Here is a 144,179-nt window from a genome sequence, read left to right as displayed (position 1 = left end):
ATGGCCACGTAGTCTGCAAGACATACGGAGGGCTACATCTGCGTCTACGGAACTGCTCTACAGTTCAGAAAGCCTCTTCCAGACTATTTCTCGACCGTTCCTCTCTCGAATACAACGTGGGAAAAATGAAGAACTAAATCTTTCTGAGCGATCTCATTTTTCTCTCATTTTTCTCGTATTTTATTACGCCCCCTGCCAGGCACTTCAATGTGAAGTAGAGAGTAGTCACGTGGATGTAGATAGTCATTTTTCCCTACGCAATCAACAAAATATTTCCGCTTTCGGAGGAAAAAGTTGATGAGGATTGAAACACGTATGTTATGTAGCTGCTATGGCGAGGCATGACAGAATCTCTGACCAGAGAGTTATTTATCGTTGCTAGTCTGCGTTTGACCGCGCGAGAGTTCTGTTGCATGTAGGGAGTCAGTAGTAGTAGTAGTTGCTAGTTGCACTCAGTCAGTGCTAGTAGCGCTCAAGAGACAGTTGGAGTTGTGTGTGAGGAGTCGGCGGGCGTCGACATGGCCCTCAAGATTCAGGAAGAGGTATATTTTTTAAATGAGGTAATGAAGCAGCATTGCGCTCATCTGATAATGTAATGCATCTTAACTGTAATTAATTTGTTCAAGAATCGCCCCAATAATAATTTTGTTTTCAAACCAAGCATTTTTAAGAAAACCATCATTTGAATTGAAAGAAAGTCTCCCATGCATTTCCTTAAAGAAAAGTTTCACTTAAATTCAAAGTTGCACAGGGCCTAAGATCGACATTTCGGTCTATTTGCGTTTTCATTGTCACTGAGATTTCATTATCATTGAATTGTCTTACATTTTTGTGGGCAGCTTACACTTGGTTCAGATTGCTAGTTCTCATTTAATTGTCATTGTCAATAAATTATTTTATTTGCTGGGAGGTTACACTAGGTTCTATTCTCGTTAACATTTAAATATTGTCTTTCAAATTTCTCTGGGGAGGTTACAGGATAGAAACAGGGATAGCGTTCATGATGCCATTTTAGCAGCTATGGCTACAAAAGTTAATAAAACAGTCAAGACGGCTAGGAGAGCGTTGCTGCTATATAGAGCAGATAAGATGTTCTTAGCATCTCACTTAGAGGCTGAACTGATGTCACTTAGTTCCAGCAAGAGCGACGTAGAGGAATTTTGAGGAAAGTTCAAGCAGATTGTAAATCCTGGTCTCGGGAGTTACGTGCCTAGTAAGTGGATAAAGGATGGGAAACTTCCACCATGGTTTAATAACGAAATTCAAAAGTTGCTGATGATGGACTACGAAGACAGATACGAGAAATTAGGGCTCGTATGAAGGCATACAGACAGTCGTTTTCCCCTCGCTCTATTTACGAGTGGAACAGGAAAGGAAATGATTAGTAGCGGCACAGGGTGCCCTCCCCCTAGCACCGTACGGTGGCTTTCTGAGTATTTGCGTAGAAGAGGACGTAGATATAGTTTCTGTAAAAAGCTTGTGTTTTAATGACTGCCGGCCTAGCTCATCATATCCAGGACGCTCTTCCCGCTATTTCTGGATATTACAAAACAAGCTGCCTGTTTTTGAACCAATCAGTCGTCATTTATAATGTCCACTGGTTTTGTTCGTTTCTTGATACTGATTTTGTGTAGGACTTATCGATTGTTTTCGCAATTATTATTCATAGTTTGTTCCTGTCTCCTGTTCTTACATTCCCTCGCCCCTTACAGGCAAGAGTGAGTTCTCACAATTATAATAAGCCACTCTTCATCCATCAAATTTATCAAGCGCAGCGTCAAATGTGGTCACTTGTCTTGATATACCACTTCAAGTTATCTGTTTTTGTGTTTTCAACGTAAATTTCTATACGAGGTGCATTCAAGTTCTAAGGCCTCCGATTTTTTTTCTAATTAACTACTCACCCGAAATCGATGAAACTGGCGTTACTTCTCGACGTAATCGCCCTGCAGACGTACACATTTTTCACAACGCTGACGCCATGATTCCATGGCAGCGGCGAAGGCTTCTTTAGGAGTCTGTTTTGACCACTGGAAAATCGCTGAGGCAATACCAGCACGGCTGGCGAATGTGCGGCCACGGAGAGTGTCTTTCATTGTTGGAAAAAGCCAAAAGTCACTAGGAGCCAGGTCAAGTGAGTAGGGAGCATGAGGAATCACTTCAAAGTTGTTATCACGAAGAAACTGTTGCGTAACGTTAGCTCGATGTGTGGGTGCTTTGTCTCGGTGAAACAGCACACGCGCAGCCCTTCCCGGACGTTTTTGTTGCAGTGCAGGAAGGAATTTGTTCTTCAAAACAATTTCGTAGGATGCACCTGTTACCGTAGTGCCGTTTGGAACGCAATGGGTAACGATTACGCCCTCGCTGTCCCAGAACATGGACACCATCATTTTTTCAGCACTGGCGGTTACCCGAAATTTTTTTGGTGGCGGTGAATCTGTGTGCTTCCATTGAGCTGTCTGGCGCTTTATTTCTGGATTGAAAAATGGCATCCACGTCTCATCCATTGTCACAACCGACGAAAAGAAAGTCCCATTCGTGCTGTCGTTGTGCGTCAACATTGCTCAGCAACATGCCACACGGGCAGCCGTGTGGTCGTCTGTCAGCATTCGTGGCACCCACCTGGATGACACTTTTCGCATTTTCAGGTCGTCATGCAGGATTGTGTGCACAGAACCCACAGAAATGCCAACTCTGGAGGCGATCTGTTCAACAGTCATTCGGCGATCCCCCAAAACAATTCTCTCCACTTTCTCGATCATGTCGTCAGACCGGCTTGTGCGAGCCCGAGGTTGTTTCGGTTTGTTGTCACACAATGTTCTGCCTACATTAAACTGTCGCACCCACGAACGCACTTTCGACACATCCATAACTCCATCACCACATGTCTCCTTCAACTGTCGATGAATTTCAATTGGTTTCACACCACGCAAATTCAGAAAACGAATGATTGCACGCTGTTCAAGTAAGGAAAACGTCGCCATTTTAAGTATTTAAAACAGTTCTCATTCTCGCCGCTGGCGGTAAAATTCCATCTGCCATATCGTGCTGCCATCTCTGGGACGTATTGACAACGAACGCGGCCACATTTTAAAACAATGCGCATGTTTCTATCTCTTTCCAGTCCGGAGAAAAAAAATCAGAGGCCTTAGAACTTGAATTCACCTCGTATTGTTGTATTCACCAACATACAAGTTGGCAGGAAGCGACCACCGTGGGGTGGTCACAGGGTGTTTATACCGAGGTGAAAAAGGTCGTGAGATACCTCCTAACATGGTGTCGGACTTCTTTCTGCCCAGCATGTTGCAAGAACTAGATGTGGCATGGACTCAAAAAGTCCAGCTGAGCCATGCTACCTCCGTAGCCGTCCATAATTGCAAAAATGTTGACTTCACAGGGTTTTGTGCACGAACTGAGCTCTCGATTGTGTCCTATAAATGTTCGATGGAATTCATGTCGGGCTATCTGGGTGGGCCGCGCGGGATTAGCCGAGCGGTCTCAGGCGCTGTGCCCGCCGGGTGGCCGAGCGGTTCTATGTGCTATAGGCTGGAACCGCGCGACCGCTGCGGTTGCAGGTTCGAATCCTGCCTCGGGCATGGATGTGTGTGATGTCCTTAGGCATTTTGAATCAGGCGCTGTAGTCATGGACTGTGCGGCTGGTTCCGGCGGAGGTTCGAGTCCTCCCTCGGGCAAGGGTGTGTGTGTTTGTCCGTAGGATAATTTAGGTTAAGTAGTGTGTAAGCTCAGGGACTGATGACCTTAGCAGTTTAGTCCCATAAGATTTCACACACATTTGAAATTTTTTGATCTGGGTGGCTGAATCATTTGCTCGAGTTGTCCAGAATGTTCTTCAAGCAAATGGCGAACAGTTGTGGCCCAGCGAGAAGGAACCTGTGATCCATAAATATTCCATCATCGTTTGGAAACAAAGTCCATAAATGGCTGCAACTGATTTCCACGTAGCCGAACATAATCATTTCCTGAATGAGATTTTCACTCTGCAGCGGAGTGTGCGCTGATATGAAACTTCCTGGCAGATTAAAACTGTGTGCCCGACCGAGACTCGAACTCGGGACCTTTGCCTTTCGCGGGCAAGTGCTCTACCAACTGAGCTACCGAAGCACGACTCACGCCCGGTACTCACAGCTTTACTTCTGCCAGTATCTCGTCTCCTACCTTCCAAACTTTACAGAAGCTCTCCTGCGACCTTGCAGAACTAGCACTCCTGAAAGAAAGGATATTGCGGAGACATTGCTTAGCCACAGCCTGGGGGATGTTTCCAGAATGAGATTTTCACTCTGCAGCGGAGTGTGCGCTGATATGAAACTTCCTGGCAGATTAAAACTGTGTGCCCGACCGAGACTCGAACTCGGGACCTTTGCCTTTCGCGGGCAAGTGCTCTACCAACTGAGCTACCGAAGCACGACTCACGCCCGGTACTCACAGCTTTACTTCTGCCAGTACCTCGTCTCCTACCTTCCAAACTTTACAGAAGCTCTCCTGCGAACCTTGCAGAACTAGCACTCCTGAAAGAAAGGATATTGCGGAGACATGGCTTAGCCACAGCCTGGGGGATGTTTCCAGAATGAGATTTTCACTCTGCAGCGGAGTGTGCGCTGATATGAAACTTCCTGGCAGATTAAAACTGTGTGCCCGACCGAGACTCGAACTCGGGACCTTTGCCTTTCGTGGGCAAGTGCTCTACCAACTGAGCTACTGAAGCACGACTCACGCCCGGTACTCACAGCTTTACTTCTGCCAGTACCTCGTCTCCTACCTTCCAAACTTTACAGAAGCTCTCCTGCGAACCTTGCAGAACTAGCACTCCTGAAAGAAAGGATATTGCGGAGACATGGCTTAGCCACAGCCTGGGGGATGTTTCCAGAATGAGATTTTCACTCTGCAGCGGAGTGTGCGCTGATATGAAACTTCCTGGCAGATTAAAACTGTGTGCCCGACCGAGACTCGAACTCGGGACCTTTGCCTTTCGCGGGCAAGTGCTCTACCAACTGAGATACCGAAGCACGACTCACGCCCGGTACTCACAGCTTTACTTCTGCCAGTACCTCGTCTCCTACCTTCCAAACTTTACAGAAGCTCTCCTGCGAACCTTGCAGAACTAGCACTCCTGAAAGAAAGGATATTGCGGAGACATGGCTTAGCCACAGCCTGGGGGATGTTTCCAGAATGAGATTTTCACTCTGCAGCGGAGTGTGCGCTGATATGAAACTTCCTGGCAGATTAAAACTGTGTGCCCGACCGAGACTCGAACTCGGGACCTTTGCCTTTCGCAGGCAAGTGCTCTACCAACTGAGCTACCGAAGCACGACTCACGCCCGGTACTCACAGCTTTACTTCTGCCAGTACCTCGTCTCCTACCTTCCAAACTTTACAGAAGCTCTCCTGACCAGGCCACGGTTTTCCAATCGCCTGGTGTCCAACTCATATGGTCATGAACCCAGCAGAGGCGCAGCGGGAGACGTCAGTAGTGGGGCAAGGCGGTTTCTACCCCAAAGTACTGTTATCCAGTATGGCGGCCGTGACGCAAGTACGTGGCGCCACGTGCCGTCAGCTGATGATGCAAGTGCCATTATCCAAAATGGCAGCTTTTGGCGGGAAGATGGGTCAGTTGGGCTACCTCTACTAACCTAAGAAAATGGTGGGAAAGTAAGGGCACCTCCACTAACCTAAGTAATTCTTCCTAGGAACCGGACATAAGTCTTTACTTAAACAATTAGAACCAGTACCACCATCAAGTGTGTTCACCATCCTCCTGGAAAATGTGTGTGAATTTTGCTCTAAGAGCTTACTCCTGTAGCTGAGGTGAGTTAGTATCGTGTCACCCCCACTGGAGACTGCTCATTTAATTCAATTATAATTTTTATAAATTTGGCCAGCCGGAGTGGCCGAGCGGTTCTAGGCGCTACAGTTTGGAACCGCGCGACCGCTATGGTCGCAGGTTCGAATCCTGCCTCGGGCATAGATGTGTGTGATGTCCTTAGGTTAGTTAGGTTTAAGCAGTTCTAAGTTCTCTGATGACCAAAGAAGTTAAGTCCCCTAGTGCTCAGAGCCATTTGAACCATTTTTTATAAATTTGTTTAAATTTGCTCAAATTTCTTTAAATTTGTATAAATTTGTTTAACTTTGATCAAATTTGCTTAAATTTATTATCTACCCACAGCTTTAGTGTCGTGATACTGCCACAAGAGGCTGAGATATAGGTGGTCCATGTTTTAGTAGCTGTATTACATGCACTCATTCAGCTCTGGACATATGTCTTTATTTAAGCAATTAGAGGCAGTACCACTATCATATAGGTAAGAAAAGGGGTTCACTACACTTTCAGACACCTAGTTTCAACTACTTTTCAAGGTCACCCAACCATATTTCCTACACACATTCAGGGACGGATGTCACCCAGTTTATTTATTTACGCTGGTACAAAAACTCACCTTGCCAGTGGTCTAGAGGGGGGGGGCGGGAATTGATGTGAAAAAGGGATCAGCCTGTTCTGGCCAGTTGGAGAGAGGAAGGAGCGTACTTTATTTATTTTTTGAACAATTTATTTAGCCACAGATTTCACCTAATTTATTTATTTATTATGCTGATGCAGAACACTCACTCTGACGTGCTTGGGGTGACAATATACAGTTTACAGACCTGGAAACTAATTTTAAATAATGCATTATGCTGATATGCAGAGACGCAAACAACTCGTAAGTTACTCAAATAATCCAGTACACACCATGCAGACATGCAAACTACTCGTAGATCACTGAAATAATGCATTCAAACACCTGAAAATAATTCAATGCACAAACACACAGTGCAAGTAAAAAAATTCAACTTGCCAGCCACTTGAACCCTGATTCTACTGGATGGAAATCCCAAGTCCACCTCCTAACACATAGAAACTGCCTACATGCGGTAGAGGAAGGTTAAGTTAGTGTAATTCATTTATTTTGCTTGGCAAGCTCACTCAATTATCCATCCTAATTACTTAATTAATCATAAAGATCGGTCCTAATTTGACAACTATATGCATAGCGCATGGTCGAAGTAGAGAGGATATAAAATGTAGACTGGCAATGACAAGGAAAGCGTTTCTGAAGAAGAGAAATTTGTTAACATCGAGTATAGATTTAAGTGTCATGAAGCCGTTTCTGAAAGTATTTGTATGGAGGGTAGCCATGTATGGAAGTGAAACATGGACGATAACTAGTTTGGACAAGAAGAGAATAGAAGCTTTCGAAATGTGGTGCTACAGAAGAATGTTGAAGATTAGATCATATAACTAATGAGGAGGTATTGAATGGGATTGGGGAGAAGAGAAGTTTGTGGCACAACTTGACTAGAAGAAGGGATCGGTTGGTAGGACATGTTCTGAGGCATCAAGGGATCACCAATTTAGTATTGGAGGGCAGTGTGGAGGGTAAAAATCGTAGAGGGAGACCAAGAGATGAATACACTAAACAGATTCAGAAGGATGTAGGTTGCAGTAAGTACTGGGAGATGAAGCTTGCACAGGATAGAGTAGCATGGAGAGCTGCATCAAACCAGTCTCAGGACTGAAGACCACAACAACAACAACATGCATAGCGCTGCACAAGGAGGGCTTAAAATCGCAAAAAGTAACTATACCATAAAGCTTGCGTTATCCAGCTGGAAAAAAATTCGTGATACCACACAACCACACCAAACTTACTCAAATATCTATCCTAATTACGTAATTAATCACAAAGATCCGCCATAATTACACAAATGTATGCACAGTATAATAAAGATTTATACCACCCGAAACCAGCAACAGAAACACTCAAACTCTACCCAACACCTACAAGCTAGGGGTAAAAACGTCCAACTGACTAGATCCTGGTGTTGGACAGAGATGAATTTAAAAAAAGTGTGTTACCTGCAAGAGTATAGCATATCCATTTTTGACGTCAGACACCACTACACACACGTAATAAAAAAAAAATTGCCCTAACCAAAGCCAAAACAAGCTATAACAGCTGATGGAAAGAAAAGCATCACAGTACTGGGGGAAATCGTCATCCTAAAAGACTGCATTCTCATCCACATACAATCACAAACTATGAGATAGAGCTACTACACTGACAGTCTCGCGGCCCGTGTAGCCCCAGCCGCAAGTCTCGCTGAAATGCCTCGCGGCGCCAAGGCGAAAGTCCTGCTTTTCCCCCAAATGCATCCTGTTCGTCTAAAAGTATACTGATGACCGATAGGTTTACCGTTAACAGTCGCAAGTAGACAGTGCTTTAAATCATATACAGAACACGTGGCTGTATATGAGTCGAACGAAGACTATGTCATGCAACTGATGCATCCTGACAGTGGAAAAATTGACCAGCAGCAACTTCTCCCCCTCTAGAATCCATCATAAGTCTACCATTAAATCGTACCTCGTTACAGCTCCACCTCCATCGATCATAAGCTACTGGACATGCTAATAATACCTCAAACACCAAATATTGACATGAGTGAGTCACAGGCATATAAGAATTGAATCCAACAAAGAAAAAAAAACAGTAATTGTAAAAGAAGACAGCAAACAGGATGGACTGAGTGATTATACATAGACATAAATAAATAAAACTCATTAACATTTTGTCATAAGAAATTAGCTACTTTTGCCACAGCAAACAATGTACAATTATAAATTAGGCTCATTACCGACAATGAAACTTGTAACTTTGCTGCTGTTGGTCACTGGAAACAGAACTAGATAATTCTATAGAGACATAAAATTGTTGCCCACATTCTATACCGGCTAGCCGGTACAAACAAAAAACAAATGTCTTCTGCTTTCCTGGGGACTCACTACCTTTCCGTGTCACCGCTGCTTGGTTATTCATTTTCAGGAGAGGACTGGAATCCATGAATGCAGTACAAAAACAAAGGCTTCTCCAGCATTCGAAGAGGTCCTGGACGCCATTGGGTCCAGGGGGAAGTTCCAGACGAGGCTGAACATCGTCTTCGTTTGCTTTGCCTCATGCTTCGACCTGATGAGCGTCAACATGTTCTACCTGGCTATGCAGACTCCTGATCACTGGTGCTACGTCCCTGGCAGGGAACTTTCCAACCTTTCAGTTGAGGAGTGGAAGAACCTCACCATACCGAGGTTTGTAGCAGTAAATGTTTTAGCTTTCATCGATCGATTCTTGGTAGCATGTTTTATACAGTATGAATGGGAACACACACAACTTTGATGTAAAATTCTACAGTATTTATTATTTTTGCACAAACGGCTCTTATGCAACCGTCAGGTACAAAGATAAGTATGTGCTGCAGTGAAATTTTGTTGCCTCATGTATTTTAAACTAGTGCATCTAGAGAGTATCTCTATTTCCAGACATGTAAAATGTAAACGTTAGGTTTAAGAATAAAACAAGAGGGATTGTTTCAGTGTAAATGCTATGTAAGATAATTTAACTAAGATAAAATAAAGGAAGGAAGACGAACTATCTCGAAATAATTTGGAATGAATAAACATGTATCCATCAGCCTAAGCTTAGTACTGAATGACCAGATTCATAATCCCAGCCAGGCCCTGTTGTAAATTACACCTCTTTCGAATATGTATTGTTCAGTTTATTTTCTTCTGTGAACAACTATTGTAATTTGTATACGGTCCATTAATTAATGTGTCACATATTTTATCTTAGTTAAATGGTCTGTCATCGCATTTACACTGGAATAAAACCTGTTGTTTTAATCCTAAAATCTAACGTTAATATTTCTAATATAGTCTTTGGAAAAGTTATTGATTGGTTTTCTGCGAATGGGCTTGCTCTGAGCTTTGAAGAAACACAGTACACCCGCTTTTCTACTGCAAGGAATGCAGTTCCTTCAATAAATATAACACATCAGCAGAAGTCAGTAGCCAGGGTAGAGCATACTAAGTTTTTGGGTGTACATCTAGACAAGGATCTTAATTAGAAAATTCATATTTTGTATCTCCTAAAGCGACTAGGTTCATCAACTTGTGCTATCAGAATAATTGCTAAGTTAGAGGATATAAAAATTAGCTAGCTAATATTCTTTGCATACCTTCACTCTATGATGTCATACGGAATACTACACTCCTGGAAATTGAAATAAGAACACCGTGAATTCATTGTCCCAGGAAGGGGAAACTTTATTGACACATTCCTGGGGTCAGATACATCACATGATCACACTGACAGAACCACAGGCACATAGACACAGGCAACAGAGCATGCACAATGTCGGCACTAGTACAGTGTATATCCACCTTTCGCAGCAATGCAGGCTGCTATTCTCCCATGGGGACGATCGTAGAGATGCTGGATGTAGTCCTGTGGAACGGCTTGCCATGCCATTTCCACCTGGCGCCTCAGTTGGACCAGCGTTCGTGCTGGACGTGCAGACCGCGTGAGACGACGCTTCATCCAGTCCCAAACATGCTCAATAGGGGACAGATCCGGAGATCTTGCTGGCCAGGGTAGTTGACTTACACCTTCTAGAGCACGTTGGGTGGCACGGGATACATGCGGACGTGCATTGTCCTGTTGGAACAGCAAGTTCCCTTGCCGGTCTAGGAAAGGTAGAACGATGGGTTCGATGACGGTTTGGATGTACCGTGCACTATTCAGTGTCCCCTCGACGATCACCAGTGGTGTACGGCCAGTGTAGGAGATCGCTCCCCACACCATGATGCCGGGTGTTGGCCCTGTGTGCCTCGGTCGTATGCAGTCCTGATTGTGGCGCTCACCTGCACGGCGCCAAACACGCATACGACCATCATTGGCACCAAGGCAGAAGCGACTCTCATCGCTGAAGACGACACGTCTCCATTCGTCCCTCCATTCACGCCTGTCGCGACACCACTGGAGGCGGGCTGCACGATGTTGGGGCGTGAGCGGAAGACGGCCTAACGGTGTGCGGGACCGTAGCCCAGCTTCATGGAGACGGTTGCGAATGGTCCTCGCCGATACCCCAGGAGCAACAGTGTCCCTAATTTGCTGGGAAGTGGCGGTGCGGTCCCCTACGGCACTGCGTAGGATCCTACGGTCTTGGCGTGCATCCGTGCGTCGCTGCGGTCCGGTCCCAGGTCGACGGGCACGTGCACCTTCCGCCGACCACTGGCGACAACATCGATGTACTGTGGAGACCTCACGCCCCACGTGTTGAGCAATTCGGCGGTACGTCCACCCGGCCTCCCGCATGCCCACTATACGCCCTCGCTCAAAGTCCGTCAACTGCACATACGGTTCACGTCCACGCTGTCGCGGCATGCTACCAGTGTTAAAGACTGCGATGGAGCTCCGTATGCCACGGCAAACTGGCTGACACTGACGGCGGCGGTGCACAAATGCTGCGCAGCTAGCGCCATTCGACGGCCAAAACCGCGGTTCCTGGTGTGTCCGCTGTGCCGTGCGTGCGATCATTGCTTGTACAGCCCTCTCGCAGTGTCCGGAGCAAGTATGGTGGGTCTGACACACCGGTGTCAATGCGTTCTTTTTTCCATTTCCAGGAGTGTATTTTGGGGTAACTCAACACTCAGGCAAAAAGTATTCACTGCTCAAGAAGAAGTGGTTGCAATAACGTGTGGGGTTTGTAGTCAGTACTGCTAGGGAACGATATACACCACAATTCATGAAATAATTGAGAAACAGATAGCGAATATTGCAATCCGATACATCCAGTAATTACCGTAAGAACGACGGAAGACTTATCCTGTATGCTCGAGCTGTTAATCATTTTATTGTATCCCAGTGGGATCAAATGGCTCTGAGCACTAAGGGACTTAACATCTGAGGTCATCAGTCCCGTAGACATAGAACCACTTAAACCTAACCAACCTAAGGATATCACACACATCCATGCCCGCAGCAGGATTCGAACCTGCGACCGTAGCTGCAGCGCGGTTCCGAACTGAAGCGCCTAGAACCGCTCGGCCACAGCGGCCGGCTTGCCGCCTACAGATCACGTCTCGAGCGTGATAGGAAGACGTACACTTCACGACAGTCTCTAGCCGGCAACTTTTATGAATGACCCACCTTGAATTTCAGGCATGACAAGACGTTCCCCAATGTACCTTTAGGAGGCAGTTTGCTTCCACTACACAATGAATACAAGTGTGTCTTCGGGTCCATGGGTGTCGAACCCCATACTGATGTTGATCATTTACACCATTTTCGAACGGAATAAACGTTTGATCATTTAACACTTGTTGCCTGATGAGCACCTCCACCGTCTCCAGAATGAGGTTTAGCTTCTGTAACGTTTGGAAGGTAGGAGACGATATACTGGCAGAAGTACAGCTGTGAGTCGTGCTTCCGTAGCTCAGATGGTAGAGCACTTGCCCGTGAAAGGCAAAGGTTCCGAATTCGAGTCTCGGTCGGGCACACAGTTTTAATCTGCCAGGAAGTTTCACCTCCACCGTCTGATATAGAGGGTGGTCCACTGATCGTGACCGGGCCAAATATCTCACGAAATAAGCGTCAAACGAAAAAACTACAAAGAATGAAACTTGTCTATCTTGAAGGGGGAAACCAGATGGCGCTATGGTTGGCCCGCTAGATGGCGCTGCCATAGGTCAAACGGATGTCAACTGCGTATTTTTAAATAGGAACCCTCATTTTTATTACATATTCCTGTGGTACATAAAGAAATATGAATGTTTTACTTGGACCACTTTTTTCGATTTGTGATAGATGGCGCTGTAAGAGTCACAAACGTATCGCTCACAATTTTAGACGAACAGTTGATAACAGGTAGGTTTTTTAGATTAAAATACAGAACGCAAGTACGTTTGAACATTTTATTTCGGTTGTTCCAATGTGATACATGTACCTTTGTGAACTTGTCATTTCTGAGAACACATGCTGTTACAGCGCGATTACCTGTAAATACCACATTAATGCAATAAATGCTCAAAATTATGTCCGTCAACCTCAATGCTTTTGGCAATACATGTAACGACATTCCTCTCAACAGCGAGTAGTTCACCATCCGTAATGTTGACACATGCATTGACAATGCGCTGACGCATGTTGCCAGGCGTTATCGGTGGATCACGATGGCAAATATCCTTCAACTTTCCCCATAGAAAGAAATCCGGCAACGTCATATCCTGTCAACGTGCGGGCCACGGTATGGTGCTTCGACGACCAGTCCACCTGTCATGAAGTATACTATTCAATTCCGCTTCACCGCACGCGAGCTATGTGCCGGACATTCATCATGTTGGAAGAACATCGCCATTCTGTCATGCAGTGCAACCTCTTGTAGCAACATCGGTAGAACATTACGTAGGAAATCAGCATACATTGCACCATTTAGATTGTCATCCATAAAATGGGGACCAATTATCCTCCCATAATGCCGCACCATACATTAACCCGCCAAGGTCGCTGATGTTCCACTTGTCGCAGCCATCGTGGATTTTCCGTTGCCCAATAGTGCATATTATGCCGGTTTACGTTATCGCTGTTGATGAGTGACGCTTCGTCGCTAAATAGAACGCGTGCAAAGAATCTGTCAGCGTCCCGTAATTTCTCTTGTGCCCAGTGGCAGAACTCTACACGACGGTCCAAGTTATCGCCATGCAATTCCCGGTGCATAGAAACATGGTACGGGTGCAGTCGATGTTGATGTAGCATTCTCAACACCGACGTTTTTGAGATTCCCGATTCTCGCGCAATTTGTCTGTTGCTGACGTGCGGATTATCCGCGACAGCAGCTAAAACACTTACTTGGGCATCATCATTTGTTGCAGGTCGTGGTTGACGTTTCACATGTGGCTGAACACTTCCTGTTTCCTTAAATAACGTAACTATCCGCCGAACGGTGCGGACACTTGGATGATGTAGTCTAGGATACCGAGCAGCATACATAGCACATGCCCGTTGGGCATTTTGATCACAATAGCCATACATCAACACCATATCGACCATTTCCGCAATTGGTAAATGGTCCATTTTAACACGGATAATGTATCACGAAGCAAATACCGTCTGCACTGGTGGAATGTTACGTGATACCACGTACTTGTACGTTTGTGACTATTACAAAGGGAAAAAAGTGGAGTGTTTACTCATATTTCTTTACGTACTGCACGAATATGTAATAAAAAATGGGGGTTCCTATTTTAAAAAACGCAGTTGATATCCGTTTGATCTATTGCAGCGCCGTCTAGCGGGCCAACCATAGCGCCATCTGGTTTCCCCCTTAAAGCTAGACGAGTTTCGTTCTTTGTAGTTTTTTCTTTTGGTGCTTAGTTCGTGAGATATTTGGCCCGGTCACTATCAATGGACCATCTTGTATATTGGAACGATGCTTCGTGACGTAACATCTCCCTTCTAGGTCCGTACATAAAATACATTTGTTGCTCCAGTAATTCCTGTTATAACTTTTCTCAGACATCTGTCCGCATACCGAGTCAGAAATTTCATGTCGTCCGCCAGATACCTACATTCGTGCAGAAGAAATGATGCTGCACCCACTGCAAAGGCACTATTTCTCGTGGCGCGTTAGTCCGCGATTAAGATTCGAATTCCGATTGCTTGCGCTGCGAAGAATTTGAACCTGCTCCATCAACTCAACCACAGGGGAATGACCATTTACTACAAGCGTGTTCTTAAGCTCCCTTAGAAACGTCGTGTACGAGGACTGAAAAAAAAATCACTATTAATATTGAGACTTTGTGTACTTAGGAAATATGTTCAGTTGCTAGTGGCTGGACCCAAGCTAGAGCCTATCTCTGTCCAAATTTACATTTTTGCATGTACTGGTGTTCCAAACATTTTGTGCATTTCACAGCGTAAACAGACAACTGTAGGTCGCAAAACAATAGCGTGTTAATATGACACGACGAAAAGTTCTTCAGTAGTATCAAGAATCTCTCTTCTTGTCTGGATGTAATTATTTCGTATATTTATTTTTCCACTCTTTTCGGTCCGCAGCTCGTGGTCTTGCGGTAGCGTTCTCGCTTCTCGCGCACGGGCTCCCGGGTTCGATGCCCGGCGGGGTCAGGGATTTTCCCTGCCTCGAGATGACTGGGTGTTGCTGTGTCGTCTTCATCATTATCATTCATCCACATTACTGTTGGAGGAAGGCAATGGCAAACCACCTCCTTTAGCGCCTTACCTAGTCATCAGCGCCGGTCTCCTGCATCTTTCCCTACTTTCCTCGGAGTATGGCGCCTCATCATCACTGTTTTCGCGTCACATGAGTAAGCTGTGGGCTCCTCTTTTACGCCCTAAGTTATGTCCTGCTTGTTACAGGGAAGGAGCCTCGTTCAGCAAGTGCCTGATGTACAACCGGAGTGATGTGACTGACTTCAGCGGCAGCAGGGAACCTGTGAAGTGCCAGCACGGTTGGGAGTATGACGACACGTGGTTCTCCCTGACGGTGACGTCACAGATGAACTGGGTCTGCGACAACCGGCAGGCCGTCAATGACGTCTTCTTCTACTCACAGATTATTGGAGTGGCCCTGGGGTTACTGTTTGGCTACATTGGCGACATGTGCGTAGCTATTTTTTTTATTACCGGTTTCATCCACCATGAAAAGACACACTTATTATTTTCAGTACACAGAGTGTTACAAAAAGGTACGGCCAAACTTTCAGGAAACATTCCTCACACACAAACTAAAGAAAAGATGTTTATGTTGACATGTGTCCGGAAACGCTCAATTTCCATGTTAGAGCTCATTTTAGTTTCGTCAGTACGTACTGTACTTCCTCGATTCACCGCCAGTTGGCCCAATTGAAGGAAGGTAATGACTTCGGTGCTGGTGTTGACATGCGACTCATTGCTCTACAGTACTAGCATCAAGCACATCAGTACATAGCATCAACAGGTTAGTGTTCATCACGAGCGTGGTTCTGCAGTCAGTGCAATGTTTACAAATGAGGAGTTGGCAGATGCTCATTTGATGTATGGATTAGCACGGGGCAATAGCCGTGGCGCGGTACGTTTGTATCTAGACAGATTTCCAGAACGAAGGTATCCCGACAGGAAGACGTTCGAAGCAATTAATCGGCGTCTTAGGGAGCACGGAACATTCCAGCCTATGACTCGCGGCTGGGGAAGACCTACAACAACGAGGACACCTGCAATGGACGAGGCAATTCTTCATGCAGTTGACGATAACCATAATGTCAGCGTCAGAGAAGTTGCTGCTGTACAAGGTAACGTTGACCACGTCACTGTATGGAGAGTGCTACGGGAGAACCAGTTGTTTCCGTACCACGCATAGCGTGTGCAGGCACTATCAGCTGCTGATTGGCCTCCACGGGTACACTTCTGCGAATGGTTCATCCAACAATGTGTCAATCCTCATTTCAGTGCAAATGTTCTCTTTACGGATGAGGCTTCATTCCAACGTGATCAAATTGTAAATTTTCACAATCATCGTGTGTGGGCTGACGAGAATCCGCACGCAATTGTGCAATCGCGTCATCAACACAGATTTTCTGTGAACGTTTGGGCAGGCATTGTTGGTGATGTCTCGATAGGGCCCCATGTTCTTCCACCTACGCAGAATGGAGCACGTTATCATGATTTCATACGGGATACTCTACCTGTGCTGCTACAACATGTGCCTTTTCAAGTACGACACAACATGTGGTTCATGTACGATGGAGCTCCTGCACATTTCAGTCGAAGTGTTCGTACGCTTCTCAACAACAGATTCGGTGACCGATGGATTGGTAGAGACGGACCAATTTCATGGGCTCCACGCTCTGACCTCAACCCTCTTGACTTTCATTTATGGGGGCATTTGAAAGCTCTTGTCTGCGCAACCCCGGTACCAAATGTAGAGACTCCTCGTGCTCATGTTGTGGACGGCTGTGATACAATACGCCATCCTCCAGGGCTGCATCAGCGCATCAGGGATTCCATGCGACGGAGGGTGGATGCATGTATCCTCGCTAACGGAGGACATTTTGAACATTTCCTGTAACAAAGTGTTTGAAGTCACCCTGGTACGTTCTGTTGCTGTGTGCTTCCATTCCATGATTAATGTGATTTGAAGAGAAGTAATAAAATGAGCTCTAACATGGAAAGTAAGCGTTTTTGGACACATGTCCACATAACATTTTTCATTTCTTTGCGTGTGAGGAACGTTTCCTGAAAATTTGGCCGTACCTTTTTGTAACACCCTGTATAAGAATTTAAATTATTTTTGGAATTTATGATAGGTTTTTCCATAGCGACAGATATGTAGTACATTTCACATATCACTACCGTTTCAGTCACTATAATAAGAGTGCATTATTATTATTATCGATGTATTCCTATATGTCACGTGCATTACACTGTACTTTCGCATTGTATCTTTTTCTTTAGGCTCTGTGGTGAAGTTAGTTACTTGCTTATGCTCCATGGATTCTTTTTAAAGTGGTACTAGATATTTATCTTAGCAAAAAGAGGAAACCGAAAGCTAATCTTATTCGTACATAGAAGCCAAAGGTACTTAAGGGTTTAGTTGGTTAAGAATTTTACGACTTTTGTACACACAGACATACACGCGCACCTATCCTTCATACTTTTCTATAGTAAATATTGAGTTCAAGGAGCTGAAAGTAGATTAATGTTACACGTAATTGACCTAAGATTAAGATACTGCAGTACGATGTATTACATTGTGAAAGTGTGTTCTCGAATCATTTTTTACTATTAATTTATGACACATTTCTGCCAATTAGTATTCAGTTGTATAGGAAAATATAATATATATCGTAACGATGTAAGATGTATTTCACAAATTTATTGGTCTTATTTGTCCTCTTATTTTCCTTGAGCAGTTTACAGCACATTTTTATTCCCAGGAAGAAAATGATATTCTGAGTTTTCCATTTGTTTTTTCCTCCTATATTTAACGTCAAGTTTGATCATGCTCTATAATCATAACCAGAACTTTAGGGGACTACCAACTGATGTTTTCTTAATGTGGATAAAAGGTTATTAAATGTGCTCCATGATATTAGTATAAACTTTAATTCCTGAAAGAGATTTTTATAGTAAACCGAGTTACTATTTTTACTTATTACTCTGATGCCCGTTGTCTGTAGGATTGGTGGGGTTTAAGAGACCAAACTACATGGTTATCAGTCGGTCCATCCTATACGTGCCAAGTGGGGAAGTGTCCTCAGAGTGGAAGGACGCAGAAGGCAAACCCTGATGAACGTGTTGTAACTGAGGATCAATAAAACCAAAAGATACTAGTAGAAGCAAGCAGAAGTGAGTGACGGGTAAGTGGGGGAATGGGGGTGTGTTTCTCCACTCAGAAAATAGCTGGAGGCATCCAAAACATGTCATGTCTGAGGTGCACCCTCTGCATGCGACTGGCGTTTCCTCTCCCTCCATTATCACAATAAAAACTAGCAAAACAGGCAAGTTTATTAAACGTCATGGAAGACAATAGCACCGATGAGACAGTAAACCAACGATATATGAGTAAAAGAATAAGGACTTGAGAGGTGGGAAGGGCAAAAGCCAGGCTGGATCACCGACCATCCCCTGGGTTGGAGCAGGAGAGGGGGTACCCCTCCAACCCTCAAATGACTGACGATGCCATTGTGCCCTCCCTCACAGAGAGGAGTAGAAACCAACTTTATGGGTAAAATGTGAAACCAGATCAGCCACTCTGACGTCATCCACTAGCACCAGAGGCAGCGTATCTGCAGGTTTAGGGTTTTACTGTACAGTGGCCAGTTTAGAGCGTTCCAGAAGGATGTGGACACCCATCAGATTGGCACCACACCGACAGTGGGGTGAATCCTCATGTTGTAGGCTGTGGCTGTGGGTCAGCCAAGTGGGGCCAGATTAGATTAGATTAGATTAATACTAGTTCCATGGATCATGAATACGATATTTCGTAATGATGTGGAACGAGTCAAATTTTCCAATACATGACATAATTAGGTAAATTTAACAACATACTTAAGTTAATATAACAAGCTTTTTTTTATTTTTTTAGTATTTTTTTTCTTAATTTATATCTAAAAATTCCTCTATGGAGTAGAAGGAGTTGTCATTCAGAAATTCTTTTAATTTCTTCTTAAATACTTGTTGGTTATCTGCCAGACTTTTGATACTATTTGGTAAGTGACCAAAGACTTTAGTGCCAGTATAGTTCACCCCTTTCTGTGCCTAAGTTAGATTTAATCTTGAATAGTGAAGATCATCCTTTCTCCTAGTATTGTAGTTATGCACACTGCTATTACTTTTGAATTGGGTTTGGTTGTTAATAACAAATTTCATAAGAGAGTATATATACTGAGAAGCTACTGTGAATATCCCTAGGTCCTTAAATAAATGTCTGCAGGATGATCTTGGGTGGACTCCAGCTATTATTCTGATTACACGCTTTTGTGCAATAAATACTTTATTCCTCAGTGATGAATCACCCCAAAATATGATGCCATATGAAAGCAATGAGTGAAAATAGGCGTAGTAAGCTAATTTACTAAGATGTTTATCACCAAAATTTGCAATGACCCTTATTGCATAAGTAGCTGAACTCAAACGTTTCAGCAGATCATCAATGTGTTTTTTCCAATTTAATCTCTCATCAATGGACACACCTAAAAATTTGGAATATTCTACCTTAGCTATATGCTTCTGATTAAGGTCTATATTTATTAATGGCATCATACCATTCACTGTACGGAACTATATGTACTGTGTCTTATCAAAATTCAGTGAGAGTCCGTTTACAAGGAACCACTTCGTAATTTTCTGAAAGACAGTACTGACAATTTCATCAGTTAATTCTTGTTTGTCAGGCGTGATTACTATACTTGTATCATCAGCAAAGAGAACTAACTTTGCCTCTTCATGAATATAGAATGGCAAGTCATTAATATATAATAAGAACAACAAAGGACCCAAGACTGACCCTTGTGGAACCCCATTCTTGATAGTTCCTCAGTTTGAGGAATGTGCTGATCTTTGCATGTTACGAGAACTACTTATTTCAACTTTCTGCACTCTTCCAGTTAGGTACGAATTAAACCATTTGTGCACTGTCCCACTCATGCCACAATACTTGAGCTTGTCTAGCAGAATTTCATGATTTACACAATCAAAAGCCTTTGAGATATCACAAAAAATCCCAGTGGGTGGTGTTCGGTTATTCAGATCATTCAAAATTTGACTGGTGAAAGCATATATGGCATTTTCTGTTGAAAAACCTTTCTGGAAACCAAACTGACATTTTGTTAGTACTTCATTTTTACAGATATGTGAAGCTACTCTTGAATACATTACTTTCTCAAAAATTTTGGATAAAGCTGTTAGAAGGGAGATTGGACGGTAATTGTTGACATCAGATCTATCCCCGTTTTTATGCAAAGGTATAACAATAGCATATTTCAGTCTATCAGGGAAAATGCCCTGTTCCAGAGAGCTATTACACAGGTGGCTGAGAATCTTACTTATCTGTTGAGAACAAGCTTTTAGTATTTTGCTGGAAATGCCATCAATTCCATGTGAGTTTTTGCTTTTAAGCAAGTTTATTATTTTCCTAATTTCAGAGGGAGAAGTGGGTGAGATTTCAATTGTATCAAATTGCATAGGTATGGCCTCTTCCATTAACAGCCTAGCATCTTCTAAGGAACACCTGGATCCTACTATACCCACAACATTTAGAAAATGATTATTAAAAATATTTTCAACTTCTGACTTTTTGTTCGTAAAGTTTTCATTCAATTTGATGGTAATACTGTCTTCCTCTGCTCTTGGTTGACCTGTTTCTCTTTTAATAATATTCCAAATTGTTTTAATTTTATTATCAGAGTTGCTGATTTCAGACATGATACACATACTCCTGGATTTTTTAATAACTTTTCTTAATATAACACAGTAGTTTTTATAATTTTTGATAGTTTCTGGGTCACTACTCTTTCTTGCTGTCAGATACATTTCCCTTTTCCGGTTACAAGATATTTTTATACCCTTAGTAAGCCATGGTTTGTTACAAGGTTTCTTACGAGTATATTTAACTATTTTCTTGGGGAAGCAGTTTTCAAATGCATTTACAAAAATGTCATGAAATAAATTATATTTTAAATTGGCATCAGGTTCACGGTACACCTCATCCCAGTCTATCTGCTGTAGGCTTTCCTGAAATTTGCAATTGTTAAATCGTTGACAGAATGTACTACTTTGGAGGACTGTTTAGTATTGCTGAATGGAGCTATGTCATATATTGTAACTAGCTGTGCACCATGATCAGAAAGACCACTCTCAACAGGCTGAGCATTTATCTGGTTAAACTTATCTTGGTCTATAAAGAAGTAATCTATCAGTGAGCTGCTATCCTTTACCACCCGAGTAGGAAAATCAATAACGGGTGTCAAATTGAAAGAACCGAGTAATACTTCAAGGTCATTTTTCCTATTACCCTCTTTCAGAGAATCTACATTGAAGTCTCCACAAATAATAATTTGCTTCCCCCTGTCTGACAGATAGCACAACAAGGAGTCCAAATTTTTCAGAAGTAGATGAAAATTTCCTGATGGGGACCTATATACAGTTACAATTATAAATGTGCCTTTATTTAATTTAAGCTCACAGGCACATGCTTCTATATGTTTCTCTACACAAAACTTTTTTGTTTCTATACTTTTTGCACAATGATAACTTTTGACATATATGGCAACTCCTCCTTTCTCCATATTTTCTCTCATTACATGTGCAGAGAGCTTATATCCACTTACATTTACCTTATCCATATCAGTAACAATGTGATGCTCAGACAGGCATAGTATATCTATTTCATTCTCAGCTTCTAAATCTTCTAAACAAACCAGAAGCTCATCTACTTTATTCTTTAAACTCCCAATATTTTGATGAAATATACTTACATTATTTTTAATTATACTTTTCTGAGAACCTTGCCTTATTCTAACATTTGCAGTACTCTCCTGTCTGAGTTTCTCATTGTGCTTAGGCCTAGTTCCTATACCAGTGGTCACACGGTGTTCAGAGAGGCAGATTATGTCAACTGGGTTGGGTGACTTTAATTCATCAATGCAATTACCTAGGACTGAGATACAACTTGGTGGAGATACAATTTCTGGTGATTGGTGAAAATTTATAATTGATAGCTGTGATTGGTGATCCAATGTGCTAGAATTGTGCTGTTTAATTTCTTTCCTAAACTGAAGATTTGTTTCAATCCTGACCTCTCGTAGAACTTGACATCTTTCTGTCTTACCTATCCTAAAAAAGGTGCTGCTCCAACACCTGTAACCACTGGTATTTTACCATTCATGGCAGTGCCTCCCCCCCTTAAATTTCCTGCTATTACCCCAGCCAGTTTCCCCTTCCCTTTCCTGTTGAGATGTAGGCCGTGCCTGGTATAGTCCCACCTACTGAGATAATCAACAGGAACCACACCAATATGAACCCCCACACCCGACCCAAGCAGCCGTTCCAACTCCAAATTAACTCTCCCAACAGAAGAGTTCAAATGAAGCCGGTCATGGCGTCTCAGGACAGATACAAATTCAACATTGGTGTGTCTCGATGCCGACGCAATCTTTACCAGGTCACACTCTATACTGTACCCAGGATCTCTGTCGATGCTGTTCCCTGGCCCTCCCACAATAACCACGGTGTCTTCCCTGGTAAATCCTTTACAGAGTGAACCTAAATCCTCTGTCACCTGATCCAGACTAGCACTTGGTTTGAAAAAATTTGTGACCTGGTATTCTGGTCCTAATTCCTCCTGCAGAAGTTGGCCTACACCTCTGGCATGAGAACTGCCTAACAACAAAACTTTCTTCCTTTTCAATGACTTTCCTACATTCTTTTTCAATATCCTATTGAAAGTTTGTTGTGTCCTGTCTACACCTACCTCTGCTTGAGGCTCATCAGTTTCTAACTGAAGCAACAGGTCAAACTTATTTTTGACATTCACCACAAAACTGCCAGACTTAGTTCTAGGCCTGTTCCTTCTGCTACCTGTTGCCACTTCCCACCTCTCTTTGCCCTTTCCCTCCTTAACCTGTCCAGATCTTCCCTAGCCTGATCTATCTCAGCCTGAAGGGCAGCAATTTTCCCCTCCTGTTCCACTATCTTCCTATCTCTAAATGTGAAGCTGGCAGAGAATGGCATATTCTCTGTGAGAAGCACGAAGGGAAGAGTGCCACATGGAACGGTGGCTTATTTCTTGCAGTTTGTTCGGAGAAAGCAGGGCACACCAAGCGGTGCTCAGCTGATGGTGGAGAGTCGACTGTAGGCCAAGTTCTGAACCTTTAAACTCCAAAGTCGCCGATCTGGTAGCTAACGTGGCCAACAGGTCAGCATATTCGTTCACTGGGGTCCCAACGTGACCTGGGGTCCAGACAAAGACGACCGACCATCCATCTTGATGGAGGTCGGAATGGAGATCTGGATAGTCACGACCAGTGGGTGTCGGGGGCAGCGCTGGTCGATAGCCAGGTGACAATTTTTAACCTTGAAATTTATACTGTTATTACACAATCCATGATATTATCACCTAATGTTTATTTAATGGTTCATGGTGTGGGTTCCTGGCATCATGTCCTAGTTCATGAACCACGGGCAACGTATGAGTGGCCAAGTAAGTGGTCCTGACAGTCGGGATACCAGTTACTTTGGAATAAGGCTGGGCATCTCGGACATATTCCGAGTCGTCGCCACCTTTGTGCTCATACGGCAAAGACTACCAAATCCACCGGTTAGTCCCTCAGCGGTTAGGGGTAAAACTCAATGGGACCCGGGGCCAGTAAGGCTAGCAACCTGCTTCCCTGGTACTATAAATATGATGCTGGCAACAATCAGAGCAAAATGCTTCGGACCTTTGGAGGTGACGGAGTCCCACCTCTAATTGACAAACCAGGGACTCATAAGATACGACTCGGCAAACGAATGGTAACGAGATGGGGAGCTATTAATATCAATGGGGGCTACTCTGGGAACAAGGTAGAGCTGGCAGACGCTGCAAGTAAGATGGGGCTGGACGTTTTAGCTGTTAGTGACATTCGGGTAAGGGGTGAGAAAGAAGAGGAAGTGGGAGAATACAAGGTCTGCCTGTCAGGAGTCAAAGCAGGAGTAGCACAATGGGGTGTAGGGCTTTCCATCAGGAAAGAAATGGAACCCAGCGTAGTTGCAATAAGGTATGTAAACGAACGACTGATGTGGATAGATTTGACAGTGTCTAGCAAGAAAATTAGGATTGTGTCAGTATATTCGCATTGTGAAGGGACAGATCAAGATAAGATGGATAGTTTTTATGACGCACTCAGTGATATAGTTGTTAGAGTAAAGGACAAGGACAGTGTTCTGCTCATGGGTGATTTTAATGCCAGGATTGGAAATCGAACAGAAGGGTATGAAAAGGTTGTAGGTAAATTTGGAGAGGATATGGAGGCCAACAGGAACTGGAAACAGCTCTTGGATTTCTGTGCCAGTATGGGCTTAGTAATCACAAACTCCTTTTTTAAACATAAGAACATTCATTCACCGGTATACTTGGGAAGGCAGGGGAACCAGATCTGTCATTGACTATATAATAACAGATCAGGAATTCAGGAAGGCTGTGAGGGACACACGTGTATTCAGGGGATTCTTTGATGACACTGATCATTATTTAATCTGCAGTGAAATTGGGATTGTGAGGCCGAAAGTGCAGGAGGTCAGGTCCATATGTAGGAGGATAAGAGTGGAGAAACTTCAGGATAAGGAAATCAGGCACAAGTACATAACAGCGATCTCAGAAAGGTACCATATAGTTGAATGTAGTCAATTACAGTCATTGGAAAAGGAATGGACAAGGTACAGGGACACAGTACTAGAAGTGGCTAAAGAATGTCTTGGAACAGTAGTGTGTAAAAGTAGGATGAAGCAAACAGCTTGGTGGAATGATACAGTCAAGGCAGCCTGTAAAAGGAAAAAGAAGGCGTATCAAAAATGGCTACATACCAGAACCCAGGTAGACAGAGAAAGTTATGTTGAAGAAAGAAACAAAGCCAAACAGATAATTGCAGCATCCAAGAAGAAATCGTGGGAAGACTTTGGAAACAGGTTGGAGACTATGGGTCAAGCTGCTGGAAAACCATTCTGGAGTGTAATTAGCAGTCTTCGAAAGGGAGGTAAGAAGGAAATGACAAGTATTTTGGACAGGTCAGGAAAACTGCTGGTGAATCCTGTGGATGCCTTGGGCAGACGGAGGGAATATTTTGAAGAGTTGCTCAATGTAGGTGAAAATGCGATCAGTAATGTTTCAGATTTCGAGGTAGAGTGGGATAGGAATGATGATGGAAATAGGATCACATTTGAGGAAGTGGAAAAAATGGTCAATAGATTGCAGTGCAATAAAGCGGCTGGGGTGGATGAAATTAAGTCGGAACTCATCAAATACAGTGGAATGTCAGGTCTTAAATGGCTACACAGGACAATTGAAATGGCTTGGGATTCGGGACAGGTTCCATCAGACTGGACAAAAGCAGTAATCACACCAATCTTTAAACATGGAAACAGAAAAGATTGTAACAACTACAGAGGTATCTCTTTAATCAGCGTTGTGGGTAAAATCTTCTCAGGTATTGTTGAAAGGAAAGTGCGAGTATTAGTTGAGGACCAACTGGATGAAAATCAGTGTCGGTTTAGGCCTCTTAGAGGTTGTCAGGACTAGATCTTTAGCTTACGGCAAATAATGGAGAAGTGTTATGAGTGGAACTGGGAATTGTATCTATGCTTTATAGATGTAGGAAAGGCATATGACCGGGTTCCTAGGAGGAAGTTATTGCCTGTTCTACGTGATTATGGAATAGGAGGCAAACTTTTGCAAGCAATTAAAGGTCTTTACATGGATAGTCAGGCAGCAGTTAGAGTTGACGGTAAATTGAGTTCATGGTTCAGAGTAGTTTCAGGGGTAAGACAAGGTTGCAACCTGTCTCTACTGTTGTTCATATTATTTATGGATCATATGTTGAAAACAATAGACTGGCTGGATGAGATTAAGATATGTGAACACAAAATAAGCAGTCTTGCATATGCGGATGACTTAGTTGTGATGGCAGATTCGATTGAAAGTTTGCAGAGTAATATTTCAGAGCTAGATCAGAAATGTAAGGACTATGGTATGAAGATTAGCATCTCCAAAACGAAAGTAATATCAGTGGGAAAGAAATATAAACGGATTGAGTGCCAAACAGGAGGAACAAAGTTAGAACAGGTGGACGGTTTCAAGTACTTAGGATGCATATTCTCACAGGATGGCAACATAGTGAAAGAACTGGAAGCGAGGTGTAGCAAGGCTAATGCAGTGAGCGCTCAGCTACGATCTACTCTCTTCTGCAAGAAGGAAGTCAGTACCAAGACTAAGTTATCTGTGCACCGTTCAATCTTTCGACCAACTTTGTTGTATGGGAGCGAAAGCTGGGTGGATTCAGGTTACCTTATCAACAAGGTTGACGTTACGGATATGAAAGTAGCTAGGACGATTGCAGGTACTAGTAGATGGGAACAATGGCAGGAGGGTGTCCACAATGAGGAATTCAAAGAAAAACTGGGAATGAACTCTATAGATGTAGCAGTCAGGGCGAACAGGCTTAGATGGTGGGGTCATGTTACACGCATGGGAGAAGCAAGGTTACCCAAGAGACTCATGGATTCAGCAGTAGAGGGTAGGAGGAGTCGGGGCAGACCGAGGAGAAGGTACCTGGATTCGGTTAAGAATGATTTTGAAGTAATAGGTTTAACATCAGAAGAGGCACCAATGTTAGCACTGAATAGGGGATCATGGAGGAACTGTATAAGGGGGGCTATGCTCCAGACGGAACGCTGAAAGGCATAATCAGTCTTAAATGATGATGATGATGATGTTAATTTAACAGTATTAATACGGTATTAATATCCACTTATGTGGTTTGGTGGCTCAGTGGTTAAGAGCTATACTACTGATCCAAAGGTCATGGGTTTGGCACCTAGTCAATCCCACAATATTTATCTGATACTTTTCACACTTGGAAGTGATTTGCATATACGAAATATGCGTAGTTGCACTGTGGTTCGAGGGTTCACGTTGAACTGTATATCACTCTATAGCTCAGTTCTATGGCCAAAGGATGTTATCAGCATGTGCGCAAGTGGGTGTGACGCATATGTCCGTCCATGGTATGCTCGCTCTCACTGGGTTCTACAGATATATCTGTCCACACCACAGCAAACTGTGGCTTGTAGCTAATGCGAGTGACGAGTTTAATGCCAATAGATATTGCACACTTAGGTGATAAAAGTTATGGGATCCCCCCTAAGATAGATCGACTTAGACCTTCTTTTGACAGACGTAGTGGGGCATCTCGACATGGCAAGGACTCAACAAGTCGCTAAATGTCCCCTACAAAAATTCTCAGCTGTGCTGCCTCCACAGCCCGCCCAAAATTGTCAAAGCGTTGCTGGTGCAAGGATTTTCTGCACGCAGTGACCTCTCGATTAAACCCCTTAAATGTTCAATGGGATTCGTGTCGGGCGACCTGGCTGGCCATATCATTCGCTCGAATTGTCCAGAATGTTCTGAAAAGCAATCTCGAACAATTGTGGTCCACTGACATGGCTCATTGTCGTCCATAAAAATTCCATCTTTGTTTGGGAACATGAAGTCCATGAATGGTTGCAGGTGGTGTCCAAGTAGCCGTACATAAAAATTTCCAGTCAAAGTTTAATTGGACCAGAGGATACACTTCATTCCAGCCCGCACCGTTATGGAGGCACCAGTAGCTTGTTGAAACTTGCGTCCATGGCTTCATGGGGTCTGCGCCCCACTCAAACCCTGGCGTCAGCTCTTACCGTCTGAAATCGGGACTCATGTGACCAGGCCACTGTTTTCTGCAGTCGTCTAGGTTCTAACTGATATTGTCACCAGAGGCTGTTAGCAAAGACTCACCTCGGTCGTCTGCTGCCAAAGCCCATTAACATCAAATTTCGCCGGCCTGTCCTTAGGGATACGTTCGTCGTACATCCGACATTGATTTCTGTGGTTATCTGACGCAGTGTTGCTCTCCTTTTAGCACTGACAACTCTACGCAAACACCGCTCGGTCGTTAGGTGAAAGCCGTCGGCCACTGCATTCTCCTCGGTGAGAGGTAGTGCCTGAAATTTGGTGCCCTCGGTACACTTTTGGCACTGCGGATCTCGTGATATTGAATGCTCTAGCGATATCCGAAGTGCAATGTCTCACACATCTCGGCAGCACCACCATTCCGCGTTCAAAGTCTGTTAATTCCCGCTGTACGGCCATAATCCGTTCGGAAACCTTTTCACACGGATCACCCGAGTACAAATCACAGCTCCGGCGATGCACTGACCTTTCATACGTTGTGTACGCCATTCTACTGCCATCTGTACATGTGCATACCGCTATTCCAATACTTTTGTCACCTCAGTGTAACGCTATTGGTTAATGACAAAAGATAAAGAAGAACGAGAAGTAGAGAGAGAACCCATCACGGGTTGAACCTACAGTGATGAGCCAACAGTTACGACCACCACCCACCACGACACTGAATGCCGCCCTGTGGCGACACTTGAAGCTGTAAGGAGAGCACATGGGGACTTCAGAAGAAGAGATACACATGTCGCCTCACGCTAAGACTAATGCGCAACAAGAGTGGCACACAGTCAGAAGAGAGGTTTTTTTTTTGGTCATCAGTCTACTGACTGGTTTGATGCGGCCCGCCACGAATTCCTTTCCTGTGCTAACCTCTTCATCTCAGAGTAGCACTAGCAACCTACGTCCTCAATTATTTGCTTGACGTATTCCAATCTCTGTCTTCCTCTACAGTTTTTGCCATCTACAGCTCCCTCTAGTACCATGGAAGTCATTCCCTCATGTCTTAGCAGATGTCCTATCATCCTGTCCCTTCTCCTTATCAGTGTTTTCCACATATTCCTTTCCTCTCCGATTCTGCATACAACCTCCTCATTCCTTACCTTATTAGTCCACCTAATTTTCAACATTCGTCTATAGCACCACATCTCAAATGCTTCGATTCCCTTCTGTTCCGGTTTTCCCACAGTCCATGTTTCACTACCATACAATGCTGTACTCCAGACGTACATCCTCAGAAATTTCTTCCTCAAATTAAGGCCGGTATTTGATATTAGTAGACTTCTCTTGGCCAGAAATGCCTTTTTTGCCATAGCGAGCCTGCTTTTGATGTCATCCTTGCTCCATCCGTCATTGGTTATTTTACTGTCTAGGTAGCAGAATTCCTTAACTTCATTGACTTCGCGACCATCAATCCTGATGTTAAGTTTCTCGCTGTTCTCATTTCTACTACTTCTCATTACCTTCGTCTTTCTCCGATTTACTCTCAAACCATACTGTGTACTGATTAGACTGTTCATTCCGTTCAGCAGATCATTTAATTCTTCTTCACCTTCACTCAGGATAGCAATATCATCAGCGAATCGTATCATTGATATCCTTTCACCTTGTATTTTAATTCCACTCCTGAACCTTTCTTTTATTTCCATCATTGCTTCCTCGATTTACAGATTGAAGAGTAAGGGCGAAAGGCTACAGCCTTGTCTTACACCCTTCTTAATACGAGCACTTCGTTCTTGATCGTCCACTCTTATTATTCCCTCTTGGTTGTTGTACATATTGTATATGACCCGTCTCTCTCTATAGCTTACCCCTACTTTTTTCAGAATCTCGAACAGCTTGCACCATTTTATATTGTCGAACGCTTTTTCCAGGTCGACAAATCCTATGAAAGTGTCTTGATTTTTCTTTAGCCTTGCTTCCATTATTATCTGTAACGTCAGAATTGCCTCTCTCGTCCCTTTACTTTTCCTAAAGCCAAACTGATCGTCACCCAGCGCATTCTCAATTTTCTTTTCCATTCTTCTGTATATTGTTCTTGTAAGCAGCTTCGATGCATGAACTGTTAAGCTGTTTGTGCGATAATTCTCGCACTTGACAGCTCTTGCCGTCTTCGGAATTGTGTGGATGATGCTTTTCCGAAAGTCAGATGGTATATCGCCAGACTCATATATTCTACACACCAACGTGAACAGTCGTTTTGTTGCCACTTCCCCCAATGATTTTAGAAATTCTGATGGAATGTTATCTATCCCTTCTACCTTATTTGACCGTAAGTCCTCCAAAGCTCTTTTAAATTTCGATTCTAATACTGGATCCCCTACCTCTTCTAAATCGACGCCTGTTTCTTCTTCTATCACATCAGACAAATCTTCACCCTCATAGAGGCTTTCAATGTATTCTTTCCACCTATCTGCTCTCTCCTCTGCATTTAACAGTGGAATTCCCGTTGCACTCTTAATGTTACCACTGTTGCTTTTAATGTCACCAAAGGTTGTTTTGACTTTCCTGTATTCTGAATCTGTCCTTCCGACAATCATATCTTTTTCGCTGTCTTCACATTTTTCCTGCAGCCATTTAGTCTTAGCTTCCCTGCACTTCCTATTTATTTCATTCCTCAGCGACTTGTATTTCTGTATTCCCGATTTTCCGGGAACATGTTTGTACTTGCTCCTTTCATCAATCAACTGAAGTATTTCTTCTGTTACCCATGGTTTCTTCGCAGCTACCTTCTTTGTACCTATGTTTTCCTTCCCAACTTCTGTGATGGCCCCTTTTAGATATGTCCATTCCTCTTAAACTGTACTGCCTACTGCGCTATTCCTTATTGCTGTACCTATAGCGTTAGAGAACTTCAAACGTATCTCGTCATTCCTTAGTATTTCCGTATCCCACTTCATTGCGTATTGATTCTTCCTGACTAATGTCTTGAACTTCAGCCTACTCTTCATCACTACTGTATTGTGATCTGAGTCTATATCTGCTCCTGGGTACGCCTTACAATCCAGTATCTGATTTCGGAATCTCTGTCTGACCATGACGTAATCTAATTGAAATCTTCCCGTATCTCCCGGCCTTTTCCAAGTATACCTCCTCCTCTTGTGATTCTTGAACAGGGTATTCGCTATTACTAGCTGAATCTTGTAACACAACTCAATTAACCTTTCTCCTCTTTCATTCCTTGTCCCAAGCCCATATTCTCCTGTAACCTTTTCTTCTACTCCCTCCCCTACAACTGCATTCCAGTCGCCCATGACTATTAGATTTTCGTCCCCCTTAACATACTGCATTACCCTTTCAATATCCTCATACAATTTCTCTATCTGTTCATCTTCAGCTTGCGACGTCGGCATGTATACCTGAACTATCGTTGTTGGTGTTGGTCTGCTGTCGATTCTGATTAGAACAACCCGGTCACTGAACTGTTCACAGTAACACACCCTCTGCCCTACCTTCCTATTCATAACGAATCCTACACCTGTTATACCATTTCCTGCTGCTGTTGATATTACCCGATACTCATCTGACCAGAAATCCTTGTCTTCCTTCCACTTCACTTCACTGACCCCTACTATATCTAGATTGAGCCTTTGCATTTCCCTTTTCAGATTTTCTAGTTTCCCTACCACATTCAAGCTTCTGACATTCCACGCCTCGACTCGTAGAACGTTACCCTTTCGTTGATTATTCAATCTTTTTCTCATGGTAACCACCCCCTTGGCAGTCCCCTCCCAGAGATCCGAATGGGGGACTATTCCGGAATCTTTTGCCAATGGAGAGATCATCATGACACTTCTTCAATTACAGACCACATGTCCTGTGGATACACGTTACGTCTCTTTAATGCAGTGGTTTCCATTGCCTTCTGCATCCTCATGTCGTTGATCATTGCTGATTCTTCCACCTTTAGGGGCAATTTCCCACCCCTAGGACAAGAGAGTGCCCTTAACCTCTATCCGCTCCTCCGCCCTCTTTGACAAGGCCGTTGGCAGAATGAGGCTGACTTCTTATGCCGGAAGTCTTTGGCTGCCAATGCTGATTATTCATCAAAATTTAAGCTGTGGTGGGGATCGAACCCAGGACCAAAGATGTTTTGGTTATGAATCAAAGACGCTACCCCTAGACCACAGGTCCCTTCCCTTTTTGTGTTATGTTCCGGGTTTCCTGTAGTGACCATTGTGCTCCGGTACAGATAACAGGTGCATCACAGCGTGCAAATTACGATGGCGACTCAAATGAAAACCTTAATATTTTTTTAAATATTATTTATTGTGCAGAATTGGTACAAAGTTGTATCACTTTTCAACATAATCTCCCCCACGCTCAATGCAAGTCCTCCAGCGCTTACAAAGTGCATAAATTCCTTTAGAAAAAAATTCTTTTGGTAGTCTGCACAACCACTCATGCACCACGTGGCGTACCTCTTCATCAGAACGGAACTTCTTTCCCCCCATTGCGTCAATCAGTGTCACTCGGCGGTTTTCCTTCACTATGGCTTCAACTGCTGCAATGTCCTGTGGAGTTACAACTCGTTGTGCCTGACCTGGACGAGGAGCATCTTCCACTGAAGTCACACCATTTGCGAACTTCCTACTCCATTTGTAGAATTGCTGCTGTGAGAAACATGCATTACTGTACCGAACCTTCATTCGTCGATGAATTTCAATAGGTTTCACATCTTCACTACGCAGAAACCGAATAACAGAACGCTGTTCTTCCCTGGTGCAAGTCGCAAGGGGGGCGGCCATCTTTATCGTTATACTGTGACGGTATGTGTGCATCTGCACTATGCTGCCACCTCCAGGCCAATCTGCACGCTGTTTGTAGCACGCTTACCAACTTGCAGGATAACGGCGTGAAATTTTCGATTTGTTATTACAAATTTAAGGTTGTCATTTCACTCACCCTCGTATATGAAGCGACATCTAGAAATGTAACTTCCTGGCAGATTAAAATTATGTGCCCGACCGAGACTCCAACTCGGGACCTTTGCCTTTCGCGGACAAGTGCTCTATCATCTGAGCTACCGAAGCATGACTGACGCCCGGTACTCACAGCTTTACTTCTGCCAGTACCTCGCCAAGTTTGGAAGGTAGGAGACGAGGTACTTGCAGAAGTAAAGGTGTGAGTACCGGGTGTGAGTCGTGCTTCGGTAGCTTAATTGGTAGAGCACTTGCCCACGAAAGGCAAAGGTCCCGAGTTCGAGTCTCGGTCGGGCACACAGTTTTAATCTGCCAGGAAGTTTCATATCAGCGCACACTCCACTGCAGAGTGAAAATCTCATTCTGTTCCGCTTGTTGTTTGCAGAGATTTAGTGACAATGTTGAAGAATACTGTCATTTATCTGACTCGCTTCGGAGTGTAGTGTAGCATTCAATGAAAGCTACTTGATCTGCGATAATAATGTGTAACCTACGTTTTGGAGCCCCTTGTATATACACTGACTTGACACGCACAGATGACAGTAGCATCGCGTATGCAAGGTTTAAAAGGGCAGTACTTTGGTGGAGCTGTCATTTGTTCTCAAGTGATTGTGTGAAAAGTTGTCCGACGTGATTATGGCCTCACGGCGGGAATTAATAGACTTTAAAACAGGAATGGAAGTTGGAGACAGACGCTTGGGTCACTCCATTACGGAAATCGTTAGGGAATACAATATTCCAAGATGCACAGTGCCATGAGTGCGCCGAGAATACCTAATTTCTGACATTATCTCTCAACAAGAACAACGCAGTGGCCAAACGTCCTTCACTTAATGACCGAGAGAAGCGGTGTTTGTGTAGAGTTGCCAGTGCTAAAAGACAAGCAACACTGCGTGAAATAACCACAGAAATCAATGTGGGGCGCACGACGAAAGTATCCGTTGAGACAGTGCGGTGAAATCAGGCAATAATCGGCTAAGGCTGTGTCCTACATGAGGGACAGAAGCGAGCGACTTCTGGATACGCGACACTCCAGCGACAAGCAGTAACATCGGGCGACAACCTTGGGTGTCCTGCGTGCGAGCGACCATGTCGCGCTACAAGATGGCTGCTTAGAGCCAACCAGCTGTTTCTGTAAAACGGCGTCCTTAACCTGTAGAATGCTGTAGCTGGAGAGTAAGGCTACGGAATTAGGTCTACTCAAGAAAATAAAGCGGAAAGGAATGCTGTGCATGAAATACACAAAGGGAGGAATCTCCATGGAGAATTTCGTAAGTATCGTCAACTACGAAGATCACCAGACAAATTGTTCCAATACACGTGAATGAACAGAGCAGCATTCGACTATCTCATCAATAAATTAAATACGAATGTTTTTTTTACATGATCAAGACCTTTTAACAGCCAATAAATGCGGACGAATGGCTATTACATGATTAACTACACTAAATTCCAACATAAGTACACAGATTGACACCAGTTAACAACAGCTAGCTGTAGGGGTAGCGTAGACAGTTCATAATCACATGTGAAGAAAAGGTTCTGGGTTCGATACCTGGACGTTTTTATATTTTTACTGATTCAGTTACGATTTTGTATACTATGCTTTATGTATACTGTTTACACTGCATTGCTAAGAATATTTTTAAGGTCTTGCCAAAGAACTTATCTTCACACCTACACCAGTTTATCACACACTTTTAATTCCTAATAAATTGCAATGAACCATGAAATTTTAAAGATATTTGATGTTGCGAACGTAATTCATCAGCAGTCAGTGTTAAGGCCAAGCGTTTCAATTACACTAAATAGTTTGTAAAAGTAAAGCTTACAAAGTTTTTGAAAAGAAAGTCAAACGTTTTGTGTAATGATTTGTCTAAAAGTATGAAATAAAAAATATTAGAGAAACGTTTGAAGCACCTCGTCTTCTGTTCATGATTTCGAGCATCATTCAAAGGCACGTAGAACGTTTCTCTGACCTAGGCCTACTTATTTCTTTTACATAAATCATTTCATAAAATATTTGACTGATTACTTCCACTTTTGAATTTCAAGTTTTATTCAGAAAGCATGATCTTACTGACTCCTCGTTTGCCTTCCTAACGTACTTGATTCGAAGGAAGTCTTTTTGACATTTTAATACCGCCCCAATGTGTCTTTTTATGTGCAAAATAGCTAGGTCTTGAACAGATGTCATTTTTGACACTTCATTTATAGCAGCTTTTCGTGAAAGATTTCAATTTTTCCTCAGCTTATTAATTCAGTCTTCGTTCATTACCCTGATTATATTCAAGCAGTTAAATATTTTCATGCCGAACTAGACCTCATGCTGGTCACTTTGATACCCCGTTTACCTGCTTCACTCCCTTTGTTTGACTATGAAAATTTGGACAAAACCTCATGGTGTAAGTTATAGGGAGTCTTGTTTTAGCTCTGCTCACGCGTTTACAAAAACGTATTGAGTGTTAATCATATGATAAAATAGTCCTTTCTGCGTCCTGCCATTTCCAGAATTTGTCGTTTCGATATCTTGGACCTTTTATGAGATACGACGATTTTTACAACCATTAGATTCCCAAAGCGTAGGAAACCAGGGATATAACAACCAATATCTCAAGAATGAAAAGAGGTATCATTGCGGTCTCAACTTTAAACACAATTGAGATTTATTGGTTACATTTCATATGTGATAATGTATGGCCTTAAATGAACTATACGGAAAGTCTACACAATGTGATTCTTACCTCTGCAAATTCTTAAAAATTACGTGCAGAACAGTGACTATGACGAATAACGAAAATAGATTCTGACCTTTATCATTTAAGGATATCAAGCTATAGGTTGCGGAAGAATCAGATTTTTTCGCCGAATAGTTTTCTTAAAATCGGATGATAAGTAATCCATAGCTGCCGTCGCGTCCGCTCGACTACTTTGCCAAGAAGACACGTGCCTATCGCTCTGTGTTGCGCATGCTGCAGTGACAAGATTCAAACACGTTTGAATTCAAACGTCGCCAGTTGCAGCGGGAGACAGGCAGCGACACAGATGTTGCTCACGTAGGCACTTCCGTAACTGTACCTGCTGTTGTGTTTTGTCGCCTTAAGCTGTCGCTCGCTGTCGCGTGCTTCTGTCGCTCACGTAGGACGGCCTAAGGCAGCAGACTAGCAATGTGAGAGCCCTTGCTAGCATCACAACATCGCCGCCAGCGCCTCTCCTGGGCAGGTGACCATATTGGTTGAACCCTAGACGACTGGAAACCCCTGGCTCGGTCAGATGAGTCCTGATTTGGGGTAGTAAGGGCTGATCGTAGTGGTCGAGTGTGCCCGGACCCTACGACCCATAGACCCAATTTGTCAACAATGCACTGTGCAAATGGTAGTGGCTCCATAACGTTATAGGCTGTGTTTATATAGAATGGGCTTGGGACCTCTGGTCCAACTGAACCGATCACTGACTGGATACGATTATGTTCGTCTACTTGGAGACTATTTGTAGCCATTCGTGTACTTCATGTTCGGAAACAACGATAGAGTTTTTATGGATGACAATACGTCAGTCGCTGGGAAACAGTTGCCTGCGATTGGCTTGAAGAGCATTCCACACAATTCGAGTGAGTGATTTGTCCACCAAGATCTTACGACATGAATCCCTTCGAACATTTATGGAACATAATAGAGAGGTCAGTGTGCGTACAAGATCCTGCACCAGCAACACAATTCCGTAATTATGGACAGCTATAGAGGCAGCATAGCTCAGTATCTCTGAAGGGGACTTCGAACGACTTGTTGAGTCCATACTGTGTCGAGTTGCACTACTACGCCGGGCTAAAGGAGGTCGGCCACGATATTAGGACGCAAATTGGAGGATACACTGAGATACGTCGCTCACAAAGTACAGACCGTTATGACGCTGCGCCTGGGAACGAACATCTCGGTGAAGCTGGTCTGCTGTTCGCTTGCTACTGTCGTATCTACGGAAAATGGATGAACGACTGCGAAACCACGAGCAGGCGAGAAGGGATTGAACGTCCATACCTCATTGCGGAACACGAAGGTCGGAAGTTTGCCCATTACGCAGAATGGGCAGCGATCTGTCACAGATCTGAAGACAGATCATAATGGTGGTGCAGGCACACTTGTTTCTGAGCACACCGTTTACCGCAAGTTGTTGAACCTCCAGCAGACGACCTTGTTGGGTTCCCAAGTTACTCCAAAAATATCCCCAACTTACTGTCCGATGGACGCAGGTCGGTGGAGGCAGTATTATGTTACAGCGGACATTGAACTGGGTTTTCGTCCGTCCTATGGCTCTGTTGAAGGTACCACTGCAGATGTGGATTGTGTGTTTATTGCTGTGGAAGACCTGTATTCCTTCATCTTTAATGTCTTCCCTGACGGCGGCGACATCTTCCACCACGCTAACTGTCCCGTGTTACAAGGCCAGAATCAAGCTACAGTGGTTTGAGGAGCACGATTGTGAACTCATTTTGATACCTTGGCCACAAAATTAGCACGAGCTCGGTGGAGAATATTTGGTATACTATCGGACAAATTCAAGCCATGCAGAATTGCTGATGTATGCGTTCCAAAGAGTGATAATCATACTATTAAACAGGTGGTCATAGTGCTTTGGGCCATCCCATCAGCGCAACTGCAGATGTTGACTCCATTGTGTGTTCCGTGTGTTTCTTTGAAATGAAATGAAATGTGCGTGTAGCACTGTTGGACGGAGGTCTCATCCCGGGAAGTTGGCCCGCCAGAGTTCATGTACTTTTTTTTTTTTTCACTCAACTTCCGCGACTCGCACATCACTGATGATGAAATAATTATGAGGGCAACTCACGCGCACCCAGTCCCCAGTGGAGGAAATCCCCGACCTGGCCAGGAATCGACACAGGGCCCGTGATCGAGAGACAGCATCGCGAAGCGCAAGCCCGTGAGCTGCTGACCGTATTGTCGAGGACGGGTAGTGAGTAAATCGAATAGACTGACAAAGAAGAGATATTCGCGTTATTTTATCATCAACAGTATCTTGTTTATGAAAAGGGTCACATGCCTCATCCCCTGAACCATTTCAGCTCTTCTTCGTTCTTCACAAACATGTTTTGCCTCATGGATGGCATTTCGTAACTAGGTTTAACACATTCAACTCTGATACCTATCCTCTTCGACAGCGTAGGTGACCTGATGTTTTGGTTGTAAACGTAAAGAGACTCACATACATATGTCATTTTGTACCCCACCCATTAGAGATCGCCGGCCGCGGTGGTCTCGCGGTTCTAGGCACTCAGTCCGGATCCGCGCGACTGCTACGGTCGCAGGTTCGAATCCTGCCTCGGGCATGGATGTGTGTGATGTCCTTAGGTCAGTTAGGTTTAAGTAGTTCTAAGTGTAGGGGACGGATGATCTCAGATGTTAAGCCCCATAGTGCTCAGAGCCATTTGAACCATTTGAAAAGCTGCGCCCTTACGGGATACGGGCGCCGTCCACACGGACGACACACACGCGCCCCTTTGGCATATGGGATTAGAGCCGAAAGTGTTGACAGTCACTCATAAATAGTTTAAGGTCTCGGCTACTCCATTTTCTGCTATTTTCTGTCCCAACTACAAAGCCCATCAACAAATAAATGGAGTATTTCGTTTAATAAGTGGCAGCGCATAATCGTGGGAGTGTATCTGCTAGCTGGACTGCCCAGGACCTCGACACACGGGTTGAGCTGACTCTTGCTGCCGACAGGTACGGCCGACGCCCCCAGCAGCTGCTGTGCCTGTCAGCCCACGTGGTCAGCAGAGTGCTAGTCGTCCTCGCTCCACACGTGCTGCCACTCTTCATCCTGGCAACATCCCTCGTGTCAGCCGCAACTGGGCCCATGGTGGAATCGGTCTTGTCTGTTGGTGAGTGTTAGAAAAAGCTGAGTAACTTTCGCAGCAATCTGAGCAGTACCGGGAAACCTTTATAAAAACTGGGGCATTGTACTCACTCCAGAAACTGGGAGAAGCTCTGTATGAACTTCAAATGCCTGAGCAAAAAAATGCAACACACTCAAGGTCTACGTTCAGCGCAACTATGGTATAATTTGTGCGTACTAATGGGGTGTAGTATTAGTGAGTCATCTGTCACGGTATTCGACAATCAGATAGTGCTGGGTTTTGGCTCTGCAGGCAGTAACTGTGCTCAGTTTAGAGCTGAGTAGTGTTCGCAACCATCTTCATACGGCATAACCACACTCCACCAACGAGTACGTACTCCTTTTGAACGGCTTCAGCCAATTGAACACTGTCTCATTTTGAGGATGTGGGAAGCTGGATGGACGTATACATGTACTGTTGGACACTATGGGTACAATGTGCCGATGGTGTGCCGATGATTTCAACAGTGGGCTGGGCAACATTCCAACGCCTGTAGACCGGGCTTTGTACCCCTGCACAGGACAGACACAAGACAAAGTCGGCGCATTACGCGAGCTGCGGTTCAAAACTGTTCAAATGTGTGTGAATTCCTAAACCTGTCGGCACACGGACCGTGCCGTCGAACGTTAACGTCGAGCGAGCGAAGTTCAACGTGCTGCTGAACGCACAGGAACGATGCGACTTGTGCATACGGTTCGTAGGTCCCAACCTGGCATACGTGATCGCAACGCACTCCAACGGCAGTTGGGGGATGTTTCTAGTTCGTAAATCACACTGTTTACTCAACGGGCACGCGTAAAATTCTCACGTTAGCTCTATTAAAACGCACATTTCCTCCATCGTCCACGAAAAGGAAAATACCGTGTCCAATCAATAAAGACACAGGCTTATATAAGTTCCATTACAAACAGTGCGGTACAAATTTGGAATACTTCTCCGCATAAGATAAACATTATTTCATCATTCCCACATTTTAGTAAAATCCCAAGGTCAGTCTTAGTTGATCACTGTTCCTACCCAGTAGCAAAATCCTTCCAACATGTGAATTACAAAGAGTAAAAGAAAAGGGTGAACTTGTATTTACATAACATCAAATATTATAGCATATACTTATATTAAACTAATAATAAAGTATCAGAACCTAATAAAAATGCTAATGTTAGGGAAAAAAACAAACTAGGTAAGGTTTGGACGCGAACCACAGCCCGAATTACGAACTTATTACTGGAGAGTGACGCTATTCACTACGCTAAACCAACAAGACACAGTTACTATCTAATCTTATTATGTTAAGCGTTAATCGTTGATAATTATGTTGTTAATTGAAATTTAATTATAACAAATTGTACCAAGAACAATGCGGTTTGGGTGGATCTTCAGTGTGCCGCTCCCTTCAAATAGCCTACTCTCATAATACGCAAGTTATAATAATTCTGAAACTTCCTGGCAGATCAAAACTGTGAGCCGGACCGAGACTCGAACTACGAGGTACTGTCAGAAGTAAAGCTGTGAGGACGGGCCGTGAGTCGTGCTTGGGTAGCTCAGTTGATAGAGCACTTGACCGTGAAAGGCAAAGGTCCCAAGTTCGAGTCTCGGTCTGGCATGTTCTCATTATTTTATTGCAACGAATCACACAGTTAACAATGGGTTTTCCAGCGATTTTGAATTTATCGGTGCACAGAAACGGCATATATACATACAGGCTTGAAATGAATGCCAATATGGCGGCCACAACTCTGTACTGAATGGAGACGGCGTGCATGTGATGTAGGTGGCGTTGCGCCATCTCATTGGTCAACGCTCAGATGCACGCTCAGAACATCTGACATGCCAGATATTTCTCTGCACATTCGCAAAGACTGCCGAACGTGCTATTATACGCTATGACGTCAGAAAGTCGGCACACTCAACGCTCAACGTTCGGATGCACGGTCCGTGTGCCGACAGCTTAAGGGACGAGACTGCTGAGGTCATCGGTCCCTAGACTTACACACTACTTGAAACTAACTTACGGTAGGGGCAAAATCGAGGCACATGTAGTGCTGGTGTGTCCTGAGGGCTTAGTGGCAACCGTCTACTTGCAGCAGGATTAAGGTCACAGTTGCCTGTAGCCATGCTACCACTGACACCATGACGCTCCAAGCACGGCTACTCTTGTGTCCTGGAAGAGTTAACTGGAGAGATGACTGGCACTCTGTCCGCCCCCAGTAGCTGAATGGTCAGCGTGACGGGTTGTCAGTCCTCTGGGCCCGGGTTCGATTCCCAGCTGGGCCAGGAATTTTCTCCAACCAGGGGCTGGGTGTTGTGCTGTCCTCACCATCATCCTCATCGACTGCAGGTCGCCGAAGTGGCGTCAGATTGAAAGACCGGCACCTGGGGGACGGTCTGCCTGACGGGGGGCCCTAGCCATACCATTAAATGTATTAAATAAAATAAATTGGCACTCTGTTGTCTTTAACGATGAGAATAGGTACTGACTGCATGTGGGTGATGGAGTATGGCATAGACCTGGTTAGCTGCCTATTTCTGAGTGCATTCGACCACGACACACAGGTCCTATTCCAGACTTCGTGGTGTGGTGGACACTAGTAAAGCTCGCGGTCACACTTGTTGTTTCTGCAGGGTAAAGTAACCATTGTCCGCTACACTAGACAGGCTACCATTCATGTGCTACTGCCATTTCCTCGACAGAATGGTGGTGTGGTTTTCCAGCAGGACAATGCACGGCCACATACGGCTGCTGTGGCGCAACGTGCTTCTAGTGGTGTAAAACAACTTCTCTGGCCAGCAAGGTTACCAAATCTGTCGCCAGCTGAGCATGTAAGGACCGTACTGGAACTTATTCGTTCTCCAGGGACAGCAAGAACTATTGCCAAACTGCAACAAAAGCCGCAAAATGCTAGAAGCAGTCTGTCGCTGGACGCTATTCAACACCTTAATGATCGTTTGCATGCGAGAATACACGGTTGCATTGCCACCAGAGGGTGTAAACTGTGTACTGACGCAACTGTATGTACACCCTTTATTGTGTTATGTGTGTTTCATTTGGTCTGAATTTGTTACCATATTGGCACACAGTCTAACAATGGTGAACTACCTGTCACCTCACTTGTGAATAAAATGACCTTGTCCTTGACAGTGCTGCATTATTTCCGCAAGGGGATATTCGAAAATACTTTATGAAAGAACCTTTTATATAGCTCTCCAGTCAGAATCCCAAAATATTTTTTGAAAATATACTTCATCTTCTTCTACACACGTACATACTCATCAGATAATGTTCTGTCAGATCTACTCAAACAGCAACAAATGGCGTTGAATTGTTTCAACGGTTTCCGTAATGCGTTTGAGAAGCATCTCTATATTAGGTACGTCTGGTGCAAAAACCGGATGTACCGGGGCCCCACAGCAAATAAAACACCTAAAAATAGTTTTGCATCACCTAAACCTGTGTTAACGTCTATGGATTTACTTTCTACGAGATCAGTGAATAAAAGAATGAACCTTATGAACCAAAAATTCTAACTTTACAGTGCACTGCAAACGTAACAGCAGTGAAAATAAAGGCAATCTGTATGACAGTAACACATTTGCACATCAGTGAAGTCAAAGTCTATTACTGAGTAACAGTCAATGTTTTGATGTTCGAACACATGCATTGTAACACGCTTGGTATGCTATCTACATCTACATGTCACATCTACATCTACATTTATACTCCGCAAGCCACCCAACGGTGTGTGGCGGAGGGCACTTTACGTGCCACTGTCATTACCTCCCTTTCCTGTTCCAGTCGCGTATGGTTCGCGGGAAGAACGACTGCCGGAAAGCCTCCGTGCGCGCTCTAATCTCCTCGGGAGGTATAAGTAGGGGAAAGCAATATATTCGATACCTCATCCAGAAGCGCACCCTCTCGAAACCTGGACAGCAAGCTACACCGCGATGCAGAGCGCCTCTCTTGCAGAGTCTGCCACTTGAGTTTGCTAAACATCTCCGTAACCCTATCACGCTTACCAAATAACCCTGTGACGAAACACGCCGCCCTTCTTTGGATCTTCTCTATCTCCTCTGTCAACCCGACCTGGTACGGATCCCACATCGATGAGCATTACTCAAGTATAGATCGAACGACTGTTTTGTAAGCCACCTGCTTTGTTGATGGACTATATTTTCTAAGGACTCTCCGAATGAATCTCAACCTGGCACCTGCCTTACCAACAATTAATTTTATATGATCATTCCACTTCAAATCGTTCCGCACGCATACTCCCAGATATTTTACAGAAGTAACTGCTACCAGTGTTTGTTCCACTATCATATAATCATTCAGTAAAGGATCCTTCTTTATATGTATTCGCAATACATTACATTTGTCTATGTTAAGGGTCAGTTGTCACTCCTTCCACCAAATGCCTATCCGCTGCAGATCTTCATGCATTTCGCTGCAATTTTCTAATGCTGCAACTTCTCTGTATACTACAGCATCATCCGCGAAAAGCCGCATGGGACTTCCGACACTATCTACTAGGTCATTTATATATATACCATCGAAGTGTCGGACTCTTCGACTGAGGTTGTCCGATGTGCGAGGCGCGTTACATTCCTCGATCGCTCTGCCACCTCGGGTATGCGTTTCTCTTTGCATCAAGCCAACACAAAAACTAGTGTTCTTCCGTTCACCTAAATTTGCGGCGTAAAATATTTACAGAGTAAGGTTACCTGTCACACGATGGGGAAGTGGTCGCACAGCTTCATACTCACATTTAACCCCTTCATTTGCCTACTCCGCGACGGAGGTCAGAACCCCGACGCTTTGAAATTTAGCTGTTTTCTTGTTGGTGTCTGAGGAAAACATTGCAGACACATCGCTGTTCAGAATCGACACGGGTAGACAGTTCGTAGTGCGATGAACAAATAGGACGACGGTCTTGACGATTCTGACACTGCTGAAGTTCCCCCAGATGACTCAACCCTTCGCTAAGGACACCACGGCCAGCAAGCTTACGGGACGTCATCGCACAAGCGCGACTGCAGCTTTCGCCCTGACTTCGCACTGCATCCAGGATGTCGACCAAATCATTCGTGACGACAGCGAGGTAGTAACAAATGAACTGTGTCGCCAATTGTCTATCGCTAAATCTGCGTGATAGGCATTACTGAAAGACTGGGCTTCTCCATGAGTTTTGTGCGTTGGGCAGGAAAATATTGTCCGACCAGAATAAAGAAACGAGGAAACCAATTTCATCCAGTCTGTTGCAGCATCAGGCTTACGTCTGTTCAGGCCATTCATCGTGTCTGTCACTTTGAAAATGAGTAGGCTGAACTGCCTGGGCTAGTAGCGCAGAGAGGATTAGGTTGTGGAAAGCGGCCATAATGAGTTCTTGTCAGTTGCACTCAACACACAAACTTTATTTATCAACACACAATATTACAACAAGGATGCAAAACACTCAAAACTTTAATCGACCTCCTTTGATTAACTTTAGATCGGCTGGAGGCCGCATTCAAAATCCAAGACTCAAGGCTTAAGCAAAATTGAAATACAAGGTTCTTCTGGAGGTTTCACCCAAGAACATTTTCTAAATCTTCAGTCTAATCGGCTCAAGTCCTTAGCAATTTAATTGTAATGGAACTTGGCTGAAGACTAGCTATTAATCAATAATTTAACGGGTTAGGACTAGAAAGAAGAATTTCAATTTAAAAGGCAGAAGGCCTTATCTTAAAACATTAGATGCAAAATTCGGCTGAAGGCCCCACATAAACGAATAACAATCTTAGGAACATCAATTTAAGAGATATTAAACTCGGCTGAAGGCCACGCATCAACAAAATAATTTAACGGCTTAAGGCCTTGAAACATTTCATTCAAAATTCGGCTGAAGGCCGCATGTGAAGGAATAACAATTTTATGCCAAAAGGGCAAGACAGGAACAGTGATTCAGGATATATTAAAACTGGGCTGAAGGCCACAAATCAACCAAATAACTAAAACTCAAACAGGGAAGTTACTATGTAACAGACACGTAACAACACTCAGAAGTTTCCACGGGTCGGCCTGGAATTGTAACACTAACACCCGCTTAGGAGAGACAGGCAGCCTGGCCAACAATCTCTTAATCGGAAGGCAACCCAACCGGCGAACCAACCAGCTATCTGATTTCGGTCACCAGACCAGCGGAACTACAAAGAAAATGCCAGCGAGGCGAAGAGACTAGTAACACTCGTCTTCAAATATTGGTGTGTTAATAAGCCAAGGTACAATAACTACTGACATACATGAACATCGCAACGGCTGTGGAAGTACACCCCGTGGCGAAGAGCATCAACACGGTAAGAAAACACTCGCAGCGCTGCCGCAGCCGACCAACTGGCTACTGCAGTACGCAGACAGCATTACAGCATTTAAAGCATCGCTCAGTCCAACTGACACAGGGTACACAGTGTCCCACGAAACAATGCCAGTAGAAACTCGAACACTGGTAAGACGAATCACTGATGAACAACTAGAACAAATCACAGGCGGACAAAAACACACAAACCGAAAGACGCGAAAGACGGTCGGTGACGAAACACACGTCGTCTGACCTGACGACCGAGGAACAACCAACAGCCACGTGTGTCAGCAACCATGGAGGTAAGAATAAGGGGAGATGGCGCTACGTATCCCAGCTGTACTACGTTTCGAAGCCATGGGGGCGTGGCTCGCTGCCATGACACTCTGACCAAAACATTGCCAGTGTGCTGTAGCGCTGCGTGTATTACAGTCGCTAATTGCACCATATACGCATGTAACGTCATCAGATTGGTTGTTTCAAAGTTTTTGTTTAAAATAAAATCTCGTAAAGACGAAATTCCGCGTTTCTTCTGATTAAAAATAGTTTTTAATGTAATATTACGAATAGCTAGTCTTCAATGTAAACGATACAATTTTGTTAATTCAGTAATAGACGTGTATCACAAACTAAATAATAGAAACTGAAAACTAAGTTAGCTATACCCTCCCTCCAAAGCTCCATAAATACATCTTGTTTGTAATACGTACTGGGACATTTCAGTTACGTTACACTACTGGGAAACACTTCATTACCACCAATATTTACTGAAATACGGTACATAGAATGGCAAATCTAGACAGTGTCCTGTTTAGGCCTATACTTTACGCCAGTTAATGTAGTGTTAGCTTTTAATTTGGTACATGATGAAGACAAAGTGAGTTACTCAACACTTCGATTATCGACGATACGTACGTATTATACTGAAACGTGAACTTGAAAACAAAGAATTTAATTCTTTGAATTAGCATACCTTTTGCAAATGTTTTGGGTGTGTAGGGAAAACTGATGGTACAGCTTTTCTCCGAGCCTTACTGTTGAAAGGGAAGTTCGGTCTATGTCCTCTTCTCGGAAATGCTGAGAACATATAGAGCTCCATTTAGACGCACGCCAATTCTTCCTCCTCACGGCATTCTCCCACAGAGCTTTCCGACTTTCATTTTTAGGAAATCTAAAATCATACAGGAGAAAAACAGGCTATACTACAAGTACCGATGTAGCACACGTTCATTCACAATGAAGTTGTAAAATCACACTTAACGAGACAACTTACACATGAAATGTTATTCCCTTCGATTTCGCATCACAATCAGAACGATTCGTACATCCGAACACCACACAAGTCACCGTAATAGCGCAAAATCCTTCCAAAAGCGAGCGACAAGCCTATGCACACAAGCTTACAGCAGCAATGTTTTGGTCGGATTGAGATGGCAACCCTCGGCTTCACATAGCTTCACAGCTGTGACGTCACGGCGTCTCCCTCTATTCTTACCTCCATGTCAGCAACGGTCGGACGAGTCTTGACTATCCGGAGCTCACTGCAGCTCCAACCCGACTCAACCCGATGTCCAGACGGAACTGGGAGATACGGCAATCCGGGCACGCTGGCTCGGACCCAATCACGCAGAGGTAACTCTTGTCCGTTGGCCACGACGTCTCCGCACAAGAAGGAGCCGAGCCACGTCCTGCAAGATGATCCACTGACGAGGTCCAGAAACGGTCAAAAGACTAAACACGCGCCGCCCAAAGACGCGACCAACTGAACGACCGATCGACGGTAGCTCCCGCTGCCATCTCTGTCCGTCAGACCGACACCCCCGGGATAACAAGGCCGCCCAGCAGTGTTAGTGACGTCACACTAAGCGGCCCATAGCCGACGCAGCAGTCCACGGACACCTCCGTACAGACGCGACTGGTGCTAACGATCTGCTGTCCGTCATACAGAAAGGAGCGAACTATAATTCGAACCAAAGACCACATTATATACATGCTTGTAAACAGCATAAAGGTTCATAACGAAATACCGATTACATATACGGGCAGGAATAGGTTTATTCGATTGAGGAACTTTGCCACTATTTTATAACTGTCAGAACACTATTTACCTTTAAAACTCGCATACAGGTGGTGACAAACGCCAACTGACAGCAGGACTTAACATTTTCAAGCTATTAAACTGGAAGTAAATTATCTTAAACACTGTCATACATAGCAAAACCCTCACAACTTTCGTTTACAATAAGGTAACAAGAGTTCGCTTAGCTCATAAAACATATGACTATTGTGAATTTACTCATGTGTTCATGGTGACAGCTCTTTTCAAGAATTTTTACAAGTGTATCCCCAGTAATAAAGAATGTAAACAAAAGATAGATATCAAATATTCTCCTTTTAACATAGACATCACTGAACACAAGATTCTGTCTTGCACTGTGATACTAAGGGACTGCTCTTTCCTTTAAGAAAAGCCTGACACTTTGAAGTTCACTCTGCTATTGGAGATACACTTCTTGAAACAATATTAAAAATGTTATGAAAGGTAAGGAAATGAAAAACAACCAAGTGCATTACATGTAAGAATGTGAGCAAAAGGCTGAGGCTCTCTTTACTTACCATTTTCAATCTCTCTACAACTTATTTCCTTTTCCACGTAGAAATCACCAACTGCAAGTCTCATTATTGCTGTCTGTTACTAACAAAGTGCTTTTCTATTTAGAAAACCTGACAATTTGATGTTCATTCTGGTGCTAAAGATAAACACTTTTCAAAGGAGTTCTAGAACCTATTCCTGCCCGTATATGTAATCGGTATTTCGTTATGAACCTTTATGCTGTTTACAAGAATATATATAATTTGGTCTTTGGTTCGAATCATAGTTCACTCCTTTCTGTATGACGGACAGCAGATCGTTAGCATCAGGGGCGTCTGTACGGAGGTGTCCGTGGACTGCTGCGTCGGCTATGGGCCGCTTAGTGTGACGTCACTAACACTGCTGGGCGGCCTTGTTATCCCGGGGTTGCCGGTCAGACAGTTCATCCTGTGTCGGCGAGTATTGGCTGTCCGTGCCTCCCTAGCGCTCCGTCCCCGACTGCTGCTACGTCCCGACTGCACTTCTGCCGCGTTCCAACTACAACCGCTCCAGGTCCGATCTCACCTCACGACACACGACGACCGGTAAGTAATAGCCGTCCAGCAAAGATAATACGGCAGGGCTAATATCGATACGGGCAGGCAAGACAGCTATTCAGTGACACCAGCAATTGAAATTTAAAATGACGAGGCGGCCGTACGGTAAAACAACATGTTACATAACAGATGGCACGAACACGAGCCACGCACGGCTCATAGACCTTGAGAAATTCTGTACACCAGTGGCGGAGGAAAGATGTGTACGATGCTTACCGTCCAGGTACTCATGGTCTTGTTTAAGGTGGAGAAAAACTGTGTAGAAAGATAGTGATTAAAATTAATAGCAAATGTCTTAGCAGTTGTTGTTGTTGTTGTGGTCTTCAGTCCTGAGACTGGTTTGATGCAGCCCTCCATGCTACTCTATCCTGTGCAAGCTTCTTCATCTCACAGTACCTACTGCAACCTACATCCTTCTGAATCTGCTTAGTGTATTCATCTCTTCGTCTCCCTCTACGATTTTTACCCTCCACGCTGCCCTCCAATGCTAAATTTGTGATCCCTTGATGCCTCAGAACATGTCCTACCAACCGGTCCCTTCTTCTTGTCAATTTGTGCCACAAACTCCTCTTCTCCCCTATTCTATTCAATACCTTCTCATTAGTTACGTGATCTACCCATCTAATCTTCAGCATTCTTCTGTAGTACCACATTTCGAAAGCTGCTATTCTCTTCTTGTCCAAACTATTTATCGTCCATGTTTCACTTCCATACATGACTACACTCCATACAAATACTTCCAGAAACGACTTCCTGACACTTGAATCTATACGCGAAGTTAACAAATTCCTCTTCTTCAGAAACGCTTTCCTTGCCATTCAGCCTACATTTGATATCCTCTCTACTTCGACCATCATCAGTTATTTTGCTCCCCAAATAGCAAAACTCCTTTACTACTTTGTCTCATTTCCTAACCTAATTCCGTCAGCATCACCCGACTTAATTCGACTACATTCCATGATCCTCGTTTTGCTTTTGTTGATGTTCATCTTATATCCTCCTTTCAAGACACTGTCCATTCCGTTCAACTGCTATTCCAAGTCCTTTGCTGTCTCTGACAGAATTACAATGTCATCGGCAAACCTCAAAGTTTTTATTTTTTCTCCATGGATTTTAATACCTACTCCAAATATTTCTTTTGTTTCCTTTACTGCTTGCTCAATATACAGATTGAATAACATCGGGGAGAGGCTACAACCCTGTCTCACTCCCTTCCCCACCACTGCTGCCCTATCATGCCCCTCGACCCTTATAATTGCCATCTGGTTTCTGTACAAATTGTAAATAGCCTTTCGCTCCCTGTATATCATCCGTGTCACCTTTAGAATTTGAAAGGGAGTATTCCAGTCAACATTGTCAGTCTTAGCAGTTACCTTACCCTTTGTATATGACATTTGTATTTCTTGCAAAATAAAAAAAGTAGAAGGTATTAAGGTAAGCTGATATTTGAATCACTTCATTGTTTGTGTTGACATGCAGCTAACTTCATTGCTTGTGTTGGCATGCGACCAACTTCGTTGCTTGTCTTAACATGCGACTAACTGCATTGCTCCACTACAATCAGGCACGTTGCATCAACTGTTTATTGGTCATCACAGACTGTGTAAGCACACAGCATTAACTCCTTACAGTGTACATCACGGACTTGGTTCCCAGTACAGTACAGTGGAAGTGCTCTCAGATGCGGAGCTGGCAGATGTCCATTTTCTGTACTGATCAGCAGATGGTAATGGCCGTGGCGATCAACGTTTGTATCGGGAAAAATTCCCAGAACGACGGTGCCTCGCCAGAAGGACGTCTGAATCAATTGGTCTTCGTCTTACATCGCGTCCTACGTAAGCGACAGAGGCAACGACAGTTCGCTACAGCTTCAGACGACAAAACACAGCTGCAGATATATAGTTATGGAAGTGTCCTAGGTGATTGACGTCCGTGGCGCTGCCTATCCTCTGCTACAACGGGCGACCTTTGAATTCGAGCGTGTTTGAGTCTTGTCACTGCAGCTCACTCAACAGTGAAAGCGACAGCTACGAGCTTTGCTTTTTCCGCAACTTACAGTTTTAAATCTTCGCTCGGTGGAGGACTGAAATTGTTATCATTATTCGTCATAGACACTGTGCTGAACGAAACTAAATAAATCACTGCACGAAACTTTTAAGAGTTTGCAAAGGTAAAATTGCATTGCGTAGATTTTTCGTGTAGTTCATTTTAGGCCATACGTTACTGTGTATGGAATGAAATGATCGGATGGCATTGTTGGACGGGAGGCCCCATTCGGGGGAGTTCGGCCGCCGTATTGCAAGTCCTTTTTTGGTGACGCCACAACGGCGACTTCCGAGACAATGATTATGAAAATGATGATGAAAGAATGAAAGACACACAACACCTAGTCCCCTGCCGGAAATCGAACCCGGGCCCCTAGCGTAGTAGGCGGTAACGTTACCGCTACGTTACGGAGGCGGACTGTGTATGAAATGTAGCCAACATATGAAAATTGTATGTAAAGTTGAGAGCGGAATGATATGTTTTCATTCTTGTGATAATGGTTGTTATATCCCCGGACAGGTCGATCGCATGGGACCCGAATTGCCTCGTGCGTATTGAGAATCAAGTGGTTGTAGAAATTTTCGCATTTTAGAAACGGTTTAAGATATCGAAACGAGATTGTTTGGAAATGAGGAGCACGCAGAAAAGGATATATTTTGTCGTATGTTTACCACCCGAAACGTTTTGGCCAAATGTTTGACCGGAACTAAAACAAGACTCCCTATATATTACAACAATGAGTTTTTGTTCGAATTTTCACAGCCAAACAAACAGTGAGAAATGGGCGTGGTATCAAAATGACCAGAGTGCTCTATGGCTCTGAGCACTATGGGACTCAACTTCTGAGGTCTTCAGTCCCCTAGAGCTTAGAACTAGTTAAACCTAACTAACCTAAGGACATCACACACACCCATGCCCGAGGCAGGATTCGAACCTGCGACCGTAGCGGTCTCGCGGATCCAGACTGCAGCGCCTAGAACCGCGCGGCTACTACGGCCGGCACCAGAGTGCTGTTTAATATTGTAAGTACCGGATGATCAAAAAGTCAGTATAAATTTGAAAACTGAATAAATCACGGAATAATGTAGATAGAGAGATACAAATTGTCACGCATGCTTAGAATGACATGGGGTTTTATTAGAACCAAAAAAATACAAACGTTCAAAATATGTCCGACAGATGGCGCTTCATCTGATCACAATAGCAATAATTAGCATAACAAAGTAAGACAAAGCAAAGATGAAGTTCTTTACAGTAAATGCTCAATATGTCCACCATCATTCCTCTACAATAGCTGTAGTCAAGAAACAGTGTTGTGAACAGCACTGTAAAGCATGTCCGGAGTTATGGTGAGGCATTGGCGTCGGATGTTGTCTTTCAGCATCCCTAGGGATGTCGGTCGATCACGATACACTTGCGACTTCAGGTAACCCCAAAGCCAATAATCGCACGGACTGAGGTCTGGGGACATGGGAGGCCACGCATGATGAAAGTGGCGGCTGAGCACACGATCATCACCAAACGACGCGGCGCGCAAGAGATCTTTGACGCGTCTAGCAATATGAGGTGGCTTTTTTTTTTTTTTTTTTTTGTTCTAATAAAACCCCATGTCATTCCAAGCAATTTTTACCTCTCTGTCTACATTATTCCGTGGTTTATTAAGTTTTTAAATTTATACTGACTTTTTGATCACCCGGTAAATACTTAATTGCTTAAAAGTTATCAGGGTAATTAAGGAAAACTTAATTACATTAAGGAAAACTTGAAATATTTCACGAACAGCTGCTGCATCTAGTTATGTAAATGAAATGTCAAAAAGTTCATCTCTTCAAGGCCTAGCTGTCCTGCGCATAAAAAGATACATTGGTGTAATATGTAACTGTCAAAAAGGCTTCCAAGTACTAATTTTGGGAATTTAGAGAACAGAAGACGTTAGGAATGTAAATAACGTATCAACAAGATCATGCTTTCTGAACAAAACTTTAAAATAAAAAAGTGAAAGAGATTGGTCAACGATTTTGTGGAAGGATTTGTCTAAAAGAAATAAAATAGAGCAGACAAAATATTTGACATGCCTTTGAATGATACTCGATATCATGTACAGAATGGGGTGCATCAAATATTTCTCAAGTATGTCTTACTAATTACTTTTAAACAAATAATTTCACAAAACTTTTGACTCTTTTCAAAAATTTTGTGTGCTTTACTTATGCAGACTATTTAGGTTCATTGAAACGCTATGCTTTGACACTGACTTGGCAAAATGCAGTGTTGACAGTATAGATGAAACTGAGTACACAGAATTGATGACAGGACTGCAACCAAGTCGGTTAAAATGTAGTAAGCAACCAGGTCGAACCCAGGACGGTAAGTATCGCTGATCCACGACGCTACTGTTGCACCACATACGCCTCCTGCATTTAGGGTTGCTCTTCCTGTATTAACTATTTAATCGTTCTTCCGCACTTATCGGCTGTTGAAGGATTAGGTTATGTAAGAAATGTTCGTTTTTAAGTCATTCATGAGATAGTTGAATGCCCCCCCGCTCGTCCACGTATTTTCGTAGAATTTGTCTTACGATCTTCGTAGTTGATGATATAAATTACGCATCTCTCCATGAAGATTTCTCCCTTCTTAAATTTGATGCACAGCGCTCCTTTAATCGCCTTATCTTCCTAAGTAAAACTAGTTTTGTTGCCTTACCCTCGAGCTACAGTATTGTACGGTTTAGAGGCGCCGTTTTATAGAAACAGTTGGTCGACTGTGGTAGCCATCTTGTAGCAGGAATTCGTCGCTCGCACGCAGGACGGCCAATGCTGCAGCTTGTTCCTGGAGTGTCGCTTAACCGGAGGTCACTCGCTGTCGGTCGCTTCCGACGCTTATGTAGGATGCGGCATTAGGGAGCATGGCACGTTTACGCCCACTCCTCGCGACGGGGGTGGACCTAGAAGGACGAGGGCACCTCAACTGGAGGAAGAACTTCTTGATGACAGAAGTGTCCGCGTAAGACAGTAGTTGCAACAAGGAATGCTGACGACGTGATGGAGTGGCGAGTGCTACATGAGAATCTACTGTGTCTGTACAAAGTACAGCGTGCGCAGGCAGCATCAGCAGCTGATTTTCCTCCGCAGTACACTTTTGCAAGTTGTTCGTTCAACAGTGTGTCAACGCTCGCCTTAGTGCTAATGTGTTGTTCACGGATGAGGCTTCGTTTCAATGAGATCGGATTGTAAATTCCCGCAATCAGCACGTATTGGCTGTCGAGAATTCTTCCCCAACTGTGCAGTTACGATATCGGGTACGATTTAAGGTAAACAGCTGGGCCGATACTGTTGGTGATTGTTGTGTAGCGCCTCATGTACAGGGTTATTACAAATGATTGAAGCGATTTCACAGCTCCACAATAACTTTATTATTTGAGATATTTTCACAATGCTTTGCACACACATACAAAAACTCAAAAAGTTTTTTTAGGCATTCACAAATGTTCGATATGTGCCCCTTTAGTGATTCGGCAGACATCAAGCCGATAATCAAGTTCCTCCCACACTCGGCGCAGCATGTCCCCATCAATGAGTTCGAAAGCATCGTTGATGCGAGCTCGCAGTTCTGGCACGTTTCTTGGTAGACGAGGTTTAAACACTGAATCTTTCACATAACCCCACAGAAAGAAATCGCATGGGGTTAAGTCGGGAGAGCGTGGAGGCCATGACATGGATTGCTGATCACGATCTCCACCACGACCGATCCATCGGTTTCCAATCTCCTGTTTAAGAAATGCCGAACATCATGACGGAAGTGCGGTGGAGCACCATCCTGTTGAAAGATGAAGTCGGCGCTGTCGGTCTCCAATTGTGGCATGAGCCAATTTTCCGGCATGTCCAGATACACGTGTCCTGTAACGTTTTTTTCGCAGAAGAAAAAGGGGCCGTAAACTTTAAACCGTGAGAGTGCACAGAACACGTTAACTTTTGGTGAATTGCGAATTTGCTGCACGAGTGCGTGAGGATTCTCTGCCGCCCAGATTCGCACATTGTGTCTGTTCACTTCACCATTAAGAAAAAAATGTTGCTTCATCACTGAAAACAAGTTTCGCACTGAACACATCCTCTTCCATGAGCTGTTGCAACCGCGCCGAAAATTCAAAGCGTTTGACTTTGTCATCGGGTGTCAGGGCTTGCAGCAATTGTAAACGGTAAGGCTTCTGCTTTAGCCTTTTCCGTAAGATTTTCCAAACCGTCGGCTGTGGTACGTTTAGCTCCCCGCTTGCTTTATTCGTCGACTTCCGCGGGCTACGCGTGAAACTTGCCCGCACGCGTTCAACCGTTTCTTCGCTCACTGCAGGCCGACCCGTTGATTTCCCCTTACAGAGGCATGCAGAAGCTTTAAACTGCGCATACCATCGCCGAATGGAGTTAGCAGTTGGTGGATCTTTGTTGAACTTCGTCCTGAAGTGTCGTTGCACTGTTATGACTGACTGATGTGAGTGCATTTCAAGCACGACATACGCTTTCTCGGCTCCTGTCGCCATTTTGTCTCACTGCGCTCTCGAGCGCTCTGGCGGCAGAAACCTGGAGTGCGGCTTCAGCCGAACAAAACTTTATGAGTTTTTCTACATATCTGTAGAGTGTCGTGACCATATGTCAATGAATGGAGCTACAGTGAATTTATGAAATCGCTTCAATCATTTGTAATAGCCCTGTACTTCCACCCAGACTCGACGGAGCAACTTCCCGTGCTTTCTTAGAGAACACACTATCTGCTCTGCTAGAACATGTGTCTCTTCGAGTGCGACAAACCATGTGCTTCACGCGCGATTGAGTTCCTTCTCATTTCACTGTTAATGTTCTAAATAACAGATTACGTGACATATGGATAGGGGAGCAGGACTAGTTCCTTGTCTTCCACGCTCTCCGTGCCCAAACCCTCTAGACTTTTATTTGTGGAAACATGTGAAACCTCTTGTGTACGGAGTCCTGGTACAAGATGTACACAGTTTCCATGCACGTAATGTGAGAGGGTGTGAAACAGTACACAGTCCTTGAGGAACACATCAACAGGTCAGCAGTTCACTGCGACGCAGGTTGGTAAATGTATACTTGCTAATGTAGAGCTTTTTGAAAATTTCAATTAGAAAAGTATTTCATGCTGCGCTAATATATTTTTTCCTGAGCTTTCCCCGTGGTTAATGCGTTGAAGAGTCGTAGGAACTCAATTGTAAGGCCAAATACACACAGAAATGCGTGGCAGGGATGTGGCACTGTTTCGCACCACCTCCGTGTTAACAACTCAGCCAATTCGCGCAGAGGCTTCGCTTTGTGGTTCGTGCCGCGTCCGTTTGTAACCAGAAATGGCGCACCGAAGAGACGTGTGGCGGAGACGACGGGTGGAGTGCTGTTGTTTTCATCATTTTGAAGTCATTCCCTGTCCTTCAAAAAATTGTTTTATCCAGATGAAGCAAAGCTAGATCCGTCTCTGTAGATAGCTGCTAAGCAAAACCTTTACTTATCGCTTAAAAAGTTAAAAACAGTTGTTTGGGATATGCTCGTGTTTTCCTCCATACAGTATTTCTCCTTCGATTTTGGGGAAGCCATTCAGTAAAAAAAAAAGAAGTGAGTTTTCTGCATCTTATAGTGTGACATCAGAGCTTGATAGCGAACTGGTTTTATTTTCGTTATTGGTTGTTGTTATTGTGATAATTCCCAAGTACCACCGCGCGTATATTGAAACGTTTGCATTGAAGAAAGTAGTCGCCTGGCCATTTTGCTTTTGGTGGGTTCTAGGACACGGTTTGTTTCTCACGAAATGTAGCTGACAATCGAAATTGCTTTTAACGATGGAAGAAGGGCGACACCTCATTCCAGTCGTGAGCAAATGAGTGATATATTTTGACGTTGGGCCGGAGCGAGCTACAACGCGCAACATTCACATTATGATCGCGCTCTATGCGACTTTGTGGCTCATGTTTCTCTTTCGTATGTGGCTTATGAAGTTAGATACAATTACATTTTAAGTTAATATTGTCTTAAAGGTTATTTTCATTATAAAACTACAGGCAGATAATATCAGATCCTGCGGCAGATTTAGCGATGTACTGTATGCATAGATTTTTCTTGTCTTCACCAACAGTTTCGTTCACGAAACGTTCAATAACTGTATTCGTTCACACACCGTCGAGCAAATGAGACTGTGTTCCACTGCACAATGAATGAGATATGGGTTCTGCTGTTTATATAACTGATGTATTCTGTGTTCTGGATGTTTCTTGCTTACTATTTCATGCTTACATATATGGGTTTGCTTGCTTCAAGCAGTGTACGTGACATAAAACACCATGTTGCATACTTTTGTAACAGCTATTATACAATTACTCACGCTATCTTTGAAATAAATAGCAGTATCTTTTTTATTTTCCTTGACGAACAACGTTGAATTTGTGCAGTTACAACGTTTTGATAATGAAACACTCTGGTTTTTCTGTGTTACTGCAAACATGGAAATTTTACTTCGAGAAAACACAGTAACACCTCAAAACATGTAATGTTTACTGCAGTACAAATCTGCAGAATCAGCAGCAGAAGATATGGAAAAATTTGACATTATTTCTTGCACTTACACTAACCATGCATCACCATTGTATTTTCTTTTCGTAGTCAATCTCTCTTGCTAGGCAGACATGCAGATCCACTATTCGCTTGGCACTTGCTCACAGAAATTCCGTTTTCTCAGCTGGGATATACTGTCTGTCGTAACGGGCTGATATTTTGAAGTTGCAGGACCCATCCCTCGACACCTGTCTGCTGATAATTCGTGCGTATGGACAGTCTCATCGGCTACATCCACCGCGTTTTGATCTGGCTGTTTCCGCAGCTCGCCAGTCGCTTAAGGGCTGAGCGGGAGTCCCGTCGGTCCGTTGGTACACTCCGTGACAGAAAGTCTTTCGCCCGTTTCCCATCATGTCCGGACTGTTTCCGGCCTCACCAATGGTCGCAGTGCCACCACCAGAGAGGAAGGTGCACGGCTTGCAGCCAAACAGGCTATCCTGCCGTTGTGGGTGAGGCTTTGCGGAAACAGCGCGTAGTACGTGCCACGCTTCCCTCGAACGTACAGGCTCGTCACGAATCGTCACCACAGGACCTGCCTCGCATTCCATTGACGGACAGGTATTCACCGTCATTCCCCAGTCGGGAGCACGTTTCCTCCTTACCTTGGAGGTTGCGCATATTTCTGTGGTCTTCCGAATTGACACGGTATGTCAGTCCCTCGGTGCTAACCTTCTGGGTTTGGACATTTTTGGTCACCTGGGAGAGGTACAGGTCGCCTCTATCCCCTCCTCGGATACCCTCCTTGCCCCGTTGCTCAGCAAATACGAAACGTTGTTCTCATCCTCCACACCAGGGGTGAAGGGTTTCACTGCATCTACATCTACATCTACATGACTACTCTGCAAATCACATTTAAGTGCTTGGTAGAGGGTTCGTCGAACCACAATCATACTATCTCTCTACCATTCCATTCCCGAACAGCGCGCGGGAAAAACGAACACCTAAACCTTTCTGTTCGAGCTCTGATTTGTCTTATTTTATTTTGATGATCATTCCTACCTATGTAGGTTGGGCTCAACAAAATATTTTCGCATTCGGAAGAGAAAGTTGGTGACTGAAATTTCGTAAATAGATCTCACCGTGACGAAAAACGTCTTTGCTTTAATGACTTCCATCCCAACTCGCGTATCATATCTGCCACACTCTCTCCCCTATTACGTGATAATACAAAACGAGCTGCCCTTTTTTGCACCCTTTCGATGTCCTCCGTCAATCCCACCTGGTGAGGATCCCACACCGCGCAGCAATATTCTAACAGAGGAGGAACGAGTGTAGTGTAAGCTGTCTCTTTAGTGGACTTGTTGCATCTTCTAAGTGTCCTGCCAATGAAACGCAACCTTTGGCTCGCCTTCCCCACAATATTATCTAAGTGGTCTTTCCAACTGAAGTTGTTCGTAATTTTTAACACCCAGGTACTTAGTTGAATTGACAGCCTTGACAATTGTGCCATTTATCGAGTAATCGAATTCCAACGGATTTCTTTTGGAACTCGTGTGGATCACCTCACACTTTTCGTTATTTAGCGTCAACTGCCACCTGCCACACCATACAGCAATCTTTTCTAAATCGCTTTGCAACTGATACTGGTCTTCGGATGACCTTACTAGACGGTAAATTACAGCACCATCTGCGAACAACCATAGGCCCGCAGCTTGATTAGAAGTCGCTTGTGAGCAATGGTGTCAAAACCTTTCCGGAAATCTAGAAATACGGAATCAACTTGAGATCCCCTGTCGATAGCGGCCATTACTTCGTGCGAATAAAGAGCTTGCTGCGTTGCACAAGAACGATGTTTTCGGAAACCATGCTGTAACCTCCCCGCAAAAATAAAAAAATGAAAAGAATGGAATTAAATTGCAAATAGTGTCAAATGTTAGCTTCCCACAGTAATAAAAATCAATGATAATAAAATGCGCAAAAATATTATGTTCCCACAAAAATAACGCTAAAATGAACCTGATAAATTTTATAAGGGCAGCTGCGCTAACTCTCGGCCTTGTGCAATTATTAAACCTGAACAAAAAAAAAAAAAAAAAAAAAAAAAAATTCTTACCTCAGTAAACTCCATCAATATCTGCTCTTGTTTTTCAGCACAGCTCCGTGCAATGCTGGCCCATATTTAATTTTGATTCTTGGAGGAAATGCATAGGAAATATTCTTTGAATTAAAAATGAATGCTTTTTCTTCAAAAGAGTGGAAAAATTCTTTAAATTGAAATGACTACTTTTCTTTAAAAGATTTGTTTTATAAAACAAAATTATTATTGGGGGATTTCTTGAACAAATTAATTACAATTAACATATGTTATTAGCTGAGCGCAATGCTGCTTCATTACCTTCTATAACAAAATACCTCGTCCTGAATCGTGACCAGAGATGGATGCAGAGCAAGCCGCCGATCCATGTCGACGCCCGCTCAGCACAACCGTCCACTCGCTACAACTACTGCTCCTCTCCCCACGCTTTACTACTCTCCAACTGTACCCGGCTGAGTGCAACTAGCAACTGCACTCGACTACTACTGTCGTCTCGCGCGGTCAACCGCAGACTAGCAACGATAAATAACTCTCTGGTCAGAGATTCTCTCATGGCTCGCCATCGCTGGTGCTGAATACATATGAAACGTACGCGTTTCATAACCCTCCACTGGGGGGGGGGGGGCAAAAATTTGGCAGCGATGGTGAGTCATTTGGACTTGCCATGAGCAACAAATTTTTTCATAATTAATTAACTTTACAATTAGAGAATATACAGATGTAGAACATGAAGTAAATATGGTGCACATGCACCGAGTACATAACATATCATACAATGACAAAAAATATATACAGTGAGTAACAAATGACATAAGTGCATACGCACTGAAGTATTGAACATATCAGGAAATCACAAAATGTATACAGAATGAGTACAAATAATGTTAACAAATGACGAAAGTGCACATGCACTGTAATACAGAACACATCAGCAAATCAAAAAATGTATAGACAATGGACACAAGTGCACATGCACTGTAGTTTAGAACATATCAGCAAATCAAAAAAAATGTACATACAATAAGTAGAAATCATGTTAGAAAAATGACAAAGGTGCACACGCACTGAAGTAGTGAACATATCAGGAAATCACAAAATGTAAAGGCAATGAATATAAATCATGTTAGCAAATAAATGATTTTCACTATGTTACAAGAATTAGGATAGGAAAGGGAAGGATTGCATCATGGTTGTAGCACTTTAGGTTGCACGCAGCTGCACTGAAAGTCCATATCTTTCTACTGTAGCACAACACCAAGTGAAACAATCTGCAGTTCTTTTCCCAGAAGTATTTATCAGCGTAGCCAAGACACTGAAATGTCGTAGTAATATTCCATGTTATCATTTTAGCAGTACATTAGGGTCACCAAACAGTGGGACCATAATAACATCTCCATTGCTTACGGTGGTGGACAGCATGTCGTGTCAACACCACGTTCTTGTAAGGTACACCAACGTAGAATTAGTGCAAGAACCAAATATAGCGCTCCATGATCAAGAGGATATACAGGATAAACGGATATTGCAGTAATTCAGGGCAGTTAGGCCAGAAGGTGAAGGACATTAAGTTACATACTAGTCTTCACTGAGAATTACATTAGTAGTTTGCGGCATTCATAGCCCAGTTATTGAACATTTCTGTACCATGTATGTAGTATTACAAAAAATGTTCATTAATTGATTTACAGACAACATTGTCATTGGTCATATCAATGCCGTAATCAGTAGCGTTCATTTCCCAGTTACAAAGCATAATCAGTAGCATTCATTTCCTTGTTACAAAGCATTATTAATAATTGGTCATTTAAATACAGTAATCATCTCAATACAGTAATCAGTTGCATTCTTTTCCCAGTTGCAAAGCATAATCAGTAGCATTCATTTCCTTGTTACAAAGCATAATCAATAGCATTCATTTCCTAGTTACAAAGCATTATTAATCATTGGTCATTTAAATACAGTAATCATCTCAATACAGTAATCAGTAGCATTCTTTTCCCAGTTGCAAAGAATAATCAGTAGCATTCATTTCCTTGTTACAAAGCATTATTAATCATTGGTCATTTAAATACAGTAATCACCTCAATACAGTAATCAGTAGCATTCTTTTCCCAGTTACAAAGCATAATTAGTAGCATTCATTTCCTTGTTACAAAGTATAATTAGTAGCATTCATTTCCTAGTCACAAAGCATAATTAGTAGCATTCATTTCCTTGTTACAAAGCATAATTAGTAGCATTCATTTCCTAGTTACAAAGCATTATTAATCATTGGTCATTTAAATACAGTAATCATCTCAATACAGTAATCAGTAGCATTCTTTTCCCAGTTACAAAGCATAATCAGTAGCATTCATTTCCTAGTTAGAAAGCATTATTAATCATTGGTCATTTAAATACCGTAATCAGTAGCTTTCATTATTCAAGTGACATATTATTCATAGCTGATCAGCATTACTCAGAACGCTCTTAAACTGGTATCATTATTTGGGACTGGTAATACATTTTTTTTGTTAGCAATGCATTGCTTTGGATAATTATAGGGGAAAGCAAGAAAAAAAATTGCTTCTGGGTTGTTGCTGTAAATGAAAATGTGTAACGTCATTCGTCATGAGTCTGCTGTTGCAAGATTATGAAACAAGTAGAGTATATGTGATCACATTCATAAATGATATAGATTTAATGAACAACTGCTTATAGCATATTCATCTCCTGCGAAAATATATAAAAAAAATGGATTATTAAGCTGAAAGAAGAAACGCATATTATGCTGAAAAGTAGTGAACTTCGAATTAACAGCTAGTGAAATGTGTATAAAAGATGTTCCATAGCTGTCCCTTCCAAAACCTTCATTCATTCTACTAAGCAATAAAATACCTACTGTCAAAACGAACTGCAACAAATACTTAAATAACTACAAAGCATAAATACATAACTTCAACATTATCTTCATCTGTAAAGAAAAAAGCTTCATTATCCATCACTTCATTATCATAACTCCATTATTATCATTACCTGTAAAGAAAAACTTCATTATCCATATCGTCATCTGCAAAGAAAAACTTCATTACCCATATTATCATATTCTTCATCATTATTCATCAGCATTCATTATCATCTGCAAAAAAATCTCTTCAATACGCATTGTACAACTATTCCTTATCTCTAGCATATTTCATCACTAACACTAAGATGTGTAGTTCTGTCTGACAGCTTGCATCAATCGCTTCGTATTATGAAAGAAAAAATTAGTTAAGACTACTATTCTACGATGTATATAGTATATTCTTGTTAATGCTTGTTAATCCTGATCCATTTACTCTTCCACATAAGGTTTTTGCATCTTCTTTCGTCTATCCCGTAGGTGAAATTCCCATTTCTGTTTAATTTATTTCCTTTACACGTTATTTCTTTCTGAAAATGATGAACAAAGATTAATGTCTTGCATTTAATTCATATACTCATTAGATAAAAACTGGTTTATAGTAACATAATTGAGCATACAGCATAGCATGACAGAAAACGTAATATGAAAAAAGAGAGAAAAAAATAGACAGTGTTCAAATGCAAAAATGTACACAGAATATCACAATGCAGCAGCAAAAAATGTAAAACAGTCATGATCTTGAGATATCATAGGGCAAAAAATGTCAAAGTCAACTGGTGTGTGTTATATCTTAATTATTTCACAGTGAATATGAAAACAATCGTACATACATAAAAAAAATGATGACAGGAATTGTAACCTTCTTTAAGTTCACCTTGTATGTTGTGTAGTTAGTAGAGGCGAGAATTAAAGACTTTAATGGAGAGAGAATTTAATAAAATTAATATGTCACTAGATAAAATAGCATAATTATTCATAAGATACGTAAGTTTCTCTGAAAAAAAAATATGCACAGTCTGATATGTAACGACAAGAAGAGCGACCTGCTAACCTTACCTTGCCGGGCACTTGCCAAGAAAAATACGACAGTCATCAGTAAGTGTTCATGTGAGTATAATTGCATAAGCGTTCATAAAATAAAAAAAAAATTAGGAAATGGCATTCCACTGTGATAAATCATAAAGTATCTTCGCTCAATAAAGGGTTTGATGTTGGAGACGTGGTGGTTTCCTTTGGATTTTCTGGTTCTCAAAGTTTCGACATGTACAACATTGGGGTGAGGAATGCTGCGAATCCGATATGGACCTGCGTATAGAAGTTCAAATTTACTGCACCTACCTTTAATTTTGTTGGATAAATAGTGTGTACGTACTAATATCTTTTGTCCAATGTGAAAGTCACGCTGTATACAAACCTGTTTTTGTTGTCTTCTCCGGCGCTCCGCGGCACGTTTGATGTTCTTCAGCGCAATGTCAATTATTTCACGGTGTCGTAGTCGACGAGACGTAGGAAAGTTTACTAATTCTTTAATTTTGTTAGGTGTTTCGATGTTTTTCAGTATTACAGACGGAGATAGCATAGTGGATTCATTTGGTTTGGAGTTAATTACATCCTGGAATGAGTGTATGTGTGTGTCCCAATCAATATGTTTTTTTTATGGCAGTATATTCTACACAGTTTACCAATTTCTTTCATCAATCGTTCACAAGGGTTCGAAGAAGCATGGTACTTGGATATATAGATCGGAGAAATGTTTCTAGCTCGTAACAAACGTGTCCATATAGTAGAACGAAATTGTGATCCATTGTCAGAAATTACTTTCAACACATGCCCTACATGACATAAGAAATGCTTTACAAATGCTTTCGAAACGGTATTAGCAGTAGCTTTGCGTAACGGAGTCAAGGTAACAAATTTTGAAGTGAGTCAACAGCGACAAAGATGTAGCAAAAACCTCTATTAGTTCTGGGAATCGGACCAAAAATGTCTACAGCGGCCATGTGTCTCAATTTAACAGGTACAATGGGATATAATGGAGGAATATGTGAAGTGGTGTCTGACTTAGCTTTCTGGCAAATTTTACATGACGCTAAAACTCGTCGAATACGTTTCTCCATGTTGGGAAAATAACAGTTCTGTCTCAGTATAAGAAAACATTTTCTAGCTCCGTAATGTGCGTAACTTAAATGAGTATACCAGATTAATTTGTTAACCAGTTCGTCAGGAATGCATAATAACCAATTGTTGCTGTCTGGATGAGAGGGCGAAACAGAATGTCATTGCGTACAGTGTAGTGGTTTCTAATCGTAACATTATTCTTATCTTGCCAAAGGTGTTTAATTTCTTTCCACACGTTGTCTTTACTTTGCTCTTGTGCTATGTCCTGTAATGACGATGAAATACAATTTTCAAATGCGACTTGTTGAATGTACATGACGCTGAAATTTGCTTTGCAGAAGTTTGTTGTGACGTCTTGCTGATTGTTATTGAGAGAACGAGATAGTGCGTCTGCTATAACATTTTGTGTTCCGGGAATGTGAGCAATTGTAAAATTAAATTCCTGTAAATATAGCTTCCATCTGCTTAATCTGTCGTGAGTGAATTTAGCTGAGAGTAAAAATTGTATCGCTCTGTGGTCTGTGTAGACGGTGGTATGTCTTCCATAAAGAAAATGCCGAAATCTCGTAAAAGCCCATACAACACATAACGTTTCCAGTTCTGTAACAGAATAGTTTCGTTCAGCAGGTGACAGAATGCGACTTGCAACTGCGATGTTTTTAATTGTTGTAGAGCCATCTTCTTCAATTTCCTGAAAAATGTGTACGCCTAAAGCTGTGTTAGAACTGTCGGTGGCAATGGAAAAATTTCTGGTAAGATCTGGGTGCGATAAAAGTGGTACATTCAACAAAGCGTGTTTCAAATAACATTTTCGTGAACAAGATTCTGCGTGTCAAAATTATTGCTTGCGTTACTGGAATATGCAACCTGTATTGTATTTAATCAAATTCTATCTGACGTGCTATTATTTTCAGGAGGATGCTGTGGAATTTCGACTATTTGAACTGTTCTGTTATTTCTTCCTGACGTATTACGCTATGGATGATACCAACTGTCTGGTTCATTCACGAGAATATGTTGTTGCTGATGTTCTTGCTGCTGATAAGACCGACTGTTATTATACGTACGCTGAAAATTGTGCTCATTAATCTTACGTCTGTCATGATAGTCATTTCTATAAGGTGCATTGCTATAGGAATTGAAATACTGTGTTTTCTGTACGTACTGATTTCCTTACTGCCGTGCGTTACTATTTGTTGGAGCTGAGACTATACGTGCACGCGGCGAAACATTAAAGTTTGGTTGACCTTGTAGACTGCATTGCTGGTTAGGTATACTAACCGGCTAGTTTTGTTGCTATTGCGCTGAAAAACCTCTATTGTTACCAAAATGCATTCGCTGTTGTTGATAATTTTACACGTACTGATGATTACAATTTTATCTGTTATTGAAATTACGTTAGTAGTTCTGGAGAGCCTAATGAAAATTGTCACTTTCGGTAAAAATTTGTCATATCCAGTTTTCTTTAGTCATTCTGAATTATAGATAGAGCAATAGTTAAAGAGCTGTTTTGATAGAGATAAAGGATAGTATAAGAGAAGGCAGCAGTGCAGAAAACTAAAGATGAAACAGCACTACTACAGCTCGGATCCGTGCTAATTCAAGTTTTTGCATTATACGAAATGTTGGTGAAAGTACAAAAATAAATTGTCGTATCCAGTTCAAAGCGTGTACCTGTGCTCTGTCATTATTAAGTTCCTTAGATTTTCTTACGGATAAAAATTGCTGATAATCAACGTTCTCGTCACTGAATGTGAGAACAAGTTCACGATTACATAAGAATCTGTTTGTCTGTGTCTTTTCGGATTTTATGTCGCGTAGCTTTTCGGATTTTAACTCGCGTAGTCTCTGTAAATTGCTTAAGTTACACTGGCTGTACGAGTGTGAGAAATATTCTGAATGGCGCGTATACTGTGACGCGTTAGTAACTGAAACATTTTTCATTTCTGTTACTTTAATACGTTCGTCATTCTGCTTGGTCTGTTGTTCACATTTCTTATCGACTTCTGTATTCAGAGCGCGTGAAAGTTCCGCTGACTTTAAATTAAACTCGTCGTGTAACTGTGTCGCATTTTCAGAACATTGTTCAGTGATTGCATTAATTTCATCTCTGACTGATTCTGTTGTGCCTACACGTGTACTACTTAATTCTTGTGCAACAAATGTAATTTCTTCATTAATGTTCCTAGCATGAGCCTTACTTTCTTCACATAATTGTTCTTTCGTCTCGTGACGTTGGACGGTAACAGCTGTAATCTGTTCACTAACTTGTTTGTTCTGTTCATTATGGTTGTCGTGTTTTTCGTTTGACTGTTTAAGACTTTCAAAAAATTGTTTGTTCTCTTCAACAAAGTTGTCTTGTTTTTCCATAATTTGTCTGTTTGATTCAAGAACTTGTAGCAATAATGCCGTCATTTGACCCGAGCCAAAATTAGCGTTTCTATTCTGTGTGCTGTTTTGTGTGACCATTTGGTCATTCTGTAATCTACAAAAAGGTTTGCCAGTCGGATGTACACTGTCAGTCACTATTTCGGAATTAAATAAATCCGTCCTATTTTGAGTATCCTGTCCATTTTCATTAGAAAAATTTGCCTGCTCGTCACGTGAATCTAGCGAACCGGTTGTATTAAGCTGGGCACCGTTCATTGCAACAGAACGCCCCGCGTCATCAATTGTCGTCAAATTAACAGAGGAGACAATTGAGTTCATTTGTTCATCATTAAGATAAAAATCATCATTAGTGGTTGGAACGCACTGATTGTCAGTGAACGCAGGATTGTCATCATTACACTGCGTGTCACAAGTACTATCGGTGAAGTTATTTAAATCGGTTATTTCACTCATTATACCTCGCGATGTACTATTAATAGTTTTTCGCGGCATTTTTCTACCCAAATCACAATTATTCAATAATGAAACAAAGACAATACAAAATGCATCAAACACAAATACAACAAAGAGTAACAAATTGCCGATGATCTGTGGCTGAAAATGACAAAATTAGTAAATGCTTTGCGCCAAATCCTAATTATATTTCAGTAAATGAGAGCAGATATCTGACTACTTCTCAGAAGATTCTCAAAGAAATACGATCCTGGTCCGGATGTCGCCATGTGTAACCTCCCCACAAAAATAAAAAAAATGAAAAGAATGGAATTAAATTGCAAATAGTGCCAAATGTTAGCTTCCCACAGTAATAAAAGTCAATGATAATAAAATGCGCAAAAATATTATGTTCCCACAAAAATAACGCTAAAATGAACCTGATAAATTTTATAAGGGCAGCTGCGCTAACCCTCGGCCCTGTGCAATTATTAAACCTGAACAAAAAAAAAAAAAAATTCTTACATCAGTAAACTCCATCAATATCTGCTCTTGTTTTTCGGCACAACTCCGTGCAATGCTGGCCCATATTTAATTTTGATTCTTGGAGGAAATGCATAGGAAATATTCTTTGAATTAAAAATGAATGCTTTTTCTTCAAAAGAGTGGAAAAATTCTTTAAATTGAAATGACTACTTTTCTTTAAAAGATTTGTTTTATAAAACAAAATTATTATTGGGGGATTTCTTGAACAAATTAATTACAATTAACATATGTTATTAGCTGAGCGCAATGCTGCTTCATTACCTTCTATAACAAAATACCTCGTCCTGAATCGCGACCAGAGATGGATGCAGAGCACGCCGCCGATCCATGTGGACGCCCGCTCAGTACAACCGTCCACTCGCTACAACTACTGCTCCTCTCCCCGCGCTTTACTACTCTCCAACTGTACCCGGCTGAGTGCAACTAGCAACTGCACTCGACTACTACTGTCGTCTCGCGCGGTCAAGCGCAGACTAGCAACGACAAATAACTCTTTGGTCAGAGATTCTCTCATGGCTCGCCATCGCTGGTGCTGAATACATATGAAACGTACGCGTTTCAAAGCTGATTACGTATCAATAGATCGTTCCCTTCGAGGTGATTCATAATGTTTGAATACAGTATATGCTCCAAAACCCTACTGTAAACCGACGTCAATGATATAGGTCTGTAGTTAGATGGATTACTCTTACTACCCTTCTTAAACACTGGTGCGACCCGCGCAATTTTCCAATCTGTAGCTACAGATCCATCGGTGAGCGAGCGGTTGTATATGAGTGCTAAGTAGGGAGCTACTGTATCAGCGTAATCTGAAAGGAACCTAATAGGTATACAATCTGGACCTGAAGACTTGCCCGCATCAAGCGATTTGAGTTGCTTCGCAACCCCTAAGGTATCTACTTCTAAGAAACGCATGCTAGCAGCTGTTCGTGTTTCAAATTCTGGAATATTCCATTCATCCTCCCTCTGCTATCCCTCGTTTTTTAAGGCCTGCCCGGTCCCCTCTGCTCTCCGAGACAGGCTCCAGGTGGAACTTTTCCGCTTACAAGGCGAAGGCATCCTTTCTCCCATCGCTCACAGTTGCTGGGCGACGTCTATCGTGTTGGTCGAGAAGCCAAAACGTTATAACCACCCACTGCAAAGCGTAATGGCACACCTTTGGAACGCTATACAACAGCGATTTTGCGTGTCATTGGTTCGATAAGCACTTGATGCCCATTCAGAAGGATGTGGCACCAAATTCCTACGCACATCACGCAATTACCGTGAATTTCGGATCGGTGTGTCGTGGGCGCTGAACTGGCGTCCGATAGCGTCACAGATGTGTTCCATCTGATTCATAATATATGGCAGATTTGATACGTGGGATCGCTGTCATGCTTGTCAAACCACTGCAGCACGATTCCGGCCTTATCACATAGACAGTAGTTAAGTTGTCATATACCATCGCCATTGGGGAAGAGGTCAAGCATGAAGGGATGCGGGTGGTCCGCAGTAATCTTCAAGTAGTGCACGTCTATCATGATTACTGCCACAGGTCCCATGGAAATCCAGCTAAGTGTCCCACACAGCATAATACGGCGGTCACCGGATACATCAGTAGCGTGGTGCATCTACCGAGAAGCCGTTCTGTTCGCTGCGACCAATTACATGGTGTGGCAAGGAAGGTCATTCATCCCACGAGGCGACGCGTTTCGACTGATTCACGGTCCAGTACCCACGTTCAGTGATGTGCACTGGATAGCGTGCTCTCTAACGCTTGTGCCTGGATTAGAGCTGTACCTTGTCGTCAGGTTTACCACTGATAGCCGTCTGTGCTGATTTAGAGAGCTGGCAAGCCTCCAATCTGCACGTTATCTGGTGAGGTGTAGAAGCCAACACCGGATTGCCTGCTCTTGGATTCACAGTCCTTGAACCTTTTCCCATGGATGCTTACGGCAGCAGCACGTAAACAGCCGACCAGCGTCTCGATATCCGGGAGTGTCGTTCCCACAACGATCTGCCCTCAGTCGAATTCACTTCCATTAGAGATTTTCCTCCTTTGTGGCGACTATCATCGCTAGAACGATTCCTATTTCGTCTCTGCTCTGCTGGTATTCTTTCCTGAGCACGTCACGCACCCGAAGCGACTCCAGGCGACAAATGGTTCAAATGGCTCTGAGCACTATGGGACTTAACTTCTGAGGTCATCAGTCCCCTAGAACTTACAACTGCTTAAACCCAACTAACCTAAGGACATCGTACACATACATTCCCGAGGCAGGATTCGAGCCTGCGACCGTAGCGGCCGCTCGGCTCCAGACTGTAGGGCCTAGAACCGCTCGGCCTCTCCAACCTGCTCCAGGCGACATTCAGCCTCGCGGTGGGCACTAGCCGTAACGTTTTGGCTCCTCTGTATATATTCGACTCCTACCTTGTTTACCAGCTGGACGTGGAAATAGTGGAAACAAATGGCATTTCGACTTACACTACTCGCCATTAAAATTGCTACACCACGAAGAAATGCAGATGATAAACGGGTATTTATTGGATAAATATATTATACCAGAGCTGACATTTGACTACATTTTCACGCAATTTGGACATCAGTACCCAGAACAACCACCTCTGGCCGTAATAACGGCCTTGATACGCCTGGGCATTGAGTCAAATAGAGCTTGGATGGCGTGTACAGGTACAGCTGCCCATGCAGATTCAACACGATACCACAGTTCATCAAGAGTAGTGACTGGCGTATTGTGACGAGCCAGCTGGTCGGCCACCATTGACCAGACGTTTTCAATTGGTGAGAGATCTGGAGAATGTGCTGGCCAGGGCAGCAGTCGAACATTTTCTGTATCCAAAAAGGCCTGTACAAGACCTGCAACATGCGGTCGTGCATTATCCTGCTGAAATGTAGGGTTTCGCAAGGATCGAATGAAGGGTAGAACCACGGGTCGTAACACATCTGAAATGTAACGTCCACTGTTCAAAATGCCGTCAATGCGAACAAGAGGTGACCGAGACGAGTAACCAATGGCACCCCATACCATCACGCCGGGTGATATGCCAGTATGGCGATGACGAATACACGCTTCCAATGTGCGTTCACCGCGATGTCGCCAAACACGTCTGCGACCTTCATGATGCTGTAAACAGAACCTGGATTCATCCGAAAAAATGACGTTTCACCATTCGTGCACCCAGGTTCGTCGTCGAGTACACCATCACAGGCGCTCCTGTCTGTGATGCAGCGTCAAGAGTAACCGCAGCCATGGTCTGCGAGCAGATAGTCCATGCTGCTGCAAACGTCGTCGAACTGTTCGTGCAGACGGTTGTTGTCTTGCAAACGTCCCCATCTGTTGACTCAGGGATCGAGACGTGGCTACACGATCCGTTACAGCCATGCGGATAAGATGACTGTCATGTCGACTGCTAGTGATACGAGGCCGTTGGGATCCAGCACGGCGTTCCGTATTACCCTCCTGAACCCACCGATTCCATATTGTGCTAACAGTCGTTGGATCTCGACCAACGCGAGCAGCAATGTCGCGATGCGATAAACCGCAATCGCGATATGCTACAAGCCGACATTTATCAAAGTCGGAAACGTGATGGTACGCATTTCTACCTCCTCCTTAGACGAGGCATCATAACAACGTTTCACCAGGCAACGCAGTTCCGCTGCTGTTTGTGTATAAGAAATCGGTTGGAAACTTTCCTCATGTCAGCACGTTGTAGGTGTCGCCACCGGCGCCAACCTTGTGTGAATGCTGTGAAAAGCTAATCATTTACATATCACAAGTTCTTCTTCCTGTCGGTTAAATTTCGCGTCTGTAGCACGTCACCTTGGTGGTGTGGCAGTTTTAATGGCCAGTAGTGTAGTAACTGCTTCTGTCACACCGATTAATTTCAGAACAGGTAACACATCTACACGAGAGGATTTCAGTTACCGAGAAGTGAAGCCCACGACTATCGGGTCATTTTTAAAAGTCCATCAGGACAACATAGCGTGCATGTACTATGGTGTACTGACAAGGCAATTTGGAGAAAATCGCAAGAGAAGTTTCACCCTTCATTAACGTACCCGTCCTGAACATTAGATGACGGTGGCCGTCTGGTTAGCGTTCAGACTCCGTAATCGGTGGATCGTTGGATAGAGCCCCGCCCATCTTTTTCTTTAAGTTAGCGGTATATTTTTTTCAACACTAGTCATATTATTTCGTACATAGTACATTTGAAAGGTAATATGATGAAAAGACACGTGCATTTTCATGAACTTTTCTTGAATTTCCACTGCTATTTCGCTGTTTACTAATTTTTATTATTACAACAAATATTCTGGGATTTTTATTTCTACAGGAAAATCAAAAACTTTATCGAGGCTTTTCAGACCTGGTCACTTCTGATTAACAACGAACGACAAATTGATTGTCGTGAATATACTATTAAAATACATTCATTCATGCATCGACAGTTTTCGGCACCGTGTAAGTAGGCTGTTTAGGTTTTTATATTGGTAACGCCACGTAGCGCACTGTATGAAAATCACTGGCTGTGCGTGGCTGGGTGGCATTGTTGTAATATTCTCTATTGTAGTGTTGGGCTGTAGGCTGTTACCAGCGGGTAGCGTTGCGCAGTTGGAGGTGAGCCGCCAGCAGTGGTAGATGTGGGGAGCGAGATGGCGGATTTTTGAGAGCGGATGATCTGGACGTGTGTCCACCAGAAACAGTACATTTGTAAGAATGGATGTCATGAACTGCTATATATATTATGACTTTTGAACACTATTAAGGTAAATACGTTGTGTGTTCTCTATCAAAATCTTTCATTTCCTAAGTATGCCTATCAGTAATTAGTGCCTTCAGTAGTTTGAATCTTTTATTTAGCTGGCAGTAGTGGCGCCCGCTGTATTGCAGTAGTTCGAGTAACGAAGATTTTGTGAGGTAAGTGATTTGTGAAAGGTATAGGTTAATGTTAGCCAGGGCCATTCTTTTGTAGGGATTTTTGAAAGTCAGATTGAGTTACGCTAAAAATATTGTGTGTCAGTTTAGTGTTGATCAGAATAGGTAAAGAGCGAAATGTCTGAGTACGTTCAGTTCTGCTCAGCTATTTGAAAATCAAATAACGTAAGGGATTTACCAGGACAGTAATTCACTAATCTTTCTAAGGGGACGTTTCAACCGATAATTACGGAAATAATTTTTTCGTAATGTGGGGCCACAGTCATAATATATTTCTTTAATGTCAGTACCGCCATTGGATTGCTTTTTATTTGCAGTGTTACATTTACACGATCACGGTTTCGGCTTTACAGTGCTATTATTAAGTGTTTTAATGTTGTATAGTGCCTAAGATGACATAATGTCGTATTTAAAATACACTATTAGACACATTGTCTAAGGGTCAATATTTCTGAGTATACCATCTTGACTGAATCACAGTTGGCTCAGTGATAAAACAAAGCAGTAGGCTTTTACCGGAAATATTGACCCTTAGACAATGTGTCTAATAGTGTATTTTAAATACGACAGTATGCCGTCTTAGGCACTGTATAACATTAAAATACTTGATGATGGCACTGTGATCGTGTAAAGGTAACACTGCAAATAAAATACGGTCCAATGGCGATACTGACTTTAAATATTTACGAAAATATTGCGTTACGCATGGTTTTCATCCACATTGTCGGAAGAAAGAGAGACTTTTTAAAATATCGGCGGCAGAAGATTCCTTGTGCATGCGTGAAAGTTGCATTATTTCGATGTGCTAGATACCGATTTAATTCATGTTTTCCGTGTCTATGTGAAAAATATATTCCGCAAATTCTGTATAAAGCACGTCGGACAATTAATCGCACATTACCCTCATATTCTGGCATATTGTAACTCATTGTATTACTGGATAAAGTTCTGTATTTGTCGACATCTGACTCGGGCTTTCCAAGCCTGTCCCTCGTCCTTGAAAAACCTGTGCCTGCAGATCGAAGCGTCCAGCGTGCGAAGCAGTTTCGGTACCTTACCCGACTGCAGGTACATGGGATTTCGGAAATCACGACAGGCATACGTTTTCAGGAAAGCATTATGCGTTTGGTCGTTTAATTCTAGATAATTATAATATTTGTTGTGCCAATATAAATTAGAAAATACCCAAATAACATTAGAAATTCAGTAAACGTTCAGGCAAATATACTTGTCTTTTCATCACATTTCCTTGCAATATCCTCCTCCCCCCCCCCCTAGAACCATGGACCTTGCCGATGGTGGGGAGGTTTGCGTGCCTCAGCGATACAGATAGCCGTACCGCAACCACAACAGACGGGTATCTGTTGAGAGGCCAGACAAACGTGTGGTTCCTGAAGAGGGGCAGCAGCCTTTTCAGTAGTTGCAGGGGCAACGGTCTGGATGATTGACTGATCAGGCCTTGTAACACTAAACAAAACGGCCTTGCTGTGCTGGTACTGCGAACGGCTGGAAGCAAGGGGAAACTACAGCTGTAATTTTTCCTGAGGGCATGCAGCTTTACTGTATGGTTAAATGATGATGGTGTCCTCTTGGGTAAAATATTCCGGAGGTAAAGTAGTCCCCCATTCGGATCTCCGGGCGGGGACTACTCAGGAGGACGTCGTCATCAGGAGAAAGAAAACTGGCTTTCTACGGATCAGAGCGTGGATTGTAAGATCCCTTAATCGGGCAGGTAGGTTAGAAAATTTAAAAAGGGAAATGGATAGGTTAAAGTTAGATATAGTGGGAATTAGTGAAGTTCGTTGGTAGCAGGAACAAGACTTCTGGTCAGGTGAACACAGGGTTATAAATACAAAAGCAAATAGGGATAATGCAGGAGTCGGTTTAATAATGAATAAAAAAAATAGGAGTGCGGATACAAACAGCATAGTGAACGCATTATTTTGGCCAAGATAGACACGAAGCCCACGCCTACTACAGTAGTACAGGTTTATATGACAACTAGCTGTGCAGATGAAGAAATTGAAGAAATGTATGATGAAATAAAAGAAATTATTCAGATTGTGAAGTGAGACGAAAATTTAATAGCCATGGGTGACTGGAATTCGGTAGTAGGAAAAGGGAGAGAAAGAAACATAGTAGGTGAATATGGATTGGGGCTAAGAAATGAAAGAGAAAGCCGCCTGATAGAATTTTGCACAGAGCACAACTTAATCATAGCTAACACTTGGTTCAAGAATCATGAAAGAAGGTTGTATACATGGAAGAAGCCTGGAGATTCTGACAGGTTTCAGGTAGATTACATAATGGTAAGACAGAGATTTAGGAACCAGGTTTTAAATTGTAAGACATTTCCAGGGGCAGATGTGGACTCTGATCACAATCTATTAGTTATGAACTGTAGACTAAAGCTGAAGAAACTGCAAAAAGGTGGGAATTTAAGGAGATGGGACCTGGATAAACTGAAAGAACCAGAGGTTGTACAGAGTTTCAGGGAGAGCATAAGGGAACAATTGACAGGAATGGGGGAAAGAAATACAGTACAAGAAGAATGGGTAGCTTTGAGGGATGAAGTAGTGAAGGCAGCAGAGGATTAAGTAGGTAAAAGACGAGGGCTAGTAGAAATCCTTGGGTAGCAGAAGAAATATTGAATTTAATTGATGAAAGGAGAAAATATAAAAATGCAGTAAATGAAGCAGACAAAAAGGAATACAAACGTCTCAAAAACGACATCGACAGGAAGTGCAAAATGGCTAAGCAGGGATGGCTAGAGGACAAATGTAAGGATGTAGAGGGTAAGATAGATACTGCCTACAGGAAAGTTAAAGAGACCTTTGAAGAAAAGAGAACCACTTGTATGAATATCAAGAGCTCAGATGGAAACCCACTTCTAAGCAAAGAAGGGAAAGCAGAAAGGTGGAGGTAGTATATAGAGGCCTATACAAGGGCAATGTACTTGAGGAAAATATTATGGAAGTGGAAGAGGATGTAGATGAAGATGAAATGGGACATACGATACTGCGTGAAGAGATTGACAGAGGACTGAAAGACCTGAGTCGAAACAAGGCCCCGGGAGCAGACAACATTCCATTGGAACTACTGACGGCCTTGGGAGAGCCAGTCCAGACAAAACTCTACCATCTGGTGAGCAAGATGTATGAGACAGACGAAATACCCTCAGACTTTAAGAAGAATATAATAATTCCGATCCCAAAAAAAGCAGGTGCTGACAGATGTGAAAATTACCGAACTATCAGTTTAATAAGTCACGGATGCAAAATACTAACGCGTATTCTCTACAGACCTCGGGGAAGATCAGTTTGGATTCCGTAGAAATATTGGAACACGTGGGGCAATACTGACCCTACGACTTATCTTAGAAGCTAGATTAAGGAAAGGCAAACCTACGTTTCCAGCATTTGTAGACTTAGAGAAAGCTTCTGTCAATGTTGCCAGGAATACTGTCTTTCAAATTCTGAAGGTGGCGGGGGTAAAATACAAGGAGGGAAAGGCTATTTACAGTTTGCACAGAAACCAGATGGCAGTTATAAGAGTGGAGGGACATGAAAGGGAAGCAGTGGTTGGGAAGGGAGTGAGGCAAGGTTGTAGCCTATCCCTGATGTTGTCCAATCTGTATATTGAGCAAGCAGTGAAGGAAACAAAAGAAAAATTCGGAGTAGGTATTGAAATCCATGGAGAAGAAATAAAAGCTTTGAGCTTCGCCGATGATATTGTAATTCTGTCGGAGACAGCAAAGGACTTGGAAGAGCAGTTGAACGGAATGGACAGTGTCATGAAAGGAGGGTATAAGATGAACATCAACAAAAGCAAAACGAGGATAATGGTATGTAGTCGAATTAAGTCGGTTGATGCTGAGGGAATTAGATTAGGAAATGAGACACTTAAAGTAGTAAAGGAATTTTGCTGTTTTGGGAGCAAAATAACTGACGATGGTCGAAGTAGAGAATATATCAAATGTAGATTGGCAATGGCAAGGAAAGCGTTTCTGAGGAAGAGAAATTTGTTAACATCGAGTATTGATTTAAGTGTCAGGATGACGTTTCTGAAAGTATTTGTATCGAGTGTAGCCATGTATGGACGTGAAACAAGGACGATAACTAGTTTGGACAAGAAGAGAATAGAAGCTTTCGAAATGTGGTGCTACAGAAGAATGCTGAAGATTAGATGGGTAGATCATATAACTAATGAGGAGGTATTGAAAAGGATTGGGGAGAAGAAAACTTTGTGGGACAACTTAACTAGAAGAAGGGATCGGTTGGTAGGACATGTTCTGAGGCATCAAGGGATCACCAATTTAGCACTGGAGGGCAGCGTGGAGGGTAAAAATCGTAGAGGGAGACCAAGAGATGAATACACTAAGCAGAGTCAGAAGGATGTAGGTTGCAGTAGGTACTGGGAGATGAAGAAGCTTGCACAGGATAGAGTAGCAAGGAGAGCTGCATCAAACCAGTCTCAGGACTGAAGACCACAACAACAACATGTATGAAATAATATGACTACTGTTTAAAAAAATACAAATTAAGAAAAACATGCGGGGTTCGGTCCACTGATTAACCGATGACGGAGCTTGAACGCAAACCACATGACCACCGTCATATCATGTTCAGGGTGTGCACGGGGACATCACTGACGCGTAAGGCGTCTCTTGCAGTTTTCTCGGAATTGTCTAAGTAGTACGCCTTACTATTTACACATTACGTTGTCCTAATGAACTACTAAAAGTATACAAACTTTGAAATACACCACGTTACGAATGACGTGGCTGCGGCGGGTCGCGGTTTAATTTCTCGTGTCTATTCGTTGTTGTCACTGTGCAGGCTGCAAATTAAAATTCACCTACCTCAGAACGGCGTCTGCCCAATGTCCAGTCACTCAGCAACTTAGGTACTTACAAGATGATGTAAAATCAGTGTCGATAAAAAGCACCACCTAATATTTACAATTACTGAGGCCGCGGAACTCTAGTTATGAAAGAAAGATGCGTAGAAATACTGTCGTGCAACTTTATCAGGCAGTAAGAAAATCGATTGGCTTCTGGAAAATAATGTCCGGAATTTCCTCACAATAATGCTTATTTTGCCCTTGATAACCAAAGAAAAGGTACTGTTCAGTCCATATTTAAACTATTGGCTATTGCTATTTCCTTCCAGTTCACGATTCATACACAAATTTCACACGCACAGCAGCCAGAAATCTGTCCAAACCCGACCCATATTAAACAACTTTTTCACAGTCAATAATTTCACCACTAATAAGAGTTATTACATTCGATCCTTCTTGTGGATTTCTAAGAAAAAAACTGCTCGACAAAAATGCTCAGTAGTTGGATACTGAAACACGCCACGCAGATTCTATGAAGGCCAATATTTCACACGCGAATATCTGTCCAACAGATTTATTCAAAACCTCTGAAATTTCGCCAAGCAGTCCTCAACAACAACTGCTGTCGACTTAGCTCACCAATAACTCAAACACTAAGTAATTCTTCATCTTATACATTAATTTTACTGGCACTAGTAACATGACCGTCCACGTTCAAAGCTAGCTAGCGACTTCCTTCTTCCACCCTCCCTCCCAGTATAACTATCAGGTAACCAGCGGTAACCGTCTCAACTCTGATTGGCTCACCATATTGACTGCCAATCAGAATACTCGCTGGTGATCATACTTGGGCCATAACTGGTCTGCACCAATCGTTATACACAGACGCATTTGCGTCAATCTGACATACAAATATTATAGTAATGTTTAATAAACGAAAACGAAAAGACAGTAATTCCGGAAATATTCTTTAGATACAGATTTTACTCCAGCTGACTTTCTGTCTGCTCTGTTACAATAGCAATCACATCTAGACATACGTCATTAGCAAAGGGGATAAATCCCCAGGGTCATCTTCTCACAACAGGCATGTGTAACTCTTCCACGTTACTTAAGACGGTATACACTTCAATATTGAAATCTGACGAATGTCGCACATACACACTCTCATTTACTCACAGGCTCACGTAACACATAATAAAATAAATATTGATTTTTAATAGTTCTTTCTGAAGTTATTCTAGATTTCATACTACAAGAATTGTAAGGTATTCGAAATTTTTAAATTAAATTTCAATTAAACTCTTCCACGTTACTTAAGACGGTATACAATGCAATATTGAAATCTGACGAATGTCGCACGTACACACTCTCATTTACTCACAGGCTCACGTAACACATAATAAAATAAATATTGATTTTTAATAGTTCTTTCTGAAGTTATTCTAGATTTCATACTACAAGAATTGTAGGGTATTTGAAATTTTTAAATTAAATTTCAATTAAACGATTCTATAGCCAGATACTTCAGGTGAGTATTTCAATTGACAACCAAAAACAAGTCATAATTGTTCCCAGGTGAATTTCCTTTCTTAAACTTTAAATATAACACTTATTAGAATATACACAAACATAACCTTGGGGTGTCATGGACCCCAATGTATTTCTTCTTATATTTATCACATTTTTGAAATTTTTGAAAATATTTTGTTTACATATTTCTCATGAACATTTAATCGTGCTGAAACAATTTTTGGTTGGAAAACTTATCTTATCGAATTTTAGTAGCAATTTTCAAAAGATGTTACATTCTTATTTACTAAAACATATTGATTTCCAAAAAAATAAATGAAATTTGAAATTTTAAAAACTGGATTGAATCTACTTATATTTTCAGAAAGTACACAAAAAGTAGAATAACTTAGTGTTTTTGAAAAAGTGAAAGCATTTAAAGATTTTCTTATGATATCACACAAAAAAGATACTTTTTACTATGAAAATTACCCAATTCCTCTTACATCACAGCCATAGGCTCTTATAAAATAGGTATAAATTGAAAAGTAATTAAATCTGTTACCAGGACTTTTATTTACACACTATAAACTACATATATTTCACATAATATTAAATAAATTTCTAGATTATTAAATTCTAACAAAATTAATTAACCATTAAGTGAAAAATGTAAGAAAAATTGATTATTTGCCTTGAAGTGGTTTGTGTCCTTTTTCTACTCCGTACAATCTCTGCAAACCATTGCACGATGTTCCTCATACACATCAGATCGGTGTGTGAACAGAGGAGTCTCGTTTCCCGATCTCTTGCTCGAGGGCAGAAGGAGCAGCTTTGTTTTCTGGGTGGCTCGCCGTCTTTTGCAACTTGACGTTCTGCTGGAATCTGCACTATTCCCCGAATAGCAAGTTTGATTCCTCTCTGAATCGTAGAATTTCCAGTTGTTGAGCGAGCCATGGTTTTATCAAGTTCTTTGCCAATATCTGCAAATACTTCCTTTGGCTGAGTTTAGGATTTTTTGCATTCAAAAGGTACAAAACCATAGAGTTGACGACACATTCATCCATCATCCCGAAAAAAGTCTTAACGGCCAACGTTTCGTTCTCTGGCTGACACTGTAACCATGGCACAATTTGTCAAAAGTATCAGTCCCTCCTTTAGTTGAGTTATAGACAAGAACTATTTCGGGTTTCTTGGTCTCCGCATCTACATTTGCATTGTGATGCATTGTCGAGAGCAAAATAACATTTTTATTCTCTTTTGGGCTATGGGAAACTAAGGTCTTGTTATGGTCGAAAGCGAATAACGATTCAACCTTTAGGTTTAGATTGCAAAAATTTTGCAGGTATCTCAGTTATGTTAGCCCTCATTGTTCCAACCATTGTTAGTTTGTGGTCGACAAGCATTTTGTTGAACAACGGGACGGACGTGAACCAGTTGTCTGTCGTAATATTACGATTTGTCCCTTATATTGGCTCAGATAGCTTTCTCACGTAATACATGGGTACTGGTTCACTGTTCAGTGTTTCTGCTTTTCCAATGTAAGGAATTGCGTTTAACATGTAACTGGTCTTACAATCATTCAGCATAACTACTTTCAAACCATACCTGCCTTGTTTTGATTTCATGTATACCCTGAATCCACATCGACCACGAAAGCCTAGAAGTTGTTCATCAATGATGCAGTGCTGAAATGGTGTGCAATAAGCACGACAGTGTTCCACAAAAGTGTCCCACAAATATCGTATCGCAGCCAAACCATCATCTCTTATTCTCTCTTGCCCAGTGACTTTGTCATCAAAGCGGAAGCAAGTACTTATAAAGCGAAATCGAGGTAAGGACATAATAGCTCTGTAAATAGAAAACCCCAACTCAGTTGACCAAGTTCTTCTAAATTCCTTTTTGAATCTTTGTGCACACCAGCCAAGTACAAAAGCCCTATGTACGCTATCATTTCGTTTTCACATGTATTCCGCTTATATGACTGCCTTACAATGTTACATACTTGCCTATTTCTTGATTAGTTCGCATGGTTATCTCTTCTAGCATCGCATCCTCAATTAGAAGCTCCCAAGCATTTTCAGGTGTTCCTACATCTTTAGCAGCTCCCTTAGGACCAGGTAAATGCGTTACCAGGTTTCTTTTTGCAACTCTTCCACGGCGTACTGGATCTTTGGTGGACTAAATATATGGCGTCTTTTTGTTCTTCCCCTCAATCAGATGTCTATTTCGTTGGTGTTCCTCATTTTCGCTGCTTTCATCTTCTCCACCATCTTCTTGACTATCTTCATTTTCTATTTCACGAGGCTCACCACTATTCAGCGCATCATTAGGTTCACTAGCAATTAGCAACTAAATCCTCATCTTCAAGAACGACATCTGGATCGGAATCAGTATCATCACGAAATAGGCTTTCTCAATCTTCTTGCTCACTTGCTTCTAACAAAGCTAGAATTAAGTCTGGCCTATCACGGAAATTTTCTGCCATTTTGTTAGTACAAACTGATGAAAGTCAAACGTAAACAGAATCTACATAGGAGTGAAATATCCCTACCTTCTGTTTTCAAAGAGAAATAACTTAAAAAGGATAGGGTGGGGTCCGCTGGACCCCAGCGTTATATTTAAAGGTTAAGTGTAGTTTTTCTAACTTCAAAGTAAATTTTTCTGTCTCCGAAAATATGCCCGCTAGAAAGCTGAGATTTACACACCACCTTTCTATTAATAACAAAGTGCAGTATACAAATTTTGAAAGCGATTACACAAAAACTACTATCCATTATCTAGATTCTTATAGGTGGTGAATGTACGCGTTCAGTAAGAGACATTGAATAGCTTTCCCACGGCAGGCACTGTTACATGCACGTGTCTCTCTTGGGTAGGCCGCTAGATGTCAGCCCCCGAAGTTATGTACAGCAAGCTATCCTTAAACACCGGTTCGCTCGGAACAACTTGCCACGCTAGTGGCCTGCCCTTGTATCTTTAAATGCAGATGAAGTGCAATGTAAAAGCCAGTCTTGTAAATGGTCAGTCTATTAGCCATAATTTCCTTGATATATGTGATATTTATAAGCCAGCTGACTTAGAAATATATCGCAGATGTGACTGATGCTACATGCCAAGAAATAAACCAAAACTCCTGAAAACTGACGGCAACAGGCTGCAAACGAAATAACAATTTCAATGTGAATAACATTCTTAGTACAATCGGCGAAGAACAGGTGCCCTTGCCTAAGTAAATTCTTCTCGTTTGCAGTTTTAGGCTTTCATTAAAAGTTAGTAAGTGTGGAACCATACATACTGCTATGGTGTCTGCCCCGCAAGTAAATTATCGAAACGTCACAGGAACATCTTTGAAGTGAAGTCTGTGTTATTTGATACCGAAGACTGAAAACACATGATGACGTTTTCTCGTGTTTCAGGCTTGGAGCTAACTGACATCAAGCACCGCACTGCCATCAACTGCTACGCATCCTGCAGCATGGCCGCTGGAGTGATGCTTGCTGGTCTGGTGTCTTGGGCGCTGCCCAATTGGAACTACTCCATCTCGTTTGCCGCCCTCAGTTGTTTTGCGCTGTTCTTCTTCTTCAGGTAATGCACGCAAAATAAACGATACATGAGGATGCGTAAAGTTACAATGAATATTAAAATTTTATGTTTTTGACCTAAATGAACAACGGACGACGAATATATACAGGTTGTGTTTAGTCAGCGTGTCTTGTCAACGAGCCGAGCCGAAGTTCGCCAGGAGATGAGTTTTACGAGCGAAGTGTGTAGAAAGCGTGGAGCGTTCGAGCGTCTCGTATCACTGTACAATCGAGTGGTCCATTGTTGCGGTTGTGACGTGGGATATTGTTCACAATTAATAATGTGCAGGGTTCGAGGATCTGTTGGTGTTGGGTATTCCCAGGCTGCTGTTGCGTACGTCATCAGCCATGTAATGAGAGTTATATAGAAGTACTAGCCACACCCCTATTCAATATACTTTGGCTGTTGAGCATTCTGTAGAATTAGAAAAGTCTGACTTAAGCTCTGGTTTCAGCCCCCTCCCCCCCCCCCCCTCGCAGTGCAACTAAACGCCGAGGCAGCTAATTCTTACAGAGAAATACAGGGTGTTTAGAAAAGGACTCCCTGATTTCAAAATTAAATATCTCGAAAACAAAGATCAAATAGAGGAATGCAGTAAACGGTATGTTTATTGTGAAAGCTGTAAGAAGTTTATACAGCAATTTGAAATAATAGTTACAAAACCTGCTAACAGATGGCGCTGTAATCGCCATACGTAATGCCTAGTATAAATAGTGATCCGAAGCCCAGAGCGATCAGCTCAACTATTGAAACGTGAAAGGAGATTAGCGTACCGAAGGAAGAGATTAAAACCATGTACTCCACTGAACAACGCGTTTTTCTGGTGCTAGAGTACCACAGGTTAGAAGAGAGTCCCACGGCAACAAGGCGAAGTTTTCAAGCACGATTTAATGTGCTTTAATGCACCCGATGCGAAAATCATTCGTACGCTCTTCGCAAAATTTCAACGAACATGAGGCGTAGCTGATGATCTAGTGCGGCATGTTGGCCGCAAGGAAACCGCAGTTACGCCTGAAAATATCGCCACAGTTTCTGGAATTATTCAGCGAAATCCAATGTTATCCGTCCGTAGAATTGTATCTGAGACTGGTTTGAAGCGTTCCAGCACGCAGAAAATACTGAAGAAAGAGCCTACACATCTTTCCACTCAAAATTCAAACGCACCAGGCCATACCCGTACGAGCTGTGCAACAAAGGGTTGCCTTTGCTAATCAGATGCTCACAATGATTGATAGTGAAGGATTTGATGTTGTCTGCATCTGGTTTACAGATGAAGCACATTTCCACCTGAATGGATACGTGAATAAGCAGAACTGGCGATTTTGGGGTTCCGAAAAGCCATATTGGTGTGAAGCGAAACCCCCGTATTCTCCTAAAGTTACTGTGTGGGCTGCAGTATGCAGCAGATGCATTATTGGCCCTTTTTTTCATTCGAGAAACGGTCACTGGTGCACGTTACGTTGCAATTTTGGAACAATTTGTCGCCACACAACAAGCGTTAGAGGCTCGACCAGGTACTGAATGGTTTATGCAAGATGGAGCCCGACCACATCGGACCGAACAAGTGTTTCGTTTTCTTGAGGAATACTTCGGGAATCGAGTCATTGCTTTGGAATATCTCAAATTTACTGGTGCAGGCATGGATTGGCCTCCATATTCGCCGGATTTGACTCCCTGTGACTTTTTTTTGTGGGGCACAGTGAAAGACATGGTCTACCCGAAGCATCCCGCCACGCTGGACGAGCTTGAATCGGCGATCTCTGTGGCATGTGAATCCATTTCGGTTGAGACACTACGAAATGTGATGGCGAATTTCATTCTTCGTTTCCGCCACCTCTGTAGTGCCAATGGTGAACATTTTGAAAACATTGTGATGTGATTGTTTGCAAAGATTGTTTTCGTACGATTATTTCATTTACGTATGCTGATATGAGCTGTACAGCGTACAGCGCCATCTGTAAGCAGCTTTTGTAACTATTATTTCAAACTGCTCTATAAACTTCTTACAGATTTCACAATAAACGTACCGTTTATTGCATTCCTCTATCGATCCTTGTTTTCGAGATATTTAATTTTGAAATCAGGGAGCCCTTTTCTGGACACCCTGTATGTGTCTAACGTAATTTATCTACACTGTCTGTGCTTGTGCAGAGGGGAGGATTGGAGGGGGGGGGAAGGGGGAAGGATCTGCTTATGAATATAATTAACTTGCACTTACTAAACTCATCATTTCTCCAGCCAAATCCTGAGAGTTTTCAATGCTGTCTGTAGGCTGAGATGATGTTTGATAATGTCTAGTACTGTGCCAGGATAGTTACGTCATCGGTGTGTATGGCTACCATCACGTGGTCGTGGAGGCTTAACACGTGGGATTCCACTATATTTCGTCGAGGTGTTCCCCCCTGTTTACCATGCAGTATTGACTGTTTACCTCGAATCTCTGGAAACTTCTGTCAGCGAGGCATGAGTGCATGACACCTATGAAACCGAGCGGAATTCTAGCGCCGTTCAATTTGCATTTGAAGCTGTTTGCCAAATACATTCGGCGGTCTAGGAAAACAATGCTTCTAGTCCTTCTTTTGTCGTTGTCGTGTGTTATGCGTACTACTACACGTAGAAATTGTGTTGTGGCGTGGTGATTCTGGAATTGGAATTCCGCTGGGCTCAGCACTTCATTGTTGATGCAGTGCCATGTGAGGCGCTCCTGAATTATTTACTCAACAACACTGCTGGAAGGGCTCAGCTGGATGATGAGTGAGTAATTTTGTGGGAGAGAGTTGTATTTTCCTGCTTTCCTGAACATCAGGACCTTGGCCACATTCCAGTGCGCAAGGAAACTGTAATGTTTGAGGACAGCTTTCTTGATGTTTGTAAAATATTCTAATCATACATGAATGAGCTGGGTTATGAATGCCATCTGGACCAATTTCTTTCCTGGGATAGGTTACTTGATTATTAACAGGATACGCTTCGTTTTACGTGACTGTATGCTGGTTAGTTGTAAACATCATGTCTCTTGCAGATACATTTGGTTACATAGCCGTATATAGTGTGTGTATAATATCTCTTTGTTAGCGGTTGCTTGCCGAAAATATTTGTTATTCGAATTCAAACAGTTTCGCAATATGTACGGCGATGTATCATAAGTCACAGCTGCAAAATACTAACGCAAATTCTTTACAGACGAATGGAAAAACTGATAGAAGCCGACCTCGGGGAAGATCAGTTTGGATTCCGTAGAAATGTTGGAACACGTGGGGCAATACTGACCCTACGACTTATCTTAGAAAATAGATTAAGGAAAGGCACACCTACGTTTCTAGCATTTGTAGACTTAGAGAAAGCTTTTGACAATGTTGATTGGAATACTCTCTTTCAAATTCTGAACGTGGAAGGGATAAATACAGGGAGCGAAAGGCTATTTACAATTTGTACAGAAAGCAGATGGCTGACTCGAGGGGTATGAAAGGGAAGCAGTGGTTGGGAAGGGAGACAGGGTTGTAGGCTATCCCCGATGTTATTCAATCTGTATATTGAGCAAGCACTAAAGGAAACAAAAGAAAAGTTCGGAGTAGGTATTAAAATCCATAGAAAATAAATAAAAACTTTGAGGTTCGCCGATTATATTGTAATTCTGTCAGAGACAGCAAAGGACTTGGAAGAGCAGTTGAACGGAATGACAGTGTCTTGAAAGGAGGGTACAAGATGAACATCAACTAAAGCAAAACGAGGATAATGGAATTTAGTCGAATTAAGTCGGGTGATGCTGAGGGAATTAGATTAGGAAATGAGGTACTTAAAGTAGTAAACGAGTTTTGCTATTCGGGGAGCAAAATAACTGATGATTGTCGAAGTAGAGAGGATATAAAATGTAGACTGACAATGGCAAGGAAAACGTTTCTGAAGAAGAAAAATTTGTTAACATCGAGTATAGATGTAAGTGTGAGGAAGTCGTTTCTGAAAGTATTTGTATGGAGTGTAGCCATCTATGGAAGTGAAACGTGGACGATAAGTAGTTTAGACAAGAAGACAAGAAGAATGATGAAGATTAGATGGGTGGATCACATAACTAATGAGGAGGTATTGAATAGAATTGGGGAGAAGAGGAGCTTGTGGCAAAACTTGACTAGAAGAAGGGATCGGTTGGTAGGACATGTTCTGAGACATCGAGGGATCACCAATTTAGTATTGGAGGGCATCGTGGAGGGTAAAAATCGTAGAGGGAGACCAAGAGATGAATACACTAAGCAGATTCAGAAGGATGTAGGCTGCAGTAGGTACTGGGAGATGAAGAATCTTGCACAGCATAGGGTAGCATGGAGAGTTGTATCAAACCAGTCTCAGGACTGAAGACCACAACAACAACGGCGATGTAAGAAAAAGCCTCAGAATAATGGTTTCTTTTCGGTACTACAGCGTCGACCAGTGATGTGTTTTATAATCAATCCCAGAGACGTTGTTCAATTTAAATTGATAATTTGTAATCTCTGATTCTGTCAGCACAGATACACGACCTTTCATTTCTTTAAACAAAATTTATAATATTTTAATCTTTGTCAAGCATTTTATGTTTCAGATATTTCCTTAATAAGTAGACGACAAGCCCTACCTTATGGTCTTTGGTTTTATGTATCATACTTTATGTATCTCACTAAGTAACTTAAAACACCGTTATTTCACTTTTTGCGTTTTACTTTTGTACAAGACAAAAACTGGAAATTTGGAAAAATAAGTTTTTCACACCATTTCACTTCTTCACATTTCGAAGACAAAATATTTGTTTTCATATTTTGCAGTATTATAAACTCAGTCACACACAACGTATTGCTGTCGTGATCCATGTTGGGTCATACGACAAATAAGATTTTAGGACGAAATAAAAATGTCAACCCAACGTTGTAGTAGTTTAATTATACATCTTTTTCATATTTTCATTTTTACAATTACGTTAATAATGGTGGAAAATGGAATCTTCCAGCAGTCGCCGATCTTCGTTGAAGGTGTCACTCCGGTCCCTGTTCTTTCAATATGAAACACAAAATATTAACATTTTGTAAATATTTCACAGTTTGTAATGAGTAAAAACCATTTAATTATATTTTAAAAGAAATATTTACATTATAGATAGCAGTGTGACCGAAAACACGTCACACTACATAGTCTATATGATTTCAAATACCGTATGTCTGATGTAGACGTGAGGTGCCTAGGAAACAAGTGCGAAGTTTTGTTTGATGGGCCAAAACTGCCCTGAAAGAGTATTCTACACCTACATCTACATCTACATACATACTCCGCAATCCTCCATACGATGCGTGGCGGAGGGTACCTCGCACCACAACTAGCATCTTCTCTCCCTGTTTCACCCCCAAACAGAACGAGGGAAAAATGACTGCCTATATGCCTCTGTACGAGCCCTTATCTTATCTTTGTGGTCTTTCCGCGAAATGTAACTTGGCGGCAGTAAAATTGTACTGCTGTCAGCCTCAAATGCTGGTTCTCTAAATTTCCTCAGCAGCGTTTCACGAACAGAACGCCTCCTTTCCTCTAGAGACTCCCACCCGAGTTCCTGAAGCATTCTCGTAACACTCGCGTGATGATCAAACCTACCAGTAACAAATCTAGCAGCCCGCCTCTGAATTGCTTCTATGTCCTCCCTCAATCCGACCTGATAGGGATCCCAAACGCTCGAGCAGTACTCAAGAATAGGTCGTATTAGTGTTTTATAAGCGGTCTCCTTTACAGATGAACCACATCTTCCCACAATTCTACCAATGAACCGAAGACGACTATTCGCCTTCCCCACAACTACCATTACGTGCTTGTCCCACTTCATGTCGCTCTGCAATGTTACGCCCAAATATTTAATCGACGTGACTGTGTCAAGCGCTACACTACTAATGGAGTATTCAAAAATCACGGGATTCTTTTTCCTATTCATCTGCATTAATTTACGTTTATCTATATTTAGAGTTACCTGCCATTCTTTACACCAATCACAAATCCTGTCCAAGTCATCTTGTATCCTCCTACAGTCACTCATCTACATCTACATCGACATCTACATCTACATCCATACTAAGCAAGCCACCTGACGGTGTGTGGCGGTGAGTACTTTGAGTACCTCTATCGGCTCTCCCTTCTATTCCAGTCTCGTATTGTTCGTGGAAAGAAAAATTGCCGGGAAGCCTCTGTGTGGGCTCTGATCTCTTTGTTTTTATCCTCATGGTCTTTTCTCGAGATACACTTAGGAGGGAGCAATATACTACTTGACTCCTCGGAGAAGGTATGTTCTCGAAAATTCAACAAAAGCCCGTACCGAGCTACTTAGCGTCTCTCCTACAGAGTCTTCCACTGGAGTTTATCTATCATCTCCGTAACGCTTTCGCGATTACTAAATGATCCTGTAACGAAGCGCGCTGCTCTCCGTTGGATCTTCTCTACGTCTTCTATCAACCCTATCTAGTATGGATCCCACACTGCTGAGCAGTATTCAAGCAGTGGGCGAACAAGCGTACTGTAACCTACTTCCTTTGTTTTCGGATTGCATTTCCTTAGGATTCTTCCAATGAATCTCAGTCTGGCATCTGCTTTACCGACGATCAACTTCATATGAACTTTCCATTTTAAATCACTCCTAATGCGTACTCCCAGATAATTTATGGAATTAACTGCCTCCAGTTGCTGACCTGCTATTTTGTAGCTAAATGATAAGGGATCTTTCTTTCTATGTACTCGCATCACATTACACTTGTCTACATTGAGATTCAATTACCATTCTCTGCACCACGCGTCAATACGCTGCAGACCCTCCTGCATTTCAGTACAATTTTCCATTGTGACAACCTCTCGATATACCACAGCATCATCCGCAAAAAGCCTCAGTGGACTTCCGATGTCATCCACATGGTCATTGATGTATATTGTGAATAGCAACGGTCCTACGACACTCCCCTGCGGCACACCTGAAATCACTCTTACTTCGGAAGACTTCTCTCCATTGAGAATGACATGCTGCGTTCTGTTATCTAGGAACTCTTTAATCCAATCACACAATTGGTCTGATAGTCCATATGCTCTTACTTTGTTCATTAAACGACTTTGGGGAACTGTATCGAACGCCTTGCGGAAGTCAAGAAACATGGCATCTACCCGGGAACCCGTGTCTATGGCCGTCTGAGTCTCGTGGACGAATAGCGCGAGGTGGGTTTCACTCAACGACGACTCCTTCCCTTACACCACAGCATCATCAGCAAACAGCCGCACATTGCTATCCACCCTATCCAAAAGATCATTTGTGTAGATAGAAAACAACAGCGGACCTACCACACTTCCCTGGGGCACTCCAGATGATAGCCTCACCTCCGATGAATACTCACCGTCGAGGACAACGTACTCCGTCCTGGCGGATTGCGGATGTGGCGTTGCTTACTGGTTCAGCGATCCATCAGATTCCAGCCACCTCGGTAGGCTGTGTCCAAAGGAGCGGGTGTCTGACGCCAGTGTGTGGACCTACGAATAAGTGTTTGTTCCACAGGCCAGTTCCAAACGGGACGTTTACCGATAAGGTTTCCAGCAGTAATGGCACGCGGCGCTATATTAAGTGCTGTTGTTTATATTGGCCCTGACAGGTGTAGATTCTGATTTCTCAAGTTTAGTCAGCTCTCTTCTGCTGTCTTTGATGGCCTTTTCTCCATCGGCTCTGTCACTCTTCTGTCCGTATGACAGACGAAGTATCTATCTTAAACTATCTGTGAGGTTCAGGTAGCGTATCGATGACTAGCGCGATGCGCTTCTGAAATATCCCATTGGCATCCTAAAACAGGTTGAGTATCTACGATTTGTTGCTAGAATGTTATCCATTGACCCATGTGAAGACCGCGTTGAGGAGTGTCTTTGTTAATATCCTACCCTTGATTAGACTCAGTCACAAGCAGCTGTACGATGAGGGAAGCCACCCTTTGGAGGATCTTCTTCATTGTGACGTAGGTAAAAGTTTTGCAACAGGGGTTCCATATAAATGCTGAAGAACCAGGCAAGGACATCATCTGATTTGCTGAAGCTGCTGTAAAATTCACTTTTTCTGAATGAACTTGTTTGGTAACTTCTTTAGGTCTCTTACTGCTTTGAACATAATCATTCAGCTCATCCTTATAGACATGAGACTGATACATATGTGTCAGCAATGATGTTGACGTAACTTCCACCCATTCCAGCATACTACTTCCCAAAGGATGTGATTTGGTATGTCTCAGAGAGACAGGCATCTGCTACAGTTTATGAAGTCCTTAAAGCGGTGCACGATGGATATACGTTAACACAATGATCACAGAACACGTCACCAAAGCATCTTCCCACAGTTACCTCTAATTTATTTTCAATTCCTACTTTAACGCTTCCACCGACGACCTATAACGGCAATCGCTGCTAACGTTATACCTCTGCGAGGAATTTTTGATAAGTTGACCCTGAGATAAAATAATAGAAACAGAACAATCAAACTGGGATTCGTTTCCGAAACACTGCAGCAGAGTATAACCAATAGCAAACGGTGGATCAGGAACAGACGTTCTCCCAGCACAAAAGTTGTAACACTACATATTAAGAGCGGTCGCTAGCCTAATTAGGGTTTCTTGTGTCAAGCAAAATGATAAAGCACAAGGCTAACCTAACCTTCGTTGACACACACACGAAAGTCTTTCGTTACATCTGTTCCTACTACAACACAGTAACCCAACCTTGCAGATAAATGTGCTACTAACAAGAAAATGGCCAATGAGATAATAGTAGCATATGCCTCTCAATAACATCTACCTTAAATGAACCAGCTGTAACAGTTCATAAAACCAGTTAAATGAAACTAGTACCAATACCGAACAGGGAAAAGCTTGAAATGATTCTGACTTTAAATCAGGGGGTCTGCTAATGATCGTAATCAATAACTTCATAGCTTAGTACGGGGTCTCTATGCCTGTGCTATAACCAACTTGCATTAGAGTAGATAACATAGTAAATATTTCTTTCTTAAACTCAGTTTGAAGCAACCAAACAGAATGCAGGTCTAACTACACTGGCTCTGAAGCAAGCCTTTGCATTGCTTCATTAACTAGCTAGCCTAGTAAACTAGGACCCTTAAACTTTCATGGATTGAAGAACCATGCTCATTAACCAAACCACACCAGCATGTATGAGAAATGGAAAGTATTGTTATCATTAATTATTAATTTAATAAGGCATAACAAACTATAGCTCATTAAGTAACAAATGCGCTTTGATAAGCAGTCTTTTTACCTACTCAAAAGTATTATTGGCTTTACAAATGACAACACATCATTAAATTCAATCTGACCCACTTTCTCATAATAAATCAGGACACCTGAACTTAAATTCGCTAGTATAGGATTCCTGTCCAGGTCTGTGATTTGGGATAATCACGGGTGTACGATAGAGTTTTTAGCAACACCACAATTACTATTATAAAATCAACCAAATTTCACAAGTACCTGGTCCATTTACAGAATGCCAAATATAAACAATTTAGTGGAAGGCTGGTGGTTCTGGTGACTGGTAACCTGGCAGCGATGGAATCACAGCAATACTGTTGGCCTCGCCCTGTTACATGTCTTCTTGGCGTCGAAATTATATTTTTATAGGGCCAAAAACCATGCCATGATAATGGTATTAGCAAATGCAGCATCCGAGGCCCATAAACACTGCCCTTAAGCTCTTCCGGCATCAAAACTCCAGGAATATGAGCCACAACTATCCGCTGCTGCTAGCGAGGTGTTAACCACAGCACGGCTCAACCCAGACTCCTTACCCGTCACAAAGGACAAGTTTTGCCACTTGCGCGCCAGCCACACCTTTCCCACTCTACCAGGCTACGTTCGGAGCTGCTCTGCTTCCCCACATCTTTTACATTCAACACTACGTTCCCTAACTGTGGACCAACTCATTTACAGTATATTACATACCAATCATTCCAGTAGTTATTTAAATCCACAAGCATAATTTAAACAACATCGTTCAAAAGTTTCACATAACCGAAATACGTATACAAAGTCAAAGAATTTCCGTGACAGATACAACATTATACATAAGCAATACCACAAATTGACATAGAAATATCGAGACAGATATAAAATAGGTCAAAAATAGGTGTTACACTGCAGTGCAGCTGCCATGTGAGGATCCTAAACTTCAACGAAGTTTCTAATTGATTCATAAACTAGAAATGAGCATGAAGGAAACAAGCACTACTAATTTCAACTTATAAAGGAAACATAATACTTTCAGACTACATGTACGTATGATTACACTACAAGCATAAAATCTTTTAAGATGACTGCAAGTCGGAGCAGAGAATTCACTCGAAGATACTAGCAAAGAGAATACAGTCGCCGTTATGAGCAGTAAATCCAAGTTCGAGTTCTTTAAGAGATTTTCATTTTTCACCACATATTCATTACATTGCATGTTCTGCACTTGGTTCACTCTCAGTTACTTTCGTGTCATTGTGTTAACACTGGTGTCTTCCTCAACGATTTATTCATCTAATTTGAATGAGTTTAATTAATTTAAGAGAGAATAGCATCAGAATCTTACTACTGCGGAGTTCTGTGATGAGTGTGTAGTGTGCAGTACCCTGTAGAAACACAAAAATGCCGTATACACTCAATCCTGAGAGATGGAGTCCCTTTTTCAGGATTAAATGCACAAAATAAGAACCTAATTTTGATACACAGTGCCCTGTGGACACACAAACATTCCACATACACTCAGTCTCTAAGATGGAATCCTACTTTTCAGGATTAAATGCACAAAACAAAAAGACAAGTTTCATACTGTGTTAAGTATAAGAACGACACAACATGGGCCTCTTTAATGGTTAGTTCAAAAAGTTGAGTACTTTAATGTGTCATAAGAGTATCACTTGATAAAGCATACTGAGCATAAATTTTGAATTATCACAATAACAGCTCTATCAATCATCACAGGACAACCTTCAAAATTTTCAAATGACTGTTACAATGTATTTCTTAAATAATTCGTACTATATTGTAACGCGTGGTTTAGACAACATAGAGCAAACATTTGTAAAATACGAGGGCATTTCGAAAAGTAAAGATACAATGGCTCGCAGTCCTTAAATAGAAAATTTATTTAGAAAACATCAGTTACATCTTATTAACTGGATTATTTGTTATTTTTCGACATAATCACCCCCCTTATCCAAACATTTGTTAAGTCGGTGCACAAGCTTTTGTATCCCACAGTCATAGAAGGTTCTCGCCTGTTGTCAGAACCTCATTTCAACTTCATCTTTGATCTCTTCATCGTCGTGGAATGATTTTCCACCAAGATGTGACTTCAGGTAATGGAAGACAAGGAAGTCGGTGGGCACAAGGTCCGGGCTGTATGGCGGATGGTCCAATGCGTCCCATTTTTTTTCTCTGGACTGGAAAGAAACATGTGCATTGTTTTAAAATGAGGCCGCGTTCATTGTCAATACGTACCAGAGATGGCAGCACCATACGGCAGATGGAATTTTACCGCCAGCGGCGAGAATGAGAACTGTTTTAAATACTTAAAATAGCGACATTTTCCTTACTTGAACAGCATGCAATAATTCGTTTTCTGAATTTGCGTGGTGTGAAACCAATTGAAATTCATCGACAGTTGAAGGAGATATGTGGTGATGGAGTTATGGATGTGTCAAAAGTGTGTTCGTGGGTGCGACAGTTTAATGAAGGCAGAACATCGTGTGACAACAAACCGAAACAACCTCAGGCTCGCACAAGCCGGTCTGACGACACGATCGATAAAGTGGAGAGAATTGTTTTGGCGGATCGCCGAATGACTGTTGAACAGATCGCCTCCAGAGTTGGCATTTCTGTGGGTTCTGTGCACACAATCCTGCATGACGACCTGAAAATGCGAAAAGTGTCATCCAGGTGGGTGCCACGAATGCTGACGGACGACCACACGGCTACCCGTGTGGCATGTTGCCAAGCAATGTTGACGCACAATGACAGCATGAATGGGACTTTCTTTTCGTCGGTTGCGACAATGGATGAGACGTGGATGCCATTTTTCAATCCAGAAACAAAGCGCCAGTCACCTCAATGGAAGCACACGGATTCACCGCCACCAAAAAAATTTTGGGTAACCGCCAGTGCTGAAAAAATGATGGTGTCCATGTTCTGGGACAGCGAGGGCGTAATCCTTACCCATTGCGTTCCAAAGGGCACTACGGTAACAGGTGCATCCTACGAAAATGTTTTGAAGAACAAATTCCTTCCTGCACTGCAACAAAAACGTCTGGGAAGGGCTGCGCGTGTGCTGTTTCACCAAGACAACGCACCCGCACATCGAGCTAACGTTACGCAACAGTTTCTTCGTGATAACAACTTTGAAGTGATTCCTCATGCTCCCTACTCACCTGACCTGGCTTCTAGTGACTTTTGGCTTTTTCCAACAATGAAAGACACTGTCCGTGGCTGCACATTCACCAGCTGTGCTGCTATTGCCTCAGCAATTTTCCAGTGGTCAAAAGAGACTCCTAAAGAAACCTTCGCCGCTGCCATGGAATCATGGCGTCAGCGTTGTGAAAAATGTATACGTCTGCAGGGCGATTACGTCGAGAAGTAACGCCAGCCATTTTAAACACGACCTACTCCAACCAGAAGCAATGTTCAACTGCCGAACGACCGCAAGGAGAAACTAACGGTTCAAGGTTAACACCAGTGTTGCCAATTTGCTCGCCAAAACTCTTCTGTTCCTCTGGCGTACGGTGTATCTTTATTTTCCGAAATACCCTCATATAACTTAAATTAATAATAAATACCTACTTCACTCTACAATGTACACTGCTGGAACAAAATAGTACATCCTTTTAGAGATTTCCAAGTCACCCAAGATTCATTGTTGCGACAGTGCATATGCAGACCATGAAACTATTACATTTACAGATCAACAGCAAAACGGTTCTGAGGTACCAGGTACCGGCCTATGCTGAAGCACCGATATTAGTACGTGGTGCAGCTTCCACAGGTGGCAATGCAGGTGCTGACTCGGCATCCAGTCGATCGTACAGATGGCGAATACTGTCCTGGGATACGTTATGCCACGCCTGCTCGACCTGTTCACGTACTTCTGTAAGAGTTGTCGGTTGACGAGTCACTTCTTTTCTCCTCGTACGCCGCACGTGCCCCATCAGAAGTAAGTCCAGAGATAGTGCTGGCCAGAGAAGTTGCCGCATGCCTTGCAGAGCACACGGAGTTTCGCTGGCAGTAAGTGACCGAGCATTATCCTCTTGGAAAAGCATCGCCTTCCTGTTGCAAAAACGGCAGAAGAATGGGTCTAACAACATTCTCCAAAAACGATTGCTGGTTAACATCCCCAGCATAAACACCAAAGGTGAATGTGAGTTGTAGGTTATTGCAGCGCAGACCATAAGCCCTGGGATGGTGCCAGTCTGTCTTGGACGAATGTAAATCACTTGCGTGCTGGCAGGATCTACATTCATCTCTGGAAACCGCGACGCACCACTCCATCTTCAAAGTGAACCTTTGACAGTACCAGTCGAGCCGTGCACGTCGATGCCAGGGGCCGAGTGGAAGACGGGCTGGAGTTGTGTGTGTCTGCAGTCCCACTGCTAAAGTGCGCGTCATTTGCGACGGCGGCCGAATTTAGGTTCGTTCTGCGCATCTGACGTCATGAAACACAGTCATCCAATGAACAGAGAACGACATTGCCAGAGCTCGAGTGCAGTGCAGAGCACGGATGAGTGTCTTCAGTTTTAGAAACTTTATTTAAAGTAATTGAACAAAAGCAATGTCTTGGTAGCAGACTTTCTATGAAAGAATGTTTGGAAAAAGCATTCTTCATACCAATTGCTTCATATTCTATTAATTAATTAAACCAAACAAGCAATAAGCCTCCTAATTCACGCGATAGCAAGGAAATTCATTCTCACTAACCGCTTTTTCGCAATAAAGAACAGCAGTAATTGTTTATTTCCTGATGTACTTTGACGAAACGTGGGTAATTCATAGTCATACCAACAGTGTTTGTTGGTATTTTGCGTGTAGCATAATGGTTAAGGTGTTTGGCTGCTAAGCGGAAGGTTGGGAGTTCAAACTTCGTTTGGTGCTTAATATTTTCTTTATTTAAAAACAATATCGAGGTATCTTACTTCATGAATTTAATTCGTTTGAATGTAATTTTTTGAAATTTCCAGTGGCAAATAAAATCAACCATACGGAAAGTATACGCTGTGGGCTTTTACCTCCGCAAACTCTTCAAAATTTCGTGCAATGGTTTACTACATTCAATACTGCACAATAACTGCGTTGAACATCTAAACAAAATCAAGCCATTTGTGGGGGGAAGGTATCAGTCAAGAAGATGTGTAAAAATCAAATTTTTGGGCCAAACAGTTTCTGTGAAATCGAATGATAAGTGTGTCAAAGCAGTCGGAACACCGTGTGTCTGCACAGGCGAGCAGTGCAGTGATGGCAAAATCGCGCACAGCGTGGAATGCGGGGAGCACGTCTCTGTAGCAGCGTAAGGGTTAATGCGGCCATGGTGGCTTTACGTCTGCGCGCTCCCCCCTAAACGTAAGTCTGAACTATACTATACTATGGCTCTGCTTCTCTTGGCGCGTGCAACTGGCAACGCAGCAATCTCCCGCGACTGGGCGGCTATGCGCGAGCCGCTAAGATAAAAGAATTGAACCATAACAGCCGATTCGCGACAGTTCGTCTTCACACTTGTGGCTCCCAGGCCCTCTCATCTGTGCTGTGGTAGCTGTACCATCTGCCACTGCTGCCCTTACAATATGACGACCCTGGAGGGCGTCTGTGCTGTGTGGATGTACAAAACCTCATCAACGGGTGTAATAACGTTCACGTGACCACAGATACCAGCATCGTTGCGCAACTGACGCAGCACATCCAACTTGTGTGGCAATTCTCCGAAAGGACCATCCCACCACTCGGAAGACCACAGTTTGATCCCTTTCAAAATCGCTCAGTAGCTTGAAGGAAGCACAGATGCCTCTCTGTGGCATTGTTGCCTGTTCACTTCACACTTTTGCACCACAGTGAACCTTCTGGCTGAGGGCATTCCCTACTAAAGGGTAGACACAGATGGCGCACTGGTAGAAACGCCACTATGCGGTCTGTTGGCGGACGACGTTGAAACCATTATCATTACATATACTGTCCCCCAGGCGGCATATGCCGTCATCGGATCGATGTTTACGTCGTCTTTTCTGGAGTAATAAATTTATTTCTGGTAGTGTACTTTCTATCAAAATGAAAAAAAATGCTCCTATCATATCACAAAAAGGAGAATATGTCCTAGGAAGAGTTGGAGATGCAAAAGAAGGCTTATCTTCTTTACGAGTTAATCCTACTTGCCCAACGAAATCATATCTTTTTCTTAATATCTTTGAGTAAACAACTAGCTGTCAAACTTGAATTCCTACAGTTGTCACATAGTAAAAAACGTATTATAATAAACATGAAACAGCAAGTTATTGAACCACTTTAAAACGTTGTCGAAAATAATTTTACCAGCAACTACAGACAGCAATAATGATTTACTCAGAGTTGACAAATGACCATCTGAAATGTCAGGACGTGTACTGATGAAAAAATAAAGCCGAAATAAGCTTACATATTAAAATAAAATTTCACGCACCATACTCTTTTCCAGTTCTCTGCAGTCATTTCTCTTAGTTGCAAGTTGTTGGCACACCTGAATCTCATAATTTATAGGTCAAAGTCCCCGATCCTCTGCCCAAAATCTAGAAAAATCGTCAGACATTGCCAGAACAGTTTTTTTTGTCTTCCGAACGATGTTACTCAGTTAGGTATCGTTAGACTGGTTCCGCTACAGTTACCTACCTGGTATGATTGAGCATGTACAGTATATACCACTGTATCCTCAGAGTACAAACCTCACCCCCACCAAATCAGGGTCATATCCCACAGGAGTTTTTTGTTTGGTTTTTATTTTTTTGTACTTTTGATTATTTTCATTATTTTGCTTTACATTTTTTAATTTTTTATAATTTTATTTAATTTCTTTATTGTTTTTCTTATTTTTGGCTACATTGTTACACACATTTTATTCACATATGTATGAGATTGTAAATGCAAAAATTTGAAAAATAACCATAAATACTTAATACAGTGCACAAAATAGCAGCAAACATAAACATGATAAAAACAAGTCAAATAATTTCCGAAATTTCTGATTGTAAAGTATGTAAATAGTTCATATCACTCATATAAACTTACGAAATGACCGCATTACACGGATAAATTTACTTGATAGCTTAGTACATCGCAAGCTGAATGATTCGTGCAACAAATAATAAACTACTCAAAAGCATACACCTTGCTGTTTTCTCGTATCTCAAATTTTTGCCATTGTTTATCTAAAGTATGCACTAGCAAAAAATTGAGTGTTAAGAAACCGGTGCTATAAAAATTCACGTGAATAATTTTGGCGCTAAATGTTACAACAGCCAGTCCAAACTAAATGTGAGTATGACTGGCTTCAATAAGCAAGGGACTGCGGAAAAATGTGTGCAGAGCAAAATCCTATCATCTTTCCAATTCCGTGCGAAAATCGACAATCTTAAGCTTCTTTCGTCCGAAAATAAATTTTCTAGGAGATAGCATAAGAGCTTTTGATGAAAACGTAATAAAGTATTTTCTTGATTGGCGACTCCATGGAGTGTCCTGTGCATCACGACCATATAATGGGTATACTTGGAAGGAGAGACAGCATTGGTCGTATTTTTTTGTTTTATTAAACGTAAAATCGCTGTAAGCTTGTTGACACCAGTGCCTACCAATTTAAATTATATATTACAGCACTGAAGATGGTCACTAAGTGACCGAAAATCGATTTTGCGGTTAATAAAACAAAAAAAAAAAAAAATACGACCAATGCTGTCTCTCCTTCTAAAGTATTTTCTATTGGTTAGAAACGAGGTGAACTTTTTCTGACAGTAATTTTTATAGCAATTTTTGGGTTAGTTTAATTTTATGTGTTGTCATTGATAGAGCTTTAAATTCTCAATCAAATAGTACATAATTTTGTACAGGGCTAGAGGTAATTCTCATTTGGTACATGCATTGTTTTCTTGTTCAGTTGCTTGTTTCAATCGAATGAAACAACCAAATGAAACTAGTCTCTGTGGCCGTATCAGCTACATCATTGTTTTCACTCACTCTCCATGCTTGAGTCGTTTCACTTAATATGAGACAACCGACAGACATCTCTGATGGTTACCTCAGTCATATTTATGTTCTTACTCAGTGTCTGAGTTTGAGAGGTTTCATTTGCATACTTATTCAGTCTTCTCGGTTACAGATGAATCATGACTAGTTTCGCCAATCTCTTTGGAGAAAAATAAGGCACCTTATTTCAAGGAAAGGTGAATGACAAGTATATTTCTAAAAACGAAGTATTTTGAAAAGTAAGGTATTTATTGATTGACATTAAATATGGATTTTTGGTTGGTTTTGGATGGTTAGTGACTGACAGTACATGGTAAATTTACGTTGAATGAATTGAACAATCACTTTTTTATTTACATTTATTGAAACTTTGTCTCTCTGTCTCCGCTGGTTTGCACCGATCACCAATCATCATTTTTCGGTAAATGCTAAGGTGATGTGAAGATAAAGCACATAAGATAAAAAATTTTAAATTGACGTCATCACTTGCTGTTTTTGTGAGAAATACTTCTCATTTTCTTTGAATTGCTTTAATTAATACAGATTCAGGATATGAATCCTGTTCAAATACTTTAAATCGATTGTGTTTCGCTTGAGGATCATTTTCTATCCAGTAATATGGTTTATTCCATCCTTACGCCATTGAGAATTTCGCAATTGTGATCCAAACACAATGTTCACTATTAAGTAAACGCCTCTTCATAAATATGCATCAGAGCCGAACTAATAGTTACTTAACGGCACTCAATAAACGTTAAACATCGAAATGGCAATAACGGTGACGACCAGACTGTAGCCAACAATAAACGTTTAACACTGGCCAAAAGATGGAATATTGGCACTCAAAACGGAATGCATTGTTTTCCAATAATAGACTGAATCGATTCCTTTTATTCAGTTGTTCCTATCACTGCTTCATCATGATGTGAACATACATTTTGTTTTACACAATGGATAAATTATTCTTAAGCTCGAAATGTAAAGGTTTAAATGTCAGAACATATAAATGAAGTTTTCACTGTGTTTTCTCTATGTACTAAGGTGACACATCTAATATTGGTGTAAAACTGATCAGTGGACAAATGTTCCACTACTACTACTACAACTACTACTGTTATTAGTACTTACAGGTGTTTTTTTGTGACAGTTGGTTCCCCGAGTCTCCACGCTGGCTGGCGTGCAGGGGTCGCGAGCAGGAGGCGCTGGCCGTTGTGCGTCGCATAGCAGCCACCAACGGCTCCACGGTGCCTCCGTTCGCCTTGCAGGTGATCCAGACTGTGGGCAAGAGCAAGACAGACAGGAGGGGCTTCCTCAGCATCTTCTCCAGCTTTAACCTCGTCAGGAACACAACACTCCTCATCATTGCCAGGTGACTCACAGAATAACTTTAAGACGCGTCTTTGTTCTACTAGAACCTAGAAGCTTAAGGCTGGCTCACGTTATCTGCAGTCTCTCCAATTTCCTGTTTCAAGAGAAGCGCTATAGTGTCATGAAACACACGAAACCTTCCTAATTTCCTTGCAATCTACTCAGGGTCAAAGATGACCAAAACTATGTTGTGTCACAGGATGACAACTTCTAACTTCAGTGCTGCACATGTGGTGGTGGAATGCAGAGGCGGGGCAAGCTTACATGTATAAGAGGCGTGTGATGTGAACAGCAAAGGCGTTAACTTGGAATGCAAAGGTGTTAGTTACCATAATGATCACCTATAATAATCAATACAGCTGATTGCTTTTCAAATAAATGCAGTAAAAACGTTCATTGCTCGCAACAACTATTTTTCACTACCAGAGTTATGTAGACATGTGCACATAATATCGCCTACAATTTAAAATTCTAAAGCTATTTTCACTACATGAGAGTCAGCATATTATTATCATAAAAACTGAATTTCAATTAAAATCACTTTTAATTTGAACTGATTGTCTGCAGTAGTTGTGCAATACTGTATGAGCAACTATCGTCTGTCTTTTATTACAATAATCACTCGGTTGAAAATAAACTGTAAATTTAATTAAAGTTCTCTCCTTCTGACTGTTACTTTCACTAATGACTTTTTATGGTGAAAGGAAGAACCCTGGTAACGGTTAATGACATCTACATCTACATCTAAATCTACATGGTTACTCTGCAATTCACAATTAACTGCCTGGCAGAGGGTTCATCGAACCATTTTCATACTACTTCTCTACCATTCCACTCTCGAATGGCGAGTGGGAAAAGGAACACCTAAATCTTTCCGTTCGAGCTCTGATTTCACTTATTTTGTTATGATGATCATTTCTCCCTACGTAGGTAGGTGTCAACACAATATTTTCGCATTCGGAAGAGAAAGTTGGTGATCGAAATTTCGTAAATAGATCTCACCGCAAAGAAAATCACCTTTGTACTAGTGACTGCCACCCCAACTGGCATATCATATCAGTGACACTCTCACCCCTATTGCACGATAACACGAAACAGGCTGCCCTTCTTTGCACTTTTTCGATGTCCTCCGCCAATCCTACCTCGTAAGGATCCCATACCACGCAGGTATATTCCAGCAGAGGACGGACAAGTGTAATGTAGGCTGTCTCTCTAGTGGCTTTGTCGCATCTTCTAAGTGTTCTGCCAACAAAACGAAGTCTTTGTTTCGCCTTCCCCACAATATTATCTATGTGCTCTTTCCAATTTAAGTTGCTCGTGATTGTCATTCCTAGGTATTTAGTCGTATTGACAGCCCTTAGATTTGTGTTATTTATCGTATGTCCAAAATTTATCGGATTTCTTTTAGTACCCATGTGGATGACCCCGCACTTTTCTTTGTTTAGTGCCAATTGTCACTTTTCGCCAGTGGCCACTCAGGTGAATGAAGTTTCTCTCCACAAGTTCGTTCTTTGACTGAACATAGTATAATGTTCCAAAAGGTTACTAAGACGCTAGCATGCCTTTTACACAGCTACAAACCGCTGCTGGATCTCACTTTGCGATGCGTTGCTTGTGGTGCGAAATAGTGATTGTTATGAGGTCCATTATTGGCAACAGGCTCTTCTTGAGTAGCGAGCAGTTAGAATAAATTAGGCCCACACAATGCTCCTCATTACTTCCAAAATCTTTTTGTGACCATATACTGTGCCCACATACCTGTTCGCCCACATATAATTTGCCCTGCCACATTTTACAACACCATTATCGATGCAAAACACTCTGGCAATTGCACCTCAACACATACATCTGTTGTACACTATAGATGTTTCGCAACTACTTCTCTCCCTTCACATCTGCGACTGCGTGCACTCGCGCCAACGATTTTAGTTTTAAACAAAATTTTACACAAAAGATATTCTGTGTTCTTTATACAATAAAAACTTCCCTGACATGGCCAACGTATTTACAATGATTTGACATGAATAATTCTTGTTGTTGTTGTGGTCTTCAGTCCTGAGACTGGTTTGATGCAGCTCTCCATGCTACTCTATCCTGTGCAAGCTTCTTCATCTCCCAGTACCTACTGCAGCCTACATCCCTCTGAATCTGCTTAGTGTATTCATCTCTTGGTCTCTGTCTACGATTTTTACCCTACACGCTGCCCTCCAATACTAAATCGCTTCTTCTAGTCAAGTTGTGCCACAAACTCCTCTTCTCCCCAATTCTATTCGATACCTCCTCATTAGTTATGTGATCTACCCATCTAATCTTCAGCATTCTTCTGTAGCACCACATTTCGAAAGCTTCTATTCTCTTCTTGTCCAAACTATTTATTGTCCATGTTTCACTTCCATACGTGGCTACACTCCATACAAATACTTTCAGAAACGACTTCCTGACATTTAAATCTATACTCGATGTTAACAAATTTCTCTTCTTCAGAAACGCTTTCCTTGCCATTGCCTCTCTACTTCGACCATCATCAGTTATTTTGCTCCCCAAATAGCAAAACTGCTTTACTACTTTAAGTGTCTCATTTCCTAGTCTTATTCCCTCAGCATCACCCGACTTAACTTCGTTTTGCTTTTGTTGATGTTCATCTTATATCGTCCTTTCAAGACACTGTCCATTCCGTTCAACTGCTCTTCCAAGTCCTTTGCTGTCTCTGACAGAATTACAATGTCATCGACGAACCTCAAAGTTTTTATTTCTTCTCCATAGATTTTAATACCTACTCCGAACTTTTCTTTTGTTTCCTTTATTGCTTGCTCAATATACAGGTTGAATAACATCGGGGATAGGCTTCAACCCTGCCTCACTCCCTTCCCAACCACTGCTTCCCTTTCATACCCCTCGACTCTTATAACTGCCATCTGGTTTCTGAACAAATTGTAAATATCTTTTCGCTCTCTGTATTTTACCCCTGCCACCTTCAGAATTGGAAAGAGAGTATTCCAATCAACATTGTCAAAAGCTTTCTCTAATTCTTACTTGTCCTATTAAAATACATTACATTTTCATAAACACTAATTATTAACAAAATTCATCAAGACATGTATTTACAAAAAACGGTAATGAACTCGAGAAATCAAGGAGCTGAAATGTACGTGAGGTAACAGGTTGTAGTGTTACGAGCACTCCTAACAGAACCCGTTAGACAGGCTGGCACGCATCTCCCACGGTCCGTGGTGACTGACAGAAAATGTGCAGCCGCTCAACGTCTGTTTCAATGTTCACTAGTGATCTACCACGACGCCATTTTGCTACCGGGATTCCGTGGTCGTCCATCCATCCATGACTCCAGAGGTGTAGCATCACCTGTATCGCGACACTCCTTCCGGCCACCTTTGGCGCCATTGTTACCTAAAGAAGGGAAACACGTATCACCCTCCTACCTCCTTTACGCCAGTCTGTTTCTCGATCTTAGTGAATACACTGAAGTGGGAGTGTCCCGCTCACCTTGTAACGCCAGTTCCCCTTCTTACTCTTCCCATCTCACCGTCCTCCAGTTAGAGACCGACACCTGTACAGGTGGTAAAGGATGTGGCGCGCCCTGAAGGAATCGAATACGACCAATGTGGACGATTGTGGTGCGCAGCCGGCCGGAGTGGCCGAGCCGTTAAAGATCGCTACGGTCGCAGGTTCGAATCCTGCATCGGGCATGGATGTGTGTGATGTCCTTAGGGTAGTTAGGTTTAAGTAGTTCTAAGTTCTAGGGGACTGATGACCACAGGAATTGAGTCTCATAGTGCTCAGAGCCATTTGAACCATTTTTTTGATTGTGGTGCGAGTAGGGAGCTGGAACTCTTCCTTGGTGCTGGCCCTTGAAATGGGCCTAAATTTCTTTTTCGTTTTCCTGTCCGGGATGTAAGAGATAGTCAACATCGTCCAGTGTCCTACACGGTACTTGGGTAACTTGGTATTTCGTTCTACCAAACACTCCTCCTCTTTTAGGTCCCTCAAATGTAACTTTTCCACTTGCGCCACAGTGTTGGTAGGGTCTCCACAAAATTACGCACTGATGCTCCGTTTTTATCTCCAATGGTTTGCTCAAATGGTGATGGTATCTGGCGGTTGTACACTATCTCGTATGTTGAGAACTTCGTGTGCCTTCAAAGTGTGTGCTGTCCCTATGTAAGGTACCAGAGTACCCCCAGTAGTTATGAGGACTTGATTACTCAGCATCTTTTCTATTGTTCACATACTGCAACACGTGTTGTCTATGTGTCCACCACCAGTACTGTTGGACTTATGTCACATTGTTGTTCCACAGGCTCAGTGCCCGGTCAACACATTATCATGCGCCTCTTTTATAAACTTCATTTCACCCCGTGACTGGTACCACAATGCAAAGTCCGAGACTGATATCTTTATGTATGACCTTCCATGCCCAAGGTACTGTGATTGTGTTACGAATACTTGGCTATCTACATCAATAACTTGCACATTATGCCATTCTGCAAAAGTGATACTCGCACATTGTACCATACATATTTTCCGACTCAGGCCATTGGAATTTTTATGGGCCTTACCAGGTCGATGAGTCACCTCAAAGTCAAACTATAACTCGTGTGATTAGTATTTCATTAACTGTCACTTCTTTGCCAACTTTCAGGTAAGTAATTTCTTACCTCCAGAGAAAATTCTCCTGTCACCATGACAGTGGCAGCGTTGGACTTCTCATCGTACTGTGTGTGTTTATGCAAAACGTGCTGTAGTACTCGGAGAGGCAGCACGGTTATGGGTAACAAACATTTAAGGGAATTTTAACTTAGTTTAGATATATTCTTCAACACAAATTAAATTTGAGGCAGTATTTCCATTATGGGAGTCACTAAACCACTATGCTGCGTAGTCAATGAAAATAACCCTGTTGCACACCGGAAAATATTTGAACTGAAAAAGTATTAAAGTTCTATTCCTTCAGCCTGTAGCATTTTCAAATGGAAGAAAAGATGACAGCAGACAAAGATGCCTACCATGCTTTTGTAGGAAACAAAGAACAGGTTCGTATTTGAAATGCACTCGAGGGAAATCAACTTACAGAGGCAACTAAGTAGCCATGATATTCTTGAGATTCATTGATAGGAGCTGCATAAACAGTAACGCTTACCGGTTTTGCGACAGCAACTCGTAGCGTCGACGCCGGGTGTGTGTGGCCTAAACTCTGGTGTACGTCTATACCACAGTCTCATGGTATGACAGAATTCATAGCAATGCTGAACTCTACAAGTCTGACAGACAAGGTAATGGAGGTTAGAGCAAGCTGAGCAACGAATGAGAGGGAGCACATGTCTTCATCCATTTTATAACATTGGTAGTGTACCTCCATACCTAAAAGCACCCCAGCAGCTCTTTTACTCACACGAAGTGTTGAGTGCTATTGCCAAGGGATTTCAAGTTGATACCGTATTTCTAGATTTCCAGAAGGCTTTTGAAACAGTACCTCACATGCGGCTTGTAATGAAACTGCATGCTTATGGAATATCGTCTCAGTTATGTGCCTGGATTCGTGATTTCCTGTCCGAGAGGTCAAAGTTAGTAATAACTGACGGAAGTTCATCGAGTAAAACAGAAGTGATTTCTGGCATTCCCCGAGGTAGTGTTATAGGTCCTCCGAGCAGCCCTCTTAGGTTGTTTGCAGATGATGCTGTCGTTTATCGTCTGGTAAAGCCATCAGAAGATCAAATCACATTTCAAAACGATTTAGATCTGTATGGTGCGAAAATTACCGACTGACCTTAAATAATGAAAAGTATGAGGTCATCCACACGAGTGGTAAAATTAATCTGTTAAACTTGGGTTCCACAATAAATTAATCAAATCTAAAGGCCGTAAATTCAACTAGATACCTGAGAATTACAATTACGAACAACTTAAACTGGAAATAACAGATGGAAAATGTCGGGTGAAGACGAACCAAAGACTATGCTTTATTGCAAAACACTTAGAAGATGCAAAAGGTCCACTAAAGAGACTGCCTACTCTACGCTTGTAGGCCCTGTTGTGAAGTACTGCTGCAGATAGAACTAACGGAGTATATCGAGAAAGTTCAAGGAAGATAGCACGTTTCGTATTATCGAGACATATGGGAGAGAATGTCACGGACGTAATACAGTAATTGGGATTGACATCATTAAAACATTCTCTTTGCAGCGGGGTCTTCTCACGAAATTTCAATCACCAACTTTCTCATCTGAATGCGAAAATAGTTCGTTGACGCCAACCTACAGGGGAGAAACGATCATCATAGTAAAATAAGGTAAATCAGAGCTCACACGGAAAGATATAGTTGTTCGTTTCTCCCACGCGCTATTCGAGAGTGGAATAATAGAAAATTATTGTGAAGGTGGTTCGCTGAACTCTCTGCCGGGCACTTAAGTGTGATTTAGAGAGTATACATGTAGATGTAGAACCCTGCAGATATACACGACTAGATGTTACGCCCCATTCACTTCCTGACTTGACACACAACCTAGCACATGGCTGCTCGCACCACATGACTCAACAGACTCCTTTTCATATTCAGTTGCTGACAACTACTTCAATCGACTCTATGCATCTTTGATATTGTGATTCTTCAATTTCTCCAGGCGTATTTTATGACGAAATAAATCTCGGGTGAACAGCCTGGTATGAGTGTGCATAGGAAGCGCCTGACGGAGGAGCGGGAGGGAGACTGTCCTATATACAGGGTGAGTCACCTAACATTACCGCTGGATATATTTCCTAAACCACATCAAATACTGACGAATCGATTCCACAGACCGAACGTGAGGAGAGGGGCTAGTGTAATTGGTTAATACAAGCCATAAAAAAATGCACGGAAGTATGTTTTTTAACACAAATCTACGTTTTTTTTAAATGGAACCCCGTTAGTTTTCCTAGCACATCTGAACATATAAACAAATACGTAATCAGTGCCGTTTGTTGCATTGTAAAATGTTAATTACATCCGGAGATATTTTAACCTAAAGTTGACGCTTGAGTACCACTCCTCCGCTGTTCGATCGTGTGTATCGGAGAGCACCGAATTACGTAGGGATCCAAAGGGAACGGTGATGGACCTTAGGTACAGAAGAGACTGGAACAGCACATTACGTCCACATGCTAACACCTTTTTATTGGTCTTTTTCACTGACGCACATGTACATTACCATGAAGGGTGAGGTACACGTACACACGTGGTTTCCGTTTTCAATTACGGAGTGGAATAGAGTGTGTCCCGACATGTCAGGCCAATAGATGTTCAATGTGGTGGCCATCATTTGCTGCACACAATTGCAATCTCTGGCGTAATGAATGTCGTACACGCCGCAGTACATCTGGTGTAATGTCGCCGCATGCTTCCACAATACGTTGTTTCATATCCTCTCGGGTTGTAGGCACATCACGGTACACATTCTCCTTTAACGTACCCCACAGAAAGAAGTCCAGAGGTGTAAGATCAGGAGAACGGGCTGGCCAATTTATGCGTCCTCCACGTCCTATGAAACGCCCGTCGAACATCCTGTCAAGGGTCAGCCTAGTGTTAATTGCGGAATGTGCAGGTGCACCATCATGCTGATACCACATACGTCGACGCGTTTCCAGTGGGACATTTTCGAGCAACGTTGGCAGATCATTCTGTAAAAACTCGATGTATGTTGCAGCTGTTTGGGCCCCTGCAATGAAGTGTTTGTTACAACACGCAACTGAACGTCGGACGTTTCAAGCGTCAACTTTAGGTTACAATATCTCCGGATGTAATTAACATTTTACAATGCAACAAACGGCACTGATTACGTATTTGTTTATATGTTCAGATGTGCTAACAAAACTAACGGGGTTCCATTTAAAAAAACGTAGGTTTGTGTTGAAAAACATACTTCCGTGCATTTTTGTATGCTTTGTATTAAACAATTACACTAGCCCTTCTCCTCACGTTCTATCTGTGGAATCGGTTCGTCAGTATTTGAAGTGGTTTACGAAATATATCCAGCGGTAACGTTAGGTGACTTACCCTGTATACCTGGCGCCGGCCCACCGCCGGTCAGTACATCAGCGCACCTGATGATGGCAACGTGGTCGATTGCCGAAATATTGTGTCCTATGCAAACTCATATCAGGCTGTTCACCCGAGATTTATTTCGTCATCTTTCATCTTGTTCGGCAAAATTTTTCCCTAACCTACCAAAAGCCGTGCAAGAGGAACGACAGCAGCCCTGTCCAGTTTCCTAACAAAGAAAAATCCACATTGTCCATAAAATTATGTATCTATTGACATAGCTCCTGGGTTGACACGATTATTATTTCAAAAGTTGATGAAATTAATTGATAGATAAATGGCATCAAACGATTTCTTCGGCAATTAGAGAACACCGAAGGCTTGCGTAATCAGGGGATTGTCGTCTTGGGCGGGCGGAGTATTTTTCCGAACCCCAGATTAATTATTCTTGATATTTCGCAAGACGGCGAAAATCTACAAAGACTGACCAAACCGTTGTTCTGAAATTTGTGCCACATATACTTTGCAAAAGAGGGACAATAGACCATCCGAGGCGTCTCACTTTTCTCAAAATTGTCCAGTAACTCTAGTAACCTCTGAGCTACGAGGCTGTGCTTCGCTGTTCAGAACGTAACTGCCACCTTAGTTAGGTCTACTGCGGGGTCTGCTTTCCGCTGACCTTGGTGTAGCGCCCAAGTTAACAAAAATTATTAGATTGGTGCTTACCATCTCAATCAGCTGCAGTTCTATTAGACTGGTGCATAAGCTCACATTTTGCTTTTCTTTTTTTTGCGTATCGGTAGTCTCGTTGATGTAGTTCACTGTTCCTATTTGAGTTTACATATTATGACTTTGCCTTTTGGAGATAGTGAGTGGTGCTCTGCACGCTAGAAAATGGAGTGCCAAGTGGAGAAATGGCAACATTTTCCACATAGTCTGTAACCTCCCGCTCACTTATCGACCTTAATGACAGTAAAATTTAAACCACGTGTACCTAATGGAAATTTGGGAAAAGCTATCGTCACCGAAGTTAATCTGTCGTTAAAGAGGGAGGAAAGGGTTACATCTAAATGAAAGGAAAAATGCAAATGAAACTGATGAAAATTAATTTTGAAAAAGTGTAAAGTTAATAAAGAAAGTAAATGTGCGGTCTTTACGTTAAAAATTAACTGGCGTTAATTAGATACTTGAGATTTGGGGAAAATTACGGTCGCCAGTCCTATGGACAACTACTATAATAACTGAAAATGAAAGATTAATGCACATATAATTAGCACTAAAAGCGTGGCAACTGAAGTTTGACACGTGTTGTGTGAAAACTGAATGTTTGTCAGAAGTAATAAATTTTGCTACACTCTGACTTAATTTAGCAGAAGAATTAATTAAACTGGGAAATTGAAAGTTAATTTAGTGACTGGAATTAATAGTGATCTTTGTTTCTGAAGCACTACGAAATTCAATAAAATGAGGTTAGTCTTGGGCTACCTCAACAATCATTTCAAGAGCTACTGGAATCTACGCAATTTAGAAATAAGAGATTTAATTTTGAACTTGAATTAAATGATTCTGAACAATTAACAATAGTAAAATTTAGTACGTACCAAGCTGAGCTGCAGTCACAGGTAAGTTAAAATATGGTAACAAAACTCACACTCTTAATTTGTGCTTGTGTAATCTAAATATTGTAGCCAGCTATGAATACTTTAACTGAACTTTGAAATTAAAGCAGTGAAATGGAATCATATTACTTTAATGCTGGCGTTTGAATTTCAACGACACTCGGGTTCATTCCGGAAAGGGAAGGGACCTTGCTTGGTAATGCAATTGGGACAATGAGCAACAAAGGTTCATGCTAAGTTGCTGTAATTTTGAGAATGGAACAATTTTAAAAGCTGAGGTCTGCCATACAGTTCTAAAACTTTACGTGCTTCCAGTCTTCCTTGTTGGTTGGTTGAAGGTTTGAAGCCGTCGATCGAGGAGGTGGCGACAGTCACTCATTGTCGGCCGTCGCTGTTGCAGGAGCTGGATGTTGGCGCGCCTTCTTCTCGACACGGTCACCAGGCGAAACGGGCTCTTGATGTGCGCCAGCTAATGCTTCCCGTCCGCGCCACCGTGCCAGAGACTATCACAGCAAGTCGAGCGCAATTACATGCTGCCAAACCCCGAAAGCGCGGCAACTCGCGGGAGCGTCACACAACACACCTGCTCCACTGCACCACCCCAGCCAGACTCCCTCTGCTCTTTCCGCGCTCCACGCGGCAGAGTTAACACTACCAAAGATCCTAAACACTTTGGTTCTCCACACGACCTATCGATGTAGTCGTTCGATAGCATAGTTTTCCCTAGGCCAGACCCAGCATAAAAATACAAATAATATTTACAAAACAAACCAATTATACATCGACATAAATGCATATATATATACAAATAGTAAAACAATTACAATATACAAAGACAGAGAAACGTCATATCTTCAGGTAACAAAATAAGGAAAAAAATTTATAGTGCAATAGATGGAAATAGGAGGATATGCATTTCTGGCATTACAAGTCTGCCTGAATTCGATAGAGGGTGACAGCAGCGGAGGCAACCAGAACCATTTGTTCCGTCAGTGGGGACAATACCACTGGATAGAGCACGGTAATGAAATGGTTTTCTCGTTTTAAGCAGGATCTTTTTCACATTCACCACGTTTAGGAAGACATGCGGGGTTTGATGAAAATCTTTTAAACGCATACAATACCCCACGTCGGTGTACTCGAGAACTGGCAAATGCTATGAATTGTGATCTCCTCCATTGTGCGACATTTGCAATCGGATGTATGGGTAACGAACGAATGTTTCCAGCTAAAATCACAACAATCAACGGGTGGGCCGTATGTGCATATCTGCTTGCTCGTCATTTACTGGCTCGTGAACAACAACGACCTTCCCTACCCTGTATCGTTACTGATGAGAAATGTTGTCTTTATGCTAACATGGGGAAAAGAAAGGATTGTTTGAGACCAGACAAAGTAGCAGCGGCCCTTTCGAAGACCTGCACGCATCCACAAAAGGTGAGGTTACACAGCCGGTGGAATAGCGATGGTGTAGTGTACTACGAATTGCTTCCCCACCGCATAACCATTACTGCTCACATTTACTGTCAACAGCTGAGATGTGCTGCAGACGCAATCCAAAAACGATGACCAGGAAGACTGCGCGAAGCTATGTTACTCCACGATGAGGCCTGTCCGCATTCCGCTAGACTGACAAAAACACTATACAGGAGATGGATTGAGAAGTCACTCCATGTCCACGTTATTTACGTGATCTTGTACCCTCAGATTTTCACCTGTCAGCTTTCTACCGAGAAACGCTCAAGGAACTTCATTTAGCAATGAAAATCCGCTCCGGACATGGCTCAATGGGTACTTCACCTCAAAACCACGTGATTTCTACAGACGCTGAATCGAGAAGTTACCCCAGCGTTCGCAGACTGTTGTTAACTAGTGAAGGAGAACATCCTCATATTATTGGTAACTAAAATCTCTGTTATATGTATCTCTTGTGTTTATTAAACTCATGGAAAGACACTTCGAAGTTGTGCACCACTGCAGTAGATTGGAGCAGGTCGTTATTCTCACTAACAAGGGTGTTTCCTACATTTTCATCTCTGCGCACACGCTTCTTGTGCTTCGTAGCAGCTATGGAACGTACAGCACATGTTGGTGAGCTTTGATCAGTAATATTGTCAGATGTATTTCGGTTGTTATTATCATAATGATGCTACTGTTAGCATCCCAATTGGTAGGCATGATAACGCTAAGTAAAATTTCGCTATAGGTAATTTTTTACTGCGCCTGCCTGGGATTCAGACATCTCAGTTCTCTCGGCTACTTATCATTTTAACATAACTCTGAGTGCACTCTATCTAAACAGGGGCTGAAGGACTTACTCGTTTTAATCACTTGCTTTATTGACCTGGAGCCAGATATTTACATGCCAGGTTTGATATGATTATTTTCTAACAGGCTAACTCGGATTTTAGTGTGGTTTTTGAACATTTTATTTAAATTTTTAAGTGATCTGTATGTTTTCTGGTTAGTATAACTCCCCTGTTACCTCCTACAAATGTTCTTTTTAGCTATGAGAAACCTCTGGTAGATGAAATCGGGCCCTTTGTCAGCCACGGTCAAGGCAGAAGCAGTTTATCAGGTGAGACTACGTGTTCTAGCTGACTGGGAAACAGCTGACAGACAGCTTCAATAATTCCTCAGTCTTATCTCAATGTTCAATTATCAAAACCGTCAGCAACTACTCCAATGACCAGTAATACTTCACCCCTTTTTTTAATGGATGAGTGAATATTTGTGCTACTGCCGAAAATGTTGGTGCAAACCTGTGGTAATAATTCGCCAAGTCCATGAAGTGAGGGTTTTTGCGGTGCGCGTCTGTCATTTAAATGTATAGCTGCTTTCATAGCAGAATTGAAATACGTTCCATACTCATCAATGGTTTAAACAACGTTGCTGAATTTTGAATAGTTTATTGTTTTTCTCTGGTTTTGATGTACTTTGATTGTGACAGTATGCCAGTGTAGTTCAAGTGCTAAAGACAATCATGTGTTTGCTTTCTTCCAAATAATAACAACTACAAACGATCTAATAATTTGTTTGGTAAAACCAACTAACTGAACGGCCGTTGCTACTAGAAGCAGAGATGCAGAAAGTGAACAACTAGAAAAAATTACATATGTGGACATAAATGTCCACAGAGCAGTGCTGGGGCAGTGGATAAATAGACTTTACTGTCGTTACTTCGTTATATTAAGCACTTAAGTTGTCTGTGGGTGCTTTACACCTACCTTCGCCGTTTAAGAAAGCATGAAAACTGTTTTTGCGTTCAGTCAGAAAGCATACTGATCATAATTTCCAGTCTGCAAGGTCACACAACTCTTCGAGCTCACCGAAAGAAAACAAGTTCCTTCTTGCAATTTACTCAGTAGGATCAGACACTATGACTACAAATAAAAGTTTTGCGTTCTAACTGATTGGTATGTTCTTTAAAACTTCACACGCACAAAATATAATAACATCACTAGTAATAATAATAATATTCCTATCGGAAACAGCACTATTAACAGTTCAGAGGTTACTTCTACAGGAAGTTCCAAGTCAAACGGTGGCTCTGAGCACTATGGGACTTAACATCTATGGTCATCAGTCCCAAGTCTAATGGTCTATCGTTCTGACTTCTAATCAACAAAAGTTGATTGCTCACCTTGAAAGTGGGAAATTAATCTCGCCACATGGCACCCGGTTTGTCAACATCGTTCGTGGCACACAGACTGTTACTTCCGTGAAATCTAAGCGATCCAAGACGGTGTACGTCCTCGCTAGTTCACTTCCAAATTTTACGGAAACGCATGCAGGTCTTCCTAGCTTTGACGTCATCCGTAGCACAGGGCACGCATGCGTTTGACTGACGTGGACATGTTGATATCTCGGTGCGAAGTGTCTCTCCTCACTGCTTATCTGGCCGTAGTTATACAGGGTGTTCAACTAAATGTGTTTGCCTCTGTAAGTTACGAAGTAATAGGAGACGGAAATATTTATTGTGGTAGCTCGCCATAAGACACGTTACACTGTCTGCAGAGCTACGCACGTAGTTTATTGCGTTATTATCCAAAGAGTTACAGCAAAAAGATACAATTTTTTAAATGGAACAATAGTTGTTTCTATCATGCACTGGAATCAGTAACACCAGCTGTGTATACATCAATTTAAATTACATTCCTATCACTTTTAGTTTAGGAGCTACAACCCTTCAAAGCTTAAGGGGCAGAAACCACACGCTGTACATAATAGATGGCTTTGTGGTGGGTGATGGATGTTCTGGAGGTGGGAAGTTGATTTAAATGAGATATTCAAATGTGTGTCCATGTTCGTGAATGCACAATGCAGTACGCCTTCTAAAGGATCTGCAGACGAGATGTAACATCGCCGGTGTCATGGAGCAACATGAGTCCTCGATGCGCCGTTTTAGATCATCTGGGGATGTGGGCTCAGTGACATAAACACGATGCTTTAGATATCCCCACAAAAAGAAATCTAATGGTGTTAAGTCAGGCGACCTTGCGGGCCATGAATGAGGGCCATGGCGGCCCAACCACCTTCCTGCAAACCTATTGTTTAGTTCTTCCACAACAGCACGCGCAGAATGGGCTGGGTGACCATCGTGCTGCATCCGCATATGGACTCTCGTGCATACACACATGTTCAAGGAGACCACCCAAACTGTCGACTATGAATGTGCGATATAACTCACCTGTCAGCCTACCTGGGAAGTAGTGTGGACCGATGATTTCATCCCCAAGGATTCCACACCGTACATTAATAGACCACCTACGCTGACCGTCGACAGGTCGCACCCACCGAGGATTGTTCAAATGGTTCAAATGGCTCTGAGCACAATGGGACTTAACTGCTGAGGTCATCAGTCCCCTAGAACTTAGAACTACTTAAACCTAACTAACCTAAGGACACCACACACATCCATGCCCGAGGCAGGATTCGAACCTGCGACCGTAGCGGTCGCGCGGTTCCAGACTGTAGCGCCTAGAACCGAGGATTGTCTGCGGCCCAATAGTGCACGTTCTGGCGATTCACTGCACCATAATTTATTAACGTGGACTCATCAGAGAACATAACACTTTGCAGAGACTCCAGCGTGAAATTACGCATGACCCATTCACAGAATGTAACTCTCGCACGGAAATCGTTCCCATGCAGCTCCCGGGTCAGTGACAGGCGGTACGGGTGTAACCTGTGATTGTGTACAATGCCCCACACAGATGTGAGACCGACACCAGCGACTGCAGCAACGGCTCGTAAGCTGACATGAGGATCTTGGTGTACTGCAGCTAAAACAAACACCTCCGTCTCCTCACTTCTTGCAGTTCTTCGTCTGTTACTGTGGCGCATTACCAAGCTGCCTGTTTCCCAAAGTCGTCGTTCGGCACGTGAGAACGTAATGGCTGCTAGTGCTCATCACCCAGGATATCTTACGACGTACGCCACGGCTGCTTCAGTGGCATCGTGTCGGTACTCGCCGAGCGTCAGCAACATGTCAACGTACCCGTTGTTCATGTATGCCATCTTCATCTGACATCAATAACTGTGGTATATTGAGTCCCGTTTGTTTGTGTGGGTCGAACTGCCGTGTGCGGCGACAGTCGGCAGTCTAACAGCGCATCGAGGAAGCTTCTCGCCCCGTGACACCGGCGACGTTACAACTCGGCTGCACCACATTTAGAAGGAGCATTGCGTTATGTGCAGCGTGTGTGGTATCTGCCCCTGAAACATTGAAGGGTTGTAGCTCCCAAACTAAAAGTGATAGGAGTGTAATTTAAATTGATGTATACACAGCTGGTGTTACTTATTGAAGTGCATGATAGAAACAACTATTGTTCCATTTAAAAAATTGTATCTTTTTGCTGTAAGTCTTTGGATAATAACACAGTAAACTATGTTCATAGCTCCGCAGACAGTGTAACGTTTCTTATGGTGAGCTACCACAGTAAATATTTCCGTCGCCTGTTACTTCGTAACTTACAGAGGCAAACACATTTAGTGAAACACTGTGTATATCTACAAGGCTCATGAACCATTCAGTTATCAGCTGCACACAACCCTTTCTGACCACGGGTTACCTGATCAGTCTTTCAGTATCCGAGTTCTTCCAGTTCTTCCAGTGGGGCTACGTCGAGGTAGAGGTTCCATCTTTCGATGTCACTCTGTGAGAACCGATGGTTATTAGCTTCTCCACGTTCAAAGGATACATCACACTGGATGCTTGAAGTTGCTTCACAACAGCACAATTTTCAGTTCCTCTTGAAAATGGTCTGGATGCGACGGATGAACTCGGTTGTGAACTTATGTAATGTATATATCAGGAAATGGAATGCCCTTAAATTAATAGAACTGACAATCCACGTTACTGTAGCTACTAAGAACATCAGATCAAGAGGGCTTGTTGAGAAAGGAGCTTCAGACTGACCATCCATCTGTCATACTATATGTGGACCAACCATTAAGTCCATCTAACATCTGTGTAAAATCTTGATAATTTTCTTTGTATGACGATGGTAAAATCGTATATTTAAGTTCATTTTTTGTACAAACATCGCTTAATGACAATTTTTAAACAGACTGCACAGTAAAGAATGTGTCGTAAGCCCACTTAAAGGAATCCGTTCATGTTGAGACTCTTTGAACGATACGGAATAATGTGCGCATTTCTGGCTGTTACTAGGTCAGTGCACCTGCTGGCTATCTACTCACTGGTGATAGCCGTGAGCCGACTGAGCGCGAACCCTTTCCTGGGGATAGTGGCGCAGGGGGCGGCCAAGCTGCCTGCCCACTTCATGGTGAACTACTTTGCGGCGAGGTTCGGTCGCCGTTGGCCCAGTGTAGGGAGTGCACTGTTGGCTGCACTGGCCAGTCTCCTCATCTTCTGCCTGCTGACTGGTGAGCTGCACCCATGCGTCTTTGTTGATTTAGCCTCTATTTTGTCTAAAAATTGGATGAAAATCATAAGGGATCACAGTTAGTTGTCCAACAGTCAGAGAAGGGAGCTGTGGTAACTAGCTGGGTCAATAATGAAATCAGTAGAAATGGAGCAAAGCCAACATACGAGGTGCATTCAAGTTCTAAGGCCTCCGATTTTTTTTCTAATTAACTATTCACCCGAAATCGATGAAACTGGCGTTACTTCTCGACGTAATCGCCTTGCAGACGTACACATTTTCACAACGCTGACGCCATGATTCCATGGCAGCGGCGAAGGCTTCTTTCGGAGTCTGTTTTGATCACTGGAAAATCGCTGAGACAATAGCAGAATGGCTGGTGAATGTGCGGCCACGGAGAGTGTCTTTCATTGTTGGAAAAAGCCAAAAGTCACTAGGAGCCAGGTCAGGTGAGTAAGGCGCATGAGGAATCACTTCAAAGTTGCTATCACGAAGAAACTGTTGCGTAACGTTAGCTCGATGTGCGGCTGCGTTGTGTCGGTGAAACAGCACATGCGCAGCCCTTCCCGGACGTTTTTGTTGCAGTGCAGGAAGGAATTTGTTCTTCAAAACATTCTCGTAGGATGCGCCTGTTACCGTAGTGCCCTTTGGAACGCAATGGGTAAGGATTACGCCCTCGCTGTCCCAGAACATGGACACCATTATTTTTTCAGCACTGGCGGTTACCCGAAATTTTTTTGGTGGCGGTGAATCTGTGTGCTTCCATTGAGCTGACTGGCGCTTTGTTTCTAGATTGAAAAATGGCATCCACGTCTCATCCATTGTCGCAACCGACGAAAAGAAATTCCCATTCGTGCTGTCGTTGCGCGTCAACATTGCTTGGCCACGTGCCACACGGGCAGCCGTGTGGTCGTCCGTCAGCATTTGTGGCACCCACCTGGATGATACTTTTCGCATTTTCAGGTCGTCATGCAGGATTGTGTGCACAGAACCCACAGAAATGCCAACTCTGGAGGCGATCTGTTCAACAGACATTCGGCGATCCCCCAAAACAATTCTCTCCACTTTCTCGATCGTGTCGTCAGACTGGCTTGTGCGAGCCCGAGGTTGTTTCGGTTTGTTGTCACACGATGTTCTGCCTTGATTAAACTGTCGCACCCACGAACGCACTTTCGACACATCCATAACTCCATCACCACATGTCTCCTTCAACTGTCGATGAATTTCAATTGATTTCACACCACGCAAATTCAGAAAACGAATGATCGCACGCTGTTCAAGTAAGGAAAACGTCTCCATTTTGAGTATTTAAAACAGTTCTCATTCTCGCCGCTGGCGGTAAAATTCCACCTGCCGTACGGTGCTGCCATCTCTGGGACGTATTGACAATGAACACGGCCTCATTTTAAAACCATGCGCATGTTCCTATCTCTTTGCAGTCCGGAGAAAAAAAATCGGAGGCCTTAGAACTTGAATGCACCTCATACAGTCATGTTGTGTAGAGACTATGACGGAGTGATACTAACAGACTGGAGATGGGTAAAACTGAAAGAGCAGTGGACATATTTTCATAAAAGAATGGTCGCTTTTCCCATTGCTCATAGACTGTGGCATAATTAATAACCACCTGTTAGACACTGACGAAATTCAGTAATAAATGACCAAGTACAGTAACATGTGATGATGATTAATATACGCTGTTACACACTCGAATGTTTAGAATACCATCCCCAACGCAAATTTGGTGCGGTTCTTATTCGCCTTGGCCTAATGGCGTAGTGTAGGAAACTATTCTGCTCTGAGCAAGGGGTAATGCACTTAGTTTCCTATTTACAGCAATAAGTCATTGTAAGTAATTGAATCGATCATGAATGGGATAGCAGATTTTATGGGGAATACAATACAACAAGTGCGAAAACGATATACTGTCCTAACTGGACACAAAAAATACTCAAATATGCTGATTAATACAATGTACAGCTATACAGTTAATTCATAAATTTAATCAGCTCGAAAAGACTAGCAAAAATGCTGACAATATGATCAATAGTAAAATAAACAGAAATCTGCTGAAATTTGACCTAAATCATGAAGCGAGTGTAAGTACTCTCTGTGTCAATATTCAGCCACTTCGACAATGGGGAAGAACAAAAATGAGAGAAAAAATCCATATCAATTATGGAAAAAAATCGTTTGCTGATGCTAGATGGCAGTCTTAGTGGCTCACAACTTCTGCTTGTTGCCTGTTGTTGGCCCACAGATAGCTCTGTAAATGAAACGCGATCTACACGAACTGACAGAGGCTAATTACCAGCCCGATTTACCATAATCAGCCCTATGATTTCCGAGTACATTACCAGAGGAACATGACATTGGTTAAAGTAACTGTTTGGTGCAAGCACTATATACAGCTACAAAATACAATCCGTTCTGAAAGTGGAGACCATCCACAGCTCATAATTAAACTCAAGTCCAGAATCATGGATTCAATCCAAAAGCTCTTGCTTGGAAAATGTATAAAATCAAATAATTATAATTTATTTCTGCTGTAAGCTGTTGACGATGCTTATTATAATTATACATAAAATGGTTATTTAAGAAACAGTATGAAATTCAGATAGAAGAGAGGAACAACAGTTACTCTATTTTACAAGTTAAGCACTATTTTGTTAGTAACCAAGGATAAATGCCCACATATAAGAAGATGTAGTTTTCTTGTAATATGCATCTGTTTGAAAATAAGGACTACACCACTGAACTTGTTATAATAATTATCTGAGAAGCATACTCAAAATCAATAAACTTTATCAGATAACATCTCAGAATTGGAACCCAATTCATTTTAGGGTATATTTCTTAATAGAAATATAATTTATTGTTTTAAGATGCAAATGTACATTATATGTTGTATCACGCTAGGTTGTTAGGTTTATAGAGACACATTATCAATGTGTGTGCTGAAACAAAAAAATGTGATCACATATTAAAGAACTGGATAATACGTTTACAAGAGATAAATGTTATGATTAGTGCTTTTGTACCTAATCTAAAATACTGAAAATGCTGTAGAATCTCTGCAGAATTTATATTATTCCTATATTATTCGATCATAGGTTTATTTATTCATGATATACCAAATACTTGTCAGATATACATTTAAAGATAGTATCTTCCAGTCATTATTGCTACAATTTGTTAAACTGCTTGACGTATTGCGATACAAAGATAATAAAAAATTGTATGTTGAATACTTATAAATTAACTCCATAGTTCAATGAACATACTATTTATTTTAAAATAATTAAGGTACCTTTTATTTCCTTATACTGACTGTTTGGAGCTATTGACAGGATTAAATAACTGTAGTTACACTTAGAAAAAGCAGAAACAGTTGAAGTAGAAACGGAGAAGAAGTGAAATGGTGCATCTGCTTTAACTTAAACTTTTATAGTAAAGAGTCTGCTGCAAAGTGTAACACTATGACTGCTAATAACACTGACAGAATATAATGTAAATGTAGAAAAAAATTGGAGTATTTCAAATTGGGTTAAAATGGGATTATTATATCAAGAAAAGAATCCAAACATTTAATAAAAAAAAGGAATCTTAGATTTCAAATTTGATTAAGAAATCCACACATATTAAATTTCAATTGTTATCATTAAATTATGAATGTACGTCAGGAAACTGTAGAAAAAAAGAAGTAAAGGGTCAAAAGAGTTGCCCATATCATGAATTACAACCTGGATATAGTTCTCAGCTGTTTCTTAACACCTATGTGTGTCTGTGCCAGGCTGGATTTACATGTCTACATCCGAACTACAGCAACACAAAAAGCTAAAAACGAAACTGCTGAAACAAAGTTTGCAAAATTCACAGACATGTGGCGTACATAATGTGTCTTCCAGTGTATTAGAGTAAGGGTGTGATGTTCCTGTTTAATCGCTGTCCAAGGGAATGACGAAGAGGTTAATATGTTAGCTCGCTATGTTATTGGCAGGTGAACGTATATCTCTTTCTCAGAACTGAACACACAAAACTTCTCTTCCTGCACAGAACACATCGCGGGTGCAGCCATCGTGATGGCGACCATGCTGATGCAGTTCAGCGCCGTCGCCGGTATGGGCATGGCAAACCTGCAGAGCATCGAGCTGCACCCCACCTGTCTCCGCCAGATCGCAACGGGTGTCGAGTATGCCATTGCTGGAATTTCCATGTCTTCCCTGCCCTACCTGGCGCTGATGGTACGTGAAATGAAAGACGTTACACATCAGTAGGTGGAAAAAAGCATTACTGCTCGATTACGAGGTTTTTCGTCCAAGTTCAGTCGCAGACGCTGCATGGGAGGTGCTTTGGATCGTAGAGACGTATACTGTTACAATTTTGAGAGCACACGATCGAAGAAGCACCATTAGTTCCTCAGAAGTACACTATCTGAACTATCAGGACCCCCTTCTGTAAAGCGGAATCGACCATTAGATGTCACGAGAGGCTGACGCGCCATTATAAAACGAGGCGGGGAGTACTGCGTTGTCAGTAGGGAAGAAAGAACAGCAGAATTGGACTGTCGGAAGAGCCCAGTGACTTCGACGGCGGACTATTCACTGGCTGTCACCTGAACAGCAAATCCATCAGGCCCATGTTGAGTGCTGATGATGCGACTGTGAAGTGGAAACATGAAGGGACCACCACAGCTAAACCGAGATCAGACAGACTTAATCAGATCTCATGTACTGACGAACTGGGACTATCGATCATTGCAGAGTGTAATCCTCAACAGTCCAACGAAATGAGTTGAAGTAATCACTCGGGAGTTCCAAAGTGATAGAACAGTGACTGTGCGTAGGGAGTCAAAAAGAATGGCGTACAATGGTCGATGAGGGGTTCTTAACCCATCCATTTTAGTAGTCAGTTCAAAGTGACACTTGAGGAGGTGTAAAGAGTGACGTGTAACCGCCATGTTCAGTTGTTAAAAACCTAGTCAGCTGGTCTCATAATTTTGAAATGAGAGTGAGTATAAATGTCGCGTAATAAATATTTCGTGTGAAGCGTCGTTGCGACAAAGGTCAAGGTCCATTGTGGAAACTAAGCCACTGAATACTAAAAGTAATGTGATGACGTAATGTTCTGACAGAAATTAATAATGCGGATAATAAGATTAAAACTAAATGTAATATTGTCAATCGGAAGACTGGTCAGCCTCACAGTGCACAGCATACCATAGCAATAAAGCTTAATGATGATCTTTTGAGTTATAATTCGCAAGTTGCAAGTATTTTGAACAATCACTTTCTGAATGTAGCAGCAAAAATAGGGTAAAAGGGTTAAGTTGAAGAAGCAAAAAAATATGTTAAAATGTCACTCCCCAGGACTTTAGGCCTTTAGAAATAGCACCATCATCCACCACTGAAATTAAGGGAATTATAAGTATTCTGAAAAACATGAACTCATGTGTGGTGTTGATGGAGTGTCTAACAGAATTTTGAAGTGCTGTTCTAATTTAATAAGTGGAGTCCTTAGCGATATATGTAATGCTTCGCTGTCACAGGGAATTTTTCCACAGAGATTGAAATGCGCAATTGTCAAATCTCTTCATAAGAAAGAGGACAAGAGTGACGTAAATAATTATAGACCAATCGCATTGCTGACTTCATTTTCTAAATTATTCGAAAAAGTTATGTATTCAAGAGTAGTCTCACATTTGAGTCAAAATAATTTACTCAGCATGTCACAGTTCAGATTGTGGAAAGTTTACTCGACTGAGAATGCTATCTACACATTTACCCATAAAATAGTACGAGCTCTAAATATCAAATTATCGCCAGTTGGTATTTTTTGTGATCTTTCCATGGGATTTGACTGTGTAGATCATGTCACACTCTTAGAAAAACTCAGGTTTTATGGAATTGAAGGCTATACACACAGCTAGTTTGAATCATACTTAATGAACAGAAAGCAGAAAGTTGTGCTGAATTACACAAATAATGTTGGGAGGGTGGTAAATTCTAATGAATGGGAGTTATCACAAAGGGAGTCCCACAGGGTTCAATTTTGGGTCATCTACTGTTCCTTATTCATGTGAAAGATCTCTCACTTAACATTTAGGAAGCAGAACTAGTACTTTTTGCTGATGACACTGCAGGAAAAGCAGTTGAAAATAGTGTTAAGTATGTCTTTCAAAGAATTATTAAGTGGTTCTCAGAAGATTGACTCTCCCTTAATTTTGAAAATGCCCACTGTATCCAGTTCTGTCACCAAACAGAGTCATACCGACAATTGATGCAGCATATGAACAGGGCTGAGCTAAGAGGGCAGATTTCTCCAAATATTTGGGTCTTCACATTGATGACAGCTTCAACTGGAAGAAGCATATTACTGGGCTTCTCAAGTAATTAAGTTCAACTTCTTTCGCTCTTCGTATAATCGCTAGTCTTGGTAATAAACAGATCAGCCTCCTAACGTACGTTGCATATTTCCACTCAATAATGTCTCATGGAATAGTTTTCTGGGGTAACTCACCACTTAGACATGAAGTATTGATTGCAGAAAAGAGAACAGTGAGAATAATTAGTGGTGTTCACCCAAGGACGTCATGTGGGTACCTGTTCAAGGAGTTAGGTATTTTAACTGCACCATCAGATTACATATATTCGCTAATGAAATTCGTTATAAATAATCCACTCAGTTCGTGAGAACAGCGATGTTCATACGTACAACACTAAAGAAAAAAATGACCTTTCCTATCCGTTATTGAAGCTGTCAGTTGCTCAAAAAGGAGTACATTAATTCAGCAACAAAAATCTTTGATCATTTTTAACATAAAGTGTCTGGCAGGTAGCAGATCAAGTTTTAAATCTAGCTTAAAATCATTTCTTTTGGACAACTCCTTTTATTTCATGGACGAGTTTCTGTTCTGAACTGGTAAAAAAGAAGTCCCTCTAAATTTAGTTGCCTGTGTAGAACTAAAAATTTCAGTAATACTAATGTTAGAACTATTCATGTGTGTACATGTAGTATATTGTAACCTGACTTGTTCCACATCGTATCGATAAAATAATCGCGAAAATGATCTACGGAACATGACATAACCAAACTAAACTAAATTAAGCAATACTTACGACGGACTACACAAAATAAGACACGTACACTCTCGTGTGAGTCGTTCAAAATAAGAATTAATACTGTAAGGGAAATGCTTCATGAGAATAGTTACGGCTATACACATTCAGCTGCATGCGAAAGTACGATCGGAATAGAGGCACGTACATTCTAAGTACTATCATTCCCCCTGGCCTGCGAAAAAGAATTGTGGTTAAAATGCATTTATTCATCTGAGAAAGAAAATAATCGGGCTTCGTAATTAAATCAAAAGAAAGACTGCAGGTTCTGAATGTCACGGCAAATATGACCTAGATATTGAAATTGACGCTGGCGGCCACGAAGGGAAAGAGATGAACACATTCACGTACCTCTATTGTCGAGCAGCGCCCTAGTGAAGATTATCGCCTCCATCTAAATTCTCCATACAAAATTAAATCAATAAAAATCTTCCAAAATTACAGGAGCTGGTGTCCATGGTATCGTAAATGCGAAAATCTTATTGTCTGAGAAGTTGCTTTCATTATTTAGCACAATTTCACTTGGAATTACAGAGCACTTCGTTTATACTTCTTATCACCAGGACATGAGAACAGCGAAAGGAAACTATTATAAAAACTAATAAACGAAGAGCGTAAATCTTCTTTTGACCGTTAGTGTTAAACACTTTTCATATGAATCTTCTGTATGAGAGTCGAATAATTATCTAGACATTTATCAATAAGAAAAAATTATTAAGTTTCTTCATGTTGCCTCCTAGGTCGAATTGTCCGAAGAAATGTTAAATTCCGGGTAATGAGCCCGACCACTACACACTTGTAGTTGTCTCACTCCTTTACACACGTACTTCAATTGCACTGTTCGTGTCTTTTAAGGGATTTCTCTTCACCACTTTGCTTATATAGTTCTGGTGCCGGCCGTGGCACTTAGCTATCATCTACATCTACATCCATACTCCGCAAGCCACCTGACGGTGTGTGGCCGAGAGTACCTTGAGTACCTCTATCGGTTCTCCCTTCTATTCCAGTCTCGTTCGTGGTAAGAAAGATTCTCAGTGTGCCTCCGTGTGGGCTCTAATGCCTCTGATTTTATCCTCATGGTCTCTTCGCGGGATGTACGGAGGAGGGAGCGATATACACTAACCCGCTAGGCGGATTCGTGCCGGGGACCGGAACGCCTTCCCGCCTGGAAAGCAGTGTGTTAGAACGCCCGGCTAACCGGGCTCGCTTGGGCTCACACTTAGAAGTGAACGGTATGCGGCGACGGCGGACCGATCAACGTGGTGGTGTGTTATGGGCTGGAGCGATCTTCAGGACAGCGATCGTTCAAGGCCCCTCCAGCCATCCGAATTTACCTTCTCCGTGATTTCCTTAAATCGCTTATGGCAAGAACCTTCTGAAGCCTGAAATGAATACTGGTAAACAATTTTGTGGCTTTCACAATTTTGTGGCTTTCCAATGTTTACCGGCTTTCCGACAGTTATTCGGAGCTGCTTTCGCGTTATATAATGGGCACTCATAAGTTGTTCATGTGACGTCTAAAAATTGAACAACGATGTACAGCAGTGCTGTCCACCTTTCTTATGTGTTTACTGTTTTGGCACATTTAACTTATGCCTAACGTGATGCTTTTGCTGCCGTCAACATAGTCGCTGTTTTAGCATTTCTGCTGTAATTGCTACTAACACAAACGTATAGTACTATAATAGTATTTCAAAGAATTATAATTAAAATATCTTGGATTTGCAATTTACATAATTAACGTGAAATTTAGTACTACGTAATCGCTGTAAGTTCAGAAACATCTGATGTCTACCTGCTACGAGCTGTTCTTAATGCATCATCTAAATGTGAGTCTGTCAGGCTGGATTGATATTCTCTTGACGCTGGTCATAAATGAAAATGTGGCGTCACAGAAGGCAGTGCGGCTATATGCAGGACGACAAAAGCAACAAAAGAATGTCAACACTTGACAGTGGTCGAGGAGTACTGGACCGAAAGCTCGTGGATTTTAAACCGCTCGCTGCTGCTGGAAGGTCAAAAGAATTTTATCGCTCATTGAGTGTAGTTTCTCTACACGAGTTACAAGAAATTCTGGCGAGGAATCATCCTTAGCATAAGCAGCAAGAAATCCATTGTTCATTCGAGTCATTGAGGGCAATCCATCTGTTGATACAGCAATAAGTTTAGGCAGGTGACTTGCTACCTTCTCAACTTTCAGGAATGTATTAAATATGTCTCACGCTCATGAAGTGGCAACACTTTTACAAACTCCTTCTTAACATAAAATTATGAAAGACCATCCTAAAAAACAAACGACTCCCCTATATCGGAAATATCTGTGCTTCCATCAGACAGAAGTGAATAATTTACTCTTTCAGGTCCTGATATAACTGAGATTCTAAATTTTTAGAAATCTCTTCCAAGCGCAAAAATGGTTCAAATGGCTCTGAGCACTATGGGACTCAACTGCTGAGGTCATTAGTCCCCTAGAACTTAGAACTAGTTAAACCTAACTAACCTAAGAACATCACAAACATCCATGCCCGAGGCAGGATTCGAACCTGCGACCGTAGCGGTCTTGCGGTTCCAGACTGCAGCGCCTTTAACCGCACGGCCACTTCGGCCGGCCTTCCAAGCGCAAATTTATCTTTGTGACTGTCTAACAGAGATTCCGTGAAACTGAGCATTGCATCTTTAACTACTTATAACTGAAAGGCTTTTTTTCTTTTCGCTAAAACACAAGAGACTTCGTAAGGGGCCAATTTAGATGTCAAGTCTCTGACTTTATATTTTCGTAATTCAGAATTAACAGGGAAGTGAGCGCTGAAGTCCGCGTGATTTAACGAAAGCGACATTCTACATTACTTTTCTTGGGAACAAACACACAACCTTAGCACAATAAATACATGGGTTTTCCTCTTAATTCGAGAAAACAATATTGCTCCTCCTAATCGCTGTTAGAATTGTAGGTTCTTCGTCTTTAACCCATACTTTATTAAGAATTAGCTATCACAAACTCACAGGCTCTCAATTTATACCGGGTAGTGGCAAAAACATTGTACAGGAAGATGCTATCGGTAGAAACAACAATATAAAGAAAGAACTTGTTGTTTGTTGCATAGTTTTGTTGAGACTAAAGTGACTGTCTTCTATTCCAAAACAGCGGTCTAAAGTCTAATGTTTGTTCAGAGTAGTAACGAGTACAGATTTGTGTAATAAAATGTGTTGTTCTGAAATTTGTTTTAATAACAGAAAATGTCGGTGTTTAAATTTTTTTATGAAGGGTGCCAGGAGAACATATCACGGGCACCATGGCTCATGGAGCTGCTGGGTTGGACAACCCTGCTGTAAGCCTTTATACTTCGCTTGGGGCATATTTCAGAGTACTTGACGGCCCAACACAAAAGTTTTGTCTGTACATACAGTGTTGAGGATTAGTGGACAAAGTACAAGACCGTCGTACAATATGCATTAGATAAGTATATGCAAATCAAGATCGTAAGAGATGGAAAAGAGCCACCGTGGTACGACAACCGAGTTAGAAAACTGCTGCGGAAGCAAAGGGAACTTCACAGCAAACGTAAACATAGCCAAAGCCTTGCATACAAACAAAAATTACACGAAGCGAAATGTAGTGTCAGGAGGGCTATGCGTGAGGCGTTCAACGAATTCGAAAGTAAAGTTGTATGTACTGATTTGGCAGAAAACCCTTAGAAATTTTGGTCTTACGTCAAAGCGGTAGATGGATCAAAACAAAATGTCCAGACACTCTGTGACAGACTAAAGGCCGAAATACTAAATGTCTTTTTCCAAAGCTGTTTCACAGAGGAAGACTGCACTGTAGTTCCTTCTCTAGATTCTCGCACAGATGACAAAATGGTAGATATCGAAATAGATGACAGAGGGATAGAAAAACAACTAAAATCGCTCAAAAGAGGAAAGGCCGCTGTACCTGATGGGATACCAGTTCGATTTTACACAGAGTACGCGAAGGAACTTGCCCCCCTCTTGCAGCGGTGTACTGTAGGTCTCTAGAAGAGCGTAGCGTTCCAAAGGATTGAAAAAGGGCACAGGTCATCCCCGTTTTCAAGAAGGGACGTCGAACAGATGTGCAGAACTATAGACCTATATCTCTAACGTCGATCAGTCGTAGAGTTTTGGAACACGTATTATGTTCGAGTATAATGACTTTTCTGAAGACTAGAAATCTACTCCGTAGGAATCAGCAGTGGTTTCGAAAAAGACGATCGTGTGAAACCCAGCTCGCGCTATTCGTCCACGAGACTCAGAGGGCCATAGACACGGGTTCCCAGGTAGATGCCGTGTTTCTTGACTTCCGCAAGGCGTTCAGTACAATTCCCCACAGTCGTTTAATGAACAAAGTAAGAGCATATGGACTATCAGACCAATTGTGTGATTGGTTTGAAGAGTTCCTAGATAACAGAACGCAGCATGTCATTCTCAATGGAGAGAAGTCTTCCGAAGTAAGAGTGATTTCAGGTGTGCCGCAGGGGTGTGTCGTAGGACCGTTGCTATTCACAATCTATATAAATGATCTTGTGGATAACATCGGAAGTTAACTGAGGCTTTTTGCAGATGATGCTGTAGTATATCGAGAGGTTGTAACAATGGAAAATTGTACTGAAATGCAGGAGGGTCTGCAACGAATTGACGCATGGTGCAGGGAGTGTCAATTGAATCTCAATGCAGACGAGTGTAATATGCTGCGAAAACATAGAAAGAAAGAAAGATCGTTTATCATTTAGCTACAATATAACAGGTCAGCAACTGGAAACAGTTAATTCCAAAAATTATCTGGGAGTACGCATTAGGAGTGATTTAAAATGGAATGGCCATATAAAATTAATCGTCGGTAAAGCAGATGCCAGACTGAGATTCATTGGAAGAATCCTAAGGAAATGTAATCCGAAACAAAGGAAGTAGGTTACAGTACACTTGTTCGCCCACTGCTTGAATACTGCTCACCAGTGTGGGATCCGTACCAGATAGGGTTGATAGAAGAGATAGAGAAGATCCAACGTAGAGCAGCGCGCTTCGCTACAGGATCATTTAGTAATCGCGAAAGCGTTACGGATATGATAGATAAACTCCAGTGGAAGACTCTTTAAGAGAGACGCTTAGTAGCTCGGTAAGGGCTTTTATTGAAGTTTCGAGAACATACCTTCACCGAGGAGTGAAGCAGTATATTGCTCCCTCTTGCGTATAACTCGCGAAGAGACCATGAGGATAAAATCAGAGAGATCAGAGCCCACACAGAGGCATACCGACAATATTTCTTTCCACGAACAATAAGAGACTGGAATAGAGGGTAGAACCGATATAGGTACTCAAGGTACCCTCCGCCACACACCGTCAGGTGGCTTGCGGAGTGTGGATGTAGATGTAGATTCCTAACCTTTCTTAGTGGAATCAAACATTAGCTAGTACCACCATCCCCAAGGCCTACCATCTGTTGCCCCCTCCCCCTTCCCCACACCCAACCTTACCACCAACTTTAGCACCTAACTAAAGTGTAGAATGAAAGACTTTTCTGGGAACACTTTTATTTTTAAAATGATAAAAGATGAATTATATTTTGTCTGTGTATGTGTGTTTGTGTGTGCATGTGTGAGGAATTCGTGGTGCAGTACAAATCCTTCTCAGAGAAGGAAAACTAACCGCCCACAGTGAGTGTAGACACTTGTTACAAAGCATGCTTCCCCTCCATTACCGCTTTCCACTGCGGCACTTGTTTGACCTGCACGCTGCAACCCCATTTGAAATCAAACAAGTTCAGATGTGTGCACCATACTTACTGTTCGTAAATCACTTCGTTGCTGTGTTCCTTACTTCTGAACTGGCAGATTTGGACGACTTCAGTCTGCTAATGCTTTGTATCTAACCACTCTTATAAAAAAATAATAATAAAACCGTGCACAACACTATAGTGCACAACTTATAGTTACTGGCTTGTTATGTTGTCAATTAATTCATTTATCTGTTTCAAAGCGAGTTATGAAGCAGTTTCTGGATTACTGCAGTTTCTACCTATAAATTGGAGAAGACATTTTCTTCAAATATTTATCTTTGGTTACGTATATGTCTCTCTTTTATCATCAGTGATGTACTGGACAAAGCACAACATACGTGTGTAGTGGGTAGACCACATGAGGAACCTGTAACGTCCACCACATTGGTACTACTAATTGAAAAAAAGTGATTCTTGATGACTTATATAATCAATATTAGAGTCCTACAAAGTTGTGATAATAGTAATGATCTTTTGAAAGTAATTTAGTTTCGTGGCTGAAAAAGAATCAAATGCTTTACTTTTTATCCCTCAGAAAATTTCATTTTAGCCCTCAGGGAGCTATTACCTCCAGGCTGAGAACCGCTGGTATAGGAGCTTCTGTGTTCTCGCTATACTTTTGATGTCAGTGAACCGTTCCCTCATGTTATGTTGATAATATTTGGCAGCATGATGATCGCTTGAGACCGAAACGAGTAGAAAACAGTAAAAATTGTTAAAATAACAACTTCTGGTGGTTTTAAGATGTCTTTTCTGGTTCTTTTCAGTGACGCACTGTGTCTTAGGAAATATGGTCTGCAGAACAAAAAAGATTCATTGTTTCATTCTCCTCGCCCCATATGGTGGGGAATGGTCTGCCAGCGGTACGAATAGCTGAAAAGTCTAAAATATGCGTAAGATCGAAACTATATACCGTGAATAAATAGCAAAACATTTTTTTACTTCTATATCGATACCCCACAATCCGCATTACGGTGCTTGGCGGAGGATATCCTGTGCCACTACTAGTCAATTCCTTTCCTCTTCCACTCCCAAATAGAACGAGAGGAAAAAAGAGTAGGTATATGCCTCCGTATAAACCCTAATTTACCGCATCTTATCTTTGTGGCCCTCACGCACAATGTATGTTGCAGGCAACGGAATTGTTCTGCAATCAGATAAAATGCTGGCCCTCTAAATTTCCTCAGTAGTCTCCCTCGAAAAGAACGTTGCCTTCTCTTCAGGCATTCCCTTTTGAGTTCCCGAAGCATCTCCGTAACACTTGCGTGTTGTTCGATGCTATAGGTAACAAACAAACCTAGCAACTCGTCTCTGAATTGCTTGGACACCTTCCTTTAAGCCGACCTGTTATGGATCTCAAACATTCGAGCAGTACTCAAGAATAGGTTGCACTAGCATCCTATGTGCAGTCTCCTTTACAAATGAACGATACTTTCCTGGAATTAGCCCAATCAACCGAAGTAGACCATTCACCTTCCCTTCCACTATCCTCAAGTACTCATTCGACTTCATATCGCTTGGCAACGTTGTTGTTGTTGTTGTTGTTGTTGTGCTCTTCAGTCCTGAGACTGGTTTGATGCAGCTCTCCTTGTTACTGCATCCTGTGCTAGCTCCTTCATCTCCCAGTACCTGCTGCAGCCTTACGCCCAGATATTTAAGCGAAGTAACAGTCTCAAGCAGGACACTTCAAATTCTGTATCCGAACATTACACTTTTTTCTATTCATCCGCATTAACTTATTTTTCTTCATTTAGAGCCAACTGCCATTCATTATACCAAGCAGAAATTTTGTCAAAATCATCTCGTATCCTTCTATAGTCACTCAAGTTCGACACCATACCGTACACCACAGCATCATCAGCAAAACAACCGCTTATTGCTGCACTCCTTGTCCGCCATACCATATATGAGTCTCAGGAATTCTGAGACCATGCCGAAACCTCAACAGTAGTTGCTCATTCTACCACGGACATACAAAGAGAAGCGAACAGGGGTCTTCATATTATATATGTAGATACAGAAGATTTAATAAAATATGTTTTATTTACTTATAATTATTTACTTATAATTTATTTACTTATAAAACAGAAGTACAACTTACATTTTATGTTTGCATGCAGTAGTGTTCGTGTATTATGCTTCTGATGGATGACGAATGGAATTTATGTTATAATTCAGAAAAGAAAATTTTTATGTAATATAATTACACTTTTAAAATTTTGAGATTTTTTTTACTTTACTTGTACTGTGAAATCTAAATTCTTGCTAAATTACGTGATTCAACAGTAACAAGAAGAACTTTATAGGCTTTGGTGTATGAATTTGCCAGTATCAAAACATGTGACATGAATGGTCGAATCTTTTGACTGCATTGACTTAGAAGCTTAAATCATTTACGGATCCAAGAAACGATAGATCTTACAATTAGTCAGTGAAATAAATTTGAATATGATACACCAACCTGTTCAGGAGAAAGAGGCGTCCTAACAGACGGACAAAATGGTTCAAATGGCTCTGAGCACTATGGGACTTAACTTCTGAGGTCATCAGTCCCCTAGAACTTAGAACTACTTAAACCTAACTAACCTAAGGACATCACACACATCCATGCCCGAGGCTGGATTCGAACCTGCGACCGTAGCGGTCGCGCGGTTCCAGGCTGTAGCGGCTAGAACCGCTCGGCCACCCCGGCCGGCAACAGACGGACAGATGGATAAAAAACGACAAAAATTTTTGTTCGAGAAGGATGATTACACATTAACAATTTTCTGATTTTTTTCATTGCTTGTACTGCAAAACCTTGCTTCTTACCAAATTTCGCTGTTCTAGGTCAACAGGCCAACGGGAAATCCCTATACGTTCGGAAGGGGGAGTTTTCGAGTATCAAAATACGTAATATATATGGCCTTAACTTTTGATTGCATTGACTAAGAAGCTTTAAATTTTCACTCCACAAAGGGATTGCAGACTTTAATACGTGACGTAAATTTGAACTTGATATTTCTACTTGTTCCTGAGAAAAATTGTTCTAGACAGTCGGACAGATAGACAGACATACAGAGAGACGGACGACAAAGCAAGGCTATAGGACTACCGTGTTTACAGGTTGACGCACGGAACCGTAAAAAAAAAAAAGAAATAAAAATATTTAAAAGACGTTGCTGACGGATAAAGATGTTAAAAAGCAACCTGCACCGTCACTAAAAAGCTGGAGAACTTGAACCAGGAAGAAATTGTAGGGTATGGCTGTAAGCATAAATGTTCGTTTGCTAGTGTCTGTAGAGAGGAAAGTAGGTACTGAAGTGGACGCAGTGGACGAGGGATCGCAGACAAGGAGGAGTATCAAGCGTGGGTATGACTGTAATATGAAGAAGAGAAGGGACAGGGAAAGGTAGAGAGGGAAGCGAGAAGGCGGGTCCGTTATATGGGGTGGTAGAGTTGATCTTGATGATGAAATCCCATACCTAGTGACGGAGCGTAGGGGATGATGCGGGAGACCCGCACCGCTTTACTAGGCAAGGTCCTAGTGGAGGTGGTTTGCCGTTGCCTTCCTCCGACCGTGATGGGGATGAATGATGATTATGAAGACGACACAACAACACCCAGTCATCCCGAGGCAGGAAATATCTCTGACCCCGCCGGAAATCGAACCTCGGGAAACGAGAACGTTACCGCGAGACCACGAGCAGCGGACTGTGGTATAGGTATGCAAGAATAATAGCTGTTGCGACAGATAGACGGATAAATATCGGGGCATATTTCGTTTTCTGAGAGGGAGATGGAAATTTGGTTGGGAACGGATGTGGGGAGGGGCATGTAGTCGTGAAATACAGGGTGATTCGTATGAATCTGAACTACTTCCTCGGAAAGCTCGTAAATTCGGGGAAGTTGTTTTAATGATCTCAGCAGCGCTGAGAGAACCAGAAGTACTGCCCGTTGGTGCCAAGTTGACTGTCGTTCCTGCCCATGTTGTCCTTTGTCCGGTATAACGCCGCGCTTTCTCGCCTCGTGTTACTTCGTTTGTAGTCTCGTTGGTCACGGTTTGTGGAGTCTGCGAGTGTACAGTTCGGGTCGCGCGACAGTAACGAGCAAATTTAGCGATTCGATCGCAGTCTTTAACTGGCAGTAACATGGAGTACACACTTCGAGAGCGAGTTGTTATTGTGAAAACATACTGGAAGACAAACTTGTTGTTTACGACATGACAGACATTCCAGAGAAAATTCTGCATGCGCGATGTTCCAGAAAAGCTAACAATTTTATCATTTGTAAAAAAGCTGTTGACAACCGACGAGCTAAACTGTTGTAGTTGTAAACACAAACGACCACTTAGTGCAGATGCTACTGATAATGTGCAGAGAAGTTCTCTCCAAGGAAATCGTTGCATCGATTGAGCCAGGAGACAGGCATTTCATATGGCACATGTCAGAGAGCTCCGATGAAATCGGCATTGCGACCACACAGAGTGCACGTGATGCAAGAATGCAAGAAACAGATCATGAGAAAAGAATGCGTTACTGTCGATGGTATCAGGGGTTTCTAATTCAACAGCCTCTCCATAACTTAGTTTACAGATGAGGCATGGTTGCATCTTCCAGGTTACACCAAAACACGAAACAGTAGACGCCGGGCTGGTGTTAACCCCCATATCGTCCACGAAACAGCACTGCATGATGAAAAGGTTGGAGTGTGGTGCACGGTGTCAGCTTCCAGAATTGTTGGCCCCGTTTTCCTTGATACGACTGAAGACTCTACAGTTTACAAGGGCATCTTCAATACATTTGTGGAGCAGCTAGATGATGTCGAAACAAAACAGGTATTTTACAACAATATAGAGCAACATGACACATGTCTAGCGCTTCCATGCAACTTGTAACATGATCGATGATCTCAAAAAAATTGTGCCCCTCCCCGATCACCTGACCAACACCCCCTCCTTCCCTCCCCCCCCCCCCCCCCCCCCCACTCCCTCGTCAGGCTCCCGAGATATTTTCGTGTGGGGATATCTTAAAGGCGGAATTTACAAAATCAGACCACGGACAACTGCAGAAGTTCGTGAGGCCATTAGTCACGAAATAAACAACACTGGTGAGGATACACGTCGCAGAATGCTGCGGAATATGGTGAAACGAATATAGTTGTACATCGATGTTGGTGAAGGGCACTTCCAGCATTTGCTGTGAGAAACTTGTATGTCTGCATGTATGTATGTAATCTCCAAGTTGTATATTGTCTCTCAAAATTGTAAATGTGTCCCATTATAGGTTCAAATGTTATGACTCAATAAAGCAGTTTGCAAATTAGAGACGAGATAATATGAATGTTGAAATTGAGTTTTCAGATAGTGTTGGATGTACTTAGGAGCTCATTGTGTAGCAGGAGAGGTGGGAATTTGATAAGGGTGGTAAAGGGTACAATGAGGGAAACTAAGTAGATGTTGAAAGGGAGAACAGGGTGCATGACGGTCACCGATTTAGAGGGAGTAATAGAACGTTGGTGGAGAATACATCAGTGCAACACTGGCATAGCAGACTATAGGTCAGATCATGGTGCATGACGATGATAGTGTGGGGGTGCAGTCCCCTTTTCGCCCAGTTAATAGGGTTTGTAATCTCATTCTGGTACGTGCTTTCTGTTGGATGGTTGTCAAGGGAGTTTTAGAGTCGTATTAATTCACGTGGAAACGTATCTGTGGTTCGTGTCTCTCATTCTCACTACTTACAAGTATGTTTTCCTTTCGCAGAATGACAAGCGACTTCCCTTCGCCATCCTCTGTGCCCTCGAGCTGATGGTAGCGTTTTCTGTGTCGTTCCTACCAGAATCTGCAATGCAGCGATTGCCAGAGACGTTAAGGGATGGTGCCGTCTTTGGCAGAGGGCAACCTTACTGGAGCTGGAAACCAAAACCACCTCTTCAGTACGCCACAGGATAAAGGAGTTCCAGAACTTCCTTATAGTGTAGTTCTACACTGGTCATAGAGTAGCAGCTGACATGTTAATGCGACGCTAGCAGCCTACGACTTCTGTTTGCTGACGTCTTCCATGACTTGCTCGGCCTGCTATGAGTGGTTAACAGTGCAGGTCGAACTTTATTTCAAATCTGTAAACAGTAGCACGAAAACTAAGGCTGACCAGGATTAGATTATAAATTTACTCTCTGGTGCAACTAGCGACTCCTGAGAATCAATTTTTACAAGACACAGGCAATAATTACTGGACGAACTACTTGCAGGATCCATCTCCACGTCCATCTCCATGGTTTCTGTCTAACCATTTATGACCGCCCTATCCAATAAACGCTATACCAAACTAAACCAACATAGAAACCGCACCCACTGGCTGTCCAAAGAAAACAAAATATCACAATAGACTAAAACTACATGCTGCACAACTAACAGCCTTAATCTGAGGACTAATCCTGTTATTCCAACGTCACCTGGATTTATACCCCCTTACACCCACACCTTTAATTTTAACATTCCCCCAAAAATGATACTACGCAACTCTCCTCGCTCTCTGTATCCACCTACTACCTCCTCCCCCTCTCCCCCACCTGTTACACCTACAAGCGCTCCACATCCAATTCCAAAAAATATTTAATCCCCTCTCACAACCTGGCCTCGAAATCCCATCCAGAGATCTACCCATCCTTCTATCTTTAACAGAAGTCTCTTCTTGCTTCCATGTGTGTGTGTTACAGTTCGCAACACCAAACCACTTTTCTGGGTCCTCCTCCTCAACTCTTCACTCCACATACTTTCGAAAACGCATTTAAGCAGGTGAAATGTTAAACAGAATTATTATTGAGAGTGGTGTAATTATATATGGATATAAACGCCACCTACTCTTTGCATACATTTAGTTAAATGAAGACCGCCATTTAAAGGGTTTTTTAAATTTTTAAAATTAAAAAACAGCAAATATCAGTATTTAAATTACAATCTGAAATATACGATAGCTTGTTTTAATAATTTTAAAAAGACGAAAATATTTTGTGTTTTTAGAGTTTTGTAAAGTGTTTATACGTTTTTTGACTGCTGTTCCTCAACAGCACCAATGTAAAATATAGATCTAGTTCTCTAATTTCGTCAATGTTTTTAATAAACATAGTAATCTTCTCATTATTTTTATCTTCACATTCTTACACATTTTTACAAATTCTTGATGTTGTGGTTGATATAAGCTTTAAGTGAGTTCTCTTATTCCAGTTCAACTATCCTGAAGCTAGAATATAAATATCAATCATTAATGTTGTTTTTCCCCAGCTTTGTAGCTATTACAGCATATGGAATAGAATTAGGTAAAAGCCTTCCATGCATATTTTCTGGTTTCACTCTGGAATTCTTATTTTTGGTTTGCAACCTGTTTTCGTATAATTAAATAAAATTTTATTAACATTACATGAGTCACTATTTCAGTGGAGTGGTAAGTCATCTGTTCTCAAAAAAGATTGACTGTACTTGCGTGAGAAAAATTAAATAATTTGCTGTAGTTGGGTTTTATACATTACTAACTCCATATATTGCACAAAAATAATAAATTGTATTACGATGGAGAAACGATAGAAATTCCTGTTTTCCAATGTAGTTTGGAAACATTTATTCATTCAACAAAGCCAAATAATCACATTAAATCATGTGAAATTTTAAATAGATTTATTATTGAGGGTGACATAATTATATATGGATATAAACTTTAGTATTAGAAGTGTGTTTGGATTCAGTAATCAAATTATTGAAAAACTGTTACTAATGATGTTCCTAAATTTATTCTGTTTGAATTCATCAGTATGAATTTTAATCTAGCTGATGGAATGTTTGTGGAGCATACTGATCATTTTCATTGAGAAACTAGGCTTATTGCTTCATTCAAGTCCAATGCTGAATTTGGTGGACCAACAGCTCATGAACCACATTATGCTGTATATATTCCACTTTTTAATATTATACAGGAATTAGATCTAACCGTAACTGAAGAAAATTGTGATTTGATTGACTCCAATGGTGCCTCTGTAACAGTTATTTTAGAAATGGTCTAACAAATTTTTATCTTTAATCAACAGTTAACAAAACAGAGAGCCATCAGTTCTATTCATTGCCTGAGAATGGGAAATCAAAAAAGAATCTAAATATGCTTAACAGAGACACAAATATTAACATAAATATAGGAGACAAATGGCTTCATCCTGATAAAACTCAGTTGTACATGAGCTTTAATATTATTGGAGCTGATGATACAGGTTATACAGGGTGTTATAAAAAGGTACAGCCAAACTTTCAGGAAACATTCCTCACACACAAAGAAAGAAAATATGTTATGTGGACATGTGTCCAGAAACGCTTACTTTGCATGTTAGAGCTCATTTTTTTACTTCTCTTCAAATCACATTATTCATGGAATGGAAACACACAGCAACAGAATGTACCAGCGTGACTTCAAACACTTTGTTGGAGGAAATGTTCAAAATGTCCTCCATTAACGAGGATACATGCATCCACCCTCCGTCCCATGGAATCCCTGATGCACTGATGCAGCCCTGGAGAATGGCGTATTGTATCACAGCCATCCACAATACTAGCATGAAGAGTCTCTACATTTGGTACCGGGGTTGTGTAGACAAGAGCTTTCAAATGCCCCCATAAATGAAAGTCAAGAGGATTGAGGTCAGGAGAGCGTGGAGGCCACGGAATTGGTCCGCCTCTACCAATCCATCGGTCACCGAATCTGTTGTTGAGAAGCGTATGAACACTTCGACTGATATGTGCAGGAGCTCCATCTTGCATGAACCACATGTTGTGCCGTACTTGTAAAGGCACATGTTCTAGCAGCACAGGTATCAGAGTATCCCGTATGAAATCATCATAACGTGCTCCATTGAGCGTAGGTGGAAGAACATGGGGCCCAATCAAGACATCACCAACAATACCTGCCCAAACGTTCACAGAAAATCTGTGTTGATGACGTGATTGCACAATTGCGTGCGGATTCTCGTCAGTCCACACATTTTGATTGTGAAAATTTACAATTTGATCACGTTGGAATGAATCCTCGTCCGTAAAGAGAACATTTGCACTGAAATGAGGATTGACACATTGTTGGATGAACCATTCGCAGAAGTGTACCCATGGGGGCCAATCAGCTACCGATAGTGCCTGCACACGCTGTACATGGTACGGAAACAACTGGTTCTCCCGTAGCACTCTCCATACAGTGACATGGTCAACGTTACCTTGTACAGCAGCAACTTCTCTGACGCTGACATTGGGGTTATCGTCAACTGCACGAAGAATTGCCTCGTCCATTGCAGGTGTCCTCGTCGTTCTAGGTCTTCCCCAGTCGCGAGTCATAGGCTGGAATGTTCCGTGCTCCCTAAGACGCCGATCAATTGCTTCAAACGTCTTCCTGTCGGGACACCTTCGTTCTGGAAATCTGTCTCGATACAAACGTACCACGCCACGGCTATTGCCCCGTGCTAATCCATACATCAAAAGGGCATCTGCCAACTCCGCATTTGTAAACATTGCACTGACTGCAAAACCACGTTCGTGATGAACACTAACCTGTTGATGCTACGTACTGATGTGCTTGACGCTAGTACTGTAGAGCAATGAGTCGCATGTCAACACAAGCACCAAAGTCAACATTACCTTCCCTCAATTGGGCCAACTGGCGGTGAATCGAGGAAGTACAGTACATACTGACGAAACTAAAATGAGCTATAACATGGAAATTAAGCGTCTCCAGACACATGTCCACACAACATCTTTTCTTTATTTGTGTGTGAGGAATGTTTCCTGAACGTTTGGCCGTACCTTTTTGTAATACCCTGTAGAACTTATGATAAAAACTCTAATACAAAATCAGTTGTTAATTATGTGTTAGAGCTATTTGATTTTACAACCATAAAGAAAGCAAATAATGTTATGTCTAGAATAGAGCTTTCTTTTTTTTAATCATCAGCTTTGTTGTGCTTGACTTCATATCTCAGTAGTAAAATAAGTATGGAAGAACACGTACTTAATAATGATACAGTAAAGACTATGAGAGATGAAGTGTTCTATCCACTGAATATGCTTGGCTGTTTCTGTAGGCACCACAAAGAAATTTTTTTGGAGGGGGATCTTACTGTAATTTTTACTTGTAGTTCCAGTGCTGGAGATGCTCTTCTTAGATGGACTGACTACAATAATGCCAGAGTTGAATTAAAGATACACTTGCAAAAGAAGGTGAAAGTGTAGAGCTATCGAAATGCGTGTACCTATTCTTAAATTGAACTGTATTATGAGCTTGAACAATGAGAAACTATACTGAAAAATCCTTAAATTCCAATATTTTTCTATGAATTACAAACTGTACAAGTTGGTAGTTTAGGTAACAAGCAAAATTTCGAGTTATGTATCACAAATTACTAAAATTCAGTAGAGTTTGATCTGCCATATTTAGTTTTTTTTGTGTTTCAAACTAATCGTAACAACAATTGGCCAGTTTATTTGTCACTAAACCATCATATTTAACTTCAGAACATTTGTATTAAAAATAGAAGGAATGAAATATTGCCTCCAGAAATGTGGAATTTCGATCCACAAAAACAATGATATGAAGACATGTGATGCATTCCTTCGCTTTAAGCGAGTTATGCAGTCGAAGAGCTATGTTAGTATAGGTCCAATTATTTTTGTAACGAACTATCCTATCTACATGATTAATATGACTCACGTATAGAATATTGTTACTGCTCAGAGGACTATTGTGAGACGATGTGCCACATTCATACATCGAAAGAAGCAGCTCACATTTGATGCACCACACAGAATATTAACTGAGAATTTTTAAACTGAATATCTAATGATTTCCAATTTTATTCATTATTATTTTTCTGGATATCTCTTTGATGAAGATTATGATAGAATTTTGAAATTTGAAAATCGGTTAACATTTGGCTGAGAAATTAACGAAAATTGATCTAGTCTGCAGACCAGCTGGCAGGCAATGTTGCGTAGCTCCTGTGTCTAGTGTGGTTGACGATTGGCTGAAGCTTCTATCGCTGTCTGGCGCGAGCAGAAGGCTGCTCCATATTATCAAACAGCAGTTTTCTGGATGGGTTTAGCAGCTGGACCTGGTTCAGTAAATTGGTAACAGAGATGTCTTTTTGTTCTCGAATCAACTTCTTTCCTCAAAAACCAACTATATACACGTTTTGTGAGCGTTATTTCCTTGCCCTATGAGGCACAGCTGAATAGCTAAGGGATTGATTCGGTCAGTCAATACTATTGTTATCAGCTAATATCGTCCAATGCACGAGCTCAGCTGAAAGAAGACGAAACACAGCTGTCAGCAGCCCTTCTCTGTACATGCCAATGTGTACTGACCAAGGCAGCATAAAGGAAGAAGATGGATGGACAACAGTTAGCATCCAAGTCAAAGTCCAACAGTGACATTCAGGAAAACAAAAAAAAGTTGTATGACGTAATTCAATAAAGAGAGTGCCACCGGAATAAACCCTGCCAGGTTTTCTTTCAAAAGGCACCGAAAGGTTTGGATGAAATTTTGTATAATTTTGTGTATCAAATTACTTTTTACATTAATTCTAGTGTGCTCAAAGTTCCCATTATTTTTAAACTAACATTCTTTTTCGTTCAATATGGATTTTAATTAGGAATAAAAACACATCTCTAATGTTTTCAGTTAATGCTAGTAGACTCAAAATCCCCTCAATTTTCGAGTAAAATTTTGTTTCATTCTTTGTGGATTTTAATTAGTGCGCTCAAAACTGGCTTGGATTTTTATAAATAGTAGCAAGTGGGTACGTTTAGTGCACTTGGTATGTTTGTAATGCATAATATTTTTATGAATTAATTAAATTAATTATTATATTATGTTAATGTATTTATAATATAATTTTATGTAATTAATTTGTATAAAAGGTTATGTATTAAAAACATACCAATTGTTTTGAATTTACCCACTTACTACTACTGTTAATGTGTGTGTGTGTGTGTGTGTGTGTGTGTGTGTACAGAGAGAGAGAGAGAGAGAGAGAGAGAGAGAGAGAGAGAGAGAGAGATTCCAACCACAGCATATATGTTCCACTGTTTGAGTGGGGAGTAGATATGGATATAATATAAAATGAATGATTCATAGAGTACAAGGCAATTAAATTCATGCTGACTTCCGAAACCATATTCAATATTTCTGTGACTAATTACGTTTATTTTAAAAAATTATTACATACTACATAAATTAGCATTGTATTAGACAATAGTAGATTCAGCTGTTGTGATTTTAAATATTTAACCTAATCTGTGATAAGTATCCATGTGTATGTACAATAATCACATAATAATATCAAGAAAAATTGCCTTATACACTTCAGGTGGACAGCATGTTAATATTACAGTTAAGACATAGATTAGTTATAGATTGTGGAGTAATATGCTAATTACTGTTTGCAACAATAATTAAATCATTAATATATGAAAATTCTTGAGGTAATATATTTGTGAAAGAAAACACATTAGAGTTATTATGCTTGTATTACTACAATTGATGCATAAGTTATTCTCTGTATCAAAATATTCGATTTGTCATCCACTTACTACGTTCATTATAGCTATACTGACAAATGCACATACATAGAGCAGCACAGCTTGTGCACTAAGGTAAGACTATGTGTATATACATGAGTTTGAATATTCATATATAATGAAGTAATTTTAAATGAGGTATCTAATTTCATTGTGAAATTACGCAACTATTCTGTGATATACAAACTGTATCACTTCCAAAAGTAAGACAATTGTAAAATGTAGATTTTTGCATGATTGTTGTGTATCAGCAATGATTAAGTAACTGAGTAATTCAGCAGTCATTGTGGGAAGAGTAAGATTCAATTATCTGTTCCTGCCATGCTCTACACCAAGGCCGCACAAGGTGCATGCACCGGTGCATCGCACGGTGCAGAGTGCAGAAGACGGCTGCGCTATGTTGACGACGGTGCAGACCCCCCACTCCTCGGCTTTGTGCAACAGCGCTGCCTCCCACATCCTTAGCTTGTGTCACTCGCGCCGCCTGTCTCGTCCTGTTTCATAGCTTTTACCCTGTTGTCTTCGTCACTGCCAAATACTAATGTACACTAGGTGGAGAGCTTAGTTTGGTGTACTGGTACAAAAGAGATTTATATAATAACTGTAATGGTAACAATTTTAAATTTGGATTCAACACAAATGTATCTTCCTATTGGCTCTTTATTTTATTTGCAATTATGCTACTAAGATCCGAAACAAGAGATTGGCTGACAGCAATTCTGAGAGAATTTGTTAAATTACAATTAGAAATACTCGCACGCAATCTAGTTTTTGTACAAGACAAAACAGAAAAAAAAACCTTTCACATACACAAGTAAAACGAAACATAGAAATAATATTCGCTGCTTCTCTGTGTAACTTGGGAAATTCTTCCTTCGGCAAATTCTTGTAGAATTGGAGCAAACCTTTTGTATTGTAAAACACATCCTTTCGGTGAACATCGCTTTGCAAATAAATTAGTTCGAAATGTAAATCTGAAGACGCACTTTCAATATCCATCGAAAAAGGTTTCACAAAAACATCGAGAATTGGCTGCAGGTAGGTAATTTCCTGAAACAATAACAAAGCCAATGTTAATAAATGAAAGTAACGTAAGACGTTGTTTCGAAGTACTAAAATGTGATAGATTTTTAATAAACATGTAATGTGTACTATTGATTTTAATATAATGTTACACTTGCATATGTAACGCAATCTCCTTTATTTAGCTGTATGTCATATACCGGCACATTACCTGTAATCAGTCCTTAAACGCATTTTCAAGGGATTGTAGCACCTCGACGTATTTTTCAAAGCGCGCTCCTTCCTGCACAGATGCTGTCAAACAAAAACATAGTACCGTTTTGATTAGAGCAGTTATAAAAGT

The 144,179-nt window shown here is 41.9% G+C and overlaps 2 protein-coding genes across 2 annotated transcripts; both read left to right on the top strand.

Annotated features, from left to right (window-relative positions):
• Positions 1–9,050: 9,050 nt before the first annotated feature.
• On the top strand, positions 9,051–38,687 carry LOC124789249 (solute carrier family 22 member 7-like). The gene is made up of 3 exons (XM_047256544.1): positions 9,051–9,139; positions 15,270–15,512; positions 38,519–38,687. Exons 1-3 carry the CDS (start codon positions 9,051–9,053, stop codon positions 38,685–38,687), a joined length of 501 nt encoding a protein of 166 aa, XP_047112500.1.
• A 43,321-nt stretch (positions 38,688–82,008) lies between these two features.
• Positions 82,009–137,145, top strand: LOC124789936 (carcinine transporter-like). Its single transcript, XM_047257464.1, has 5 exons — positions 82,009–82,157; positions 100,563–100,784; positions 117,108–117,322; positions 121,378–121,565; positions 135,974–137,145. Exons 1-5 carry the CDS (start codon positions 82,048–82,050, stop codon positions 136,160–136,162), a joined length of 924 nt encoding a protein of 307 aa, XP_047113420.1. The 5' UTR covers positions 82,009–82,047; the 3' UTR covers positions 136,163–137,145.
• The last annotated feature ends 7,034 nt before the right edge of the window (positions 137,146–144,179 follow it).

Source organism: Schistocerca piceifrons, chromosome 3, assembly GCF_021461385.2.
Source record: "Schistocerca piceifrons isolate TAMUIC-IGC-003096 chromosome 3, iqSchPice1.1, whole genome shotgun sequence".
Classification (NCBI taxonomy): Eukaryota; Metazoa; Arthropoda; class Insecta; order Orthoptera; family Acrididae; genus Schistocerca; species Schistocerca piceifrons.
The sequence above is the reverse complement of the archived record's forward strand: the minus strand, read 5'-3'. Positions and strand labels throughout refer to the sequence as shown.

Excerpts from the sequence above, each read along its gene's own strand:
- LOC124789249 (XM_047256544.1), top strand. The coding sequence starts at position 9,051 with ATGCAGACTCCTGATCACTGGTGCTACGTCCCTGGCAGGGAACTTTCC. Across the intron at positions 9,140-15,269 it reads AAGAACCTCACCATACCGAG|GGAAGGAGCCTCGTTCAGCA; the intron begins GTTTGTAGCAGT and ends TGCTTGTTACAG. Across the intron at positions 15,513-38,518 it reads TTTGGCTACATTGGCGACAT|GTACGGCCGACGCCCCCAGC; the intron begins GTGCGTAGCTAT and ends TGCTGCCGACAG.
- LOC124789936 (XM_047257464.1), top strand. The coding sequence starts at position 82,048 with ATGGCCGCTGGAGTGATGCTTGCTGGTCTGGTGTCTTGGGCGCTGCCC. Across the intron at positions 117,323-121,377 it reads CATCTTCTGCCTGCTGACTG|AACACATCGCGGGTGCAGCC; the intron begins GTGAGCTGCACC and ends CTTCCTGCACAG. Across the intron at positions 121,566-135,973 it reads TGCCCTACCTGGCGCTGATG|AATGACAAGCGACTTCCCTT; the intron begins GTACGTGAAATG and ends TTCCTTTCGCAG.